This window comes from Rhipicephalus microplus, chromosome 9 (assembly GCF_043290135.1).
Source record: "Rhipicephalus microplus isolate Deutch F79 chromosome 9, USDA_Rmic, whole genome shotgun sequence".
Classification (NCBI taxonomy): Eukaryota; Metazoa; Arthropoda; class Arachnida; order Ixodida; family Ixodidae; genus Rhipicephalus; species Rhipicephalus microplus.
The window spans coordinates 88,615,168-88,759,346 of record NC_134708.1 but is presented as its reverse complement, the minus strand read 5'-3'; the positions used below and the strand labels follow the sequence as shown (position 1 = coordinate 88,759,346).

The following is a 144,179-nucleotide window of genomic DNA, read 5'->3' as shown; positions in this document are numbered from 1 at the left end:
TTCCAGAATAATCTGTAATGTTCACGAGGTGGGCCTAAACTTAACAAAGCAAGTTACTACAGTCCTAATACTTCTCGAACACTGCAGATGTTTTTTGCGCTGAATGTTACTGATAGTGCAACGGGATAGTGAAAAAACTTAGGGAAGGAACGTGGCAATAAATTAAGCGCCATTAAGTACCGTTTCACTCAATAAAAACATTTGAGCACAGTTACCTTCCGCCCACATGTTTCACACAACACCGATTCCCAGGGTATGTGGGATCTGCCGAGTTTTCAAATGCGAGAGGTAACAAAAACTGGCATCGGTGGCCTTACCCGATGAATACAAAAAATAAGTGTCAGAATCCCAGCAAGAACCAAACCCAAGCTTTATGCACGAAATTCATGGCGAAAATAAAGCATCTCATCACAGAGAAACGCCATCCTTGAATGTGCCTAGGACAAAACACCGTGTGTTCCTGAACAATGGTGAAACGTTAATTGCACAACAATACATGTGCACTCGTATTTACAGGGTCACGATGTGTTAATATTGACACGTGCGGTTCTTTTGGTTTACGAAGAAAGCCGCTATCACTTTCTGTTAAGCGCAACGCAGGCCGCGTTTATCTTGTATGCCACTCTGGAACGCGTTATAAAAGACTGACACGTGCGGTTCTTTTGGTTTACGAAGGAAGCCGCTATCACTTTCTTTTAAGCGCAACGCAGGCCGCGTTTATCTTGTATGCCACTCTGGAACGCGTTACGACGCGTGTATAAAAGCCGGCGCAGTGCGCCACTGGGGAGTCTTTTTTTTTGTGTGTCAGGAACTATTGTTCCTTGGCCACGTTATCAGCAAGTCGGGAGTGCTCCCTGATCCACAGAAAACAGCTGCGATCGCCGACTTTCCTGCACCCACCGACAAGAAAGCAGTACGCCGATTTCTTGGCCTCTGCGCTTATTACAGGCGCTTCGTGAAGAACTTTTCGCGGATCGCCGAGCCACTGACGTACCTCACGAAGGCCGACGTCGACTTCAAATGGGAAACGCCGCAAGTCGAGGCATTTCAAGAATTAAAGCGACGCCTGCAAACGCCGCCAATACTGGCGCACTTCGACGAAGAAGCTGACACCGAAATTCACACGGACGCAAGCAGCACAGGGCTCGGCGCCGTGATCGTGCAGAGGACCGACGGACTTGAAAGGGTCATAAGTTACGCTAGCCGGTCACTTTCGAAGGCAGAAGCCAATTATTCCACGACAGAAAAGGAATGCCTTGCCATCATCTGGGCTACATCAAAGTTCCGCCCCTACCTGTACGGCAGGCCTTTCAAAGTCGTGAGTGACCACCACGCCTTGTGTTGGCTAGCTAACTTGAAGGATCCATCAGGGCGCCTCGCACGGTGGAGTCTCAGACTACAAGAATTTGACATCGCCGTCGTCTACAAGAGCGGACGAAAGCACTCCGACGCCGACTGCTTGTCTCGCGCCCCTGTCGATCCGCCGCCCCAGGATGACCAGGACGACGACTCTTTCCTGGGACCCATAAGTACCGACGACTTCGCGGAACGCCAACGAGCTGACCCAGAGCTCAAGATCCTCATGGACTACCTGCAAGGCAAGACCGCCGACGTGCCGAAAGTATTCCGCCGAGGACTGCCTTCGTTTTTCCTGCGAAACAACGTCCTCCTGAAGAAGAACTTCTCGCCGCTCCGCGCCGACCACCTCCTCGTGGTGCCTTCAGCGTTACGTCCAGAGGTTCTGGAAGCATTACACGACGACCCGACAGCCGGACATCTTGGTGTTTCCCGCACACTGTCACGAATACAAGAGAAGTACTATTGGCCTCGCCTCACTGCCGACGTCGCCCACTACGTAAAAACATGCAGAGACTGTCAGCGACGCAAGACGCCGACAACTAGGCCAGCCGGACTTCTGCAACCCGTCGAACCACCTCAACGGCCATTTCAACAAATCGGCATGGACTTACTGGGGCCGTTCCCGACGTCAACTTCTGGCAACAAATGGATTGTCGTAGCGACTGACTACCTCACCCGCTATGCCGAAACAAGGGCCTTGCCCAAGGGCACTGCCGCCGAGGTCGCCAAGTTCTTCATTGAGAACATCGTCCTCCGCCACGGAGCCCCCGAGGTCCTCATCACCGACAGAGGTACGGCCTTTACGGCTGACCTAACGCAAGCGATCTTGAAGTACAGTCAGACAAGCCACCGCCGAACCACCGCGTACCACCCACAGACGAATGGCCTCACCGAGCGTCTAAATAAGACCATCGCCGACATGCTGGCCATGTACGTGGACGTCGAGCACAAGACGTGGGACGCCATACTCCCGTATGTAACCTTCGCGTACAACACGGCCGTGCAGGAAACGACGCAGTTTGCTCCATACAAGCTCGTCTACGGACGGAGCCCAACAACGACGCTTGACGCCATGCTACCGGTCGGCACCGACGAAGAAGACCTCGACGTCGCCAGCTACCTGGATCGCGCTGAAGAAGCTCGACAGCTAGCCCGCCTGCGTATCAAGAGTCAACAGACGGTCGACAGGCGCCACTACAACCTTCGACGACACCACACCGAATACCAACCCGGCGACCTTGTCTGGGTCTGGACGCCGATACGACGACGGGGATTGTCTGAGAAGCTCCTGCGACGCTACTTTGGACCCTACAAGGTAGTCCGACGTCGTGGTGAACTGGACTATGAGGTCGTGCCCGATGGCTTAACGTCATCCCAACGACGCCGTGCACGACCCGAAGTCGTGCACGTGGTGCGACTTAAACCTTATTACGCGCGCTGATTAGCTGTGACGCATTGTTAATGTAATTTATTGCATGTACTCTCTCTTATGTTCTGTCTTCAGCATCGGGACGATGCTTTTTCAGAGGGGGGTAGTGACACGTGCGGTTCTTTTGGTTTACGAAGAAAGCCGCTATCACTTTCTGTTAAGCGCAACGCAGGCCGCGTTTATCTTGTATGCCACTCTGGAACGCGTTACGACGCGTGTATAAAAGCCGGCGCAGTGCGCCACTGGGGAGTCTTTTTTTTTCCGTCGGCCGACGACTGTTCACGCCGCTGTTGCTGTGAGTTGTGTTTGGCCCTGTTTTGCTGGGCACAAGTTCGCCCAATAAACAGTTCGCCTGACACCGCCCTGACTCCTGCGTGCTTCCTCTCAAGGGCTGCGTGTATCACAACCTCGTGACAATATCACATGCATACTTAAGCGTAACCCAGGGAATTCAGTCGACGCAGCTTTAGACATGGCTACCATCCTCGGTAGCGCAGGCGCTAGACATAGGCTTACCACTTTTGGTGTTGATAGAACCCGTGCTGGCACTGTTACGTAACCGTAAATAACTGTTTAAGTAGAACATATGCAGCGCTCACATGTGTTGAGGCTTACAACGTTCGTACATACATTTAACGTCATGTCGCAATATTTCGCTCAATAAAAAGTTACACCACAATAAACTTTTCTCCGCGGGGTTTGCGTAATATTGAAAATGCCAGAGACCCTTATTTTTTTTAACCCAGGTGCACTAAAAACCTTCGGACACCCCATATATTTCGATACATGTAAATGTTTTATTTGTCCATTGTTTCAGGATTCTTGATAATATATTGAAACAAAAATAATATCGTAATAATTTACTTTATGTAATTCAAATTAGTTTTTCAGCCTTAGTTACACTGTAGTTACAAATCAATTTTTTCTGAATGCCATTTATGTTGATTTCGCATACATAAGATGAAATCTGTGACTTGAAATATAGTGAAATCTTGCCATCGCTTTGCGCTCATTTTGGGCAAAGAAAAATTGTACTTATGATGTGACTGACAAAGGTTGGCCCACCGACGCGCTCGTGGAGTATTGTGGTGCCTTGATCAAAGTGTTGATATGCAACACTAAACTGCAAAATAAAGTTGAATGAAGACACATTTCTTGCGCGACAGCATCAGAGAGAAAGAGATAGAGAGGCTTATTCAGAGCAAAGCAGACATGAACAGCTCGATGCATAATGGCCTTTCCTAGCCACTAGACAGCAAATCTTTCGGGAAGTTGCGTACACACATGTTTACCAAACGAATGAAAGAGCCAACGCAAGCACCACAAGTGGTATGAATTTCTTGTCATTTTTACTGTGGCGTGGCTTATAGTTATACTGTCCATTTCGCATCCAAAACCACAGAAATCATTCCGCAGTTTATGCCAATACAGACATTGGCATAATCATTAATCATTATTCTTAAAGTTCATTCTTTTGCTGAGCGCAAAAACACAAAGACAAGTACGGGAGGAAGAAGCGTTGGAAATGGGTCGTGGGGAAACTCAGTGCCATAAAGTTTATAACACTGATGTGGTAGGAGACAGCGTGCATGGCCGCTGGACGAAACAAAGCGGTCGTTTGAAGTGTATCTGGCTCACAAAGAAACAGGTAGTGTTGTTTATCTCGTTAATTGTTTTAACTGGAATGATACTTCAGTGCCTTCCCTAGAATCAAGCTTCTATGTAGGCGTGATAACCAGTCAGCCCTCTTATGTCCTATCCTATAATATGTTATTGTCAGGGTTTGACCACGCTATGCTTGTGAGAGACACCGTAGTGAAGGATTCCGGAAATTTCTACCACTGAGAATTCTTTAACATGCACCTGACTATAAGTAAAGGGGCCTCAATCATTTTCGCCTCCATCAATATATAGCCATTGCAGCAGGGACTTTGTCCCACGACCTTTGGGTTAGCACTCGAGCACCGAAACCACTTAAAGACAATGTTCCCTTCTTACCCACTACACCAAAGGGACTTCGGTTGCGAGTGCTCTTAGCCGTGACTGATACAAACCTGTGCACGTTTGAGAATGCAGTAGAATAATCATCAATGTCATCTGATTATTAAGTCATTGATACATTACATAATTTGTACATATGTCTTATAGTTCCTCTTAGAAGATGTATTGTTTTAGCTTCAAAATATATTGTTGGTTGATCATGCAATGCAGCAGACTACAAAAACACTTTCGTTCCTCAAGAGATACGAGACGTCCGCTGAAGGCGCCATACACTGAAAACCTGATTTGGGGATAATTACAAAAGAAGCTGTCGTGTACTGAAAAATACTGAGAGCAGGTAGTCACGTGAAGGAAAGTACAACGGATGTTAGTAGCACGAGATGCAAATGAGAAGAAAGGAAAACGGACGATAAGATAAGTTGCCTTAGGCAGGGACCAAACCGGCCACATTCAAATAACGCGTCCTGTGCTGTATACCACTGTGCCACCATGGCGCTCATGCCTCTGTCTTGTTCTGGCGCACTTGATGCTTTGTGATTGTATGCAAGCGTTTATTGATCAGCAACCATCTTGAAATATTATCAAGCGCTATATGACACCAATGGCCAATGAAATAGTGTTCCAGACTCTCTGTATTGGCTACTGGTGGAGCGGACTGACGCGGCCACATTTAAAAGGGTCCTGAAAGATTTTTTTTTCAAGTAACCAGGGAAAGGATTCACTGAAAGAGCTTATTGCGTCACGAAACCAATCCCGCGAAAAAAAAAACTACGAATCCTTCCAGTATTAGCGGAATGGCGAAAATTTGCCGCACGCTGCAATCGCATTCTCCCTTCTCTCGTGCCTACAAAAGCAGTGGAACCTAAACAGGGAAGGATGGCATGGGCAAAGAAAACACGTCACGCGTTATCCGTTGAGTAATTTTTTTTCTTCGAATACGCGGCTTTTTGAGTGTGATTGCAGCACATGCCTGTACAAATTATGACCTCGCGCGGTGCTCCATGTAACTACCGAGTGCGCCATGTTCGGTTAAGTCAATGAATGACAGAAGGCCTTTTACGAGTGATTTTTAAGCTCCCTTCGTTATTTTTTAGAGCAGGGAAAGCAATTTTTTGCTGGTTTGATAATTTATTGTGGATTCCAGGCCACGTGCCGCGCCATAACAAAAGACTCGCGTGTTCTCGGCAGTCTCAACTACCAATCGGCAGCATTTTCTAGCCGTGTTCAAAAAATGTTGCAGGGCCGCTTTAAGTGCACATATATACTCTGTGCAGGGGATGAACGTATGGCGCGCTTTAGCTCAGCATCGGATACGTTATTCGAAGGTCGTAGGTTCGGTTCCTGCCAGAGGCTAGCTGTCTCTTTTTTTCGTTTTCTTTCTTCACATTTCCAATTCCTGATAAAGCATTCACTATACTTTCCTTGGCACGATTTTCGTTCAGTTCTAAATATCTGGTGTCTAACAAGGAAAAAAAGCCCTCGTATTTCCACTTCTGTCGTAAACTGAGTAGGCTCACTTCTAGTAAAGAGAACTAAATGTACAACAATTTCCAAATATCTGAAAGGACGACAGGTCCACGATTATTGTGCGTTATGGTAGGTGTCCTAGTAGCCACTGCGTCTATTATTAACTATAGTTGACGGCACGTATAGAGGCTGTGGAATAACGAGGACCAAAGAGGGAAGGAGTATCTGGCTGCAAGCGTGCAATAACACCCACTGCTTTTTTTGGAACAAAAGCGAAAGATGAAGCGAACGACGTTAACACAGAACTCGTCAGGCATTCTTTATGCGATGATACCGCCACAAGCAACAATTTTCTCACTGTGATAAAACTGGCTATGCTGACATACAAATATTTCATTTGTTTATCAATATATGACATTCATTTTGCTACGTAGTTTTAATCTGGGCTTCAGTTTTCGGTCCTTCACTGTCACAAAATGTAAGCCTTGTGCTGTATGCGTGTTATTTTGAAAATTTGGAACCACTTAGTTTGATGAATCAAAGCGGGAATCTTACCTTCATGCTTTTTGTCTTTAACAAAACCAAACGAGTTGTCTATTAAAACAGGAAATTTTAACGATACCAATTTATATGTCACTTTGCACGACAGAAAAAAAGTTAACTCGATTTTGGTGGCGCTAAATGTATGCTTAAAAGGTATATTTATTCTATTTCTTTTCTTTTGTTTATTTTCCCGAATTGACGTTTTTTTTTTGTCGAATGTTCTATGAATTCGTGAAACATGCTAAATGTGCCCGTCCACAACTTTCTCTTTCAAGTGGTGGAGTTCATTACGAACTCCGAGTAAGAAATTGTTCAGTGGAATATCCTGATAATTTGTGCAAGAAATATTTCCGTAAAACTACGTTGAAGTGGCGCCGAACAACTATTTACAGCCCACAATGCCAACAGATGCTTGTCACTAAAAGGAGCAAACTTTGTTAAAACGTTTTGTACTTTATATTTGTGTTTCATGTTAAACGTTTTACTTACATAAAAGCTTCGTAATACAAACAAAATCGACGCACTGAATTTATTCTGTGGTAAAAGTTTGGATGATGATAATAAAATATATTTTGCTTAGAAATACGCTTCGTAACCGTATTTCGCGTATGAGCATTGTGATGCTGCTGCGACACGAACTTGAGTCATTATGACAATAGCCTTCAGTCTTGAAGCAATGGTTCATATTGCGCCACAAGAACTTTGGGTAGTCAGACAGTTTTTTTTTCTTTGTAAATCTTGTAGCCAGTCTTGTTTTAGGGACGCGTTTCAAAAGAAACCATAAATAAAAATAAATCAGCTTCACTGCGTGAAGGTCCGCGAGACAACAAAGCTGGTGGCTTCCTTTAACAGTTATTATCTTTGAAAGTATTGGCCGTACTTTTTTAGGTATCTATATGTTTGCTGAATTTAGTACTTCTAAAGGAAAGGCTGGTGCCAGCACGCTGACTTGACAAATTGAATTTCTTAGGAAGTGCGCCAAAGTTAAAGGCTCGCTGTGGTATTCACAAAAAAACATAACCTACAATTTCTGCGTGCACGTGAAACTGCTAACATTACCTTGGAGAATCGCGTTAAATATTACGTTAAGTTGTCATAAAATCTGACTTACTGCTAATCATTGCCAGAAATCAGTACGCAAGCAATGCCGTTTTCAAGCAAATGTGACTATGCAGGTTATTTGTATATCTGTACAAAAATTACTTATTTTCAAATTAGTAAATCTTTAAACTAGAATACAATTACTTAAAATACGGTGAACAGTCAGAATTGCATGAGCGTATATACTTATGACAGCTCATTCTTGGTTTACTATGACAGGTTCAAGCGGTGTTCATGATAAAGCGTAATAAATGAACCCGTTACCGGTAAAGCGCTATTTTTTCTGCAACCCATTAACATACTTCTTACACAATCAGAAGTATGATAAGTAACGTACTTACGCTATCATTTTTCAGTAACGTGTGCTGTTACGCTACTCGGTGATTTTTGAATGCGAAGCATTTCTTAGCAAATTTCGGCAACTTTGAGCGTATCTATCTATCTATCTATCTATCTATCTATCTATCTATCTATCTATCTAGCCTCATACCTCCTTAACTTGGCGTGAACCAAAATTAGCATTGGACGGTAATATGGTTTGACGCATATGGCATGCTGGTAAAGACATTAATATTTTCACAATCCCCTCGCGTACGTCACTAAACACTTCTAGCCAGGCCCTCCCTGTCTTTCCTTGCATCTTTATCTCTCTCTCTCTAGCCAGGCAGTGGCACATACCCACGGATGGGTATGCTGGTATGTGCCACAGATGTTGACCCTTAGTATCGGCCCAGAAACGACGAGAACACACATGGGATATTTTAACGTTCGAGCGTAAAGAAATACTCGATGACGCTAGCGTTGGCCCAATGAATGCAAAGAATAAATGCCAGTGTCCAAGCATGAACCAAACCCAAGCATTTTGCGTGGCTACCACAGAGCTGCGCCAGGTCACGTAACTTGTTTTCATATAGACGCTATTCTTCGTGAAACGTCAATAGTGGTTGCAGTCCTGCCTACCCTATTTTATAAACATTACATATGTACTCCTTTCATACAACCGTCACGTCGGGTTAGCCTCGATTGTGGTTGGTCGTCATGCACTGACCATGGTCCAGTTTTCATTGGTGCGAAGTGCAAACAACTGGTTATGTAAACATCTGCAGCTCTTCAACACATGTCTGTGCGTGCAACATTTTTACATATAGTTTGCGTCTTTTCATCACCTGTATATACTCCGGTACATTCCAGCATGGGAGACGCGCACTGGGAGTTGAAACCTCACAGCTGGATAATTTTTTTGTTTCCAGTGTAGAATAACAAAGTGTGCGATATTGAGCGCGCACTCGAACCAAAGTGATCTATTCTTCCTCTTTTATTCAGAGCGTCCTGATGACAATATAAGTTTTAGAGCGCTTTGGGCGCCTGGACTATTATGTGCAGCAGTCTTTTATGGTTCGCTATCATACGTATGCTGTCACTGACACTTTCTTTTTTTATTGGATACGCTCTCTTTCTATAGGAAATATACCTCATTTAACTAAATTCTGATTACACATGTGTTCGTGTACTCTAAATATCAGAGCCTCATATTGCACAGAGTGGTACTGTTGAAGGACATTGGTTCCAAGTCCATCTATGAAATATGGACCACACCCATGTTAAAACTTACATTTTTTATTTCAGCTTAGCCGTTGATGTTCAAAAGGAACACTTCCGCGACGCTCAGCTGACGTTCATTATTTAATTATGCTACAATAAGTTTCAACTTGCCATATTATATTCTATGGGAACTTTTTTTTTCCTGGGTAAATTGGTGCCTAAGTTTCCCGAAAATGTTATTTGTGGCACGAGTCTTGAACCATGAAGACGGGAAAAGAAGAAAGACAGTGAAGTTGAGAGTGGCGCTAGTTGGTTACTGAACATTATATCGTATGGATTAAGTAGCGTGCTTTTTACAGGCACAACGAACACAGGAGCAGCGTGTGTTGTCTCCTTCTTGATTCCTTTTTCCCTGTGAAAAGTGCTCGATTTCATCATATGATATAATGAAGAAAAACAGATTAAGCGCCATTGTGTCATTCTTCCTTTCCCGTCCTCATGTTCCAAGCTTTGTTTGGAACAAAAAGCATGGGCGCCGAACTTCCTTTAACTGAAAAGCGCACTGGCGCGGCGTGACTGGAAATGTTTAAGTGTGAAGCACACGCAGTTTTTCGACACAGCTTTCCCACGAGTTCTTTCGCGCCTGTTGTGGGCGCTCGCGCGTTTGAAGAATGTCTATTGGCCTGCGCACCAGTTTTTCTGCGGTGCACGGTTGCTAGCGGTGTTTGGAAAACAGGTGTACTACTCTAGCCCCTAGAGCGAGAATATACAGTTAATTTTTGTCTTCCACAACACTTTAGATATCCCGAAGAGCTCATTTACAATATTCTGTCTTCATCTCTTCAAAATATTGACAATTCCTTCCTCCCGTTTCCGGTTCCTGCCGTCCTGGTTGCATGGCTCAAATGGTAAAGTGGCCGCCATGAAAACGCGATGCTCCCACAATTATTTTTCGGAGTGGGAAGACATTTTCGGCAAGTAAGAAGCTGTGCTTACTGAAAAATTGTTGGATGAATTTGTTGCTTCATACTTCAAACGGGTCTGTATCAGTTACCCACCTGATAACTCCTATAGTATGGCACAGATCTCATTTGGGTCTTTATGGTATGGAAATAAGGCTTAACGTGATGCTTGAAACTATGAGAAATAATATTCACAGTTCCTTTTTTCGACAACTATTGCTTTTTGTTTTACAACCATATATGCAATGTCAAAATAACACCTTATAACTTATATGCATACGTTCCGCAGAAAAATTCAACCTGCATATATTGTGCGATATGTGGCATATATATTCTTGCCGGCGTTTGGTTATGTGGGTTGTAGCTATCAAATTCTAATATTCGTAAGATTTAAAATAATCTTGATAATCTTGTATTGTGCGATATGTGCGCATATATATTCTTGCCGGCTTTTGGTTATGTGAGTTGCAGCTCTAAATTCTAATATCCGTAAGATTGAAAATAATCTTGATAAGAATGGCAATAGATATCGCCGAGCAGGGGGTGTCGTCTGTTCTCTCCAATGACATTTTTTTTTTTCAAAATAAGCTGGTCCAGCTCACCTGCATGCGGCCAAGCGCATAATTTTGAAATAGAGTGAGAAAGGTGTTTTCAGTTTGCAGGTTATTCTTTAAAATACTGAGCTATAAAAAGTTTATACTACCTGCCCGGTAGGTTTAGTTATTCAAATATTTTTGTGATTACTTGCGCAATCAGTAGGCACCGGGCAGACGTCAATAAATGACTGACAGTACCCTTCCTCTGTTATCTCAATATACGTGATGGGAAAAAACATGAAAGTAGCGCTAGCGTTGTTTATTTCAATGTTCCATTGTTCGGCAGTAGACATTTACATAGAATACTGCTTCTCAGTCTTGCACTCCATGAACAGCGGGAAATGTTGAGTTTAATAGCAGGCACACTGTAATCCCACAAGTCTCAAACAGTAGTGCTATGCACAAACAGCTTTTCAAAGTTATTTTCATTTTATCTATCGTCAAGGAGACGCAGCATATACCTGTATGCTGCATTCCAGCTCGTCGTGTGTTTACATACTCGATGAAGCTAGTGACCTTTTATTTTGTCTTTCATTAAACTTCTTTTGTCTTCATATATTTTCGCATATTTTGTATAGATATCAGGCCTGCAAATATACGTATTTCCACTTTTCAGCCCTGATTATCTGGACATGGCCTCATTTCAACTAACTATACAGGGTCAAAATGAAAAAAATAATGTTAAGGGAGAACGGTCCATTAAAAAACAATTTTACACAGATCAATTCACAATTTTTATATATCATTGTTAAATTTACCGAATGTGGGCTGTACCTTAAGCGAATTTTTTTTTCTGTAAGAATGGCTGTAAGTGTCTTCTTGATATGTCGATGTTTTTTTTTTGTCCGCTTTGTATCTGTATAATAAGCCTACCAGGACTAGTCCTCTAGACGTTTAGGTTTTTTAACTAAGTGAGACATCATGTTCTTACTTTTAGGATTCCTCGGGAAGACATGTCACAGTTCATAGAAGTTAAGCCTGCATTCTGCGCACGAAATACGTTTTAGTCTTATAAGCCGTGAGTCAAAAAGTACTTTGTGGCGTTTTATTTTATACACAAAAAAATTGAAACCAGTGGAGTCAAGTTGTCTGCCATCGAATCGGCTTCTCGAAAATTGTGCTCTAACAAGATGCAAGAAAACATGGATCGTGACTTAAAAAATGTTTGACTGCAGGTTTCCTTAGGTTTCTTCTCCCTGCAGTTAAACAGTGTGATTCTACAAAGATACAATGAGACGGCAAACACCGTTAGCGCCAAGTTGAAGGCAGTCGTGGTGCCTAATCTCCGTAGGACTTCCCGTCAGCCGAAGCAGTTATCTGGTACACGTGGTGGTCCAGAGTCGTCCTCCACGCCGAACAATGTGTCGAGAATATGTTACCGTGCCTGTGGTGTGAGCAGAAAAGATTGCCATATTCGACATGGTGTCGTCAAATCTGACACAGTGTTGCCAAATTTGACATAGTGTAGTCAGCATGGTTTTCACCATCCCGCTCTCATGTGCTGACACCTTCGGCGGTAAACGGGGTGATGAGCGTCAACGAAAGGCTAGGGACACATGCACCGAAGCTTTACAAAAATGCTGAGAAAGGCACCTAACTTATGGCTCACATGAAGTGCTCAAGCAGTTGCGAAGTGCCATAAGAAAGAACGTCAGTACAAGGCTGAATTCAAAATCAGTATGCGCGGCTGCTTTTTGAAACTTCCCACATTGTGAAAAGTGTCCCGCTTTTATCGCTGATGTATATCTGTCCAGACATTCATCTAATACGAATTCTTTCCTTGCTGTTTGCCTTCTGCTTAGAACTACAGTTGTGCGTGAACGTGCAGTAAGGCTGCCTTTAGCGTAGATATGCATTGACAGCCTACCGTCCTTCATTACTCTCCTCTTTCGAGTCGCAATAAAAAGCGTACACCTCAAATGTCTAAGCTGGCAGTGGTTTCTCTGGAAAGCGCGTATGTAGGAATTTTTAAAACAAAACTTTTTTTCACCGTTATGTCTTTTACAATTGGTGAAATGAATTCCCACAACACTGGTCGGTGCCGGTGAAACTCAAAAACTGAAACTACGTAAGGTTTTTGCAAGCTTCATCAAGTTTGGTTATTAATAAAACAAATACTTCTGTGGTCGTTGTAGGCATGCACACACTTTTTTGTTTTTTTCATGAGCCACAGTGGACGCCGTGGTGTGTTTCTTTGCCGTTTTCAGGCAGACATGCAGCCAAGCGAACACACTGAACAGCGCCACCGGGTGCCCATTTGAACGCGTGAGAAAAAAGAATGTGAAAATTGGCCTCTTGTGCAAACCAAAGCTTTTGCAAGTGCATAAAATACAAATTCAAGTTAAACGTGTTTGTTTTTAAGCAAAACTAAGTCTACCTAGGAGGAATTTCTTGTCCTGCGAATAAATTGTCAAGAGTGTCCACATTCGCTTTTGGGTGGCGCAAGTGGTCACTTTTTAGCGACTTCCAACGTGAAGTTATAAATGGAATTCCTTTTCTTCAGGCAAAAAAAAGCATGGTCGTAGTTGCCGATGTGATGAAGGCTTCCACGCACATATCACGCACCGCGCTTCCACGCACATATCATGCACCAAACGTACTCCCAAGTACAGATGCACGCGAATAAGCGTCTCAGTTGTTAGTTCGCTGTGTCTGAAAAGCACTTGCTTTTCGCAAATGCAGACTGCAATGATTGCAGTCACCATGGTGCGCCCAAAAACTACAACAGATTCATTCCAGATAAAGCCCGAGGCCAGCCAAGCCGCAAGATTCTACCCACCGCGAGATAACGGCGCAGGGGAGCGTCGCCCCCCTCCTCTCAGCGGGGCAAAGTACACGTCGAGGGTGAGAGCGCACGCCGCTGCGCGATGTGGCGACGCGTGCTCATTGCGCCGTCTTGCTTGTAATGCTTAAACATCATAGTACCGCCTGAGAGGCCCATCGGTAGCGTAAGTGTTAGATATAAATAGCTTGCCGTTTGAATGTTGAGAAACGTGGTCCTCAGTGGCTCAGTGGTTAACGCCTCACACTCACGATTCAGAGGACCCAAGTTTAATTTCACGCGCTGGAGTCTTTTCTGCATTTTGTTCTTTCTTGCCTTTACTTATATATAAATACGTATACATATTTTGTGAGTGACTGCGACGCTGATGCCAACGCCAGCGGCAAAATCTAGCCGAGAATGTCCACATAATTGCTATCGCAGTGAATAATTTCCGAGTGGTAGACAATTCCTTCAGGTATATGCAGTTGACACTTAGCACTCAAATGGGCCCTGTCTTTCCTTTTTGGAGCGTCTTCTGCGTACACGCTGTTACTTCTACCTCTGAGATGATGTACCGAATAGGCCCGAATGAATATTATTGATGTCAAAACATAAATCATGAGAATTACTAAGAGGCACCGAATCAAATATTACTTTCTTGGTGGTCACAATTGGTAATTATTGTAGCCTTATGACCATCATGAAAGTATTATTGATGTGGTGCTTGGCTTTTACAATCAAGTTTCAGGCACTCCTCCTGTCGACTTCTACCTTTTTGGCACAATCCCTAGAAAATCTTTGTTTTCCGTTTGGTTAGTTTTTCGTGCTTTCTTGTAATTGCTCTGTCTTTGATATCCTTCATCTTTTCACTGACGCTCTGAATTCGGGAATTCAGCTTACTTAAATGCATCCTTTGTTTTTTTCTTGTTTTTTTTTTGGCTGACCCACAATCCTATCCGCCTCTCTTAAACTTGTCTTCTCCTCCACTTGTGTTGTAGTTGAGAGATAGTCTTCGAAGCATAGGCTTATTTATGCTAAGAGAGGCTCTGGCTGTGTTTCCGAAGACAACACGACTTATCGAACCAGTTTCTCTAGAAACTCGACGTATTGGAAGGGATTTTCCTTCGCCTAAATCGCTATAACGTAAAGTGCGATTTCTTGTCACTACAACACTTATTAAATAACGCATTGACACTTCAAACATGCTCAAAATTATTGTGTTCAATTGCGACGAGTCTCGTTCAGTGTGTACAGCGTACGCAACAGCTGGAAAATTGTTTACAGTCGGAAATATCAAGCGTAACAAGATCAATACGCTTAATATGCCCCGCTTTCTTTTTCGAAAACACAGCCCATATCATAGCACTCCTCTGTGTTTGATTGTATTTATATTGTACAATATCATCCTCATTTATTCTACGTACATCTCGAACACACATATAACTGTACGACAGTTGATATGAGGGTTTATAAACTAACATGCTATCAAACTAGAAAAACTGCGTTCTATGAATTTCTTCATAATAACTCTTATTCCTATAAGAGTCAAAGCGTTGAAAGCTGAGGCAAGTCACCGGAAAATAATTGTCAGCTCTTTCCGTTCCAGCTGCGATAGCGAAGCCTGCCGAGAGCGAAAGTATGTGTAAAGAAAGCTACCTGGGTGAAAGGAAGCGCTATTACAGTGACTTTACGACAGAACTTTAGCTGGGTTGAGATGGTCGTGGTGTTTTAGGGCGCAAGGGTCTATGATGATGAATAAGCGTCAGGCCATGGTGAGGAATCAGAACAATGATGATGTTTGGTGTCAGTATAGCGACCTAAAACTTCTCGCTCTATAGATGCCTGAAAAACATATAAGTATTGAAATTATGAGAGTGATATAAAATATGTGTATTGACAATAAATGACAAGCCGTGCTTATGAAAGAATGGTGGCATATGCTACTAGCATGGAAGCCTCTTTTACGCCCTAGAACCTGAGGACCGCGGGGCAGGGGCGGTCTTTGTCAGCCTTTGTTCAGAGGCCGCCCAACGAGATGCTTTGGTAAATAACGTGGCAACTAAGCACATCTTTAAAGATGAAAAGAGTAACTGATTTCAAAAGTTATTTCCGACCCATTATCTTTGAAAAATGGGGCAGTATTTGTTGTCTGTAAGGCAGTAGAAAGTGTTTCCCTCAAAGTTAATTCAGTGTATATACATTCAATGAGATTGTGAAGTGTGCTAAGTGGGTTCCCATACCTCTCGCACGTGGATTGATCAGTACAGCGCAAGAGTAATGAATATGGACACTCTGCGTCTTATTCCAAATATGCTAAGGCTAACTTGTGTGCAGCATGACTTTGTGACTGGTGGTGAATTTCGAAGATATCGCTTTGTAGCATGTAGTTCACGGTGTCTTTCATAATGTCACAAGCGCTGCCTTTAATACCTGGATGTTTTCTTTAGTAGGGGTTTTAAATTCATTACAGGGACAGCTATAGAAAAATTGGTGGTGTTTTGAAGGGTGATGCAGCTATCTGGTAGAGATTACAGAAGTAGAGAGGGAAGAGCAAAAGTGAAACTATGTTAGCAGCAGGGGATGCAGGAAATATGGGAGCTTGATTAGCTGGGCCACCGGTAGCGCTCGCTTGAGTACAGGGGAGACTCGTGTGAGGAGAGAAAGGCAGGAGACGTTTTGCGAAAGAGGATGAAAAACTCACTGATGCCACCAGTTTTTTTGTTTGATAAGTCTTCAATACGTCAAGTCACTTGAAGCATTGCACAATTTAATTGAAGAAATTGTAAAGTTCACAAAGCTTAAACAATGAGAAATAACGAGACAAGATGACGTTGTTTGAACACGTGGATGCAATACGTCACCTTTGCACAAGGTGAGGCAGAAATAATTCCACCTGTAAGTTGGATATGATTGTCCAAACATGAAAGCTTTCGAATGGCGAACAAGGTCATTGCTCCTAATAAAGGACAAGCTGCTTCCGCACATGTCTTTGGAGCCTTTACGGTACAATGTATGAACAGGTATAATCCATCATGAGGCACACTGTCTCTCGAAGTTTGTTTACAAGCAACATTATAGCTTCTTCAGAATTGGGTTATAGCACGGGTTTTCCTACAGCTTGGCACTGCTTGGACACTCATCTTTAGGCAGGCTGTGCTAGTCTAAAATAGTCTCAGTGGTCGATTGAAAAGTGTGTGAGCACACTATAAATGAAGATTCAAGGAGAACGTAAATATTCGAATTATATTAGGAATTTCGATGCAATAAATAAAACGTTACGTAGACGAAGCTGTATACACACGTGGATGAAGCTGTATGTTATTGTTCAATCTTGTGAAAACAAAACGTGTTGGAACTTTCGTTTCCTCTAGGCACGTGTTTCCGGATTATTAGAGCAATCTTAACCTCTTAGTTAAACTTCAGACCTTAAAAAGGTCTCACTATTATTGGGGGTGGCCGTAAGAACTTGCACGAATCCTGCGAGTTGTAGACGACAATCGTTTTTCACTGTTTTACCATTCTTGATTTCTTCTAGTTAGGTTAGTGGCAAACAGTTTCATTCTGGCGAATAGTGATTTGGTGGGAGGCACCCGCTAGCATTTCTTCTTGCTACTTAATATATTACAACTGTTTCTTATTGTATCTGTTAGTATCCAAAAGTAAAATATTTCTTATGTATTATTGCTTCCTATAGCAACCACAAACTAGCTCTCTCGTTCGTTTTTATCTGAACTTGAGCTAATATTATTGGGCAAAGTGGAGTAGCTTTTGTTAAGGTTGCATAACTGTTACGTAATTCACAGTCACGCGCACACGCCCTTGGTGAGCGGTAACGTTCCCTGTGATATAGGTTTATATAAAGGCACGTTTTCATTCAATAAACAGGCTTCTTACGTATTTTACTTGTCCGCGCCTCATGGTGACAGAAGTGGTCGGATTTCAGCCTATGTACGCAGCCGACCAATGCACAGCGGATGGGTAGGAAGCCAGCAGGAGTGACTAGAAGGTATGAACTAGTTACAGAGTTACTAGCTATGTGTTTGTTCCCGTTCGCTTTTCTCGCATCAAGCGAAACGGCCTAGTGGAACCATATCATACGAAAGTAATTAAGCAGAATGCACGTGTCAAAAATCCTATACTAATTCAGAAAGAACTCTGAAATATTTACTATTTTTATCAAATGATTGCCGAGGTGCTTCAATTTGGACGCGAAGGCATCCTGTGCAGCTCGCCGGACCAGGCCTGCATCACAGATCCCCAAAATGCACAACGTTTGCTTGAAATCCGGTGAGCTGTTTCGTGCCTGTCCATTTCGCCTGTGCGAAGGGACTACTTCGAGGAGTGGACTTGAGCCTTACACCACCTGAAATACTTCAAATGTTTGTGGCTACAGGAGCAGTCTCTGTATTTTGATGCTGGCGACACATTGAGAACAAATGGTCCCCACAGAATCAGTGATCCTGACATTTTTGCCTGCACGGCTTGACCAACTGAAGTTAAGGCATGGCCACTAATTTATCGTGTTGATGCGCTATCTCTCGCCCGCTGCAGTGCAAAAAATGCTAGAGGTATGGACATACCCTCCAGGGATGTAGAACGGATGCGAGGTGTCGCACATGTACTGACCAACATAAACCCGATAAATGTCCAACCCAAGCGGTAATATGCTGTCTATACAGAGGAAATCACTCAGCAGACGAAGAAAGTTGCCCCATGAAGACATATGAGTTGCAATTACTAGAGATGATCGAACAACAACGATGCTCCCGGCGTGAGGCCCGATCAATTCTCTCTGAGCGCTCACGTGGCTATGCCACCATTGCCAACAGGGCAAATCAGATGCTTCAGTGGTCATTGCCTGATCTAATAACATCAACGTTGGGGCCACCACGAAGCGGATAGATTCTCTATTTGTGAGCCTAACGCAGTCAATGACACAAATATTGAGCACTCAGTTGACTGAAATCTTGCAGGGAGAAAAACAATTTACCGTGCCCCCTTCTCTACCTTCACCAGTTAAGGGTACTGACATTCCGTCGGAACCAGGCTCTTCGAAGTCAAAGCCGGACACTATGAACTCTGGCGATAAAATAATTGCGCCTCTTGTGCAAGACTCAGTTTGTAGCTCAGACTCTGACTCCCGTGTCTCACAACCAGAGCGAATTAACTCTGATTCAAGAAATATGAAAAGACGTGCTTTCCTGAAGCAAGACGCTCTTCATTGGGTCCTCAATCAAGAAATAAGAAACATCAGAAGGTAAACCCATAAAAGATATTTTTAAGGGATAGTATCTTAGAGAAAGCAGTAAGTGCTGCTGGTATCTCTTCGAAATAGGGAATTTAAAAGTACTACAGTGGAATAGACACTCTATTTTTTCAGCAACTACAGACCTACTTCATCTTTGCGATTATTATTCCCCTAATATTGTTGCTTGAAAAGACTTGGCTTGCAGAAAAGAAATACTTTTGGATTAAAAATTACCGCACATTTCGTCTAGACCGCCCAACTCGGAGTGGAGGTTTACCAATAATTATCTCATCTAAAATCGCCCATAGAGCTAAAATTATATATCATTCAATGGCTTCAGAAAGCTTAGCATTAGGCATTACTATTCCTGGGTTCCTCCCATTCTCATTTATTAATGCGGATGTTCTAAATGCTTCTGTTCTATATTCTGCAGTTTACTATTGTCAAAAAGATATTGTATTAGTAGGCGACTTTGATTCTCATCATAATTTCTGCGATTTTAAAACCTATTTGAATGGCAAACGTTTTTGGGATTGGGTGAACAAGAATAACTTTATATGCATAAACACAAGAACTCCTAACTTTATGTGTGATCAGTCCTCCTCGGTGCTTGATCATACTTTTTGTAACGCTAACCTGTCCATTCTACCATGGTCTGCGAATAACACGGGAACAAGTAGTGGCCATATGCCCATAAGCTTCGAGGTGGTATGTCCACTAACCTCCAAAATAGATCATCAGTTACGCATGTAAACTTTAATACATTCAAGAAATCTTTACGAGGCACTTTATCTAACCGAACGAATGATGCGGAACTAGACGCCATCAGAATAAGCGACATTTTAAGAGCCATTGAATAATTCAAAATTTACCATTGAAAGCTAAACCTTCTATCAACCCTTGGTGGAATGCAGACTGTTCGCGGGCTTGTGGACTAAGAAAATCTCCATGGAAAAAATAATTTTCAGCCAGTGTTCCAGGAACTGGAGTGATTATAAGTATACGGCCGCTATTTTTAAGAGAACCATTACTAATGCGAAGGACAAATTTAACAACGAGCGATGTGAGTTCCTTTCAGAGCCGGTCAATAGAAAAGCAGTTTTTCGCTTTTTGAGAAATAAGATAGTTTTTCCGGTACTAACAAATATAGAATCTGTAGTATCATCACCACTTGAACTGAAGGCCTTTCTAGAAGATATAGCTCGGGGCCTAAAAAGTCGCTTTACGACACTTCTCTCTTACCAAGCCCAGTCTCCACCTAGGGAGGATGATTCTGAAGAAGTCACACCTGCAGAACTAGCAAACGCAGTCAGAACACTACGTCATTCTGCTCCTGGTCCTGATGACATGAAGAGGTCAGTGATAAAATCAGTACATAATATATACCTACTTGGCCTACTTGTTATTATAATCGCTCACTTAGAAGGTCTTGGATTTCACCCTCTTGGAGTATGGTAAATGTGATTCCATTATTAAAAAAGCAAGTCGCTGGGTTTATCTTAGATAATATCAGGACCATTGCACTTACATCAAACCTATAAAAACTCAGTGAAAGAATTTTATATGGACGTATAGATCGATGGATGTCAGAAAAAATGGCACTAAGCCCATGTCAAATTGGATTCAGACGTGGCTGCTCCATTTGGTGCGCGCACGTGGATCTCGAAAGCAAAATTCCACTTGTTCAATATCACAAACAATATTTCGCTTTAGTAACCTTAGATATCACAAAAGTTTATGATAGCGTGGAGCATGTGAAACTGCTAGATTAGCTTCAAAACTTTAGACTGCCTCAATACATTGTGGCATGGATTTATGCTTTCTTAAGTGATAGAGAATTTTACTGCTCCCAACCTTGTGTCAACTCTTCAATATATAGACAAACGAGAGGTCTACAACAAGGATCTGTACTGTCGCCCTTATTATTTAATGCACTACCATGTACCATTCCCACACAGCAAGATGTGCAGGTCTATCTGTATGCCGATATTATCTAATTTTTTGCTGCGTCGGCGGACATTCACACACTGTATCTGATTCTGCAGACATACATGAATAGCCTGGAAGCGTGGCTGGATGATATCAACCTATGCCTCAATACAATCAAAAGTACAATCTTAGTTTTCGCACAAAATGCCTCAGTGCGAATTGCACTAATGTACCGAAAAGACGCCATACCTCAGGTTGAGTCAGTTAGGTACTTGGGGGTAACCTACACCAAAACACTTAACTGGAGTCGCCACATAGAAAACATGGCTGCTAAAGGAACACGTGCTGTAGGTATGCTGCGCAGGCTAAGCCATTATCGTGCAGCTTTGCGTAGAGACGTGCTCGTCATGATATATTATATGTACATTAGACCGTTATTCTAATTCGGCTGTGTTTCGTTTTCTGTTGCTCAAGCTTACAAATTTCGCCCACTGATTCTGTCAGAACAAGAATCAATACGCGTATGCCTAGGGCTACCTAAATATGTTGCGAACAATATCCTATATAAAGAATGCTGCACGCCTTCTCTTCTCAAAAGATTTCATAATCTAACAGTCTGAATATTCCTTAAAATCTATGCATCACCTCAGAGGAGGTTACAGTATGGGTTTAATAACCAGCAGAACTCATTTTTCAACCACCACTGGTCGAAAAACAGTGCCCTCAAGTAGTATTTACACAGAAACTTTTGGACCCCTAAGAAGTTAACCTTTGGGAAATACTTGTACTGAACACTGTAGATTCAATTAGGATTGAAGTTTATGTTATATATCCCAATAATGCGAAAAATTTACCCTATCAGTATATAAATGGCATTTTGGTAGATCATTTGGCCAATCTAGGAACATTCATTGTGATAGCAACTGATGCTTCTGTTTATGAAAAAAAGGCTGCCGTAGAAATTGTATCGTTCGCTCTAGATTTGGCTTTCTCAATTCGATTACGCGACTTTACCCCTATTTACCAAGCTGAGCTACTAGCAATAGTCCTAGCATTGCGTAAACAGCCCCAAGATCTATTAGTGGTGATTGCTCTAACAGATTGTGTCTCGTTGTTTACTCGCTTAAACTCACCAACTTTTCTGTGTACCTTAGGAACTTTCTGCTCGCTCATTAAAAGACATGTGCGACTCGCTTGACTAGTTTGGGTACCAGGTCATACAAGTGAGGCTCTCAACGAGCATGCAGATGCACTAGCTGTATCTTCCCTTGATTCTCCTGTTTTACATATTTCGCCTACTTCTGAATATATCACAGCAGCACGTTTTGAAAAACGCACAACGGCCGATAATTTCAAAAAATCTCCTATGTTTTCATCAGACTGTCCACAGCTAAAGTTCCCTAGGAAGAACAAATGCTGTTCACCAAGAAAGCAAGAAATAGTGATTCCAAGGCTGCGTTGTCGAGACCCTTCGCTGAACTTTTACCTTCACAGGTCGGATTTGGCACAGTCGCCTCTGTGCCGTCACTGCAATGAGAGTGAATCTTTGGAGCGCTTCTTTTGTCATGCCGAAAATTCAAAAATGAAAGAAAAAGACTGCTAGAAAAACATCTGAGAAAGTTGTACTTAAACTTTAGACTTCCGGGGATTCTTTCATTTGGCGCAATCATATTGTGTTTCAGCCGCAGGAGCGTTTCTACTGCTGTTACAAATTTCTTACGAAAATCTAAAAGAATGGAATGCTAAACATAGATAAATTCCGTTGTTTTGTGTGTAGATTTGTGTGTGTGTGTGTTTATTATGTTACTTTTTTCAAGGTTTTTGTTTGTTTGTTTGGAAATCCACAACCTCTATATTATTACCTGTATTAGCTAATGAATTCAATTCTCCCTTTCAAGCAATGAATCAATAATTAAGCAAGGCACCTTCCCGTTCATGGCCTATCCCTTTAAGTGGCTTGCGCCAAGTTGTTCAGGAACCAACAAACCAACCAACCAACTCCCTGCTCTCTCGGCTCGTGTTATCGCTTCACTGCTGTGCCGGTCTCTGGACGGTTCTTCACGCTGCTTCGTCGCTGTCCTTAACGACTAATAAATCTCTTCACATTTAGTGGAGGGTTCTCTTTATCTCCATCGCTATAACCTGAGGCTTTGAAGCTGCACGCTACCGCCCATCGTGACTGATAACGCCAACCCATCGGCGCCTTCGGCCCAGTTGGTCAACTGCCCTGGCCATTCTAGGCTACGGGACCCGAACGTTTTGAGCGGTGCTAATTGGACCGACGTGGAAGACTAGCTTGAGCCCGACGAACTGGTGAGCGCTAATAATAGGTGGGATGAAACCGACAAGCTGGGCCACGTCATATTGTATCTCACTGGGGTCGCCAAATTGTGGTATAATAACCACGAACAAAACATATTCACATGAAGCGTCTTCAAGACGTCCGAGTTGTTATGAAATGGTCGGTCTGCCGGCTGTCCGCAACCAGCACGCAGAACACCGCTTGCGCACCCCCTCTCATCAGACAGGCGAAAATTTTACCAGCTATATTGAAGACGTCTTCGACCTTTGTCGACGTGCTAATAACACCAAGACCGAAGCTAACAACATTTAACCCATCCTGAAGGACATTGACGATGGCGCATTGTAAATGCTCTTGACTAGGAATCCGAGCACAGTCTCTGAAGTCGTCGGCTTGTGTCAAAGTTACGACGAGTTGAAGAAGCAACGAACTCTGACTCGGCTGCCTTAGCGTAGTGGCGAGTCGCTATTCAGTTTCGACACCATGCCTGACCCTTCACCCTTGCTTCAGCAAGTCCGAGCCTTCGTGCGTGAGGAGGTCGTCCGCCAACTTTACTCACGAGACCCCGTGCCCTTTACTCACGAGACCACCACCCGTCTACTTGGCCCGGTTTGCACTGCTATTTCGGAAGAGGTTGCCCAAGCTGTTCCCTTTGCGAACCACGAGCCACCTTTATCTAGTTGTGTTCTCTGCCCACGTGCCGCGTCTCCAGTAGGCGCTCCTGTCGCCTATCCGCCAGCCGTGCAGCCTGTGGCCACGCCCCTAACGTATACAGCGCAGCCTGTGGCTCCTCCTGTCGCCTGTTCGCAAGAGCCTGTAGCAGCGCCGCCTGTAGCAGCGCCGTTCACCTATGCTGACCCTGTGCGAAGCTTCCACAACCGCCTTACACCACGGGTTCACAGCCCGCACACCCAGCTGCTTATACTGCACCTTCGGCGGTACCACCAGTCGCTAATCCTTGGAGTACGCCCGATAACCGACCGATTTGCTACGCCTGCTTCACTCACGGACACGTCGCCCACTACGGCTGCCGTCAACCTCAGACGTTCGGCGACTATGAGCGATCGTCGCAAGCTGGCAGCCAACCCTTCGCCCAATACGGGCCACTCTCATCACCTCGCAATGCCCCTACTCAGGACCCTGACTTCCTTACGCCACACGCACCCTATCCTCGTCGGCGATCACCCTCCCCCATTCGTCGCCCGCCCGGACTCTCCGCTCAGGAAAACTAAGCGCCGTAGTTCAAGAGGCGAGAACTGTGCCCTTTTCAAAGTGTCTAAGCCCTCGCTCCTCTCCTGCTAACGTGGTCGCAGTAACTGTTAAAGGTCACATACTTTTGCCGTTGTTGACACCGGCGCCGCTGTTTCTGTTGTAGCCGCTAATCTCTGCCGTTTATTTCGCACAGCCACAATGCCGCTTTCAGGTCTTTCGCTCCACACCTCAAGTGCACAGCAAGTAACGCCTCTCGCAGCCTGCACTACAAGAGTGTCCATCGAAGGCACTCTTTACATAGTGCAGTTTATTGTCCTTGTTGTCTGTTCACATGACGTCATTCTCGGGTGGGACTTCCTATCCCGCCGTGACGTGTCATCGACTGCGCACGCGTTGAAGTTGAGTTTTCACTCTTGTGTGACGTCCCATTACTTGACGCTCTTCATCAGCCGCCGAAGTTGCTCGTTCGTGAAGATACCAACTTTCCACCTGAAAATTTCACTCTCTTTCCTGTTTCGTGCAACACACACACTGACGCTAAATTCTTTTTTATGCCTTCCAATATCATTACGAGTCGTCCAGCTCTGCAGCTGCCTTTCGCGGCGATTCACATTGTTACCGCAAACAGCAACATGTTCGTACTCAATCCGCTTTCGGAACTTGTCTGGGGAAATCTCTCAGCCGCGTGCCGAATTTCGAGTTTTCGTCTTTGGTTGATGCCCCGGATGACTACTGTGACCACCTAAAAGCATGATCGGCACTCGTAGAGTCGTCCCAGCATACGTTGTCCAGTACCATCGCCGACACCCTCATTCCCACCGAACATGCTGACCTACTTGATCTCCTGCATGAGTTCCGGAATACTTTGGATGTGTCTCCAACTGAGCCGAACGTCGCAAGTCGAACATCATGTTCACATCGACCTTCCCCAGCCACTGGGTCAAAGACCATATCATGTCTCCGCTGAAAAACGCAGCGTAATACGATCAAGTTGAAGATATGCTTCTTCTTAGAAACGTCATTCGACCATCTCACAGTCCTTGTGTGTCTCCTGTCGTCCAGGTGAGTAAGAAAGACGGATCTATCCGGTTTTGGGTTGAGTATCTTCGTTGAAATGATATAACCCGCAATGATGTATACCCTTTGCCGCGCATTGATGACGCCATTGACACCTTTGACGAAGCAGAATTATTCTCGTCACTAGATTTGTGGTCTCGCTACTGGCAAGTTCCAGTGCCTGAAGGCGATTGCCAAAAAACTGCAATTTATACACCTGACGAACCATACGAGTTTCACGTCATGCCCTTTCAGCTTTGTAATGCGCTTGCCACGTTTGAGCGACTTATGGATAATACGCTACGTGACTTCAAGTGGAATATGTGGCTCTGTTACCTAGAAGATGTCGTGGTTTTCTCGTGGGACTTTACTACGCACCTCCTTCACCTCAGGCATGTTTTTACTTGTCTGACCAACGCTGGCTTCCACCTTAACCGAAAAAAATTCCGCTTCGCTGCACGGAAGCTCGTCATCCTAGGCCACTTCGTGTCCAAGCACGACGTAATAAGTGACCCAGGAAAACTTCGAGCAGTCGCAGAATTTCCCAAGCCAACGACCATGAAGAAACTTCGCAGTTTTGTATGCCTACGCTCCTATTTCCGGCACTTTGTTCACAATTTTGCCTTCATCATGTCCCCATTAACCCAACTTTTTCGCTGTGGCGTGAACCTCTCGTCATTGTCCCCTACATGTAACGTTGCCTTTACTGTACTTTGTGCCGTCTGCTCACCTCTCCACTATTCTTCACCACTTCAACTCGACGGCTCCTACTAAAGTGTGCACCGATGCCAGCGGCATTGAGCTAGGCGCTGTCCTCGCTCAACAAAAGCCCGGCTATTCATAACACTTTGTAGCCTATGTTAGCCGTACTCTGGCAAAAGCCGACGCTAATTACAGCGTGACAACAACAGAGTGTTTGGCTGAGGTGTCAATGCTTGGGAAGTTTTGGCCATACTTGTACGGGCGCTTGTTCGATCTAGTAACTGATCACGACACGATTTCCTGGCCCTCGACGTTGAAAGACCCTTCTGGCCGCTTTGCGCGATGGGCACTCCGCATCCAGCAGTACGACATTCACGTTGTATAACTCTTGTCGCACTCTAACGCTGACGCCCTGTCTCGCTAATCTTTGTCACCAGATCCGACGTGCGGAAACACTTCTTCAAGGCTTTGTCATCACTATATCTTGACTGTACTCTGAAACAGCCGCTTTTCCGAGCGCTACCGCTCTGGATGTCGCCTCTTTCATTTCACATCGCTTTATCCTTCGACTATGGCGCTCCTAGAAAGCTCCTTAGTGACAGTGACCGCTATTTCCACTCCAAGGTCATCGAAGCTCCGTTTTCGGAATGCCGTGTCGTTCATTGGATACCCACAGTATACTACCCGCAGACTAACGGGCTTACGGAACGGTTTAACCACACGCTGGGCGATATGCTCTCAATGTACGTGGCATCTGATCATAGCAACAGGCACCATGTTTTCCCATGCATAACCTTTGCATATAACACTGCAATACAAACAACCACAGGATTTTCCCCTTTCTTTATTTTTAATAGACGTGGACTTTCCCATACTCTACTTCCCTATCATCCTGATGCTTTCTAGTATCCACCTATCTCCAAGGCTGCTCGACAAACCAAAGAGAGGCGCCAACTCGCCCGTACGTTCACCTCGGAGGAGCAGCAACACGAGAAAGAAAACCGCACCACCTCCTCCCAGATCCCAGCTATGCCCCAGTATCTCTTGTGTGGCTCACCATCCCGTACCAAACTCCGCAACTTCCCTCGAAACTTGTCCCCCAGTACGAGGGGCCTTACACCGTTTCGGAGAAAACCTCTCCGGTGAATTTCCTTATTAAGCAAGTTTCCTGATCAAACAACATGCGCGGGCGTGCACGTGATATCGTCCATGTTTCCCGCCTGAAACCGTACCGTGAGCCTCTTCCTAAAGTTTCTTAGGTCGCCAGTGTGACTTCTTTTCAGCGGGGGTGATTGTGAGGAAGAAGATGTGCCTACAAGTACACCCCAACGCCCGGCTCTCTCGGCTCGTGCTTCGCTTCGCTGCTGTGCCGATCTTTAGACGATTCTTTACGCTGCCTCGGCGCTGCCTTTGACGATTAAGAAACCTCTTCACAACGTTTATTTTTGCAGCCTCAACTATGAATTAGGTAAATGAATCTCGGTCGTTATATCAAATGCGCATGCTAGAAAAATACACCACACAATTAAAATCATTGCAGTGGAAAACCGGGTGACCAACCGTAAATTATCTTTTTGCTTTTCCAAATTAGGATTTAGTTGAACTTAGGCTATTGTGTCGCCTCTTTCTTGCTGCCCGTGCGTAGTTTTGTTCTTCTTACGAAGATGGATTTTAACATTGCCTCGCATTTATGGTGAGAATGAATTGTTTCAATTGTTCAAACACAACTAAGCTGCAATATTGATATAACAGAAATTGCAAACATTTTCTATTTATTACTAACTTTGTTATTCTGAAAGCACCTATTCTCATCAATAAGAACCAAAGCACATCAATTAGAAAATGCATGACAGCATAATAAAAAGACGAAGTAATGCTGGCCTGGCATCGCACTGCCTTAGCTATTGTTTAACAGGTAGAAAACAATGAAATGGTGGTAGAATGTATTTTTTCTCTGGGACACAATAAGTTACCAAGTAAATGGCACGATAGTTTTGTACAGTGTTTGTCTCGCAATCTCGCTGAGAGACATATCCAGTAGAGTGATGTATAAGCAAGTTTTGGTAGTTTTACTTGTTACCTTTGTAGCAAACGCAATACATTCAGCACGCTTCTTTTCGAAACATTCTGAGAATGTCTGCATAATGAGGCAGGTGAGTGACGCTTTCAGTCTGAGTTATGCGCTCAAATGCAGACCCATAGATTGATATGATTGATTAATATATGGGGTTTAACGTCCCACAACCACCATACGAATATAAGAGACGCCGTAGTGGAGGGCTCCGGAAATTTGGACCACCGGGGGTTCTTTAAAGTGTACCCAAATCTCAGAACACGGGCCTATAACATTTCCGCCTCCATCAAATGCAGACCCATCTGGTCAAACGTAATTGCTTGCACTTATTGGAAACCGGGTTGTACAATAATGCATCTAATATTTCAGCCCTCGACAAAGGCCGTGCCTTATTGTAAGCGAACCTTGTCAAAAGCTTTGAGTATCATGCTCATATTTCGCATATAAAGGCATTAGTTTAGTGTGGCCTGATAACTACTTGAGCTCATTGGCTGTCTGGGGAAATTTATGGCAGATCGTTATGCAGAAAAAATGAACTAACACTGAATATATGAAGATTGATGTAAATTTATTGATAATCTATTAAGGATGTGTAATGTGGTCGTTGGGCTGAATAGGCTCATGGACAAAGTACTGAGGAACTTCTGGAAGAATCATTGTTCAGCAGAAAAGTTTTGATAGCTTAAGGAACCTGATCAATACGAGGACATGCCTTTGTTCCCGTCTTTTTGTTTGCTTCTTGCAGTTTTTCAGTACGTCTCAGCGGATATGGACAATTAAAACCACGAAACCAACAAACTTTCGCTGCAATTATTTGCTAATGTATGACATAAGCCCCCACAAAGTAATATATAACGAGACCTTCTTGTCCGGCAAACATAGGTGACATTTTTTGTTCTGATATTGAATTTTTGCCCATGCGTGTTATTATGAGGGACTGAATACCTTTCTCGTTTCCAGGCACACCATTCGTTTTCTTGGAGCATTTGATTCCAGACACCCTCAACTAATGAATGTCACAACCAATGGTGAACCAAATGCATTTATTTTCTTTGCATTGCCTTTGATGTCAACGCCTTTGTAGTGCAGTCTGCTTCACTTTAAAAAGATATGCTCTTCTTAATCAATTTTCTTCTCTTATGCGATCAGCTATCCGGAAAAAGAATGCCGAAAGTGAAGTGCATGTGCTTCTTTCCTAGGCTAATGGATCTGCCTAAGAGCAGCCACATTAGGTTATTTCGGAGAACATTACATATTTACACTATGATAAATCCCGATGACAATGTGGACGTCAACACACACCGGCCAGTACAATAGATGATGCCTAGCTAGCAAAATAAGCATCTACATTCATAGCAAGTATTTTTGTAGCGCTCGCATTGTGACCCAACGTAATGCACTTAGTCAACCATTTTTCTACCCAAAAAGAAGCTTGGCACATACAGGTGCTACAAGAACTGTCCAAACAAGTAATTAGGAACAGACTGTAGAACAATGAATCGCCATAGCTTAGTGGCTGAAGATGGCTGCTTGCATGCTCTACACTGAAGTGGACGAAACTGTAGAGATGTGGCCTTGTAAAACAGTGACTCAAGCACTCAATATTTGTGCGCGATATGCAAACGCCAAAGGAAATCTCACATTTGCATACACAGTTTACCAATGCAGAAATATCTTTTGGCTGAATTCTTTCCGTCATAAGCACTAAGCTCGAGAACGCTGATGATAAGAAAAAAAACATGCAAATTCTAACAGTCGAGAGCGCTTTCGATTCACGCAAACTGCAAAAGCCTCGGCTGTTTTTGTTTTTCTGTTTAGGCAATCATATTGAAGTGGTGTAAGGGACAAGAACACAGCCGGATGCTTTAGAGGAAGAAAAATGGCTGTTAGACTCATCTCAGTCGAAATGCGCAGGAAGTGGGCATGGACAAGCATGCTCACAAAACGCGTAGCGCAAACGAAAGATAAGCGGGAATGTAGCACGAAGGCAAGATAACGACTGCCTAATAAGACAGATAGACTGGTTTCAGAAAAATACACAATTGCACGAGGCTGCTATAGAAATTGAGCTCGGCAGGAAAGACAGAACAAGAAAGAAAGGAAAGGCAGAGATTGCAGGGATATTGCTTGTCTAGAAGGACCGGTATACAAGCCTACACTGGGGAAAGAGTTGGGGGAGTTTTCAAAATAGAGAAGAGTCCGAAAGGAACTCATCTCACAACTATAATGTCGTCATAAGTCTATCACCATCGGTGCCAGTCTTATCTCTTCAAGAATCAGTGCAGTTAGGCACTGTCTGCATCGCCTTCGCCCACGACGACCTCTCAGGTCAGAATTATGGTTTCTGCTGTCATTGGTCGGTGTTTTTTGACGGGTCTTTGTAACAACGGCTCATTGCTTACTTGCTCTTTTTGGCATCTTTCCTCTGAAGCAATAATATTTTTTAACGTCTGGCGCGATTCAACGCTTCGGCCACGCAACATAACAAGCGCTAACGGGACTCCTTTCACACCATACACAACATTTAGTGCCTTTTATCAAAGCAGTTCCTACTTTTCTCGTGGCGCTATCGTAGAACACCAGCTTGCTAAGCAGACGGACTGAGTTCGATCCTCACTGAGACTCGGAAATATTTAATAATCATTGCATTTACTTCTTCACAATTTTTGAACAACGCACAAGGTGATGACTTTGCACTCAAATTCGACGACGCCCCTGTCGAATCTGACGCTCTAATCTTTCAAACAAAATTCCTAAACACTTAAGCGTTTATACAGATAAACTTCCAAAGAACGAGGCCTCGGTGTCTCGTCGAGCTTAAGTGTTCATGACCACTTTTTATCAAGACTACTATTGGGAAAATAGGGAACTCTCAAAACACCACCGAGCTCTTCTGCGACTGATGAACCATTTAAATCATTTGAAATTTCATGCATACTGAAATTTACGCAGTATCGAGAGATTTACCATAAAGCAACGCAAGAACCGATACAAGCTGGTAATTTATATATTTATTTCTAGCAGAACTAGCCCTATTGGTTTGTGTGGTGGTTAGGGTTGATAGAATGTGGTAACAAATTAGTGCAATGGAAAGCTTGAAGGGCGCGGAAGCTATGGATACATCATGCAAGTACCAAGACCGAGGTCCCTGAAGTATCTCAATGCCGTCAGTGATTACTAACACGGCGCTGCAAAGAGAACATTGTCGGATATGCCATCCCCCAGGGAAGAGAACTCGACTGAGGCATGAAAGCCGTATTCGCTTCCCCGTATTTCTGTGATGCAAAATACGACAATCTTCAGAAAAAACCTCGTCACAACATAATTGCTATTACTTTGTGTCCACAAAGGTCTCACTCCTTTGTTCTATGAGTTTTTAATAGCAATTATTCAAAGAAACCAAACAATGAGCATTCCCTCTTGAGTGATAGGCAGATATTGCTGGGCTAAGTCTTCGTACGGAACAGGGTTGCGCAACCCTTGCTAACACAAACCGTGCAACCTCCTTGTCACCCGGTGTTGTAATCCAGACAAGTTCATGTGTGTAAACAAAACCTTGCATTAGTGCGCTCAATACTGTGACTGAGGTGAACCAGAATGGTGCTCTCTCGCGCCTGGAGTTAATGAGCAGTTCAAATCCACCCACTTTTTCGTCTGACTGCTCGGTCCCCACGCGATAACATGTCATGGGAGTAGCCACAAATGGCGTGATGTGTTTTCATTGGGAAGTCCTCAAGTCGGCGGCGGCCTACTATTATTTGCTGCGTGGCTATCAGACAAAGATGGCCTAAAAAATTACGCTTTTCGGATAGCACTGTCCACACAGCACTATAGTCCCTGGCGCAAATGATATTATCGTAGGCCATTTTGAGAACGAGCAAGAGTAAGGCTAATCACATTACAAGGTATGAAGCGGTTATGAGGTTGATTATAAGAGCGACGAATCGCTCTTGGCTGAAGGTCATGACAGAGTGTGAAAAACGATCCTCAATCTGACCAGTTTCGACCATCGCACCAGATTTTAGAAAAAAAAACTCTGCTGATTTGGTGCGGTCTCACCAAATGATAATAAAACAATATACCATCGATAACGCCGATCAAGCAAAAATGTCTATGGGAATGCTATATGCCATCATTACAACAAAAATGGGCTAATAACTAGGTGCTTAATGATGAAAAAAGGCATGAAAGCATAACGAAATATAAGGCGGAGGTTTTAGGATATGGCTTAGGCGTAAATATACAATCACATCAATTTTGTAGTCATTCGAATAAGGTGCATCACAGAGACTAGAATAAACTGAAGAATACAGCTATTCACGCAATAACTGTTACCGCAGATAACTACTCTCCCATTACAGTTGTGAAATGAGGGTCGATGCATGGAAATATTGACAAGAACATGTATAGGTGATTTTACCGGAAAATATAAGACTTGGAAGTATGAAAGCTAAGGCTGTCTTAGTTTCCATATTAACAGTGTATAGTTGCAAATTCGAGTGAAGTTCTATACAAAAGACACACAGATAACCCACTGGTATTTGCAAATGCTTTAGTTTTTCACATACCACATCTGGAGGTTTTATGCTTGAAATACCAATAGACCTATTCATCTTTGTTCCAGTGTGGTGGGGTTCCACCGAAGAAACTTTAATGTACGCGACTCAAGATTATGCGTGTGGCGTTGTAAAGGTGAAGTCATTAAATCAAGGTATGTCAGTATACTTTTATATCATACCTGCACGATCAGCCTTACTGCACATTTTTGAAATTTTCTTTGTTTTTCTATGAAACCCGCCAGTTTAACAGTGAATTGGCCAAAATTGATAAATATTTCGCTGAGAACTTTCGTGTCATCAAATTTAACATCATGCTTTCATCATGCCTTTTTATATTGGAAGACAGACTTATATTTTCATTTTTAACTTTTTATGGATAATGCCTCATGGCATCAGGCCATGACTTTTTAAATTGTATCTGACGTCTTCGGCCACATTTACTGAAGAAAGTTTATTAAAACCTAAAATTTTAGCTTTATGGCCTACTCACAGGAATATGCACGTCATTTTTGCTCCGTATGAGCTGTCTAGCACCTATTAGACACCGTTAAAAATCAATGACGCCACATTCTTTGATGCGGGAAAATTGAAGAGGGCCAACCACAAGAATTCATTGTAAGCGAGTTTCTGCGTTTAGCATGCATCTTCTTGCGGTGAGCTTGGTAGCTACTTGTTCGCCTTTACATGACCCATTGAAAGATATGTGTAAGTTGGTTGTGGCTTTGTGCGTCATCCGTTGGCTAGGTTTCTCCGTCTCGCCTTTACGTCTCAACACTCAGCCCCCCCCCCCCCCAAAAAAAGCAGCCGAGTTTATCAGTATCTATCTATCTATCTATCTATCTATCTATCTATCTATCTATCTATCTATCTATCTATCTATCTATCTATCTATCTATCTATCTAGCCGCTTACGTCTTGTACTTTCATGACACTCATTACCTCGCGGTAAACCGAACAGCCGAGTTTATCAGTATCTATCTATCTATCTATCTATCTATCTATCTATCTATCTATCTATCTAGCCGCTTACGTCTTGTACTTTCATGACACTCATTACCTCGCGGTAAACCGAAATTTGTATAAGAACGAAAGGTGGTTTGATGAATAAGACTTGCTGGTCACAACATAAATATCTATGCAGCATCATTGCTTAAATTGTGAAACCCTTTCCACCAGGCATGTGGCACCTCCCTGCGGGCGGGTATATGCCAACGGTACTCTGGTATATGCCACAGGCGATTGAAAGTTTATTCAAGAACAGCGAGAACACACAAGGGTAATTTTACCGCGGGTGTGTCAATAAGTAGCGGACATCAGCAGCGTTGACCAAAAGAATGGAAAGAGTAAACGTCAGTCTTAAGTGGCATATAACCCCTGCATTATGCGTGGCAACGATGTATTTTGCAACAGAGTCATGCCATTTCTCAGAACTAGTTTTCAAATAAACATTAGTCTTAGTAAAACGTCAATTATGCGTCATCCACTTAGCTTGATCATGTAGCAGTGTCCAGGCATACCATCCTTGCGAGCACCAGTGATTCACATTAGCTTACGTATTGTTGATTTGCTGATGTCTATGTTGCTGCTGGCATTGTTGCGGAACTTTAAAATGCTGATTGCCTCTGTAGAATATACGCGGCTGTTACGTATGTCTGTTTGTAGATCTCAACATATTTTCAAATGGTCGTAACGTCGAGAAGATAGACTGTGTGTAGGTTCAAAATGAAACGGTTTATTTGGGCCGAACTTGTGGCTGTTCAACAAAAATAACCTTACAACGATGAACACTAGCACCGATAATGGCGAAAACAGATCGTCGGCTGTCGATCAGCTGACAAGTGGTGAAGCTTGGCGGAATTTATACACGTATTGTCGAATACTCCACATTTATTGCTTGCGACTACGTAAGTTCCAAAATAATATGTGATGTTCGCGAGTCAGACGAAACCTTGACGAAGCGATCTACTACAGTCATAAAGCTTCTCGAACACTGCAGATGCGGTTTGTGCTGAACATCATTGATAGTACAACAAGACAGCAACGGAAGTGGGAAAGGAACGTGGCATAATATTCAGCGCCCTTAAGCAACGTTTCGCTCTACATCAAAATTTGAACACAGTCACCTTCAACCCGCATGCTTCGCATACCATCGATTGCCAGGGTACGTGGGATCTGCAGAGTTTTCAAATGCGAGAGGTAAAGAAACTGGCATTGGTATAGTCTTACCAGACGAATACAAAGAATAAATATCAGTGTCCCAGCAGTAACTGAACCCAAGCTTTATGCGTGAAAATTACGGTGAAAATAAAGCATTCTGCCACAGAGAAACGCCACGCCTTGTATGTGCCTTGGAAAAAACACCTTGTGTTCCTGAATATTGGTAAAACGTTAATTGTAAATTCAGTGCTGATTCAATTTACTAAACATTACCCGTGCACGCGTATATTACAGGGGTCACGTCGTGTTATATTAGATTATACTTAAGCGTAACCCACTGAATTTGGTTGACATTTCACTAGCCAGGGCTACCATCCTCGCGAGCGCAGGTGCTATATATAAGCTTACCACTTCTGGTGCTGGCAGTACCCATGTTGGCACCGTTACACACCTGTAAATAACTGTTTAAATAGAACATATGTGGCGATTACACATGTGTTGGGGCGTACAAAGTTCGTACATACATTTAACATCATGTCGCGATGTTTCACTCAATAAAATTTTACACCACAATAATCTTCTCTCCATGTGGTTTGCTAATATCGAAAACACTAGAGGCCCTTACTTGTTTTACTCAGGTGAACTACAAAACCTTCGCACACCCCGTATAAATCGATACACCTTTTTTATTAAGGTTTACCCATTGTTTTAGGACTTTTCATACTTTATTGGAACAAAATATTATCAAACTATGTTGGTTTATGTATTTCATATATTTGTTCAGCCTTAGGTAAAACATAATAGCATATCAATTTTTCTGAATGCCATTTATGTCATGTACGCATACATAAGACCTAATCTCTTACTTGAAATATAGTTAAATCTTGCCGTCGCTTTGTGCTCATTTCGGGCAAAGGAAAATTGTACTTTTGATGTGGCTGCTAAAGGTTGGTCTGTCGACGCACCCCTCGAGAATCGTGGCGCCTCCATCAAAGCGTTAACATACAACACTAAACGCAGAAATAAAGTTGAATGAAGGCATATGTTTGTTACGTGACAGGTTGAAAGAGAAAAATAGAAAGAGAGAGGCTTATTCAGAGTGACACAGATATGAAAAGCTCGATGCATATTGGCCTTTCTTGGCCACTAGAGAACAAAACTTGCAGAAAAAAGTGGTGTACACAGATTTGTACCAAACGACTGAAAGACTTAAGGCAAGCGGCACAGATGGTATGAATTTCTTGTACTGTCTACTGTGGCGTGGCTTATAATGAAACTGTCGCTTTCGCTTTGAAAATCAAAGAAATCATTCCGCAATTTCTGGGAATACAGACGCTGGCATAATCATGTATTATGTTCTTAATGTTTCGTCTTTTGCTGAGCGCAAAAACACAAAGACAAACGCGAGAGGAAGACGCGTCAAAAATAGGTGGTGCGGAAGCTGAGTTGCATAAAGTGAGGAGGTAGGAAAGAGCGTACACTGCAGCACGAAAAAAAAAACGGTCCTTTAAAGTGTATCTGGCTCACGAAGAAACAGGTAGTGTTGTTTATCTCGTTAGTTTATTTTTTTGAAATGATACTTCAGTGCCTCCCCTAGAATAACGCGCTCTGCTATGTAGGTGTGATAACCGATAAGCCCTCTCATTTCACTCCTATACCATGTTATTGTGTGGGTTTAACCACGATATGATTGTGAGAGGCATCGTATTGAAGGATTCTGGAAATTTCTACCACTCAAGATTATTTGACCTGCCCCTGATAATAAGTACACTGCCTCAAACGTTTTCGCTTTCATCAATGATACAGCCTTCGCAGCCGGGAATCAGTCCCACGACCTTGGGGTTTGCAGTAAAGCGCCAAAACCACTAAAAGGCATTGTTCTCTTCTTCCCCACTACACGAAAGAGACTTCAGTTGTGAGCGCTCTTAGCGGTAACTGATACAAACCTCTCTACGTTTTAAAATGAAGTAGAATAATCATCAATGACGTATGGTTAGAAAGCCCTTCCTAAATCAACCTATTTGAATATATGTCTTATAGTTTCTTTTTACAAGATGTATTATTTTACCTTCAAAATATATTGTTGCTTTATTGTGCAATGCAGCAGACTACAAAAACACTTTCGTTCGGCAAGGAATACGAGACGTCCGCTGAAGGCGACATATACTGAAAGCGTAGTTTGGGGAGAATCACAAAAGCAGCTGTCGTATACTGAATAATAAAGAGAACAGATAGTCATGTCAAGGAAAGCATAGTAAATGTTATTAGAATTGTGATGCAAATAGAAATAAAGGAAAGTGGACGATAAGCTAACTTGCCCTAGGCATGGAACTGAACCGGCACCCTTCAAATAACGCATCCTGTGCTCTACCACTGTGTCACCATGGCAATCATGTCTCCGTCCCGTTCTCGCCCATTTGATGCTATGTGATTGTACGCGAGGGTTTTCCGATCAGCTGCCAGCTCGAAATACTATCACGGGCTATATTTATTTAATTATTTATTTATATATTTAGTTATTTATTTATTTATTTATTTAGTACATACTGCAGACCACGTCGTGGTCCTTGCAGGACGGGCACACATAATTATACACAAAACTAAAAACATACATATGCATATGCATACACAAGTAAACATAAATATATATTCATATACATTCACATATATATACACATATACATATATACACATATATATATACACACATATACATATACACACACTAATATATAAATTATATACACTAATATATACACTAATATATAAATGCCTATACAAACAAATTCAAAAGAACTTAACAAAATTGTGATAGAATGCACATAACGAAAGGTACAGAAAAGCACATGTCATCACCCATCGTCACCAGTTTTACAGTGCGGGCAGAGAATTCCATTCTGAAATGGTCCGTGGAAAAAATGAAAACTTATACGTGTCTGTCCTAGCATAGGTAGGTCTTAATGCATCAGAGTGATGGTGCCGTGTTTGCCTTGTGGAAAGAGGGCTTACATAATGCGAAGAGTTGAGGGTGAATTTGTGGTCAATTACATTATGTAAAAAATCCAAGCGGTACTTCTGTCTTCTTGATTCAAGAAAAGGAATCTCATTAGCCAAGATTAGCTGTGACGGGGAGTCCGAACGTTTGTATTTAAAATAAATAAAACGAACCGACTCTCTTTGTATTCTTTCAAGTTTGTTAATATTGAGCTTAGTATACGGGTCCCATGCTACGCAGCCATATTCTAGTTTTGAGCAGATATAGGTTAGGTAGGCGAGTAACTTAACGTTTGAAGGAGAATTTTTAAGTTTGTGTCGCAAGTAAGCTAGTTTGCGGAATGCAGCAGAGCATGTGTTCTCAACATGAAGGTTCCAAGATAATTTGGCAGTGAAGGTTACGCCAAGGTATTTATAGCTATAAACTTGTTTTAATGGGACAGACCCCATTTTTTACACGTGATTGAGGGGATTCTTTTTATGCGTTATGCGAAGAAAGACTGTTTTGTCGGTATTTGCAGCCATTCCCCATTTTTCGCACCACAAGGATATGTTATTCAAGCTGAAATCTAGTTCCTTCTGATCATCCACAGATTTATTTGTACGAAACACAGCGCAGTCGTCTGCAAACAGTCTTATTTGTGTTCCAGGTGTGACGACGGTGATGATGTCATTAATATATAAAAGAAATAGTAATGAACCCAAGACACTGCCCTCGGGCACACCTGAAGTAACTGGTAGACAGCCCGAGTGGGGTCCATCAACTGATACATACTGTTTACGGTGATTCAGATAGTCTGCGATCCAGGAAATTAAGATATCAGGAACTTAATGTTTCTTAGTTCTAGAATTATTTTTCGTGAATGACCCTATCGAAGGTTTTACTCAAATCCAAAAATACAGCATCAATTTGACCGTTAGCATCCAAAGCTTTAGCAAATGAATCGATTACTATAAATAATTGTGCGATAGTCGAGCAGCCTTTTCTGAAGCCATGCTGACAAGTGGTTAGTATCGACTTTTCTTCTAAGAATTCAATAATGCGACTTGCGATTATGTGCTCGAAAAGTTTGCAGCATGGTGACGTCAGTGATATGGGGCGGTAATTCTGTATTAACGATCGATCGACTTTCTTAAAGACTGGGACAACTCGAGCCATCCTCCAATCACTAGGTACTTTTGCACATAGCAAAGATTCTCTGAACAACCCAACCAAGAATTTAGCAATAGTTTCGGCGTATCGCCTAAGGAACACGATTGGGATGTCGTCAGGGCCAGGAGTTGTTTTGGTTTTTAAGTTTAACAACATAGACACAATGCCATGGTGTGAGATGTAGTTCGCCTCATGGCGTTGAAACACTACAGAGTCTAAAGATAACCCTGCACTTCCACTGGTAAACACGCTATGAAAATAATCGTTAAAATGTTGTGCGATAGCATTCAAGTTGTTAATAATGGCTTCATTATTTGTGATATCCGTGACAGACGTTTTGCTTTCGCCTAGGTATTCCCAAAACTAATCCGGCACGTTCTTTATAAAGTTTGGCAATGTTGCCATGAAATATAGGTCTTTCGAATCAAGTACAGCGCATGCTAGCTTGTCTTGTAGTTCACTGATAACATCCGTACGCGCACTAATAATCCCCGCATGTTTCTTTTTTATTCGTTTGATTTTGCGCTTCAATTGAATTACGCCACGCGTCATCCATGGCGTACTTTTATTGACTTTTTTAGATTTAGTAGGTATGAATGTATCTATGCAATGCTTGCACATTGTAGTAAAGGTTGCCCAAAGAGCACTCACTTCACCGCCACTATCAGCAAAGCCCGTAAGACCGGTTTCCATGTAGTCAACGACGCTGGCGTCATCAGCTCCCGAATAATCTTTAATAGATATGGCTTTGGGAATTTTGCGAACAGCAATCTTGACAATGGGTATAGAAACCACAACAAGGAAATGATCTGACAAACCATCCTCAATTGACACACTATGCTCAGTAAATGCACGCTTTAAATATACAACATCTAATACAGAACAGGATGACCCTTGCACACGCGTGGGTTCATTAACCACTTGGATTAGATCATGTGTCAGCATAATGTCGAAAATAATGTTAGCGTTTTCATCACTCTCATTGTTTGCTTGGAGGAGCTCCCAATTGACACAAGGCAGATTCAGATCACCAATCAATAAAATTTTCTTGTGCTGGTAAGAAGACATGTGCTCTTGAAGTTTAATCAAATAATCTGGAGTAGCGTCAGGTGGCCTTTAACATGCGTACAACGCGAAGCAATGGCCCCAGCATGATAACTTGACGCATAAGCACTCCAGCTCGGGAGTGTCACCGATAAGCGTCGCACCTATCTTATCTTTCACTAGAACTGCCACACCCCCGCCTCTCTTCATTCTACCTTTGCGAAACAATTGGGGGGAAAGACTAGTTCATTTGTTATATCACTACTTAGCCAAGTTTCTGTTATGATTGCAGTGTGTGGATCAAGCCGTAGCAGTTGAATTTCAAGTATATCTGTCTTGTTTACCATGCTACGAGCGTTGAAATTGACAATACGCCGGTGTTTTTCTTTGGCTGAAGTTGAATTTCTGTAGGATGGACGGTTTATTTCAAACACCGAATTCTTAAAACATTGCCTTGGCAGTCGGCGAAACTAGCGTCTACCTTAGCTTTTGCGCGTGACGACGGGTCATTGGCCAGCGTGAATTTTCTTCGTCGTTTTTTCGAGCAGCAACTCTGTCTTTTATTTCCTCGTTCCAAACATACGCCACTTCATATATGTACAATTTGTCAAAAGCTAAGGAAACTTTGTCCCCTCTTTCCCGGTTTTCCTTCGCACTTGCCCAAAGCTTCCGCCTAACTTCACGAACTTTCTGCGAATAGTCCTCACTTATTGATATAGGAGTGTTCTTCAGTTTGTGGCATTGTTTAAAAATTAATCTTTTATCTCTCGTATCGAGCAGTCTCAGGATGACCGGTCGCTTCTTATTCGGAGACGGACGACCTAATCTGTGAATGCGTTCTATCGCTACTGGTTCCAGCTCGAGAAGGTCTTGAAAAATACCTTTATTTACGGCTGTTTCCAGGGAACCACCGAATTCATCCTCTGGTTTTCGTAGCCCAAAAGTGACCAAATTAGGTCTTCTACTGCGGATCTCTAAATCGTCTATCTTCCTTTCAAGTGTCAGAACAACTTGGTTCATATGCGTGAGCCGGTCTTGACATGAAGCGACTTTTTTTCAAGGTTTGATAAAGCGTCCACCTTTTTTTTTTCAATGTCTAACAGGTGCTTTTCTTTATATCTTTAATATCAGCTGCAATTTCTCTAAGCTGCTTTAATATTAGTGCAGTGTCGAGACCGGGGTTAGTTTCAATGTCCCCTCCTAAAAGCAGTAATTTCCTGAGGCTGATAACAGCAATATCAAGCAAGCAACACAGCCATGGGCACGGCAGCATTAGCAGAAAAGGATCGTTTGAACGGTAACACTTGACGTAACATTTCCTCACCTGCACAGCAAAAAGCAAAGGATTGTCAGCGAACCGCATTCTTTCGGTGCCGCCGTGCCCAGTGGTAGCGCATTCCAAAGGATGACCCTTTATACTGGTTCCGCATGGTGTCGCTCCATGCGAAGGTTGCGTGCCGGCTTCTGCGTTTGGTGACGTAGCATGAAGTGGTGGTCTGATGGGCGGTGTAAAACGCTGATTCCCAGCGTCATGGCAGTAGAAATTCCTTAACTGATGCCTAGCTGCCTCGACAATGGTTTGTTCATCGCAGTACGCAGTGCGCAGGAAGCCGAGGAACTGCACAGCAAAAAGCAAAGGATTGTCAGCGAACCGCATTCTTTCGGTGCCGTCATGCCCAGTCAAAGCACCAATGGCCAAGAAAATAGTGTTCCAGACTCGCCGTATTGGTACTGACGGAGCTGACTGACGCGGCCACATTTAAAGAGGGCCTGAAACATTTTTTCAAGTAACCATGAAAAAGATTTACTGAAAGAGCTTGTTGCATCACGAAATCAATGCCACAAAAAAATTTTACAAATCCTTCTAAAACTAGCAGAGCTACAAAAATTTGTTGCATGCTGCAGTCGCATTCTCTCTTCTCTCATGCCTACAAAAGTACTCGAAGCTAAACAGGGAAGCATGACATGGGCAAGGAAAATAGGTCACGCATTGCCTGTTACCCTGAGCAATTTTCTTTTTTTTTTTTTCTTCGAGTACGCGGTTTTCTGGTGTGATTGCGTTGCACGCCTGGACAAGTCATGACCTCGCACGGCGATTCATGTAACTACCGAACACGCCGTTTTAGATTGAGCCAATGAAAGATATAAGGTCTTTTACGAGTGATTTTTGAGCTTCTTTCGTTTTTTTCGAAAGAAGAGACAGCAAAGTTCTGCTGGTTTGATAAATTATTGTGAATTTCAGGCCACGTGCCGCACCATATTATAAGACTCACGTGCTCTTGGCAGTTTCTACTACAATCGGCAGTGTTTTCTAACCATGCTCAAAAAGTGTTGCCGGACCGCTTTATGTGCACATATATACTCTGTGCAGTGGACGGATGTATCGCGCACTGTAGCTCAGTGTTGAAACATCGGATGCGTTTTTCGAAGGTCGTAGGTTCAGTTCCTGCCAGCGCCTAGTTGTCTTTTTTATTTTATTTTTCTGCATCTACCATTCCTGGTAAAACATTCACTATACTTTCCTTGGCTTTATTATCGCTTTGTTCTATATAATCTGGCGTCTAACAAGAAAAAAATAAAGTCCTTGTATATCCAGTTCTGTAGAGAACTGAGTAAGCTTACTTCTAGTAATGATAACGAAAAGTACAACAGTTTTCAAATATCTAAAACGTGGGCAGGTGCAGCGTCGTTGTTTGTTAGGGTAGCTGTGCTAGTAGCCGCTGCGTATATTATTAACTATAGTTGACAGCACGTATAGAGGCTGTGAAATAACCAGGACGTAGGAGAGACGGAGTATCTGGCTGCAAACGTGCAATAACTTCCACTACTTTCTGTGGAACAAAAGCGATAGATCACCCGAATGACGTTAATGTCGTAACACACAACTCGTCAGGCATTCTTCTTTTGATCATGCCGTCGCAAGCAATGATTCTGTCACTGTGATAAAGCTGGCCCTGCTGATTTACGAATATTTCATTTCTTTATCAGCATACGACATTTATTTTGCGACCTAGTTTCACTCCGGGCTTTCATTTTCGGTCTTTCAGAGTCTTGTGCTGTGTGCGTGTGGGGTTGAAAATTTTCAACCACTTCGTTTGATGAATCAAAGCAAGGATCCTACCTCCATGCCTTTGTCCCTAACAAAAACAAAAAGTAGTCAAAGAAAAGTACAGAATTTTAACGTTAGCAATTTATATATCGCTTTGCACGACAAAAAAATGTACTTGCTTTTGGTGGTGGTAAAAGTATTAGTAAAATACATGTTTAATTTTTTCTGTGGGCTAATTTTTCAAATTGGTGTTTTTTGTCGAATGTTTCATGAATTCGCGGAACATGCTAAACGTGCCTGTGTGTCACTTTTTTCTTTCAGGTGGTGGAGTTCATTATGAACTCCGCGTAAGAAATCGTTCAGTGGAATGTCCTGATAATCAGTGCAAAAAATACTTCCGTAAGGCTACCTTAAAGTGGCACCGGAAAACCATTTACAGCCCAGAATGCCAACATATGCTTGTCACCAAAAGGAGCAAACTTCGTTAAAGCGTTCCTTACATCAGCCTTATGCTTCATGTTAAATGTCTTACACACATAAACGTTTTGTAATACAAACGAAATCAGTGCACTGACTCTATTCTATGGTAATTTTTTTTATGATGATAAAATACGTTTTTCTTAGTAATACCGATTGTAACCGTATTTGGCATATGAGCATTGTGATGCGGCTGCGTCACGAAATTCAGTCATTATGGCAGTAGTCTTCAGTCTTGAAGCAATGATTCATATTGCGCCACAGGATTTTGGTGTAGTTACATGATTTTTTTGTGAATTTTGTACTCAGTTTTGTTTTGTAGACGCGCTAGAAAGGAAACCCTTAAATAAAAATATATCAGCTTCACTGCATGAACACCGTGAAACAACAAAGCTGGTGGCGTCCTCCAAACGTTATTACCTTTGAAGGTTTTGCCAACACTTTTTATGTATTTACACGTTTTGTGAATTTAGTACTTCTAGAGGAAATGTTATTGCAAACACACTGACTTGGTGAATTAAATTTCCAAGGAGGTGCACCACAGTCAAAAACTCGCTGCAGTGTTTACAAAGGAACTTATTCTATAAATTCTGCGTGCACGTGGAACAGCTAAGATTAACTTCGTGTATCGTGTTAACTACCACGTTACATTCTTATAAAATCTGGCTTACTGCTAATAATTATCAGGAATTTGTACGCAAGTAATGTCATTTTGAAGCAAATGTGACTATGCAGGTTATTTTTACATCTGTACTTGACTATCCTATTTTCGAATTAGGACGTCCTTAAACTAAAGTACAATTACTTAAAAGTATGGTAAACAATCCGAATGGTACGAATGTAAGTAGTTATGACAGCTGATACTGGGTTTACTGTGACAGTTTCAGGCTGTGTTCGTGGTAAAGCGTAACAAATAACGCCATTACCGGTAAAACGCTATTTTTTCTGCCACGTAATAACATACTTCTTAAATAATCGGAAGTATGACGGGTAACGCAGTTACACTATCATTTTTCGGTAAAGTATGCTGTTACACTCCCTTGGTGATTTTTTATTCTGAAGCATTTTTTAGCAAATTTCGGCGACTTTGAGCGTATCTATTTATCGATCTCTCTGTCTATCTATCTAGCACCGTACGTTTGGGTGCTCTCATGGTCACCCCCTTTACTTGGCATGAACCAAAATTAGCATGGGATGGTAAAATGGTTTGACGAATATGACGTGCTGGTCAAGACATGAATAACTTCACAATACACTCGCGTACGTCGCTAAACACTTATCGCTAGTGTTTATCGCACATACCCACCCGTAGGTACCTACGGGTGGGTATGTGCCGCTGGTATGCAGGTATGTGCCACAGGTAATCGACACTTAGTATCGACCTAGTAACGACGAGAGCACGCATGGGACATTTTAACGTGTGAGCGTAAAGAAATACCCGACATCGCTAGCGTTAGCCCGACGAATGCAAACAATAAATTACAGTGTCTCAGCATGAATCACACCCAAGCATTTTGCGGGCGATAAAGGATTCTACCACAGAGCTACGCCAGGTCACGGAACTAATTTTCAAATAGACGCTAATCCTCGTGAAACGTCAGTAGTGATTGCAGTGCTGTTTACCCTATGTTATGAACATTACATATGTACTTCCTTGATACAGCCGTTACGTCGGTTTAACGTAAATTGGGGTTAGTTGTCAGGTGCTGAAGTTGATTTTTGTAGCAGTGTCCGGGGCCAGCATCTTCGGGAGCATAAGCGCTTCATATCAGCTTCTGGTGTTGCTAATACGCGTGGTCCAAGTTTGCATCGTTGCGCAACAGCTGGGTATGTACACATCTGCAACTCTTCAACACATGTCTGTGCGTGCAACATTTTCACAAATAGTTCGCGTCATATTTGGACGTGTATATACTCCGGTACATTCCAGTATGGGAGACGAGTGCTGGGAGTTGAATCCTCACAGCTGGATAACGTTTTTGTTTCCAGTGTAGCATAACGATGTGTGGCGTATTGAGCGCGCGATCACACCAAGAACGTCTATTCTTCCTATTTTATTCAGAGCGTCCTGATGACAATATAAATTTCGAAGCTCTTTGGGCATCTGGACTATTATATACTGTAGTCCTGGGCTGCGTGTTGCAATCATACGTATGCTGTCGCTGACACTGTCTTTTATTAGTGGACACGCTCTCTGTCTTTAGGAAATATAGCTTATTTTACTAACTGCCGATTACATGAGTTGGTGTATTTTTTAAATGTCAGAGCCTCACATTGCACCCAGTGGCACTGTTGAAGGACGTTGGTTCAGAGTCCATATACAAAATATAGACCACTCACACGTTTAAACTAAGCCTTTGGTATCAAAAAAAAAACACTTGCGCGACGCTCAGCTGACGCAACATTATGCCACGGAAGTTTATTATTTGATTCAGCTATAAAAAGTTTCAACTTGCAAAATTCATTCTAAAAGAACTTTTTTTTTCTGGGTGAGTTGGTGCTTAAGTTTGTCGAATATGTTATTTGTGGCACAATTCTTGCACCATGAAGACGAGAAAAAAAGAAAGACATGAAGGTTGAGAGCAGCACTAGTTGGTGCCTGAACATTATACCGTATGATTAAGTAGTGCACCATTTACAGGCACAACTAACACAAGAGTAGCGAGTTTTGTCTCGTTCTTGTTCACTTTTTCCCTGTAAAAACTGCTCTATTTCACCATATGATATAATGAAGAAAGGCAGATTGAGCGCCATTATGTCATTCTTCCTTTCCCGCCTTCATGTTTCAAGCTTTGTTTGGAACAATGTGCATTGGCGACAAATTTCCTTTAACTGACAAGCGCGCTGGCATGGTGCAACCAGGAATGTTCAAGTGTGAAGCACGCGCAGTTTTCGACGCAGCTTCCCCCCGAGTGCTTTCGCGCCTGTTGTGGGCACTCGTGCGTTTGAAGACTGTCTATTGGCCTGCACACCAGTTCCTCTGCAGTGCACGGTTGCTAGCGGTGTTTGGAAAACAGGTGTACTATCCTGGCACGTAGAGGGAGCAAACACAGTTATTTTTTGTCTTGCACAACACTTTCGAGATCCCGAAGAGCTAATTTACGATATTCTGTCTTCATATCTTCGAAAAATTGAGGATTCCTTCCTCCCGTAACCGGTTCCTGTCATCCTGGTTGCGTGGCTAAAATGGTAAAGTGGCCGCCATGAAAAAGCGATGCTCGCACAAATATTCTTCGGAGTGGAAAGACTTTTTCGACAAATAAGAAACTGTGCTTACAGAAAAATTGGTAGATGACTTTGTTGCTTCGTACTTCGAACGGGTCTGTATTAGTTACGTAGCTCATATCTACTAAAGTATTGCACAGATCTAATTTATGTATTTATAGTATGGAAATAAGGCTTAAAGTGATGCTTAAAACTATGAGAAATGTCCTTCACACTTCCTTTTTTCGACAACTATTGCTTTTTTTAACCATATATGTAATGTCAAAATAACGCCTAATAAATTCTATGCATTCGTTCGGAAGAAACATTCAAACTGCATGTTTCGTGCGATCTGTGACATATACATTCTTGCCGGCTTATGGGAATCGTAGCTGTCAAATTCTTATATCCGTAATATTTAAAATAATCTTGATAAGAATGGCAATAGATATCGCTGAGCAGCAGGTGTCGTCTGTTCTCTCCAATAACATGTTTGTTTTTTTTTTACGATTAAGCTGGTCCCGCTCACCTGCACTCGACAAAAGGCATGGTTTCTGAACTATAGTGAGAAAGGCGTTTTCAGTCTCCAACTTTTTCTTTGAAATACTGAGCCATAAAAAGTTTATACTGCTTGCCCGGTAGGTTTAATTATTCAAATGTTTTCTTTTGTGATCACTTGCGCAATCAGAAGGTACCGGTCAGACGTTGGTAAAAGACTGACAGTGCCCTTCCTCTGTTATATCAATATGCGTGATGAGGAAAAACATGAAAGTAGCGCAAGCGTTGTTTGTTTGAATGTTCCATTGTTCGGCAGTGGACATTCAAATAGAACACTGCGTCTCAGTCTTGCACTCCGTGAACAGCGGGAAATGTTGAGCTTATTAGTAGGCGCGCTATTAGAGCCCAAGTCTCAAACAGTAGTGCTATGCACAAAGAGCTTTTGAAAGCCATTTTCATTTTATCTATTGTCAAGGAGACGCAGCATATACCTGTATGCTGCATTCCGGCTCGTCGTCTGCTTACATACTCGATGAAGCAAGTAAGATATTATTTTGTCTTTCATTAAAACTTCTTTTGTCTTCATAGTTTTTCACATATTTTGTATAAATATCAGGACTGCAAATATACGTAGTCGCACTTTTCAGCCCTGATTATCTAGACATGACCTTATTTCAACTAATTATACAGGGTAAAAATTAAAAATGTGTTAAGGGAGAACAGTTCGTTAAAAAACATTTTGCAGAGATCAATTCACAATTTTTATCTATCGTTGTTAATTTTACCGAATGTGGGCTGTACCTTAAGCGAATTTTTTTTTCTCAGGATGGCTTCAAATGTCTTCTTGGTATGTCGATGTTTTTTTTTGCGCTTTGTACCTCTATACTTAACTTAACAGGACTAGTCCTCTAGATGTTTAAGTAATTTCAACCAAGTCGGACAGCATATTCTTACTTAAAGGTTTCTTTGGGAAGATATGTCACAGGTCTTAGGAGTTAAGCCTGAATTCTGTGGGCGAAATACGTGTTGGACCTATGAGCCGTGAGCCAAAAATGATTTTTGGCTTTTCATTTTAGCCCACTAAAAAATCGAAACCAGGTGAATCACCTTGTCTGCCATTGAATCAGCTTCTCGAAAATCATGCTCTAACAAGATACAAGAAAGCATGAATGGTGACTTCAAATAATTTTGACTAAAGGTTTCCCCAAGTCTCTTCCCCGTGCAGTTGTCCAGTCTGATTCTTAAAAAATACACTAAGACGGCAAACACCGTTAGCTTCAGGCAAGTTGAAGGCAGTCGTGGCGCCATATCTTCATAGGACATCCCGTCAGCTGAAGCAATTATGTGGTACACGTGCTGGGCAAGAGTCCTTCTCCACGCCGAACAAGGTGTCGAGGATATGTTACCATGCGTGTGGTGTGAGCAGAAAAGCTTGCCATATTCGACATGGTGTCGTCAAATCTGACACAGTGTTCTCAAATCTGACATAGTGTAGTCAGCGTGGTTTTCACCATCCCACTCTCATGTGCTCACACCTTCGGCGGTAAACGGGGTGATGCGTCAACGAAGGGCTATGGACACATGCAGGAAAGCTTTACAAGAATGCCGAGAAAGGCGCCCCACTTGTGGCTCACATGAAGTACTCAAGCAGTTGCGAAGCGCATAAGTACAAGGCTGAATTCAAAATAGGCATGCGTGGCTGCTTTTTGAAACTTCCCACATTGTGAAAAGTGTCCCGCTTTTATTGCTGATGTATCTCTTTCCCAACATTCATTTATTACGAATTTTTTTCTTGCTGTTTCTCTTCTGCTTAGAACTACAGTTGTGCGTGAACGTGCAGTAAGGCTGCCTTTAGCGTAGATATGCATTGACTGCCTACCATCTTTCATTGCTCTCGTATTTCGTGTCGCAATGAAAAGCGTACCATGTCGAGTGTCTATGCTTGGAGCGGTTTCTCTGGCAAGTGTGTATGTAGGAATTTTCAAAACAGGATTTTTTGTCCGCGTTATGTCTTTTACCATCGGTGGGATGAACTCCCACAACACTGGTCAATGCTGAAGAAAGTCGAAAACTGAAACCACGTACGGTTTTTGTGGGTTTCATCAAGTTTAGTTATTAATAAAACAAATGCATCTGTGGTCGCTGTAGGCACGCACACACTTTTTGTTGTTTTCATGAGCCGCAGTGGACGCCGTGGTCGTGTTTCTCTGTCATTTATAGGCAGACATGCAGCCAAGCAAACACACCGAACAGCGCCACCGGGCGCCCATTTCAACGCGTGAGATAAACGAAAGCGAAAATTGGTCTCTGGCGCAAAAGCTGCCTCAAGTGCATAAAATACAAATTCAAGTTAAACGTATTTGTTTTTAGGCAAAAATAAGTCTGCCTAGAAGGAATTTTTGCCTACCGATGGATTGTCAAGAGCGCCCACATTCGCTATTGGGTGGCGCTAGTGGTAACTTCCTATCGACTTTCAACGCCAAGTTATAAATGTAATTCTTTTTTTTTCTTGCACGAAAGCACGCTTGTTGTTGCCGATGTGATGAAGGATCTTTTCATTTGGGCTACAATCAGAAAAAGTCACAGCTTGGCTACAAAGGAGAAACAATCAACGCAATAGCAACGCATTGGAAGGTCACGCGCTGAATGGAAAGCTGATCGAAACCCGCCCCGCGTTTATCACGCACAAATCACAAACAAAACGTACTGCCAGGTACAAATGCACTCGAAAAAGTGTCTCAGTTGTTAGTTTACTGTGTCTGAAAAGCACGCCCTTTTTTCAAACGGATACTGTAATGATTGCAGTGACCTTAGTGCGCCCAGGAACTACAACAGATTCATTCCAGATGAAGCCCGAAGCCAGACAAGCCCTAAGATTCGACTCACCATGAAATAGGGTGCAAGGAAGCATCACCCGCCTTCTCTAAGCGGGTCAAAGTACGGGTGGAAGATGAGAGCGCGCGCCACCATGCGATGTGGCGACGCGCGCTCTTTGCGCCGTCTTGCTTGTAATGCTTAAACACAATAGTTCCCCCTGAGGGGCCCATCAGCAGCGGTAAGTGGTAGATATAAGTAGCTCGCCGTTTGAACGTTGAAGAACGTGGTGCTCAGTGGTTCAGTGGTTAACATCTCGCACTCACGATTCAGAGGACCCAAGTTTGAATTCACGCGCCGGAGTCTTTTTCAGGATTTTGTTCTTTCTTGCATTTTCATATAGATACGTATAAATAATCTAAGAGTGACGGTGACGCTGACGCCAACGTCAGCGGCAAAATCTAGCCGAGTATGGCCGCATAATTGCTATCGCAATGAATATAATTTCTGAGTGGTAGACAATTCCTTCAGGTATAACGCAGTTGACACTTAACACTCGTTTGGATCGTGTCTTTCCTATGTGGAGCGTCTTGTGCGTACACGCTGTTACTTCTACCTCAGGAATATGTACCAACTAGGCCCAAATGAATTTTATTGATGTAAGAACATAAGCATGAGAATTACCTAGAGGCACCAAATAAATAATAGTTTCATGATGGTTACAATTAGTAAATATTGTAGTCTTACGGCTATCATAAAATTATAATTGAAGTGGTGCTTGGCTTTTACAATCAAGTTTCAGGCACTCCTTCTGTCGACTTCTACCTTTTTGGCACAATCCCTAGAAAATCTTTGTTTTCCGTTTCGTTTGTTTTTCGTGCTTTCTTGTAATTGCTGTCTTTGATATCCTTCGTCTTTTCACTGACGCTCTGAATTCGGGAAGCCAGCTTACTTAAATACATCCCTTGTTTTTTTTGTTTTTTTCGGCTGACCCACCATCCTATCCGCCTCTCTTAATCTTGTCTTCTCCTCCACTTGTGTTGTAGTTGAGAGATAGTCTTCGAAGCATAGGCTTATTTATGCTAATAGAGGCTGTGGCTGTGTTTGCGAAGACAACACGACTTATCGAACCATTGTCTCCAGAAACTCGACGTACTGAAAGGGTTTTCCTTCGCCTAAAGCGCTATAACGTAAAGTGTGATTTTTTGTCACCACAGCAATTAATAAATAACGTACTGTATCTCCAAACATCCTTAAAATTATTGCGTTCATTTGTGACAAGTATTGTTCATTCTGTACAGCGTACGAAACAGCTGGAAAATTATTTACAGTCGCAAATAATAAGCGGAACTAGATCAATATGTTTAATATGCCCCGTTTTCTTTTTTTCGAAGACTTAGCCCAAGTCGTAACACTCCTCTGTATTTGAAGGTATTTGTATTGTGCAATATCATCCTCATTCATTCATAGGTACATCGCGAACCCACATATAACTGTACGACAGTTATTATGATGGTTTAATAAACTAATTAACATGCTATCAAACTGGAAAAACTGCGCTCTTTGTCGATCTTCATAATAGCTCTTATTCCTATTGGGACTCAAAGTGTTCAAAGCTGAGGCAAGTTAGCGGAAAATATTGTCGGCTCTTTCCGGACCAGCGGCGAAAGCGAAGCCTGCCGAGAACGAGAGCATGTGTAAAGAAAGCTATCTCGGGGAAAGAGAACGCTCGTACAGGGGCTTGAGCACAGAACGTTCGTCGGGTTGCGATGCTCGTGGTGTTTTAGGACCCAAGGGCCTATGATGATGTATGAGCGCCAGGCCATGGTGAAGAATCAGAACAATGATGATGTTTGGTGCCAGTATAGTGACCTAAAACTTCTCGCCCTATAGAGGCCGGTAAAGCATATAAATATTGAAATTATGAGAGTGATATAAAATATGTGTATATACAATAAATGGCAAGCCGTGCTCATGAAAGAATGGTGACATATGCTACTAGCATGGAAGCCTCGTCGACGCCCTAAAACCTGAGGTCTTTGTCAGCCTTTGTTCAGAAGCCGTCCTACGAGATGCTTTGGTGAATAACTTGAAAACTATGCACATCTTTGAAGATAAAAACAGTACCAGATTTCAAAAGCTGTTCCCATCCTATTATCATCGACTAATGGAGCGATATTTTTTGTCTGTAAGGCAGTAGAAAGTGTTTCTTTCAAAATGCATCCAGTGTTTTTACCTTGAATGACATTGTGCAGTGCGGTAAGTAGTTTCCCATACCTCTCGCACGTGGTTGGATACGTTCAGTACAAGTGTAGTGAATACGGACGCTCTGCGTCTTATTCCGACTATGCTAAGGCTAACTTCTGTGCAGCATGACTTTGTGACCGGTGGCGAATTTTGAAGATGCCGTTTTGTAGCATGTAGTTCACGTTGTCTTTCATAGTGTCCCAAGCGCTGCCATTGATTCCTCAGTGTTTTCTTTAGCAGGGGTTTCAATTAAATCACAGGGACAGCTACAAAAAAATTGGTGGTGTTTTGAAGGGTGATGCAGCCAGCTGGTCGAGATGACATGGGTAGGGAGGGGGAGCGCGAGGGTGAAGCTATGTTAGCAGCAGAGGATGCTGTAAAGAGAGCAGCTCGACTAGCGCTCGCTTGAGTACAGGTGAGACTCATAAGAGGAGAGAAAGGCTGGAGAGGTTTTGCGAAAGAGGAAAAATACTCACTGTTGCGACCAGCTTCTTTGTTTAATAAGTCTTCACGATGTCAAGTACCTTGAAGCGTTGCCTAATATAATTGAAGAAATTTTAAGATCTACAAAACTTAATCAATAGTAAATAACGAGACAAGATGATGTTCTTTGAACACATAGATGCAATACGTCCCTTTTTACGCGAAGTGAGACAGAAAGCATGCCATCCGTGAGTTGGATACGATTGTCCGAACATAAAAGCATTTAAATAGCGAACAATGACAGTGCTTCTAAGAAAAACAAGCTGCGTCTGCACATTGTCTTTGGAGCCTTCGCGGTACAATGTATGAACAGGTATAATCCATCATGAGGCACAGTGTCTCTCAAAGTTTGTTTACGTGCTACATTATACCTATTTCAGAATTGGCTTACAGCCCGGGTGTTCTTACAACTTGGCATTGCTTGCACACTCATTTTTAGGCAGGCGGCGTGATTGGTCTCCAAAGCAGTCACACTGGTCAATTGAAAAGTGTGCGAGCACACTATGAATGAAGATTCAAGGAGAATGTAAATAGCCGAATCATATTAGGAATATCAATGCAGTAAATAAAAATTACTTAAATGAAGCTGTACACATACGTGGATGAGGCTGCATGTTTTTTGTTCACACTTGTGAAAACAAAATGTGTTGTAACTCACGTTCCCTCAAGGCACATGTTTTCGGGTTATTAGAACAATCTGAATCTCCTACTTAAACTTAAAACCTTCAAAAGGGGTCTCACTATTATGGGAGGTGGCCGTAAGAACTTCCACAAATCATGCGAGTTGTAGACGATAATCGTGTTTCACTTGTTTTACCAATCTTGGTTTTTTGCTAGCTAGTTGGGTTAGTGGCAAAGGGTTTCATTCTGGCGAATATTGATTTGGTGGGAGGCACCCGCAATTGTTTTCTTCTGCTACTAAACATAATACAACTATTTCTTATTGTACCTGTAAATATTCAAAAAGAAAACATTTCTTATGTATTTTTGATTGCTATAGCAACCACAAACTAGCTCTCTCGTTCATCTTTATCTGAACTTGAGCTAATCATATTGGGCAAAGTGGAGTAACCTTTGTTAAGGTTGCATAACTGTGACGTATTTCACAGTCACGCGCACATGCCCCTGGTGGGCGGTAACGTTCCCCCTGTGATACAGGTTTATATACGAGCGCGTTTTCGTTTATTAAGCAGGCTTCCTACGCGTTTCAACCTGTGCGAGCCTCATGGTGACAGAAGTGGTCGGATTTCAGCCTATGTACGCAGCATGCCAATGCACAGTGCATTGGTAGGAAGCCAGCAGGGGTGACTAGAAGGTCTGAACCAGTTACAAGCATGAAGAACGGGGACTACGCCTGCTAACCAGCCCCCAGTCACAGCACCATGGCCACCTTCAAAAACCCCGGACACCACAGCAAACGTATGGCAAAGCCACATGATGTGGCGTCAAGGCTTCAAGTACTTCGCACCGGCAACGTGCCTGAACCAGTAACTGAAATAGTTAGAGGTGGCTAGTTTTTTTCTTCATTAGTTAAGAGGAGCGCGCAAGACATCGAGTATTATTGATTTTAAAACGGACAAAAGTCGCTCGAAAGTACCCTGACGTCCTCTTTGGAAAGGGCCTATTATTAGTTCCACTGTGGAAAGCGCGACGAAAGGGACAGCGAAAATATCAACGACTGGTTAGCAGACCTACGAGTGCTACCAAAAAGTAGCGACATTGGGGAGCGCAAATAGCACATGCTGACAGGCCGTATTAATTCCGGAATTAGAGAAGAAAAGCTTCAAGAAAGGATCATCCCCGAACACCTGTCGTTCACGAAGCCCGTACAAATAATGCGCTCACGCGGACGTGGCAAGTAACAGCACACAGAAAGAGAGGTGCACCCTAAGAGCGAATATGCTGCCTAGATAAACGCGCTATCTCATGCGAAAGGACGTTGTACGACCGAGTGGGCCCAAAAAAAGGACACACGTGCACAAGATATAGTTAAAAAAATATTGTCATCGTAGTCTCTAAGAAGGTACCAAAAAAATTGCCCGCAGCTTCCCTCGGGGGAACACTGAGGAGGATGCGGAGCATATAATTGGTTAACGGGGTGTTAAAGTGCGACTTACTTGGGTCGATGGCTAAATTGGTGAACGTGGTTGTGAAATGGGGTGTTAAATTGCGACTTACTTGGGTCGCTGGCTAAATTGGTTAACGTGGTTGTAGGAGGGGTGTTAAATGAGTGAACACGTACGACACGTATGCGAAAGGGCGGTGTTTATTTATTGCGACGAACTTTGAGCACGATGGCTTTTTGGTCGGTAAAGTGAAGAGTGAGTGGATCGGGTTGTCGACGCTTACGTTTCAAAGCGGCTGAATCCGGTGCTGCTGCTCGACGCTGACGTCTCTCAGCGGCTTCACGTTCTCTAAGTTGAACATCTTCCGCTCGACGCCGACGTTTACGTTCGGCGTCGCGAGCTCTTCTCCGCGCTGCCTTGTCTTCGGACGACGACTTGGTTGCAGTTCCGCCAACACTTTGGCCGGCGCTGGTCGAAGGAACGTCGATCATTGCGACCTCGGACGTCGACGCGCCGTACAAACCAACCGACGAGCGGCAACTGAGCGAGCGAGCACCGACCTTGAGTATATATACAGCGCGACGGCGCATGCACTGTCAGCTGTCGAATGTTCGAGAAGGGGGAGAAGCGCAACGGCGCATGCGCGCACGTCAGCTGCCGATGTTCTCGAAGCGCGACGGCGCATGCGCGCGCGTCAGCTGCCGATGTTTTCGAAGCGTGACGGCGCATGCGCGCTACATTATACAGCTAGCGAATGTTCGTGAAGAGGAGAAGCGCACGCGGTGTGTAGAGGAGGAAGGGTGCACAGATGGTGGAGGAGTGAAGCGCGCGCGGTGTGTAGAGGAGGAAGGGATGCACAGATGGTGGAAGAAGGAGGAGGAAGCTTGCGGACGGCGCCGCACTACAAGCCTGGAGTATTAGATGCTCCGCATCTAAAAATTCATGCAAAAAACAAGCAATTACGTCGGTCGTAGGCGGGATCTGGTTAGAAACGCGATATTATGCCTCTGTAAGAGACCGCAGGCCGCCTACCGTCCAGGTAGAAGGAAAGCCTATTTTTCAGAAGCTATAGCCACCCGACAGTGGACCAGAGGGCGCAACGAAGCTCTTTTGGCCTCCTAAGCATTGTTGGTACCGACCGCCTGGGATACTAAGAAAATGAATCGCTCGCTGAAGACAGTGACACGCTGAAGTGTCAGTGCCCTTTTTGGCACGTGTTCAAAGAACGCTTCCTGGGCACTTACATAATAAGCCGCGATCCCCTTGCTCAAAACTAAAAAGGTAAATGATATGCACGTGCAAGTCCGGTTTCATTGCGTCTACTCACTAGATTACGCATTGGAAGACTGTTTTGCTGCGTCTACTCGCTAGGCTGTGTATAGTGGCGCTGCCATCAGATCTCGTAAACTGCACGGTCGGGTGCCTATAGATACAGGAGCCACTAGCTCGATTTTAGCTGACTGTTAGTTCCAGCCACAGGATTGAAAGTTGTTTTGAACACGTTCATTGGCTTCCTGGAAAATGGACTGCACGTCTCTGTGCTCATCTACAAATGTCGTCGAAAGACACTAGTCTTCTGTCGGCCTTCCTTAGTGCACAGCCTGGCATTTTTAGCGCAGCCTAAGACACACCAGAGTCTTTATAATTACATATGTATGCATTTTCTAGTAAAGCAAGACACGACCTTATACTTGCGTATTGATGTTTCACCTCAGATGCGCGTAATATTTGTTTTCTTTATTGACAATGTCCCCAAGTATAAAAGCAGCCATCAGTTCATAACGACTGGGGTGTTCGGGAAATGCTTCGGGTACCTGAACTGTGTGTCAGATGGACAGACTATAGAAAGAACAAGATTTCTTCATTCAAATATCCCAAGAGAGACTATCGTCTTTAAAAAGCAACGAAGCAAGTTTGTCTTGAAGTGGCAACAAAAGAATGTAAAGTTCTGGCCAACGTTTTGTCGAAAAGCGCGAATCGTCTTGCCATTGAGGGACGCACTTGCCAAAAGGACCCAACTTACTATAATGAGTCTGCTCTGTCGAGCAAACAAATATTTCGACGGTGCCGAGCCTTACGAAAACATCTTTGAACGTGTAGGTCCACTGCAAGGTGTTCTCTACCACCTACAGCTGAAGGAGTAATAAAACTACCACGGTGGAAGCTAGGTGAAAGCCAAACTTAACCGCATGGAGAGTGCAAGAGTAATCATGAAAGTGACTGATCCAAAAGAGTGGGCTAGCAAAATAATTGTCATTATAAAAAAGTCACAGCTTTGCCGCAAAGGCGAAGCAATGAACGCGATAGCAATAAATTGGAAGGTCACGCGCCAAATTGCAAGCAGATCGAAACGTGCCCAGCGTTTTTGACGCACGAAGACGCACGAAACATGCTCACAAGTACATATGAACGCGAATAAGCATCTCAGCTGATACTTCGCTCTGTCTGAAAAACGCACCCTTTTCGCAAACAGAGGATCTTCAACAATCGCAGGGACCTTTGCGCGCCAGGTAAGTATGCATCAGAATACGTACAAGACCTACAGACCTTCCCATTGCTAGGTAAGAGCACGTGATCGAGCGTACACCCCCATATTCTCTACGTGGGCCAAAGTACGCGTGAGAGATGAGAACCGCCGCGCGCTATCTACGCCATCTTGCTGATAATGCCGAAAACACGATAGTTCCCCCTCGTCCCAAGATGCCTGCAAACAGCGGTAAGTGGTAGATATAAATACCTTGCAGTTTGAACGTTGAACGTTAGCCCACGGTGGCTCAGTGATTGATGCCTGGCGTTCACAATGCGGAGGTCCTGCGTTCGATTCCGAACTCCGGAGTCTTTTCTTTTCTGGATTTTTTCTTGCATTATCACATATATAGATATGTATGCATATACGGTGCATGAAATCAACGCCGACGTCGACGCAGGCGGTGAAATCCAGCCGAAGAGGCCCGTATATTTGCTATCGCAATGAAAGAGAGAACGTACGCATATCTCTTGACCCTTTTAACCTTAACAAACTTCTGCTTCGCGAGCAGTAGATATTTCTAACATTTGAAGACATAGCACCTTTGCTCTTTGGAACGCAGTACTTTACAGCTTTAACCCTTTTAGCACTAGATTTTTTTATTTTGGTTGAATACACATTTTTACGTATTTTTCTCGTAGTTAAGACCTTAGAAGAAAACAAACGAAAAATCGAGCCACTGGTACAAGCATTTTAGAATTAATTAGCCTGGCATCAGACAATGTATTTAGGGTCCAGATTGGGGAATAAAAAATATAGCTTCTTTTTTTGTGCCAATCAATAGTGTACGCAAAATGGAAACCAACGTCTTACTTTTCAGCCTAATACTCACTGAAACAGCTTCGGTATGTCGTCCCGAAAATGGTGCTTACCCGCCTCAACTTACGCGCCTCGGCTTCATGGAAGACCTCGGTCAAGCTTCTTCTCTGTTGCTGCTACTTCCACAAACGTGCCACAATATTGATGTCAATTGCAGTGGGGATGATTGAAGAACTATGCCTCCAAGAATGAGCAGTAGGGGTTACGTATCCGAGATACTAGGGGAAATGTTGTGCGGTGGTGTCAATTGACACAGCCAGAACTGAAAGGGTTAAACAAAGTATCTGTTTTTTGTCAAATCTAGCTAAATTCATAAATCTCGAAGACCTGCTGTATGTGCACTCCAAACGGCCGTTATATATTTTACCCATACAAAATACAAATACAAGAAATCGCTGTGTCTCATTCGTCCATAAATTTATTTGAGGTCTGATGTCATTGTACAATCACTCATTTGCAAGCTTGCAGCTGAACAATCATCTAGTTTCATCTTTGAATACGAAGCATCACTGTATTTTTGTTTGTAACTCACTTTCAGTATGTCCAAGTATTTTAAAATGGTAATAGCTTTCGATTGGAAGCCCTGTTGCTTCTAGTCTCATGAGCACAATTTTTAGAGAGAGAGAACACAACGAGAAAGGCAGAGAGGTTAACCAGGGCTGAGTGCCGGTTGGCTACCCTGCACTAGAAAAGGGGAGAAGGGAAGGAAAGTTATAGAGGAGGAAAAAAAGGTCACTGACTGGGCCAACGCGTAACAGTTTCACCATCACAAACAATGAAACAGGCTGGTGTCTTTGAGAAAATTTAACAGTACTTTCGTTGGCTTTCGCAAATTGGATGGGCAGTGCCATGGTCCCAATACTTTCTCGACAATACTTTCTCGACAATACTTTCTCGACACTTCAGTTCAGTTAAATTAAGACACTTCGCAGGTGAAGCCTCTCTTTTGTGTATTCCGGGCAGTAACATAAGATGTCTTCAATAGTTTGATCGACGGCGCCGTCGTAGCACTCCGCGCTGCCGGCCATCCCTATCTTAAATAAGTAAGCATTGGTGAAGGCTACGCCCAGACGCGGACGGCACAACACTGTACCTTCCTCCCTAGAAAAACCAGAAGGTAGCCGCAGACTTAGAGACGGATCCAGAGAATATAGTCGATGATGTGTGAACTGTGATGACTGCCACTTCTGAAGTGTCACGTCCTGCGCCAGCTTACTTGGGTATCTAGCCGAGTCAATCCTAGATAAAGGTACGGACACAGGGTTCGCTTGTACATGTGCATTTCTGGATGCTTCATCGGCGAGGTCATTGCCGGAGATACCGCACTGACTTGGTATCCATTGTAACACAACGTTGTGTCCTTGTTCGTTCGCACAGTGCAGCAATTCTCTGATCTCCCATACTAGTTGTTCGTACGCCCCGCGACGAAGTGCCGACGAAAGACATTGTAGAGCCGCCTTGGAGCCACAGAATACTGCCCATCTATTAGCTGGTTGTTACTTGATATAATCGATGGCACCTCACAGGGCAACAATTTCCGAACCAGGTGATGTGCTCAAGTGACAAAGTTTGTAAGTGATGTTGATGTGTCGCGATGGAAGCCGACTAGCCGGTGGAGCTAGTCGGGTGGTATATCCATCCGTGTATACGTGGATTCTGTCAGCGTAAAAAGTGTGTAAGCAGTCAAGAGTCGCTTGCTTCAAGGCCAAGGCAGAAAGAGCTTTTCTATTTCTTACTCCTGGGACGAAAAGGCGCACATCGGGTTCTCGTAGGCTCCACACGGCGGATGTTGAACGCGCCAAGGGTATAAAACCAAAAGGTAGCAAAGTGCGGTGGGAGCTGACGACCTTAGAGAACGACGCCTGCGGCCGTTGTTCGAGCAGGAGTGTCAAATGGCTCGATAACATCTGTGAATTGTGCCACATATGTGCTCTAAGCACATCGGTTGTGACGTTAGTCGTAACTGGATGATGCCAAGCCTATATAACTGTTCCAGCGGTTGAGATAGTTCGTGGTAGGCCGAGACAAACACGTAGTGCTTGCGCTTGCACGTTCTGAAGTGGTTGAATTATTTGTCTTGGAAGTTTTAGAAAGCAAAGCAGAACTGTAGTCCAGCACACGAATAAAAAGTGCTTGGTAAAGCTGTAGCACGGAACTCAATGACAGACCCCATCTTTTTCCGCTGATGATTTTCAGGACTTGGGCAATAGATACCTGTTTCGCTTTCAAGCTAGTCACATGACGGCTCCAAGAGAGGTCGCGGTCAACAATGGCGCCTAGAAAACGATGGCTACGCTTGTAGGAGATGGGCTGGCCTTTAATGCTTATCAGGTAACTTGCCATGGCCTTGCACAATTGCACAATTTTCCAGTGCACAATTTTCTGATGAGATTGTTAGGCCTTGCATGCGAAGATAGTCAGATGCTTCCGACGCTGCCCTCTGTATCCTTGCTCAAACTTGTAGGCGTCTTAATGCAGATGCCCAGACACAGATGTCATCAGCGTATATCAATCTTGCCAGGCCAATCAAGGCAACATCGAAAAGAACTGGGCTTAAAACACCACCTTGCGTGACGCCACGGCATGTGTAGTGGTCTGAGGGCGGGCCATCTTCAGTATATACAAAAAAAAATGGCAGCATATCCACGGATTTAATGATGGAGAGTGGGGCGAAGCATTCGCCCGTCCATTCGTTCTTGCTTGCGTCCGTCCATGCGTCCGTCTGTGTGACCATCCGTGCGTCCATCCGCCCTTCCGTGCGTGCGTCTGTTCGTGCGTCCGTCCCTGCTTTCATCAATGCATCTGCCCCTACGTCCGTTCATGCGTCGATCCATGCATCTGTCTGTGTGTCCGTTCGTCCATCTTTTCAACACTCCAAGAACCGCCATCTCACATCTTTTCATCATATTGCCGCGCGCTTGATCTGCCAGCGCAAAAGAGGCAGACGAAGTGGCAGTTCCCCTCGTGCCATTGTTCTGTTTTTGGCTGCGCTGAGCCGACCGCTCTTCGGACTTTTGTGAGGACGCCTTAAAAACGTCTCCTGTCTCTTTAACGTGACATTTTAATGGTGGAGGTGCGGGGTAACCTCACCTATGCAACAGACTCCTTCTAGCAGCCGGAACGTGACCCAAAACCCAGAGCTTACGCCGGTACACCGTTTCAGTCGGAGGATTCGAGGACTGTCCCCCGAGTTTGTGCCTCACGGTACAAGTACGTCGACTGGTATGGAGAATACTGTTGCTGTCACCGCTTCCCCTACCGCTGGAGCCGCCGCTGCTCCAACCGCTGCACCCGCAGCTGCACCCACTCATTACACGCTACAAAAACCACGTGTTCCGAGTCCCTTTCGTGGTGGCCTCTATGAGGATGTGGAAGATTGGCTGGCTGAGTACGAGTACGTAGCGGATTTCAACGGGTGGGACGAAGTAGCGAAGCTCAAGAATGTGTACTTTAGTCTTCTGGATGGTGCTCGCACATGGTTCCAGAACCGCAAGGGCCTCCTAACGTCGTGGCATGAGTTCTGTCACAGGCTCCGCGAAACGTACTCGAGTCTCGATCGTCGAGAGCGCGCTGAAAGGGCCCTCCAGTCCCGCATGCAGATGCCTAATGAAGGTGTGGCTACATACGTGGAGGATATGGTTCATCTGTTCACTCGCGCCGATCCAACCATGCCGGAAGACAAGAAGCTGCGACACTTGATGCGAGGTGTGAAAGAGCAGCTCTTCGCTGGACTCATTCGTAGTCCGCCTAGAACGGTCGCGGAGTTCCTCGCTGAAGCCGTCGCCATGGAAAAGGCGCTGCAGCAGCGGAACCAGTACGATCGGCAAGTGAATGCTACCTATACCACCGGGCTAGGCTCGTTCCCGACCGACGTGGAAGCGCTTCGCGAGCTGATACGTTCGGTTGTTCGCGACGAGCTACAACAGCTGCAACAGCTGAACCAGGCGCAGCAGCAGCCTTTCACGAATTGCATCGCCACCATCATACGTGACGAAGTTCAGCATGCGCTCGGCACACCTCGCCGCGAGACACCAACGCAGGTTGCTGCACCACTTCAGGCGTTCGCAACTTCAAGTGAACCTCTAGGGGTGACCTACGCAGACGTATTGAGACGCACCGTTCCGTCGTCCACGACACCATCCCCAGTGAGTGGTTTCCAGCGCACCACTTATACCGACACGTTCGAACACAACGCACCTGCACCAGTCCCACTACCAGCCGCAACCCCGTACGCCACACTGCAGTCCGCACAGGTGGTCCCTTATTTTGCAGACACTCGACCCGTCATGCGTAAATCCGACATATGGCGCATGCCCGACCGACGACCGCTTTGCTACCACTGCGGTGAAGCGGGTCACCTCTACCGAGACTGCCAGTACCGCCGACTTGGGCTGCAGGGTTTTCCTGCCAATTCACCCCGCCCCCGGTTTGGACAGAGACCACCAGAAATTGAAGATTTTATCGCTCGGCAGAACGTCCCACTCAGGCGTCAGTCGCGCTCACCGTCACCGCGGTCGTCATCTTATTCAGGCAACGGAAATCGAAGGCCGCAAGGACGGTCTCCGAGCCCTCGCCTGGAAAACTAACGCCAGCGACCTTTCGAGGCGAGGCCGCTGATTCTCGACGTGATGAAGACCTCGCCCTCCAATCGACGCGACATCGGACCAACGGAAATTCGACTACGCCGGCGCCTGTATCCCAGCTGAGCGACTTTTCAATGGACATACCTGTGCTGCTCGACGGTCGCAATTTAACTGCCTTAATAGACACTGGTGCTGACTACTCGATTATTAGCGGACAATTGGCACGTACCTTGAAGAAAGTGATAATGCCTTGGACAGGATCGCATGTACGTACAGCTGGCGGACATGTTGTAACGCCGGTTGGTTTGTGCACGTCCAGGCTACAAATACGAGGCTGCACGTTTTTGGTCAGCTCCATCGTGCTACGTGACTGCTCCCGCGAATTAATTCTCGGCCTCGATTTTCTTCGGGAATATGGCGCCGTAATCGACCTACGGCGACGCTGCATTTCCTTTTCGACAGTCAACGCTACGTCAAGGGACTCCAACCGCCGTACAACCGCCCTCCGTGTTTCCGACGACAGTGTCACAATACCACCTCGTGCAAGTATCCTAATTCAGGTGACTTCCGAAGGAACCAGTGACGGTGAAACAGTGGCAGAGTGCAACGTCTCCCTGCTGCTGGCGCTTGGAATTTCTGTGGCACGAGGCATCATTGACATTCGGAACGGTACAGCCGAGGTCATGATTACAAATTTCACCAATGAGCATCGTCACCTTTTCCGGGGCACTGCGGTCGCCTACGCTGAAGCCTTGGAGGACGTCATTGAGTGTTTTGCCTGTGAAGACAGTAGCCGCAATGGACAAACCGTAATAGATGTTGACATGAACAGTGCACTGCCAGAAGAGAACCAGAGGGCCTTGCGAGAGCTATTGTTTGAATTCAGGGCGTGCTTTGCTCAGTCGTCTAAAGTGAGTCAGACGCCAATTACACAGCACAGGATAATCACTTACGACGACGCAAGACCTATTCACCAACAGCCATACCGCGTCTCGCCGACAGAACGCGCAGCTATCAAGCAGCAAGTGAAAGAAATGATCGACGACGGCGTTATCCAGCCTTCGAACAGTCCCTGGTCCTCACCGGTCGTTCTGGTTAAGAAGAAGGACGGTACGCTTCGCTTCTGTGTAGATTACAGAAAGCTCAACAACGTCACAAAAAAAGATGTTTATCCGCTGCCGCGTATTGATGACTCGCTTGACCGACTACGACGAGCGAAGTATTTTTCTTCCCTGGATTTAAAGAGTGGCTACTGGCAAATTGAGGTTGATGAGCGCGACCGCGAAAAAACCGCCTTTGTCACGCCGGATGGCCTCTACGAATTTCGGGTGCTACCGTTCGGACTCTGCTCTGCGCCAGCTACCTTCCAACGCATGATGGACACTGTGTTGACTGACTTAAAATGGCAAAGCTGCCTTGTGTACTTGGATGATGTGGTCGTGTTTTCAACCAGCTTCTCCGAACATCTGAAGCGACTACGACAAGTACTTGAGGCGATTCGGACGGCTAACCTTACGTTAAAGTCGCAAAAATGCCATTTCGGTTACGAAGAACTAAAGTTCCTTGGACATGTCGTAAGCGCAGAAGGCGTCCGTCCTGACCCTGAGAAAACCGCCGCTGTCGCAGCCTTCCCGACTCCTGCCGATAAGAAAAGTGTGCGGCGGTTTCTTGGTCTATGCGCGTACTACCGGCGCTTTATAGGCAATTTTTCGAAAATTGCCGAACCATTAACTAGACTCACTAGAGACGATACGCCGTTCGTTTGGAGTGCTGAACAAGAATCAGCATTCACAGAGCTTCGGCTTCGCCTGGCATCACCACCTGTTCTTGGACATTTCGACGAGGAAGCCGAAACAGAAATTCATACCGACGCCAGTAACGTCGGTCTGGGCGCGGTACTCGTCCAACGGCAGGAGGGAATTGAAAAGGTTATCGCCTACGCAAGCCGAACCCTAACACGCCCGGAGTCAAACTACAGTACCACGGAGAAGGAGTGCCTTGCTGTCGTGTGGGCAATTGCTAAGTTTCGACCTTACCTTTACGGCCGTCCATTCAGAGTAGTGACGGATCATCACTCGCTGTGCTGGCTTGCGAACCTCAGAGACCCCTCCGGACGACTGGCAAGGTGGAGCCTACGTCTGCAGGAGTACGACGTCACTATCGTGTACAAGTCCGGTCGTGCACACGAAGATGCGGACACGTTGTCACGCGCGCCAGTTGAGCCTGCCGCTCAGAGCTTCGAAGAGGACTGCCCTTTCCTTGGCTCCGTAAGCGTAACAGACTTGGCTTTACGGCAGCGAGCAGATGCTCAATTGCGACCTATCATTGAACATCTAGAGGGCCGCAACGTATCACTGCCCCAGCATATAACTCGCGGATTGTCATCCTTCTGCTTACGACAGGGCGTGTTGTACAAGAAGAACGCAGCCGCCAGCAACAAAACTTACCTGTTGGTCGTCCCCGCAGAGCTGCGTGAGGAAATTCTATTTGCCTGCCACAACGAGCCTCCATCGGGCCATCTGGGCATCACCCGAACCATCGCTAGGGTACGAAAGTCTTACTACTGGCCGAAACTTGCCGCTTGCGTTAAACAGTACGTTCAAGCCTGCCGCGAATGCCAGCGCCGAAAATCCCCATCTGTTAAGCCTGCGGGATTACTTCACCCTATCGAGCCACCCAGAACACCCTTCGATCAAGTCGGCATGGACCTCCTGGGTCCGTTTCCCTTGTCATCTTCCGGCAACAAGTGGATAATCGTCGCTACAGATTATCTAACCCGCTATGCTGAAACTAAGGCGCTTCCTAAAAGCACGGCTTGTGAAGTTGCTCAGTTTTTCATCGAGAGAATTGTATTACGCCACGGTGCTCCATCCTGTGTCATCACAGACCGAGGAACAGCGTTTACAGCAAGGCTCCTTGAACAAGTTTTTCAGTTAAGTTACTCCACGCATCGCAAGACAACAGCGTATCACCCTCAGACAAATGGACTGACCGAGCGGCTTAACAAAACGATGACTGATATGCTGTCTATGTACATAGACGTACAGCACAAGACGTGGGATGAAATACTGCCTTACGTAACATTCGCGTATAATACCGCTACGCAAGAAACCACACGATTCACTCCGTTTCGTCTTCTATACGGTCGGGACGTTCAGACGATGTTGGACGCAATGCTCCCATGCGACATTGACAACATCGAGAATCTCGACGAAGATGCTGAGTGTTTCGTGCAACGAGCCGAGGAAGCACGTCAACTAGCCCGCGTAAACATCAAGAAACAACAAGGCGTCGATGCACAGCGCTACAACCGCTGCCACAGACAAGTCGATTATAAACCAGGTGACCAGGTGTTGGTTTGGACCCCTGTGCGCTGCAAAGGTCTCTCTGAGAAGCTTCTCAGTCGGTATTTTGGCCCGTACAAAGTGCTACGACAAGTGAGCGACGTCAATTACGAAGTCCTTCCGGACGGAAGCCAACCACCCCGACGCCGACAGCTACGACCCGAGATTGTGCACGTGGTGCGGTTAAAACCGTACCACACTGTGACAATGTTTTTTTTTTACGATACACGCTTCGTTTAGCATCGAGGCGATGCTCTTCAGGGAGGAGGGGCAGTGCCGCGCGCTTGATCTGCCAGCGCAAAAGAGGCAGACGAAGTGGCAGTTCCCCTCGTGCCATTGTTCTGTTTTTGGCTGCGCTGAGCCGACCGCTCTTCGGACTTTTGTGAGGACGCCTTAAAAACGTCTCCTGTCTCTTTAACGTGACAATATATTCCCCATATAGAAGCACCGCCATCCATTGGACATTCCAAGGACTAAACGAGAGGTGGCACACGCTAATTGGGATCGCAGCGTGCGCGTTAACTAAAAGCCGAATGCACTTGTCTCTCATTCCCCATCAGCAGCCTTTGGCATGTACATTGAGCAACATTTTTTATTGTTCAACAACGCAGAGAAGAAATCTCTCACTGGCTCCACCTTGGAGGTCAAAATGTTGTACTTGTTACATACTAGAGCGGCTACGAGGGACGAACCGGTGCCGCTATAAGGAGCTTTGCCCCTAAAAAGGATCTTTGTGTCACGTTGCTTCGAATACATCGAAACATTCGCCCTCCCAGTTCAATTAATAGCAGTTTATCTAGTATAGCTTGATGGGAAACGTTGTCATATGCACCTTTCACATCAACAAAGAGCGCAAGTGCTAGTCCTTTCCTAAATTTCTGCTGTTCTACTAATGACACCCAATCGATGACGTAATTCGATGAACGGCCTCCTCAAAATCTCGCCATGGAGTCGGTGTAAATGTTGGGCCGTTCAAGGAACCATTCCAGGCACGTGAGGTTTATGTGCTCCATGAGTTTCCCAACGCAGCTGGCGAGAGCTACAGGTCGGTATGATGTCTGCACTTGAGGAGATTTCCCTGCTTTTAGAAGTTGCACAAGGCAACTCCGTTTCCATTTTTGAGGTACGATGCCATCTTCTCATGACCAATTAAATAAATTTAGCAGTTCTCGTCTAGCTGCTTGGCCTAAGTGACGCAAAGCAATGTACGTTATCTCATCGGGCCCTGGTGAAGAAGAACGTCTACACAGTGTCAGTGCAGCTTCTAGCTCTTCCATAGAAAATGGAGCATCCATAGTTATATTTTGTGGACCGGGGATATCTCATAAAAGCACATCAGAGAATAGGACTGTCCCACCGGTGATGTTCGCGCAAACGTCCTCTGCAACGTCATTTTCACGGCGGTTTAGACGAAGTGCGAGAGCCTTGAAGGGATGACGTTGTATGGCGCCTGAGTGAAGACCTCGTAGAGTTCTCCATACATGAGACAATGGCTTGTGTGGGTCTAATTACTCACAAAAGCTATTTCATTTTTGATCCTGCAGCTGGTCTATTCGGTGTGGTATTTTTTTTTTGCATACGCCTTGCTACTCTGAGATCAAGAATCGACTTGTTACGCCTGTATCTTCTCTCAGCACGTCTACGTAACGCCCGAGGCCTTTTTAATTCGATGTCAAGCTCCGTGCGCTTCTCTGAGCGTGTGAAGCGGCAAGTACATTTTTTTCATTGCCTTTGCAATTACCTCTTCTAAGCCACACGAGGAATAGCTTCTGCACGTGTCCTCCACTAGATCATCATAAAGTGTCCAGTCTATATACCGATTGACCGATGAGGACGCAGTCTCTTGGCCATCAATGCTGACATAAGTCGGAATGTGGTCGCTACCGTGGGTTCTGATATCTGTAAACCACTACACTTTTGAACTTAGGCAACACTACACCAGTGTCGGGCCGAGGCAGCTGTTGTACGTCGTTCCTCGCAGGTATGTCGGGCTACCATCACTCAGAAGGCGAAGTTTGTGGTCTGACACAAACGAGATCAGTGAACGCCCCTTCGAGTTTGTCCTCAAGCTTCCCCATATCAGATGATGTGCATTGAAATCACCTGTTATAATGCAAGGACCTGGAATAGCTGCTATAATGCCTGATGGTCGTTTACAATCAAATAGACTCGCGGGGGATATATGTACGCAAACAAGTGTAAAAGACAACCGCTTCATCTTCAGAATAATGCACACGTACTAGTTGTCGTCATCTGGCGGTGTAGCATGGGTGAAATAAGTAAGGTCCTTGCGAATGTAAACAATAACTCTGTTCCTATTTCCATTCGCGCTTGAGGCGAAAGACTGATATCCTTATATTCTTATAGTCGATGAGTCTGCTTACAGATTACCATTATCGCAAAGTGGTTTTTATACACTAACTGCACGAAATCCGATATCCGGGACCTCAGGCCTCTCAAATTCTATTTAAATATGAAGGCATTTCGAATATCATCTGCAAACGATGGCTGTTTTCGTTGATAAGCCATGCTTCTGCTGTTAACCTTCTTAAAGAATTGACTTCTGAAGGCCTGCTAGAGCCGGGTTGATGGTATCCAGCAGCTGCAATGCGCTTCGTGCTATTGGTGTTTGCACCCTCTCCACGAACACAGGAATGGTACTCATGAGGGAGCTGACCAAGGCGACTATTTGTTTATCCTCCTCTGCTGGTTTAGATAATTCGGACGAGGAGTGCTTCACTTCTGAAATCTGATGCTGCTCTCGAGTGGACTGTAGTCGAGGGAGTTCCGGCCAGGTGTTAGCTGTGTCGCTGTTGGCGGCTTGTTTATCCTTCGACCCGGCTGCGCTTCTTCTGGGAGACAGAAGTGGAAGCCACTTTGAGCGTGGTTCATGATACAACGGTGTCTTGGATGTCTTGGAGCACCGTCCATGACGCGATCGTCGCCGTCTAGTAGATGCGGCTGCTTCCTGGTGAGACGAGTGATCCCAAATCATTTTCTTCAGCACTGCCATTTCCCTTCAAATCATCAGACAATCCTTCAAAGGTGCATATTGAGGCCCGTCACAATTTGAACATTGACGAGTATTGGATGGACCTGCGCTAGTGGCGTGAGGTTTGGTGCAAAGAGCACAGACTGTGGTGTTCTTGCACACGCTACTCACGTGACCCAACTTCGTACATTTTCTTCACTGAAGTGGCCTCGGTACGAAGGGACGAACAGCGGGCTGAAAGTGTCCCACCTTCACGTGTGACGAGAGGGTTTCACCGTTGAATATGATCTTCACACAACGTGACGTGCCAAGACGAAAAACACTTATGATTGTGCCTTCTGTAGCGGGCTTGATCAGGATTGGCAAGTCTGTTGACAATGGTCTCGTCAACATTATAAATTACTCCAGCGATGACTTCTTTGCCGAGTCGTATGTGAGAGTGGACTGCCATGCCATTGAGCTATGTGACCTTGCGCAATATGTCCAGCGCAGCCACGTGGTGAACGTCAGTGGCTAGAACATTCTTGCGCGTGTTCACTCTGATGCCTTTGATTTCGTTTGGCACCAGTGCCTCCACTTGTGCAGATATGGCTTGCCTGTTGAGGCGCCTCATATTGTCTGTGGCGAGAACTGCCACGAACAGGCCGGTGGATGCCTCGATACTGCGTGAAAATCTTATGGTGGACGCACCCGAACCGGATGGCGTGCTCAGAAACCGTCTCTTCTCTTTTTGGCTCCTCACCAGCTCGAAGGTGTAGTCACCGGGCTCTTCACTGCTGACATAATAGTCCATGGTATTGCCACTATCAGCATCACTCTCAGCGCCGTTGCACTTCCTCGAGGTGCCTTCCGCTGGATTCGTGGGGTCTGGCGGACGCGTGTGCGAATCTATCTCTATCACACGCCGGCAGGAACCCGCACTTGGCTGGTGAAAACAATGATATCCACAAAAAATAGAAAAACTGAGGGACTCGCCATTCTGTCAGAAAGACGCTTCGTCTTCCCACAATTTTAGTTTATCATTTATGCTACCTTGGAACGCGTACGGTATGTTTCGCTGTTTGCCAGGCTCTGCCACTCAAGCCATTGATTGGCTTTGACAGACCTAGACATGCACGGCTGTATTTGAAGAAATAAAAGGTAATATATTATTATTATTAATATTATTATTATTATTATTATTATTATTATTCACGCCTTTTCGAGTCTCGCCGGCACCACGAATATTTCAGCGTGCCAAACACCGATTGACAGAAGGCCACGCAGGTGCAGCGGTTGTCGCAAACAACACCCTAGTACGTCACTGAACGAGAAGGCAGCATCATGTCAACCGACGTACAGTGGGAATCAATGATATGCGAAGCGCGAATAAGGAAGGTGAATAGTCTTATTAAAATCAGCACAAAGTTGGGAGGCGGACAGGAATTATGTTGTACATGACTTGCACGTCCTGATTATCATGTTTGCGTCTAGCATTTGTGCTCAGTCGTATATCAACGTCACGTAAAACCGAATTTGGTACACGTGAATCTGGCTAAACAGCAGCGAGCACATCGTGACCATGGTATGTAGCCATGTTCTTAGATGACACGCATATAATGAGTATCATGTTTTCACCAGTCATATACCATCGTCATCTACTCACGTCACGTTACGCCAAACATGGTATACGTAAACCTAGCGAAATGACCGAGAGCGCACTATGAGCGTAGCATGCAGTCATGTTTTACATTACACGCAAGTCATGGTTCTCATGTTATGACGTGTCCTTTTCCTTTGTCAGTTGTTCGCGCTATATTATACCAAATTTGGTTTATGTGAAGCTAGCGAAATGGCCGCGAGCACATCATGACCGTGGTATGAAGTAATGTTCCTACATCAGAGAATGTCATTATTTTCATCTTTTCTCCAGTCGTATACATTGGTCAGCCATTCACGTGACGCAATACCAAATTTGGCGTATGTGACGCTAGTGAAACGGCCGAGAACGCATCAAGAGCGTGGCACATGCGGTCATGTTTTTACATGACAAGCATGTCATGATTATCATTTTTACCCCAGTCATATACCTTCATCCATTCACGCCACGTAATACCAAATTTGGTATATCCGAAGATAGTGAAATTATCGTGAACCCACCAGGAGTGTGGCATGTAGTCATGTTCTTCCATGGCATGCGTGTCCTGATTATGTTTGCAACATTCATAGACCTTCATCATCCATTCACGTCACGTAATACCAAATATGGGGTATGTAAAACTAGTGAAATGACCGAGAGAGCACGATGAGCGTAGCATGTAGTCATGTTCTTACATGACGCGCATGTCATCATTTCCACGTGAGAGACTGTCATTCATGTTCGCCATGTAGGCATGTCATACCACACTAGTTTGGCAATATGGCATGTGAACGAAACCACCGTAAGACCAGAAGAACCTTACATGTAAATCATACCATTCATGAGATACATATAATTTTTGTGTTATCCTTAATCACTTATGCTCGTCGTACAGTCAAGTTATTCCATACCAGTTTATGTCTTGATCCCATTATCCAAACAACCAAGAGAGCTAAAAGTTGTAGGCAGATAGATAGATAGATAGATAGATAGATAGATAGATAGATAGATAGATAGATAGATAGATAGATAGATAGATAGATAGATAGATAGATAGATAGATAGATAGATAGATAGATAGATAGATAGATGGATAGATAGATAGACAGATAGATAGATAGATAGATAGATAGATAGATAGATAGATAGATAGATAGATAGATAGATAGATAGATAGATAGATAGATAGATAGATAGATAGATAGATAGATAGATAGATAGATAGATAGATAGATAGATAGATAGATAGATAGATAGATAGATAGATAGATAGATAGATAGATAGATAGATAGATAGATAGATAGATAGATAGATAGAAACACGGCGAAGTTCGCTAAGAAATGATTCGCATTGAAAACAATTTTCTTACAAGGATCTACCCGGTATCTGGGACACGTTTCACGGCATGACGGACTGAGTCGGGATACAGGATGCCTATAAGACATGTTGCTAGTCGAAACGGCAAGCTGCCATAAATATCTGCAGATATTACTGGTCATGGTACATTTTGTATGTAGCTTTATTGTGAATATGTCACATGCACCTCGAAGCACCGCTTCGAGAACTGCTCACTCCGCCATGGTGGTCTAGTGGCTAAGGTACTCGGCTGCTGACCCGCAAGTCGCTGGTTCGAATCCCAGCGTCGGCGGCTGCATTTCTGATGGAGGCGGAAATGTTGTAGGCCCGTGTGCTCAGATTTGGGTGCACGTTAAAGAACCCCAAGCAGTCGAAATTGCCGCAGCCCTTTACTACGGCGTCTTTCATAATCATATGGTGGTTTGCGGACGTTAAACCCCACATATCAATTAATCAGCCATCTAGATCTGCTCAAGCAGGATGTCGCTGGCTTTAGCAGGACGAAGAAAACTGAACCTTCAAGGCTTTCAAAGGACCTCTTCCGACGGCCTTGGAATAAGCTACTAAGAGAAAGGCAAAATACTCAGGTTATCCGTAGACACCATTCAGAATAAGGTTGGCGCCCTAATCATGCAGGACGAGCATCCACTAGCGTACTTATCGAATTGTTTGAAAACACAGCAAAGTGCGCCCACATCAAGAAAAAGAGGCTGGCATTTGTTCACGGGTGCGAAACATTACGCGACTTCTTTTTCTGGCAGCTCAAAGTTGCTGTAGAATGGCAAATTGACATTTAAGGAGCCAATATGTCATTGTCTTCCGAGACTGCAGCGCACTTCCCTCAGTTTGCAAAGGTACTCAATAGTTGTGAAATCACAACTTGAAAGCTTAAGTTTTCTGCTGGTGCATAACCGTGGCCCCCGACCAAAGCACTACTGAATAAACAGTGCCTGAAATATCAGTTGAGCACCACTGTTAATCTGTAGGTTTGAGACAGGCGGCTGAGTCAAGTTCTACAAGCGACCCACCAGGACCAAGCGAATGTGAAGCTTCGAAGGTGACATGTGGTGGTTGGGGAGCAAAGATGCCGTGAGCATGTGCTTCCGTATATAATGAGCTGCATATGCAACATGACCTCGTATTCAGGGGCACGCTTTATCATACCTGCCAAAATGCGTGGCAAAGTTCATGCCTGCCTTCATGTCAAACATGCAGGAGCAGAAAAAATTAAAGCTTGTGCTCACAGAGTTTTAAGGTTTTTTCGCCTTCTGTAAGCAGTGATCTAGACAAAGTTACTCGATACTGTGAGACCTGCTGAACGCCACGAAAGCTGCCCTTCTTACTGAACAACAATGAAATTTCAAACCTACCCTGGAATAGTGGCTGCGCTTCCTAGCAAGATCTACCCTGGAAGTTGTGGGATCTAATATATGCTATTACAGTGACACCAATTCAATGGTAGCTGTTGACTTTTATGCTCGCTTTTTTTTTCAAATCAGGCCCGCGAGGAGGAAAGCAGCCAAGGTGATTGCTGCTATCACAGACATTCGCCTCTCATGGGTTCCCGCAGCACGTATGCGCGCAAAATGTACTGCCTTTCAGCAGCCGGAATGTTTGTGACTTCCTCGCTAAGATTAGCTTCCACCAGGTTTGTTCTATCTCCTGTCATATTCGATCAAAGAGAATAGTGGAACGAGTGGTGCAAGAAACCAAAATATTTCTGAATTGGTATCGTCATGGCTCAGTGGATATTTTGTGGTGTAATGCTTAAGTGCAAATGCAGGCATCACGATTCCAATTTTAAACATCTACTGCAGACTCATGGGCCGACAGGAATGGGCACTGCTACCAGACAACGAAACCCACCTTCAACTGTAAAGCGTGCCCCTGAGGAGAGAAAAAGGTGGCTCCATGACATAAGAAAAAAATGTTCCTTCTGCAACAGGGTACAATGCCACTACCAGGGCTTATCTATGGCTCCCACGTCACATTGTAGAACGTGCCATTAAACATCTTGTCCCTCGCTACGATTGTCAAGGGTGCAACATTCCACGGGCTTACATAGTCGAGGCCGAAAATTTGCTGCAGTCTCTGCGTACCAGAGAACACCTCCTTCTGGCGCACTTTCCACTGGCACCCCTCACACGTGAAAATCAACCCGAAGTGCATAGCGCCGAACTACAACTGCGCAGAACCGATGTAACAGCCAACTACATTGCGTTTTAGCCTTTTTTTCGAACTTCAGCTTTTTTTCTATGCAAAGAGAGACTTGACATAATGCACAATTATACACACTCCTCAATCAGTTTGCGGTAAGTTCTCCTGGGTTATCAGACGCATATGAGAGTGACTTTTGGTTCAATGCACATGATAATGGCACACTTGAGCACGTGCGAGCTACTCCAACACCACGAGTCTATCTGCGGCTTTTGAGATTACGACTACGTTCATGGAAAGTTCGACAAACTCGTGTTTTCATCTTCATTAGGACCATATATATTAAATATCAAGGGCCTCACAATGCGCCTTTTATAAATAAGAAGGCTAATCACTTGATGATCTTTATATCAATGTTTCATATGTTGTAACATTGATGCAATACTCGGACTGACTACCAAGGTCACGTGGCCATAGTTTCGGAGTTTCCAGGCAACTTATATCCCTGCAGCTTTACAATCTCCCCCGTTTTTTGGGGCGAAGCTTCTATAGCGGCACCCGTTCGTCCCTCGTAGTCATAGTAGTAGTGTGTAACCAGTCTTACATTTTGACCTCCAAGGTGGTGCCAGTGGAAGATTTCTTCTGTGCATTGTTGAACAATTAAAAAATTTGTAGCGTGCCCATTAACTAAAAGCCGAATTCTCCTGTCTCTCATTCCTTATTAGCAGCCATTGGCATGTACATTGAGCAGTATCTGACAAGAAAGTGTTGCTACGTTATACTCGCTGGGCGTAATCTCCTTGGTTTTAGAAAAGTTTAGCGAGCGTTGGGCCGCAGTGCCATGAATACAGTGAACTAGTATATACCATGCACTCGAGGCGGTTACAGGTGGGAAGTAGACACGAAGCGCTAGCCATAAGAAAGTGGGCGTGTGCCTCCTCTCCTTCATTCCTTGGAATGTCCGCTGGATGGCGGTGCATCTATATGGAGAATATATAATAAAAAGATGCGAGATGGTTGCACGGACAGATGGACGCATGGATGAACGCAGGAGCGGATGCATAGACGAACGCAGAACAGACGCACAGACGGACGTGCGAACGCACGAACAGACGCACGCACGGAAGGGCGGATGGACGCACGAGCGGCCACACAGACGCACACATGGACGGACGGAACCAAGAACGAATGGACAGACGGATGCTTCACCCCACTCTCCATCATTCACTCCGTGGATATGCTGCCATTCTTTTTTCCACTGTGAACGTGAGCTCTACTGCTCAGTGGCTTCCATCGTAGCATAAAGCGCTGACCACACCGAGTCCGCAGCTTTGCTCAAGTGCCTCGACCCAACGAAGACTGTCGAAAGCTCTCTTTGTGCTTACTTCAGAAGACCATCAGTGCGAAAAAAAACCACTAAGCTAATGCAGAAACGCTTCTTGACTTGGCTATCCACCACCTCAAGAGAGAGAGAAAGAGAAGAAACTTTATTCGTGTCCCTGCTGGCGTCAAAGGTGGCGGGGGGGGGCGGGAGACAGGCCCCTCTGTAACCCCCTTGCTCAGGCGGCGGCCAGGCCTTGAATCTTGGCTGCGTCTTCGGCCAGCCGGACAGCCCAGAGCTGGTCCTGCGGGCACGGGCTGAGCAGCAAAGCCTCCCACTGCTCGGCCGTGGTGATTGTGAATGTAGGGTTCGTGCTGTGTTTAACTGAGTGAGTAGCTTCGGGGCAGGCCCATATAATATGGTCGAGCTCAGCGTTAGATGCACCGCACGTTTTGCATTGTGGTGTGTGAATAGCGGGGTAAATACGGCTGTACAGTGACGGACAGGGGAAAGTGCGTGTCTGTAATAGACGCCAGGTAGTGCACTGCTGCTTACTAAGGCATTTGTCTGGTGGTGGGTATTTAAGTCTGGCCTTGCGATAATACATTAGGATTTCTCCAAAGGTAACCATTCCGTTCCTCGCATTGTCGCGAAACGAGGGGACCATCAACTCTCGCTCCGCCACGTCAGAACGCGAGGGGTGGTGCTCTGTTGGATGACGCGCCCGGTGGACGAGAGCTCGGGCGGCGTCATGCGCGTGCTCGTTCCCCGCGAGCCTCGAATGGCCCGGAGTCCAGATGATCTCAACGCGGCGACGACGTAACAGAGGTGTACTTGTGAGAATTCGGAGCGCCGTTTGGGAGATCAAACCTTTGGTAAAGTTGCGGATGGCAGTCTTGGAGTCGCTGATGATGCAGGATGCGCCACCTCAACGCAGCGCGTTTGAAACGCGTTTGTACGCTTGTGTTGCTTGGGCAGTGCCTGCAGCAGTGCGTTCGAAAAGCGTTTGTGCTTCATTGAAGGCCGTGGCAAGTCAAGTTTATGTCAAGGTGCGTTTTAAATGGAAATCATTTCTTACCAAACTTTGGTGACAACGAGCGTATCTATCTATCTATCTATCAATCTATCAATCTATCAATCTATCTATCTATCTATCTATCTATCTATCTATCTATCTATCTATCTATCTAGGCGTTTACGTTTAGGTGTTCTCGTAGTTTAACTTTCCGTGAACCAAAATTAACAAGGGAGGGTAAGACACTTTGATGAATATGACGTGCTAGTCAAGACAAGAATAATGTCACAATCACGTTGCGTACGTTGCCAAACACTTCCCGCCAGACAGTGGCACTTACCCACGAAAAAAAACTTGGAGTTGAATGCGAGTCTATAGCCCGTATTCACCGCCATTTTTGAAAAAAAAACTTGGAGTTGAATGCGAGTCTATAGCCCGTATTCACCGCCTTGGCCGCCGCGCCGGCCGACGCCCAGTAATAGCCTATTTTCAAGATTTTAATGAAAAGCAGGCTGTCATTCAAAATACAAGCAAACTTAAAGGGACAAACATTTTCATTCAAAATGACTACAATCATGAAACACTACTCGTGCGCAAGCTTCTTTGGGATAGCGCCAAAGTTGACCGGGTGAATAAGAAGCGCGTATCTCTTTTGCATGATAAGTTGAAAATTGATGACACCATCTTTGTGTGGGACGATACCAGAAATGAACGTGTAGCACTTCCAAAGCAGCGGGACGCCACTCGTTGACGTACAACGCGTGCAGAGGCAAAATATTTAAGGATACTAAATTTTAATGCTTGGAGCCTTGTACATAAAATTGGCGAACTTGAACTGTTGCTTCTTGAACATGATCCACACATAACAGTAATCACGGAAACCTGGTTAAATGACAACGTTTGTGATTCCATTTTAATACCGCCAAACTATAGCATTTTTCGTTGTGATCGGCCAAGTAGGGGCGGTGGCGTAGCCATTCTTTTACGGCATCCGTTGACAGGTGTTGTTATAAACCAAATCGATGGTCATGAAAGTTTGTTCCTCAGAGTAAACTGCTGGCGTCATGTCTTTATCGTGTGTGCTGTGTACAGGCCTCCATCGGCTTCCCTAAATACATTTCTAAACTGTGTGATCATATGGGTCAGTTTTCGAACAACAGGGTGATACTCGCCGGTGATTTTAATATTCCGTGCATTGATTGGCGTGACCCCGTTTCCTTTTTCGATGTGGACATAAACCCTCTTGTGGATATCATGATTATGTGTGATCTAAAACAAACTGTTACAGAGTACACCAGAGAAGCTGGAAGTGCCCGTTCAATAATAGATTTAGTTTTTATTAGTAATGATATTTCTACATACTCTGTGGATGTGGTTGATGGTGTGTCGGACCACAGGGCGGTGTACCTTTCCTTCCCACTTGGTGATGCGAAGTTGCACAAAAAACAAGGAAAAAAGTTAATAAAAGATTTCGCTAAAGCCGATGATCATGAAATACTTGACTGTTTGTGGGAATTTTGTGATAACATGCCGGGCTGCGTCACAACTCTCTGGGATGCTCTGAAAGAAACTATTCATTATTACATTGAAGAATTTGTCTCCTCCAAATATGTTCGCACTAACAAAAATAACCCGAGGATGACAAGAGAAATCATTTTTTTTACACCGTAGGCTAAAACGAGCCAAAAAACATAAAAAACCAGTTAGTGAGATATTTAAATTAAAACTCAGCCTTGCTTCCAAACTCTCCGACGCAAAAACTAGGTATTTCACTCATTCATTACCTGAATTTTTGAAAAAAGCCCTGAAAACTTCTGGCGATATTTAAAACAAACAGATGCTACGCCCAGCCAAATAACTGTTGATGGTTCGATTGTAAATGATGCGTCGGTTGTCGCTGATCAGTTTAACAGATACTTCTGCTCCGTATTTTTTGCTCCCCAACATGAATCACCACATGACAATCTTTTTCCAGTAATGTCTTCCGAGTTCATAACTTATGAGGGCATATTTTCTTTGCTGCTTAACCTGAAAAATAAATCTTCAGCTGGTCCAGATAATATCCCAAACACATTCTTTCGTAAGTATGCCGAACCCGTTGCGCAAATTTTAACAAGCGTTTTTCGCCTCTCCTTCGAAAATTCCTTCATTCCTGATGACTGGCGCATGGCACGTGTACTGCCGGTGTTTAAGAAAAAGTATCGTTTAAACAATGCAAACTACAGGCCTATTTCCTTAACGTGTACGCCATGTAAGCTATTAGAACACATAGTCGCACATTACATCACAACATTTCTTGAAGAAAAGCGCCTGCTGTCGCCATTAGAGCACGGATTTAGAAAAAAATTATCGACCACAACGCAGCTAGTTACAACAATTCATGAGTTTACGTCGTTGCTGGATACGGGGAACCAAACTGATGCTATTTTTTTTAGATTTTAGTAAAGCTTTTGATCTTGTCACGCATAGCAAACTCATTTCTAAATTATATGTCCTTGGTCTACCTGTTAACCTCATTGACTGGATCCGTTCTTACCTTCAAAACCGCAAGCAGTATGTTAAAGTAAATGACTGCATGTCTGGTATTCTACCAGTGTCATCAGGAGTTCCTCAAGGTAGTGTTTTGGGACCTATTCTCTTTCTGGTATATATAAATGGCATTGTTGAATCAATAGACACATCACAAGTCCACATAAAGCTTTTTGCAGATGACTGCATACTTTATAAAACGATTACTGCTCCGAATGACCAGAAGTGCCTGCAATCCAACCTTTGTGCTATTTCTAAGTGGTGTGAAGATTGGTCAATGAAATTAAATAGCGATAAATCAGTTGTCATGCATATAACAAATAAGAAACACCGTTTTAAATATACCTATTCTTTCAACAACTGTCCATTGACTGAGGTTAACGAATATAAATATTTGGGCGTCACAATTACAAGCCACCTAACATGGTCAAGCCACATTAATAAAACATGCTCATCTGCTTCTAGAAAGCTTGGTTTTTTGAGACACAAATTAAAAACAGCGCCCCCAGAAATCAAAATGCTGGCCTACAATGCTTTTATAAGACCAAAGTTAGATTATGCGAGTGTCATTTAGGACCCACATATAAAGAAAGATGTTAAGAAGCTTGAAATGGTGCAGCGAAAGGCGGTTCGCTTTATCTTTAATGCCTACCGCAGAAATGACTCGCCAACAACGCTCATGGCTAATAATGATATCCCCACTTTACAATAACGAAGAGCTGTTGCCCGGCTGAAATTTCTACACTCACTTTATTTCCGTAAATTTAACATTTGTCCAGAAACTTATATAAGAAATCGAATCTCAAGACAAACTCGACATACTCACAGCTACACTCTTGAACCTTACTTCGCACGTACTAATCTTTTCATGAACTCATTCTTACCTCGGATGATCAATGATTGGAACGCGTTACCTTTTGAAGCATTCTGTGATAATGAAAATCCTGACTTCGATAACTTTGTATCTTTCCGTTTTTAACCGTACAACTCAAGATCTCTGACTGTCTCACGTTGTATTTGATTTGCATTCTCCGGTTTCAATTTGCAATTTCTTGCTGCCATTTAACTTTGTTCAAATGCTATCCTGTGTTCTACTGCCTTAACATGTTTTTATTGCTTGAACTTTCTTTTATTTAGTTACATTGTGAATCACTTTTTGTTATGCCCCCCTGCTTGGTCTTTCGACCGCAGTATTCTGTAAATAAAATAAAAATAAATAAAGTAACCCTAAGTGGTTTCCAAATGCGAGGCCTCTACCATGTGGTGCGAAAAAAAATCGCGTGCGACGTGGAGGCACCTGGGCTAACTAGGGATATTGCCTCTTTGAGGGCGTGAAGCTATGCATGTCGAGTGTCTGAAATCTTACTACCTGCGTGCACAATCTTAATTGTCTTTCAGATTACTTCTTTTGTGCGCGGGAGATAACAATAACTCTACTCAAAGAGGAGCACTGGGAATTCGGCTTTGAACTATAATATTGCAACCTGCTAGCCATAAATAGACTGTTCGTCCTTTTTCAATTATATTTGTTTTCAGTGAATTGGGACTGCAAATCGATACGCTCATAATAAAGATACCAGGTGTTTAACGTCGTAAAACCGCCATATGATTATAAGGAACGCCATACTGGAGGACACCGGAAATTTAGACCATCTGATTTTTTTCCACGTTCACTGATATCACACCCGGGCCTCCAGCATTTCGTCTCCATCGATATGCGCCCACCGTGGCAGGGCTTTCCGTTCAGCATCAGAAAACCTTGTGGCTGCACCACCATGGCTGACTTCACAACGGTCATTGTTGATGGCAGAATAACCTTACTGTACACGCGTAAATGAGCATACATAGAGATGTCACTACTCATGCGTACTATCCTCAATGTAGGCTTCCTGAACGTGTTGACGGCGGTCATTATACATGACACTCATCAACCTTATAATAATATTACTTTATTGCGTGTTATGTTATAGAAGAGTTCCTTGTTGTTGTTTTTTAAGCGGGCAGCACTATAGAAGTCTGGGCTGTTGTTTAGTGCTGTGTGCTGCTGTACACTGTCGCCGTCGCTTGGCTTATCGCTCCATAAGTAGCAAAGTGGAAGGCTTCTTCCTGTTGTTCTTTGAATGCCACGATGATGATCACTTATTATCACCAACAAAAAAATGATGCGAATTGTGCAACTTTGAAAACCAACCATAAAGATACAAAAAAGAAATAGAAAGATAGGAAGTATAGAAATATAGAAAGATAGGAAGTCAGAAATAGAAAGATAGGAAGGATGAATGGATCAACTTTATTTGGACCTTCAGAACGTGCTTTAGCACGTTGCGGGCTGTTCCCACGTCAGTACGGAAAGACCAAGTTTCTCTGCTGCGTCGCAGGCCTGGTGGACTGCCCATAGTTGTTCGAGTCCGAAGCGTGCAATAGCACCCTCCCATTTGGACAGCGTGATGAGTTCCCCTCAGCGTAACGCGGGGCACCGCCAGAGCATATGTTCCAAGGTAGCTATATCGTCGCAGAAGGAACATGTATTAGTTGGCTGTATTTCGGGATACATTTTGTTCAATAGCGCGAGATTAGGAACCGTCCAGACCTCAAGAAGCCCGAGTGTCAGAGCCTGAGGTCTGCTTAGTTTTCTGTGCGGTGGCGGGGTATCGTCTCCGTGCGAGGTAAAAATATTTTGTCAGTTCATTATACGAGGTGGGAGGGTCGCGGTTCTCCAAGACATCAGCGTCGCACCTCCCCCCCCCCCCCCGTTAGCTACGTGGTTTACTAGTCCTCGCGCATCTATGTTGACTGACTCGTTCAGATTGGGCGCAGCTCCCTCATTGCGTCCCATATGAACTGGGAACCAAACGAGTGTGTGTGGCTCGATGTCTTTGTCCTGAAGAATTCGCAAAGCTGATTCTGATATTGCTTCCTTGGAAAATGCTGGAACCGCCGATCTCGAGTCGCTGTAAATTGTGGACCTCCTGTTATCCAGCAAGGCCAACGCAATCGCCACATGCTCTGCTATTTCAGGCACCGTCGTTCGGACCGTTGTCGAGAGGGTTAAATGACCACGTGTTTGATGCTCACTGCCGCATACGCCTTCGTCTCGGGATGCGGTCCGATATCCCGATGAAAAGATAGGAAACGAGAAAAAATCGATAGAGACAAAGAAACAGTGTGTGCGAGATGGCGTGAGGCTACTGCTTATATATATATATATATATATATATATATATATATATATATATATATATATATATATATATATATATATATCACAACACAAATCATGCTCACTGCCGCATACGCCTTCGTCTCGGGATGCGGTCCGATATCCCGATGAAAAGATAGGAAACGAGAAAAAATCGATAGAGACAAAGAAACAGTGTGTGCGAGATGGCGTGAGGCTACTGCTTATATATATATATATATATATATATATATATATATATATATATATATATATATATATATATATATATATGGAGTACCGTTACTGGCAATATGTATTATATATAAAACCCGGCGGCGCATGCAAATTGATTACGCGAACAGTGTAATGGCACTTTCTCAGTTGTTCTACTTTCATGATGAAACAAGCGCAAAAATACAGACACTCAGAGAGGACACAGACAAGCGCTTACCAGCAACTGAAAATTTTATTTCGAAGCAAACACTAATTAGTGTTCACTTATTAGCGTTCGCTTCGAAATAAAATTTTCAGTTGCTAGTAAGCGCTTGTCTGTGTCCTCTCTGAGTGTGTGTATTTTTGCGCTTGTTTCATCATGAACCTTTACCAACACGCCCAACTGGCAGTCATCCTAAATGTTCTACTTTTTTTTTTCTTTGACAGAGGAAATGGCACGTGCTTAGTGGCTCAGGGGTACAAGGAGCCGACATGACTTGTATCGCTGTTTTGTGCTTCACTGTATAGTTTTTCGAGATGGTGACGACTATTCGTTTTGAGGAACGAGACACGCGTCTGGCTGGCTCGACTCTGGTAGCGCTTGGACGGAGCGGAGACGCTTTACTGTGCGCCGACATTCCCGGCCGTGGGAACTTTTTTTTGACAACCAGGCATGTTTCCTTGATTCGTCTCAAGAACACTGCAGGAGCCCAGATCCACTGGTGTGCCTTCTATAGGTTGAACCGCCGACCGCGTATCACGAGTGGTAGGTTCCAGCTACCTCGATTGTGGTAGGTATTCTGTCATTGGTATATTTTTCGAAGGCGGCATTGGAAGGCGTCTAGCAGCACGGTTCGCTATAAAGATAATAAAAAAGGGCACCAAATATCTACTGAGTTGGTGTTGATGATTGCGTTAATCACCAAGAGATCATTCACGTTAACCTATGAATACCCCGTACATTACCCACTCGGACGTGCAAATGAGTGACAAGATGTCTGTACAGCATATACAATGTGATTCATTGGTTGTGGTCACACTGAGGTGTGGAATTCGTTTTACACGTACAGCAAACCAAATACCCATTGTGATCATCACTGCCGGCAAACTGTCGTTCAGCATGGCAGTGACGTCCATTCGAAACTGTCCGTTTTAAAGGTTGGGGATTTTCGTCAAATTGTTGTCAAACGAATGGAGACCGCATATGTAGCAGCTGTTTTTGAAACTCCATTCAAAACAACCACGCTTTCACCGAACATCGGCACAACAAAGCTCGGGTAGCGAACGCGTCCGGCGTTTGGCCACCGCTTTCCGCACTGTCGTCGTCTCCGATTCCAAAGGCATTTTCCCGCACCTTAGACTCTGAGTACACTTGTTGTCTGCGTCACTGGGCTGCAACAGCTTGTGGTTGGTGCCAAATGTGAGTATTCGGGCTTCGGCTGGCCCGGAACTGCTCGAGAAGGAGACTAAGAAAGACTAGCAACCGCCTTTACTGTGCTGTGTAGAAACGCAGCCGCAACTGCCCGCTGCCAGAGGCTGCTTGCTTGTTTGATCCTTTCATTTGTGGCTCGAGAGAAGACATAGCAACAGAAGGCGACGAAAGCTCTGTTGAAATTCCCACGCGACACGGACTTGAACAACTGACTGTAACAGCAACGTCACACACCGCGAAAGACAAGACTGGACTATGACTGAGTGTGCGCGCTTGTGCTGCCGAATGTGCTGTGTTTCTCTCTTCCCTCTCTGCTCTGTATCTTTCATCTCCCCCATTCCTGTCCCATGCGCAGGGTAGCAAACCGTCTGCCTATAGGCTGGTTAACCTCCCTGCCGTTCTTTTTGCCCTGTTTTTCTCCCTTCCTTCCTTCTTTTGGGCTGTCACCCACTAAAGGGTATTGTCCAAGAAGCCGGTGGTTAATGCAAGTCAATACCTTCAGGTTTTCCAGGCTAGAGAAACCAGATTACTTTGTTTTGACTGTAAAATAACTTGGCGCAATGAAAACAAAATAAATAAGGGGGAGGAGAAAAATAATAGAATTTGTTGAATATCTGAGGTGTAATTGTTGTATGAAATTCTTCTGAAGGTTAAATCATAGCAGTGTAACAGCTAAATAATAAATAATATATCGGCTAGCAAAATTCGAGAGCTGATCAATGGCTCAGCAAAGTAATCTTTTTGTGTTATATAGGAATTCGCAGAGAGCCCCACAGATGTTCTTGTCGGTGTGTCCCAATGAAGTGGCCCCAAAAGACAAAATATTAGGAGTAGTAAGCACATTCCCAGTTTTTTTTATTACAATTTCGAAGCAATTTTTTCCTTGATTTTTGAAACGGTAACATGTGATAAGAAAATGGTAGAAATGTTCAGGTTCGTTACAGCTTGAGCACAGAGGGGATGGCACCAGACCAGACCGGTCTAGGTAGAAATTAAGAGGTGGTACACAGCAACGTAACTTTGTTATAGTGACTTCCAATTTACGCGTGGGACACCATTTATTATTCCATGCGAAGTGCAGGCGTGAGAAATCTGGATACGGTATTGTAAGTTTTGATGAGTCTTCAAGAAGAGAAAGTTTTCTAAACCTCGCTGCTGTTACATGAGCTCTAGCAGGCATGACTGGCACAATCGGAAGATCGAAGGATGTTCGTGCGAGTGTGTCAGCCATCTCATTTATAAATATACTACGATGGCCTGGCACCCATATCAATCACACTAGACGAATGTTTGCTGGTATTAATGATTTAAAAGTTTCTAGTACTGCTGACGCCGATGACGATGATAAAAATGAACACACGGAATATGAGTCAGTCACTATCACAGCTGTCGAATGAGTCGCAGGAAGTTTACGAATAGCTAGTATAGCGGCCGTTTTTTTTCCTCTTTAAATATTGGTGTATAATCTGGGAGGCGTAATGAAAATGACCAGAATAATGAGAGAGAAAAAATACCCACACCTGCCTTCTCGCCACTCATAGATGCATCCGTTGCAATTACTATATTAGTACCTAATTGAGACAGGCTTTGTTCTAATAAACCAATCAAATATTTAGAGGGCAAGTGTTTAGCATTCAAAGGAAGATATTGTCAAATTCTATTTGCACTTGGCCGATTGGTTTGTCAGATGTTGTGATCGCGAATATATTAGCATTTAAAGCATCTAGAAGTGTTTGAACAAATAGCACTTAGGATTTATATACACGAGGCCAATACTCATTTAAAAAGACACCAGGCTCGGCAAACAATAGAAACTGTCGCCTTCTTAAAGTGGATTCAGAAAATTTAAAATAGGTTTTGACTGTTAAAATAAGGAATCTGCAAGCAAGGGTGGGTATCCGAGCTTCTTCATACAAAACATTGTTAGCTGTGAATTTCGGCATGCCTAAACAACTTCGAAGAGCTTCCCACTCTAAGAGAATCAAGGGGTTTATTTTGTATGCTGGTCCACCAGAGAATAGGACGAACGTACATGCAATAAATCATGATCAGCTTATTTCTGCGAAGACCGGAACGGAGGCAAACAAGCCTAACTATCATCCCAACAGAGCGTGTAGCTTTAACTTTATTATGTTGAATGTGATCACGCCAGCTCTGTTTTTGATCATACAATACACCAGGATATTCAATAAAGTTAACCTGGGGAATTATTTCTTGATGGTACTGAAGAAAAATAGTAACAGGTACGTCCAAGGGAAAAACTATTATAGCACTTTTAGTTACGTTCAGATTCATATGAATTTTCGGAAACCAGGTTTCCAACGTTGCCAAATAAAACTGTAAAGTCGAATATAGTAAATGAATATCACAGTCAGATGCGAAAAACGCAATGTCATCTGCATACACATATACTTGTACCTTATCACTCAGTGGTATTGAACTTAACAAAATGTTAATTGCCACAGGCGATATACCAGAGCCTCGAGGAACACCTCTCGTGTGGCTATACTTCAGTGTGGAAACATCTCGTTGGGAGCAATAAAATTTTCTGTCTTAAAAATTCGTATATTCCATTCGTTATGTACTGCGGCAACGTTAGCTCTTTTAGTGCATTGATAAGAATAGGATGTTCAACACTATCATATTCCTTGGCTAAATTAAGGGTTACAAGAGCATCATATTGTCGTCTGTGGCGAGCAAGGTTTATACGAGCCTCTAAATCAAGGTGCGCCCACCATATAGAGTAACTTGGTCTAAATCCAATCTGGCACGCACTGAGTATTGCATTATCTGTTATGAATTTTATAACTCTAATGTAAAGTATTCTTTCTACTAACTTAACTACATGTGATGTTAAAGCGATTGGCCTAATGTTATCTATCTACATTCCTAGTCCCTGTTTTTTAAGAACCGGTATTATTTTTGCAAGTCTCTAGTCAGGAGGCATCAACTATTTTGAAGAGAATAGTTGACAACGTTAAGGAAATCTTCAGGAGAGATGTAGAATAATATTTTTAACACTCCTGAAGTGACGCCATCTGGTTCAGGACCTGTGTTTGGCAGAATACGAACGACGTGTGCAAGTTCATCCCTACTTACATCAATAAAATCATTTACCAATGAAGGTTTTGCAAACTTTATTTTAATTTGTGATGTAAATCTCTTTTCTAATCCTAATGCAATTTCAGTTAATGTGCCTTCCAACTCAGTTGGAGAAACAATAACTGAGTCAATAATTACGGGTGCTGTAATAGCTTTACAATTACGGATAAATCTGAATAGAGCTTTCTTGTTGCCGCTCTTGAATAGATAGCTATACCGTTTTTTTTTCATAATCGTATTTCGCTAATGAAACTATTCTCTTAAACGTAGCTTTAGCAAATAAATTATTCCTCCGATTTGTCGGACATTGCTTACCGCGGGCCTCGAGTGCACTCACGATCATCGTTCTCTTATTCTACTAATACAATCGGCGTGCTTGTGGCAGCCGCTGCCTTCACGTGTAAAGTAGGGCTGTGGACAACGAAAAGACAGCACTCGACCTAAGCTTATTCTGCCCCTCAAAATGAAGAAAGGACTGTAACGCAAGAAAGAAAAAAAGGGAAAGAAAACTGAAAAGAAACAAAGAAGGCTGCCTAACTCTGCAATTCATTCAGGCTTAGCACTCCTAGAATGAAGCTGCCTTAATTTTTTATCATATATTCCTTTATTAAACCTAAAACCTTAAATGGCTTGTTGAGCATCCCCTTCAATAATACTGGACAGGTGAATAAAGGAGCACAAAACACACACTACAGTGGTAGCGGATGATGGCACGTCGCGGCTTTATCAACTGACGTCATGATGGGGCTGTATGAAACGAGACTCGACCCAATGTGGTGTCACATGATAGTCATACGAAAATGTCTGCTCGTGAGAATCATATTGCATTGTCGCTTCCTGAAAAATTGGCTGTTACGAGAATACATGCTGTGGTGCAGAAATCTGCAGGTCAGCAGGAACAATGCAATTCCCTGAGAACGTCAGCATTATTCATTGCGTGCCTTTTGCGCTACAGCTTGTTAATTATTGCAATATGCCAGGTCTCTGACTATAAAACATGATGCATAGACAAGTTTGCAGCAGCCAATCGGCTTAAAAAGGTAAAGCATAAATACCTTTGAACCGTTTTTTTTTCAGTTTGTGGATACGTCTGAGCTTATATGGGCAGTGAAGACCACAAAACCTGGAAACATCAAGTGCCAGTATGATGAAAAGCGTCTTATAAGCGAAAATTATATAATTTACAACACAACCTTCTTTCAAGGAAGGCAAAGGTAAGAGGTTTCTGGTTCCGAACGTATGCGTGTGTATGTACTATCACGTTTAAATTTCTCATTCCCAGGTACAGCATCAGACTACGGGGAGACTTTGATCCAGAAGCACCGAACCGGATGCTTGTCTCAACCTTAGGTACCGTAAATACTGTTTTTTTTATTTACAAGTTTTAGTACGTTCATACTGATGTGGTATTCAACCTAATAGGTACAAAACTCATAACCGACACTTTTATGCAGTAGGGTGTACAGAGTAATATTAACGCAATAGCATTAAAGAGATTGTTTAGAAGTTGAGTTATCGGTGTCAATAATTTTGAACAAAAAAGCAGTGTTGCCCGAAAGTGCGAAATTAAGATCGATGCAAATAAACAACTTCAAGGCTCTGGCTTTAATAAGAAGAGAATCAATTCCTTCTATGATGCATACGTGTGTTCTACCACAGAGTCACGTCATTAATGGAACTGCTACTGAGAAAAAGAGAGGGAGAGAGAGAGAAAGAATGACCTTTATTTGAGCAAGCGCATTGTGCGTACGAAGAAAAATTTATACGAATATCCTGTAAATGCAAGGAATCTCGATAACACGTGTGACTTTGCATGGCCGGTGCATAGCTTCTCGCCAGGTATCAACACATGCGAACTGCACGAGGAGTGAGAGCGCAATAGCCCACCAAGCCTTCCAGCATATTTAATCGCATCATTTGCAATAGCACCAACAAAGAGCGGTGACGAAGGCTCGCCTGTTACCTCCCAGCCACGTAATGAGGACTTCTCTGATTTACAGAAGGAATAACTTAGGCGTAGTGGACATTTCTCGACCACCCTTTGAATAAACATTGCAGGAAAAATTTAAACGGTGAACCTAAGTCCCGCAGGATTTATTTTAGGAGGGTATGGTTCAGGTGTCCACCGAGAAACGACGCTAGTGACGCGAGCGTTAAGGTGATGCCAATGAGGTCCTATCAAGCTATCGCGTTCAACTTGTGAAAGTGAAGCTCAGTTCTCATAACACTTAAATGCGATAGCAAATATGTTGACACTCTGAGCTGGATATTACGTCATTCATTGTATATGCATGCGTATATATAAAATCAACGTGATAGCAAAAAATTCAAAGGCCACACACTGAATGGCAAGCAGATCGAAACGTGCCCTGCACTTCTCACGCACAAATACCGCACAAAACGTACTCACAGGTACAGATTAACGCGAATAAGAATCTCAGTCGTCACTTCGTTGTGTCTGAAAAGCGCGTCCTTTTCGCAAACGGTGACTGTGCAACGAGTGCAGTGAGCTTTGTGCACCCAGTAGCTACAAGAGAGTTTTCCCGGTGAAAACCCTAGGCCAGCCAAGACGTACGATCCTCCCCACCACGAGATCAAGGTGCACGAGCGACCGTCTACCTCCTTCTTTCTGCGAAGCAAAGCACGCGTGCGAGTGCCGTGACAATGGGGCTACGCAAGCTCCTTGCGCCTTCTTGCTGGTACTGCTGAAAACACGATAGTCCCCCCCCCCTCGAGAGGCCCGTCAACAGCGGTAAGAAGTATTTGTAAATAGCTTGCCGTTCTTCTGTTGAAGGAGGGGCTCTTTAGTGGCTCAGTGGCTAACGCTGTAGAGAAAATAACGAACCGCTTTGCCCATGGCGAAGCCCACCCGTCCACCCCTTTTTTATTGCTAACACACTGCCCTGATCCCCGATGATGATAATGTCGCTCCTCGTCCTCTAAACATTTGCAACATCCTGCACGCCCTCCAGTGTGGCCTCATGATGAACAATATCACAGTTGCTGTAAACACTAAACACACAATGATCACTAATAGATTCAGTAATACACAATACACACACACACAATACACACACACACAATGTTCAACAATAGTCAACCCACGTGGAAAAATCCAGGTTCGCTCTTGCACCTGGTTTTCCAATGGCGCTTCCGGCGCTTGTTTCATATACGTACCTTCGAACGCGTCGCCTTCGGTGAACTTGCGCTCGCGATGATCAGGTTTCGTTGGCAGAAGCATGGTTTCTTCTGCGAGCTCCTGGTGTGGCTTACTTTCAGAAGTCTTGCTTTTGAATTTCTTGCCCTGGCTGTGTTAATTTTAGAAGCATCATCCTTTTTTCGCCATCCCGGACTTGATTGCTTCAATTGATGGTGAGGCCTTGTCTCAATATACTTATTCGGTAGTGTTGTAGCTTGTACGGTTCTCCTTCCTTTCCCCCTTGATGTTTGTAGCTTACTCGTAGAGACCTTAGGACTAATACAAGCGGCAGGCTCCTCTGCCCTCGCAGCTTCTCTTTTGCTTCTTTTCGCTTGAATACGTCTTGATTTGCTTCTTTCGGACATTTCTACGCGTGGCTGTGAGAACTGTTCAACATATAAATCTGCTGGCCTTGACTTGCACCTATTCTTGATATCTCTTGAATGCCCGTTTAATCTTCAAAGGTATTCCGCTTTTCCTTAATAGAAATTTGTCGCTCCACCATATGCACTTAAGCTGTTGTGAACGTCGTGTCCTTTCCTTCATTCATAGTGTACGCTGACGGAATTTCTAACGGCGTGGGCCTCTTCTTTGAAAGTAGCGGTTCTGTGCGTGCGTAAATGCTCGTTACAGTGGTGAAATCGGTGACTTTTTCAATTTCAGTGCGTTCAGCGATTCATCGTGAGTCTACGTCTTCTATCTTCCATACAACAAGATTGCTGCTGCAGAAGCAAAGGCTAGAAGCCGAGGCCACAGATGAAGAGTCCACGCTAGATTGTACTTCTGTCCAAATCCTTTGCCTCATGACCTCCAAGCGAGATTCTCGAGCATTTGATACGTCAGCGATCCTATATTCGCCTCTGACCTTGGCTAGAATGATCTGGTGCTCATAAAGATCTGCTTCCTTCATCTCTGCTCCCAAATGATCGGAATAAACTGCGTCTTTTTCTTCCTTGTCGATATTTTTAGGAAGCTTGTAGAGCTCAATCTAAATTCGATAAATATATCGTAACTCACTTACTGACGGACGCTCCACGTTTACTAGACATTCAATGTTGGCGAAGGCTTTTTTGACGGCCTTGCGCACTTCATTCAGCCTTGCGAACAGGGCCTCCATGATCAAGTCTACCGTCGAAAACGTGAAAAATCACTCGCCGGTCACGTCACTAAGTGAAGCCTCAGTCAATGTCGTTTCCATCACAAACGTTTCGCAGCACGAAGTCTCAAGCAATGTCGAGGTGTTATGCTTCGTGATCTGGTTTTCGAGAACGGTTTGGCCTCGCACATCAGCTTCAACCAATGGCGGCTTCACAAAAGTCTTCGAGGCTGCGACTGTGGTCGAAATTCATGAAGCTGCTCCGTCTCACCTCCGAAGGTCCTTCCTTCTGGGTTTCACGGTGCCAACATGTAGAAAAAAGGACGAACCGCAGTTCCTATGGCGAAGCCCACCCGTCCACCTCTTCTTTATTGCTAACACTCTGCTCTAATTACCTAAGATGATAATGTCACTCCTCGTCCTCAACACAGTTTGCAACAAACGCTTCGCTATCACAATTCAGATGTGCGATTCCGCGCACTGGAGTCCTTTTCTCGGTTACTTTTGTTTCTTGTGTTTACATATTGCCGCATTAATTCGCGTGGTTTCGTGTGAGCGAGAACCAACAAGTTCGGACTGAGCTGCTTCTCGGTCTAGATCAACGAGCAGTACAGCGCAAGGTTACCTTGAGCGTGACAAGATTGGTGGAGCTGCTGGGTACGATGACTCATGACGCACCCCATGCACAAGAGCAGCCGAAGAACCGGAACACAATCGTTGTGCCCCTGAACACGCCAATTCACAAAACAAGCCGCCGCCAACAAGGGCTACCACCAGAGACAGCGGAACAGCTTATCCACACAGCGACTATGACTTCACCTCAAGGCGCCATGCAAACTGCTTCATCACTGACGCTGATTTATTGCACTGTTCAGAACCCACAGATGCCAAGTCCCTTTCACGGAGAGCTGTTTGAGGATGTGGATGACTAGCTGAGCGAGTGCTAACACGTCGCAGTAATCAACTATTGGGACGAAGCCGCCTATATCCGCAACATCTACGCCTGCTTAAAATACGACACCCGAACGTGGTTCCTGAACAGAGATGACATCCTGGCGTCAGTTTCAGCATCACCAGTTGGAGACCTATCGAAGCCCCCTACCACCACGAACATGCTGAACAAGCATTGCACTCACGCATCCAGATGCCTTATGAGACCGTCACTATGTACGTGGAGAAAATTACATGACTTTTCAGGCGAGCGAATCCGGCAATGCCAGAAGAAAAAATATATGCACTATCCAATGTGAGATATGAAGGCGCAGCTTTTTACTCGTCTTGTGCGGAGTTTTCTGAAGAGTGGAGTGGAGTTTCTGACCGGAGCTTTTACGATGGAGAAGGTATTCCATCGACGGTCTACCATATTTGACCGGCAAGTAAGGCTGCATCGTTTCCCGAATTTTCTGCCACCTTCGGGAGCGACAGCATTGAATGGATTCGTGAAATTCTTCGCTTCGTCGTCCACGATTAAATGGCGAAGCTACATGGGGCGAGAAAGGCTAGAGGTAAGCAGCATCACTAGTATAATCTGGGACGAGGTCTAGCAGGTGCTTTAGAGCCGTCGCCCTCAACCGAAGGCTACCAATCTAGAACCACTTGCTGCGTCTACTGATGTTGGGAACGGCACATATGCCTAAGTCTTGCGCACTGCCATGCCGGTCTTAAGCCCTGCAGTCCCAACCCAGACGATGCCCCCAGTTGCAATTCAAACAGCCCACACTGGTTTGGACATCGACGGTCATCCTGCTCCCACGCGCAGCCCGATATCTGGCGTACGTCGGATAGAAGACCCCTCTGATTCCATCGCGGTGAAGCCGGTCACACCCACCGGGATGCCCGTACCGACCACTTGAACTGCGTGGTTTCTCTACTCATTCGCCTTGTCCCTTTGTTGGTCAGAGGCCAAAAGAAATTTAGGACTACCTCGCGCAGCAACTTCTACCTTTCTCACGGCGTCAATCGCGGTCACCATCTCCACGGCGACCCGCAGCCATTCGACCACGTTTTTGGTATGACGGCACGGGGGCCCTCCCCAAGCCATCATCGGGAAAACTGAAAGCAGCGACGTTCGGTGGTGAGGTCACTGGGACTCAAACTGCAGAAGACTTCCTATCGACGCTTGCAGAAAACGCTGCAAACATTGAATTGACGTCCGAGTGCAGTGCTAGAGAAATGTCAAATTGTGCGTTGAACTCAGTGACCGAGTCTCGCTCAACATTTCCTTGCTGATAGATGTTCTTCAGATCAGCGCATTGGTGGACACAGGTGCAGAATATTCTATTATGAGTGGAAAATTGGTAACCAGTATTAAGAAAGTGATGACCACTTGGAATTGGACGTGTATTCGCACGGCTGTAGGCCACGTAATTGCTTTGTTGGGCCGCTGTACCCTAAGAGTGGAGTGAAGAGTGGTTATACGCGAGTCAACATTTGTTGTCACCTGCCTCGTTCTACGCAACTGTTCTCGTCAACTCATTCTTGGTATGAACTTTCTTTGAAAAAACGGTGCGATCATAAATCTCCGCGAGGGAAAGGTGACTTTCTCGATGCAACGTGCAACCGATCGAAGCGCCGATAGTCGTCATAGACCTGCTGTGCGTGTTGCCGGCATACATGTGATGCGGCCTCCCCGAGCGACTCTTTCGTAGTAGTCACGCGTGAGGACCTTCAAGATGGTGATGTGGTTGCCGAGAGGAACGTATCCCTTTTGCTGCTTCAAGGTATCTCTGCATTGCGAATCATTCGGCGTTTGCGTATCTGACGGTCACAGAAACTCGTCACAAATTTCAACTTCGAGCACCGACATCTTTTCCACGGCACCACCGCGGCCTTTGGAGGCCGTCTAGCGGATGTCACCGAGTGCTTCGCATCCGAGGAAATGGTTGATGGAGACAAGCTTCTGGGCCACATCGACCTGAATTCGAAGCTTTCGGACGAGAAGAATGCCGTACTTCATACCTGCTATAGTAATTCCAATCTTGCTTCGCCTTTTTATCTAGAGTCGACACCCCTGGCGAAGCACTCAATTATTACCAAAGATAATGTTCGCCCAATCTGTCAGCAACCTTACCCTGTTTCTGCTAAAGAATGGGAGGCTATACAGACGCAGGTAAAGGAGATGCTTGACAACGGTGTGATAAACCATCTAGCAGCCTGTGGTTTTCGCCAGTCGTTCTGGTAAAGAAAAAAGACGAAGTGTTGCGAATCTGTATGGACAACAGGATGCTCAATGGCAACACCAACAAAGATGTTCACCCGCTTTCCCTGAGTTTATGATTTTCTCGACAGGCTGTGACACCCAAAGTATTTTTCATTGATCGATTTGAAGAGCAGCTATTGTTAGATAGATGTCGATGAGCGAGACCGGGAGAAGACAGCGTTTGTAACTCCCGATGAGCTTTATGCATTCCGAGTAATTCATTTCAGCCTCTGTTTAGCTCCAGCAACATTCCAGCTGATGATGGATACTGTTTTCGCTGGCTTGAAGTGGCGAAGCTGCCTTGTATATCTTGGCGATGTGGTCATCGTTGTTGAGAGTTTCGAAGAACATCTGAAGTGTGTAAGAATGGTTCTGGAAGCTATTCGTACGGCCGCCCTCATGCCAAAAACACCCGAGGTGCAATTTCCCCTACGATGAGCTCAAATTTCTGGGACATGTAGTGAATGCGGCTCAAGTTCAGCCTGACCCAGAAAAAAACTGCAGCAGTTGCCACCTTCTTTGTACCGTCAGGCGAAAAAGCAGTGCGAAGTTTTCTCGGCTTGTGTGCTTATTATCGCCGATTCATTAGCAACTTCTCGACGATAGCCGAACCACTCATGCTACTCACCCGAGATGGTGTACCGTTTTCCTGCACTACAGAGCAAAAAGCAGCTTTCGCAGAGTTTCGGCAGTAAATACAAGCAGCACCTGTTCTTCTGCATTTTGATAAGGACGCCCACACGATGTTCACACGGATGCCAGCACCGTCAGACTTGTACAACGGCACAGCGGCGTTGAACATGTGATAGCTTACGCCAGTCGTACTCACTCTCGAGCCGAGGCCAACTTCACTACTTCAGAGATGGAATGCCTCGCAGTCGTGTGAGCCACGGCAATGTTTCGACCTTACCTCCACGAACGTGCCTTCAATGTGGTAACCGATCACCGTTTGCGCTGGTGGCTGGCCAATCTCCGCGATCTGTGTGGTCGTCTGGCTCGGTGGAGTTTGAGCTTGCAAGAGTATGACATCACGATTGTGTATAGATCTGGGCGCAAGAACAAAGATGCTGAAGCACTTTCTCGAGCACCTGTAGGACATCCAGATGTGGACTTCGAAAATGCTTATAGCTTTCTCGGAGCCCTCAGTGATTCTGACGTTATGTCTAGACAGCGAGCAGATCAGGAACTGTACCCTATTACTCATCGCTTAGAAGGCCGAAATGTTCACGATCCTCGGCGCATTGCTCGCGAACTGTCATGCTTTTAGCTAAGGAGTGGCATCCTTTACAAGCAAAATTTCCGAGGTAGGAACAAAGCCTCCCTGCTCGTTGTACCAGCCAACATACGTGATGGCATTCTCCTCCCGTGTTAAAATGAGACCACGTCAGAACACTTGGGCCACCCGTGGACTCTCACCAGAGTGCGCCAGCAGTACTATTGGCCGCGACTTTCGACAAGTGTACACCGCTACGTGCAAGGCTGCCACGTGTGCCAGCGTCACAAGACGCCACCTGTGAAACCTGTGGGCCTTCGCCACCCTATTACACCACCACGGACACCTTTAGACCTTGCGGTAATGGATCTTCGAGGGCCCTTCCCTTTGTCGGCCACTGGAAACAAATTGATTATAGTGGCAACCGATGACTTGACCCGGTATGCTGAGATGAACGCGTTACGCCTGTTACCCCGCGACATGGCGTCTGAAGCCGCCAATGTCTTCGTGCACCAAATCGTTCAACGGCACGGCGCGCCATCATGTCTGATTACGGATATAGAAACACAATTTACGGCACAAATGCTAGAGGAGATTTTCCGACTGAGCTACACAAGTCATCGAAAAACAACGCCTTGCCACCCATAAACTAATAGACTGGAGGAGACGCTTAAGAATACCATAGCGAACCTGCTGTCAATGTACGTACACGTGCAGCAGAAAACCTGGGACAATGTCGTGGCATACACCACGTTGGCATGCAGCACGGCAATGCAGGAAATAACCCGATTTTCACCTTTCCACCTTGTTTTTAGGCGCAACGTACAAACCATGCTTGACGCTATGCTGCCATTCGATAATAGCCATTCACTTGCTTCAGAAGCCGAGCAATACACGCAGTACGCCGAAGAGGCTCGTCTACCGGCTCGCGTGAACATCAGCCACCAACAAGATGCAGATGCGTGACGTTACAACGTTCGCCGTCGAAACGTCGCATACCACCATGGAGAACGAGTGTTGGTGTGGACTCCTATCCGACGACCAAGCTTGTCTCAAAAGCTTTTGAGCCGTTATTTCTCACCATACAAGGCTATCCGACGTGTGAGGGACCTTACATGCGAAGTACTTCTGGAGGGCACAGTGTATTCACGTCACCCAAAACTGTGCATGTCGTATGACTCAAGCCGTACTACACGCAATAATTTTTCTGCTTGTGAGTTTGTTAACGTGTGACAGTGATCTCATGTGGTGCTTTGTTTTTCTACTTGTCCACTATTGTTTTCATGTTTGCGCATGGTGCAGATGCTGGTGCGCCCTCTTTGCTATCTCTGGTACTCACTTTCTGGTTCTCCGTGCCATCGCGTGTTCTATGTAAGTTTTTTTCTTCTTCTTTCATTTACAAGCATAGAGCCAATGCCTTTCAAAGAGGTACTAATTCCGCGTAAATTTGCGTGGTTTCGTGTGGAAGAAGACGAAGTTGACACAGTGCTGCTTCTTGGATTAGCTCAACGAGCAGTACAACGCAAGGTTACCTTGAGCACGGCAAGAGCGGAGCCTTTTTCTGTGTTAATTTTCTTTCTTCCGTTTACATATATATAGATACTTATACATATACAATGAGAGACGGTGACGCCCACATCAACGTCAGCGCCGACGCCAGTGGCAAAATCCAGCCGAGGGTGCCAATAAAATTGTTATCGCAATAATATATATATATATATATATATATATATATATATATATATATATATATATATATATATATATATATATATATATATATTTATTTATATATATATATATATATATGAAAATGCCAGAAAAAAAACCCCAAAAAGACTCCAGTGCGCGGAATAGAACATCCGACCCCCTGCTTATGAGTGTGTGGTGTTAGCGACTGAGTCACAAAGGAGCACATCCTTCAACGTGGAAACTGCAAACTATATCTACCATTTACTGTTGGTGATGGCCACCTCAGGGGAAATTTTGTGCTTTCAAGATTCCCAGCGATAGTGTGCAACGAGCGCGCATCACCAGGTGGTCACAACGAGGCGGCGGTGCGCTCTCGTTTCCGACGCGTGCTTTGCCCTCGGAGAGCCGTCAGGGTGGAGGATGTAGACCCTCACGCGTGCGCGCACTTATCTCGAGTGGGGAGAATCGGACGCATCGGGCCTTTAACATAAATATTCTGTTGTAGTTACCGGGTGCGAAAAGGTCACTGGACTCACTGCAGTCTCCTATCGCAAAAAGGCGCCGTTTGCAGACACGGCAAAATAACAACTGAGAGGTTTATTTGCGTTCATATGTACCTGCGAGTACGTTTCGTGCGCCATTTGTGGGTGAGAAACGTGGGGCACATTTCTATCTGCTTGCAAATCTTCGCGTGGCGTTCTAATTTTTTGGCATCACGTTCATTGCTCCACCTTTGCGGCAAAACTATGACTACCTTTAGGTTACTTTGCCCATATATTTATCAATGTATCAATATGTCCATCTTAGAGTATACTACCGGAGCCCTTCACTACTTTTACTGCTCATTAAGCTTCAGTGAATGTTTGATGTAGGGACAGAAGCAACTGTTACGGGCGCCTTCACCCAGTGCGGATCTGATGTCTTGGGTTTAAGGGGCAACCATGACCAACTGAACACCTTCGCGGAAGAGGCAAGTACGATGCGGTTAGAGTATTGGTGGTATAAAAGTATAAATAGAGTAAATACGTAGTTTGGAAGTGAGGTCAGTCTGTCTGAAGAGGCAGACAGATGGACGAGAAATGTTTTCATTTTCTATGTTATATTAATATCTTTTCAAGATAAGGAATTACGCCAACATAAAAGAAAGCGTTCTTTTTGGTCTTTTTTTTTACTTTTTTCGAGCCTGGTGGCTCACATGTAACCACCCCGTTATATAGGAGTGCTCGCAGCATACATCCATCCAACCGGTCATCAGAACGGCTGCGGCGCTGAAAATTTACGGCACGCGCCGGGCCAGTAAAACATTAATAAATGTACCCTTGCAGGTTTATCACGTCTTCAGAGTGGCGTTACTTTCAAGGAAATTCGGGGAGCTCTAATACAGTGAAATATATCGTCGAATGAGGCCTTGAACCCAGACATTTGATGGCCTGTAGATGCCACTGTAAGATATGCTACCGCTACAAAAGCATGCCCCCCCCCCTTTTTTTTTGCTCAAGCTTTAGTGAACATTTGTGGACAATCCAGAGTTCTTCAACGACTTTGGTTCTTCTTACCGCATCGCGGAAATGCAGTGGTTGAAAATTTAGATAGCGAATATACAACCTTTCAGGTTATATATTAGTATATATATGTATACATACCATACATACCTATATATACATATATACATATATATATGTATATCTAAATATATATATATATATATATATATATATATATATATATATATATATATATATATATATATATATATATATATATATATATATGTCTAAGAAGATATATGTCTAAAAAAGTCTCATATTTATCAAACCAACAGCCAGTTTGGATGAACGAGTGCTTTGAATTTAGAAAGTGATGAGGGTCAAGTGATACTTCATACTGCTCTTGGCGGAAGCTCGTGTTTTGTTTCGCGTTGATTTATTGATACGCTTTTATGGCACGTTCTAAGTTCAGGGAGGGAAACATTATCGTATTTTCTGGCGGCAACCCGAACTAGCGGGAACACCAACTGGTGTGAGAACTCACTTTCCGCGTCTGCGATCCGTCCCTTCGCTTCAATGCAGCCTCTAGGAGCCTCTACTAAAAATACCCGCTCGAATCATACATGGAACTGACCTCTTATCATAGATTAGAACGTCGAAATTTTTCTCCTCCTCAGACAAAGCTCAATAAACCCCGAGCAATCGCTTACAAACTGCTGCAGACTCGTACATACATCACACCAACGGCACTAAGCAGGATTAATCCTGACTTTTTCACTGCATGTTGACACTGTGGCCACGAATATAACAATTTCGACCACATGCTCCGCCTGTGCCCTGCCAACGTGGGTAAAGACTTTTCTAACCAGTCCTCCTGGGACTCCGTACTTCGAAGCACAGAGCTCATTGCTCAACTTAAGGCTTTCCAGAGAGCCTTGGCCGTCGCCGAAGGACTCTGTCTACCGGTGCGGACCTGCGTGGAGCCACCAAATTGATCAAGGGGAGGGGGGGGGGGACTTTTGGCACGGCGTTTTTTCTTCTAGTAAATCAACAAATTTCATACTAGCTCTCTTATTTGGCATGCCCTTTAGTTTCCCACTAATTGACACTGCTGTTTAGCTTACTCATGATGTGCTTTCCATGTACTTCTTAATTGTCTTTACTGTTAAGGCGAAATCCTTACATGCCTCCTCAATCGTGAAAATTGATTGACTGCGTCCCGCGCTGGTGGCGTTACATGTGGCGCAAAAATTTATCTTGTGCTCATGACGCATTGATCCTGAAAGTTAGGTTTTCATGATTTTGCCACTTGCGCAAGTTTTGTCCAGCTTTTTGGTAAGTCCTTTATGCGCCATCACCCTAACAAGCTTCAACTGGTAGCGCTGAAGTCTATATTCTATGCAACAGACGTGTTCTTTGAGTTTTTCAAGCTGTGAGGAGCTTACTCTTCATTAACAGCATCATTAACCAAGGCAGCTATGTCAAAGGGGTTCATGCACAGTGTTGGTGCAGCCTCAACAGTCTCCAGCTTAACCGTCACTGTTCCGGGTGATGCTAGATAAGAGGGCGAGTTCTGAATTTTTTTTTTCACTATACAAATACGCCGAAAGGCCGTGGAAAATTCTCAGCCTAATGTCTGGCAAAAGTTTTGGTATATAGTGCGGCGGCTATACAAAAACTTCTCTGGTTAGCCACTGCCTCACACGGACGGCTCCCCTTTTATTGAAGTGCTTTTCGAACACACCAACTTGTCGGGGATCAAACGTCAAATCAGTTTCTTGATGCGGTATAGATGAGAGCACGACTACCTCGCACCCAAGCGCCTTAGGCGGAATACCCTCACTACCAGAGACGCCATAATTTGTTTGCAAGTGCCAAGGCGCGCCTTGCTAGCATGGAATGCTGTAGCTCTGGTAGTTTAAAATGCGAAAAACGCCTGTTCACGCTGCGCCCGCTTGTAAATTGTCATCTGGGTACCACTGCACTGTCATCTGATGCGACAACAACCAGCGCAAGACGATGAGATAGCTGAGAACTGCCTGTGAAGTTCAAAGCGCATCGCGAGAACCGTGCCGGTGCGGTGTTTTGTGATTACACAGATTTCGATTACACAGATTGCACAGAACGGAAAACGCTGAGCTCCACCGCCTTTGGATATAATCGCAATCAGCAGGAAAAACTACAAGCCTAGTGAAGTGTACAAGTAGTATACTTAATGCGTTTATTCAAGTGCGACCCCAGCTGTTTCACCTTACAGCAGCGATTTGCGTGCAGTATGCCTATAGTATTAGGCACAAAACTATTACCGTACTCTTTCGCAGGCCGCATGTCAATAATAGGATATACGTATTACGACTCACGCGTGGATGCACGCACCGCGCATCTTTTGTACAACTGCAACGGCCTACTATCGCGATGCGTGAATGGCACAAAAAACATGACTTCCGACTCGGTTGAACTGCGGCCTGGCTTGACTGTCACTAGGCGAATCTACATGTGCTTTTTGAACCGTAGCATTTTGAAATCTTGTTCTGGTTCTCACTTTTACAGCGAGGATGTGTTTCTAGTGCCCGGCAGGGCTGGCAAGTGATAAACATGCGGTGCATGAGCATAAGTTGGAGCCAGATTCTAGCACTACGTTGACACCGGCTTAAAGCACAAATTCTGCCTTGTGAGAGCCAAGGCACGCCGCAGTTCGACTTAGTCGAAAACAAAGCTTTCCGCTGCTCACGTTTCTTTCAGTCGCAGTACTACGCATCTTTTCATTGCATTATTTCTCAAGAAAGTCTATATAGACAGCTAATTTTAAAGCTTTCTCTATAATTCGAAGTTACATACATAGTCTTTATTATCAGCTAACAAGACAGTAGGTGCGAAGCTTCTAATCACGGGTTCACTACCAGTGAAAATTTACATGTGCATCAGCCTGCACATTTAATTCCTAAAAGCGGCTTTTTTCTACACGCTAGTTTTGCTATCATTACTTGTGTATTGCTAAAAAACCAATGCCCAATACGCTTCTTGAATGCGAATGTTTTACAGAGAATGTCCGCGTGCTTCCATCTCGCACAAATAAACAGCGCTTAAGAAAAGCATCTAACAAAAAAAAGTAGTGCTATGCAAGCACCGTTTTGGTCGTTTCTTTCGTTTGTAATTGTTATTTTGTGCTTTTCTATTTATTACAAATGAACGCTTCTTGTAAAGAAGTAAACTAGGAAATGAAGTTTGTTTATAAGAGCCATGAGCTTTACAACACGTCACATCAGATGAAAATCTTAGAAGAGCTTAGAGCGTGACTTTATGTTGAGTATTTACGCGTAAAGTGTTTCAACATATTACCTCATATCGATTGATAGCCCATACTAACAGAGTACGCATCGATGTGTCTTTAAGTAGTGTGTTCACCAATGCGAATTACGTATATCGTTACGAAGAATATTACTAATAAACTTATCCAAAGTAGCAGCCAATGGTATGTCTTCTTGAATGGTCAACAAAAAGGTCAAAATCAGTGCTTGAACAACGCCAGTGACTTTCGAAAATGTATTTTGAGTCAGCTAAATATGTGTGCCACTCTCCATAAGTGCCATTCTAAATGAAGTGTAACTATTATTAGGCACACATTTTTAGAAGCACAAAAACAATATTCTTACAGAAGACGACCTAGGAGAACGTCGCATTGCTGCTGCTTTTCTTTCTAGAACGTCTGAGAGTCTCATTCCCTGAAGTGTTTGAACGGCCAAGCAGGGTAAAATAGAACTTTGAACAGTAGCACACACCGACGCCGGGAGCTCGGCGAGCAATCGAGTGCTTTTAAAAAGAAATTCGTAAACTTTAAGCGCCCACTCGAATATTATCTTCATCGTCACAACAATGTGATACCTCGTAGAGCCCTCAGTTCATGTTGCCGACGCTCAGGAAAAGGCGGGAACCAAATCCAAGACGGGAAAAAATGTCGCTAAAGCCCTGCCGGGTAATCAAGCGAGTCGAAGGCGAGTCCAAAGGGTAATCAAGCGAGTCCAAAGGGGAGGGGGGGGCACAACAATGCACAGCACTACTAGATAAGCCTCCCCCCGACAAAGACTACGCTAGAAAGTGAGGTTAGGATATTTAAATACCATACAAAATGTAGTGAACACGGTCGAAAATACATGAGTCTACATCTAATGCAGTAACTACAATATCTAAAGATGCGTTGCTGTGAATATAGAGTTGGCTGCGCTACGTCCGACAAGAGGTGAAGTCCAAGTTCGGCTTTGAGAACCGCGCCAGACACCAGTTTTCACGTCGAAGTAGATTAACGTTGAAGACTTCAGTGACTATCAATGGCACATCCTGTACGCGCACCACACGTAAGTTGTGCAGCAAGAACTTCATGACTTCCATACACGATGTTCCTCGTGAGATGTACACTGTTGCGACGACGAGGCCATGTGATGTTTGAATGGCGCAAGCGTCACCACAACTCATCTAGAGCAGTGAGTTGAGTTTGGTTGAAGCGACAGGGGCGGTGCGCATTTAATCGAGAACCAAATTCACGGACACGACCGGATCAGCGGCTTCGCGAATGCTCCTGAACTTGAAACGAGAAATTTGGCATGTTGCCGCAGAGTGAAAATGCAGCCAAAGAAGTTTTGAAATGGCCATTTCAATCAACTGTATGTGTTTCACTGTACCCTGCTCCATTCACCAATCCATCGAACACGTCAATGTTTAGGGAAAGGATGTAGTGGCTTGTGCAAAACATGTAAATGCTTTTTTCAAGTTTGTTTATTTCAATTCCATTGACAGTAAGATAGTGGTAAATGGCGTATATAAATAGGTCGCCGTGAGTGGCATAGCTTACAGTTGGTCAACAGAGCGCTCTGCATGAGGAGTGAGGGGTCACTTGTTCGAACTTCTGGTAGAGTGACTAAGGATTTTTTTTTGTCCTGAGTCAATGAATAACGTTATTAAAAGGCCCTGGGGAATTTAAACCCCCAGGGTGTCTACAAAAGAGATCCTAGCAGCTGTTACTGTACGCGAAGCCCAAGTCGGGGCAGGAATGTAGGGGCGTTCTGCCAATTGTTGGGCCCTCTGGGCTGCTTTTAGTTGGTGTTGGAGCTTGGAGCTCCTTCAAGCCTCATCCCAGTCGGACTCAATGTTTAGAGGTCTCCGAGGTAACGCGGGACATTTCTAGGGTATGTGTGTGAGTGAGCAGTACACTTCGGTGCAGTCTGGGCATTGTGGATATATGACCGAGTTTTAACGGCTGAGTCGGTACCATAATGGATACGATCTCGTTTCTAGTATGCAAAAGGCTAGCTCTTGCATGTAGTAAAGAGTATTGGTTTCCGTCGTTTACGTAGTGAGAGGTAATTTTGTTAAAGGAGAGTATTGGGTCTTTAAACTGCACGTCTGGGCCCAGCTCTTCAGTGGCTGATTGGTCGTCACAGCGGTTCCATTCACACGCTCCATCATGAACCATTTCGTCGAAGTTGGGTTGCTGTGGGTAGACGTCTTTGCCCTTATAGGCGGGGGCTGAGGAGAGGTAGTGCAAGCCCGTGAATTTGCGTGTTTGTGAAATGTTGGCTGCTTCTCGGGCAACGTTGCCGGTTTCGTAAGCCGTAATGGTGGCGTGAAAGTCAGTGAAGACATTGGTGTGTGAGGGGTCTACCATGGCTAAAGCTATAGCAACCTGCTCGGCGATGACGCTCGTTCCTAGCCTAACCAAGGCAGCTGAGCATAGGCGCTCCACCGCCATCTACTACCGCGAGTGCAAAGGTGGAGGAGTTACTGAATTGCACCGCATCAACAATTACGGTAGGGTTGCGACTCGTGGCGGTACGGTTGACGATCGCGCAAGCGTGAGCCAGGCGTCCGCTTTTGTTGTGTTGCGGGTGAACGTTTTGTAGAATAGGGGTTACCATGTAGGTAGCGCGGACAGCTCTGGGGAGAGTTACTGCGCATTCACGGTAAGGATGTGGAGACGTGCCGACCTCGCTTAGAAGTTGGTGGCCTGCTTTTGAGGAATACAGGCGGATAACTTGGGCCGTAGTCTGGGCCTCGATCACTTCATTAATGCGTTGTGCATGCCTAGTTGGTCGCGATTGTAAGTACTCGTGTTTTGAGGAAAACCAAGGACTTGATTAGTGCTTTTGCGCATGAGCGTGTTTAGTTTCGTCTTTTCTACCTTCGGCCAATTGTGGGCAGAGGCAACGTTGTTGGTATGGCTCACAAGTAACGCGTGGTATATGCGCAGAAGGTCGGCCTCTCCAAGGCCTCGTCTGCGACGCGAGACTCGCCTAAAAAGTTGGAGCATGTTTCTCCTACTAGCTGTGATGTGTGTTATTGTTCGTGCATGGCACCCGGTGGCCTCGACTAGGAGGCCGAAAAGGCGTATGGAGTCAACGCGAGGTATCTGTTGCCCATCTTTCGCATGCAGCGCTATGGGTAGCTCGTATAAGGGCGTTAAATTAGGAACGTCTTGGCGAGATTTCCGGTACAGTAGCAACTCTGATTTCCTGACGACAGTCGCAGTCCAGTGTTTTTCAGTTAGGCTTCTGTGGAATGGAGAGAGGTTTGAAGGGTCTGTTCAAACCTTGCCAGGGAGCCTCGCGGGCACTAGACAAAGATATCATCAGCGTGTATAGCATGGTTTATGTTACGGATGTAGCGGAGTTTGTCAGACAGTGGCTTCATTACTATGTTAAACAGGAGTGGAGAAAAACTGCCCCTTGTGGTATCCATTTGGCACCTAATGTGTAAGTGTCGGATATAAGTTGCGGTATTCGTAGCCGGGATTTTTACTCTTGTAGCAAAGATTGAATATATGCCAGGAATGTTTCGCCTAGACCTAGGATGGCAGTGAATTCCAGCATAAAGCAGTGGCAGACGCTGTAGAATACCTTGGTGAGGTTAGGGCGAAGATGCCACGGACATATCTCGTTTTTTAGTAAAAAAATCTTCTTCTTTTGTAATAGTATGACGTGTAGATAGGTGTGGACGAAACCCTATCATGTTGAATGGAAATATTTCGTAATACTCTATGTAAAACGATAGACAATTTGGGATGGCATGTTCAGCTGCTTCTCCTATACAAGAGGTTAGAGAGATAGAGCATAGGTTCTCGAAGTTGTGTGGTTTACCTGGCTTTGAGAGAAGTATTACCGCGGCCGTGCGCCATTGATCAGGTACCTAACTAGTTTTTACATGTAGTTATTGTCTTGTGTGGGTACTCTGATGGCTTGGTCATCTAAATTTTGCAACAGGCGCTTGGCTACCTTGTCAGGACCAGGGGCCGATCGGCTGTTGAGGTTGTGTAATGCTTTCTACATTTCAGACCCCGTGAAGAAGCCATCGAGTTTGGATGCTGTTTTGCATTCTATGTCTTCGTAGCCAATGAGCTGCGCATTTTTTTGGGAAGGTGTAATTAGAGAATTTCTTCAAGAGATGATACATCCGTACTTTCTCGTTTTCTGCGAGCGTAGTACACGCTCTATGGCATGGCTCTGGTTGTCTTTTGTTTGGCGGTTGATGAACATGTATTTTAGAGGTACCATTTAGCCCCAGTTCGCATGATGCCGCCGACAATTGAGCAGAGTTCGTGCCATAGGAGTAGTGTGAGGTCCGCGGAATATTTGGCGATGTGCTGTTTAATACTGAGACACGTTTTAAGTGTATGTTGAATCGTTGTGTTTTCCAGCTCGAAAGTGGTCACGCTTTTGCATCAAGCGAATGTGTGAAGGGAGGGTCCATTCTTGGGATCTTAAGTTCTGTTTTGTTGGTTTTTGTTGTTTTGGCTGCGTAATCCTGAAGTGAGGTCAGTAATTTAGGGAGCGTGGTCTATTCTTTTGTGTTGCATTTGCTGAGGGTGCAGAAAGCATCCCAGCCGGTTAACGTGAATATACGGGTAGGGGCTGATGCGTTCGGTAGTTCGGTATGTATGATGAAGTTATCACTGCCAAGGTTTTTCGGTGTATTGGTCCAGATGTGTTGAATACAAAATCTGGCGTAGTGTCGCGTTGTATCGATGTGCCAAGTCTCATAGGGAATCATATATTAAATGCGAAACATTTTCTAGCGAACTGCGTTGACTTGGAGCGTATCTATTCATCTATCTATCTATCTATCTATCTATCAATCTATCTATCTACCTATCTATCTATCTATCTATCTATCTAGCCGCCTGCGACTTTAAGCTATCCTGGCCAATTAGATAATGGTATCGATACCAAGCTTCGTATAGCAAAACATGACTGTATGACGAGCGTACTTGACTAGACATAACATGAAAATATTATGTATGTTTTGAATGTCATGATTCGTCTTTCACGGCCTTGCTGCTCTTGCGGTGGTTTTGTTCACATGGCATGTTGCAAAACTGGTATGGTATGACATGATTGCATGGCAAACACAAGCGACAGACCCTAACATAAAAATTATGACACGCGTGTCATGTAACAACACGACTACGTTCCACGCTCATGATACGCTCGTGGCCGTTTCGCTAACGTCACATATAAGAAATTTGGTATTACGGTACGTGATTGTATCACCAAAGTACTTGACTGGTTCAAACATGATAATCATGAGATGCGCGTCATGTAACAACATGGCCACATGCCACGCTTATGATGTGCTGGCGGCCGTTTCCCTAGCTTCGCTTATGCTAAATTTGGTATTAGGGGACGTGAATAGATGACGAAGATATGTGAGTGGTGAAAACATTACATTCATGAGAAGCGTGTCATTTAACAACGTCACTACATGCCACGCTCATGATGCGCTGGCGACCGTTTCGCTAGCTTCATTTATACCAAATTTGGTATTAGGAGACATGAATGGATGACGAAGGTATGGTACTGTTGCAAACATGATAAACATGAGATGAGTATCATGTAACAACATGACTACGTGCTACGCTCATGATGCACTTGTGGCCGTTTCGCTAGTTTCACGTGTACCAAATTCGGTATTACGCGACTCGAGCGAACGACATAGATGAATGACAGACGCAAACATGATAACTATGACATGCGTGTCATGTAACAACATAACTACATGCCACACTCATGATGCGTTCGCGGCCGTTTCGCTAGCTTCACATATGCCAAATTTGGCATTACATGAAGTTAATTGATTGATTGATATGTGGGGTTTAACGTCCCAAAACCACCATATATTTATGAGAGACGCCATAGTGGAGGGCTCCGGAAATTTAGACCACCTGGAGTTCGTTAACGTGCACCCAAATCTGAGCACATGGGCGTTCAACATTTCCGCCTTCCTCGGAAATGCAGCCGCCACCACCGGGTTTCGATCTTGCGACTTGAGGCTCAGCAGCCGAGTACCTTAACAACTAGACCACCGTGGCGGAGCTACATGAAGTCAATGGATTACGAAGGTATGTGACTGGTGAAAACATGATATTCATGTGATTCATGTCATGTGAGAACATGACTTCATGCCACAGTCAAGGCGCCAATGCACTTCGACGTGACACGGCACGCGTGCCAGCCGGTGTTCGTTTTGTCGCGTCACGCTGACGTTGCCGCGCCAGGCGCCACTCCTGCCGTATACTTGCAGGCGCGTGCTGCGCTGCGTTGCTTTGACGCATGCGCATTTGAGCACGTCCGGCGTCCATCCGTCATGAAAAGAGGCAGACGCAGTGCTGTCTGGGTAACGCATCGGCACGAAATTAAGCATGTCATATTTCGCGCCGGTTGCCGTCGGGCCGCGCTGACGGACGCTGGTCGCGCCGGTCGCGCCTGGCTTCCATTTTGCTAGCGCGCCGTCGCTGCGCCCAGCATGGTGTTCGTCATCAGTACGTTGGAGTACTGATGACGAACAGTACGAACAGTCAAATGACGAACAGTCAAATATACCAAATTTGGCATCTCATGGCGTGAATAGATGACGAAGGTAAACGACCCATCCTAACATGGTTATCATGACATGGAAGCCGAGTACGGCATAATGTGCTTGCGCCTCGTAGCGTTGTGGTGGCTTTAAAGTGACATAAACCTTTCTCATTCGTGCTTCGCATATCTTCGATTCGCACTGTACATGGAATCCACTAACTTTTTTCTCCTCATATATATATATATATATATATATATATATATATATATATATATATATATATATATATATATATATATATATATATGTGTGTGTGTGTGTGTGATGAGTGGGAGACGTGGCCTGGCTCAACGCCATGTTTATTCTATTCTCACTTCTTCCTTCTCTGCTTCTACCAACCATCGCTTCATACGTCACATGATTCCCCCTCCTTCCGAAAGAAGGCATGGATTACGAACAAGAAAAAGTAAAAAAGGCAAGGTTGAGAAGTCACAAATGTCAAAATGCACAATTGGTTTCATGTACCAGTGGTGTTCCATAAACTCGCAAAACTTCAGAAAAGAGTGCGGCAGTCCGGCGAATGGGGGAGTTCCGGTGGACGAGGTTGGCTGTGGCGTTCTGGAGATGGTAACCACGTCTTGCAAAACTGCACTGACCATGACATGACTTGAGCAGCTGCGAGGAACGAACACGGTTGGAAGTCCTTAGAGCACTTGAAGGTCGAATGTCGTAGGCGCCGAATCCTCTGTCGTACGCGCTGTATTTTGTGTCGCGGCTGAGACAGAATAAGTGCTTGCAGCCTGCGTGTACAAGAACTGAAGTTCAAGGAATTATGTCTATGTTCGTGCGTTGTACAAATTATAACGTTCAGTCCCTTTCGTAGTTTTCTGTGGCGTTGGCTCCGTTGTTGTAAACTAATGGGATGGTGTCTGAATCTTTGCATGGTAGAACTGCTGACTTCTTGTCTTGTTCGGTGTTTCCTGACGTTTCGGAGCTGTAATCTCAGGCGCAGTCTTGATATTTTGTGCCAAATGCGTTTCTGGCGCCGATCCTTTATGCGAAGTTGCCTCGCTTTTTTAATTTGTTTTAAAAGGCTTGCTTTGCGTCGTCGTCCTTCTTGGTGTGTCCGTGGGAGTGTCTGCGATTCACGGACTTGCTTTTGCTGGCGTTGCTGACGTTGCTGTGGACCGTGTTGTGGTGGAAGCCCTTCTTGAACATCGCGCTGCTTTTCATGACAACCTGATGGGGTCTCCAGTTGGCAGGTGGTAGTCTGTGCGATGTTGTCATGCTGTTCGGGCAATGAAGATAATGCTTCAAAGTTGGTAGAAAGTTCTTCAGAAGCTTCTTCTACCCTGTTCACTATTAGAGGCTCTTGGGTATTGCAGCGTGCGATGTTTGATGCGCCTGAGCCTTTGGCGTTGCTTCAACTGTCGAGTGTGTATGCACCGGACGGCGATGCATGAACCCGTGCGGAAGGAGCATAGCTCGACAGAGTATTTTCCCGGTGCGTCAGCTCGTCTATCGTGAACGCGGCGTCCTTATGAGGCAAAAGGAGAGCGTAAGGTGCACTTGAAGAGCCACGTGATTGAAACTCGGGTGGTGGACCATGGTCGCAAGACGAAAAATTAAGTGCCTTAGGTGAGTAAGCAACGTCTTGTGTCGTGTGCTGCAGCGACGACTTTGAAAACACCGGCTTTCGCGAGGAGAAACCTGGTGGAAGGCTATGTTTCTTGAGAAATGAGCGTCGATTGTGACGGCGGAGTGTCTTTGTGTGCAGATGGTCGGTAATGAAGAAGTCCTTGTCGTAGTCGTTCAAACGGGCAATTATTTCTTCTCTGATCATTTGCCATGATTCCTCGTTTTCGAATATGTGTGCAGGTAAAACCTAAATGCCTCACCGTAGATGTATTCAGTGAAGTTGGTGATCATCTCCCGTTCCGACCACGATGCAGTGGTAGCGTGGAGCTCGAACAGGTCGAACCAGTCCTCTACAGGTCCATCGTCCGCTGCTCCGGTGTACTTGAGGATGGGAAGGTCTGTCGATGGTACTGTCATGATGCTGGTAACTGCATGCGCCTGAGATCACCTCTTCTGTGGTCGATATTCAGTTGAGGCGTACTGCCGGTGGCTTCTTGAATGATGTGAGGTTGATGAGCAGTGGCCAGGTCTTCATCCTGTTGACTCGTGTGACGCTATGATGAGTGGGAGACGCGGCCTGGCTTATACGCCATGTTTATTCTATTCTCACTTCTTCCTTCTCTGCTTCTACTACAAGCCACTGCCTTTCTACGTCCCATATATATATATATATATATATATATATATATATATATATATATATATATATATATATATTGTAGCATTGATATTTGGCACAGGCCGGAACGCCAGCTGAAGAAGAGAAGGAAGAGTGTTGTTGCTGCTCGCGCTCGCTCCGCTTGACAGCTGGTCGGTTCTACCGCTACGTTTTCCACAAAGTAAACGTCTCTTCTGCTCACCACTAAAGGTGTACTATCAAGTGGTGGAGAGTGCTGGGTACCTTTTTCCATCCTGGAACTCCGCAACCGAACTCTACCTTCGCCATCAACAATGTCCATCGACGCTGCACAGCAGACGGCTCCTACATCTCCACCTGTCCACTGTCCCGGCGTCCCGAGAGAGCGAGATCCAGACATCTTCAACGGCACCGATGAGCAGGACGTCGAGGACTGGCTCTCTTCGTTCGAACGAGTAAGCGTCAACAACAGGTGGGACGAAAACGACAAACTGGGCCGCGTCCACTTTTACCTCAGAGGAGTAGCAGAGCTCTGGCTCAACAACCACGAAGCCGAGCTTACCGACTGGGCCACTTTCAAGACCACCTTCGCGGACGTGTTTGGCCGACCGACAGTGCGCAAGCTCCGTGCAGAACAGCGCTTGCGGGATCGCGCCCAACTGTCGGGAGAGGGTTTCACGTCCTACATTGAGGACGTCGTAGGCCTCTGCCGTCGCTTTGATCCTGACATGTCGGAAACCGCCAAGGTAAAACACATTATGAAGGGCATCGAGGACGATGCCTTCCACATGCTGGTGGCTAAAGACCCGCAAACAGTTTCGGAAGTCATCCAACACTGCCAAAGTTTCGATGAGTTGCGAAAACAGCGCATTTCAACGCGACGGCCTACTTTCGACATGACCAGCACGCCAGCATTGACCGTTGGTGCAATATCTCCAGAACAGACTGTATTGACCCCGCAAATCCAGCAATTTATCCGAGAGGAAGTGGCACGCCAGTTGTCCCTTGCCCCCTTGCTTCCCAGCAATACGCATGGGCTGACCTCGTCACTGCGCCAAACCATCGAAGAGCAAGTCTGCGAGGCACTTCCCCCCACGTACCAGCCACCACCTGTGTCCGCTCCCCTGACTTACGCTGACGTCGCGCGAAGGCAGGTACATGCGCCGTCAAACGTCGTCGACCCTGCCCACCAAGCGAACGCCTTCTACGCAACACACGTACCGGCAGGCTCGCATGTTCCCATTTACCGCCGTCCTTCAACGCTTCCCAACAACCCTTGGCGTACATCGGATAACAGACCTATCTGTTATTACTGTCGTCAGCCTGGCCATGTTGAGCGGTTCTGTCGCCGGCGCGTCCCTCACTCAGGCATTATTGATGGCACCTACGGCTACGCCCCCACAGAACCACCACAGACGCTGCCGTTCCATGCAGCTTCGGACACTTCTCCGCCGAGCCGCCGCGCCTTCAACCCACGCCGATCACCTTCCCCGCGCCGACGTTCGCCTTCACCAATGCTTCGGCGTGCACCACCTGCCCAAACGGAAAACTGACCATCGCAGTTCCGGAGGCAAGAACTGCGCCACCGTCGAACTCCACAAGGCCTCGTTCTCTACCGAATAATGAAATAACTGTCTTGATTGAAGGTATCCCCGTTCAAGCATTAATAGATACCGGAGCTGCCGTGTCTGTATTGAGTGAAGCATTGTGTCGCAAGTTAAGAAAAGTTACGATTCCGCTTTCTGGTCTCTCCCTTCGTACGGCAACAGCGCATCACGTGAACCCTTCTATGACGTGCACGGCTCGGTTAATCATCCAGGGCGTTCTGTATGTGGTTGAATTTATCGTGTTTCCGCACTGCTCACACGACGTCATATTAGGCTGGGACTTCCTTTCCACACATCATGCCGTTGTTGATTGTGCCCGGGCCGAACTAGAATTGTCATCGCTCTCCGACGACGATTATAATAAGCCTTCTATTTCTCGTGTTGTCGTCGCCGCGGAGACTGATATTCCACCTATGTCTTCTGTTATTGTGCCGATCTCGTGCGACCATGCCGCTTTTTCGGACGTCATGTTCACGCCGTCAGAAGACTTCACTTCTCGAAAAAACGTTCTTCTGCCTTTTGCTCTTCTGACGGTCGAAGCCACTTGCGCAAACATTTATGCCACGAATCTCCTTTCTGTACCAGTCACCCTATTCCGTGGCGAATGCATCGGCCGCCTTGAGGACATCGATTGTGTTTGCACCAGTCAACTGCCCTATCAAGCAAAAAGCCTTGAGATCGCCAGTGTTACTTCCGCTCTCACATCCGCCACCTCTTCCCTCGACGTCTTCCTTCCATCGATTGACCCTGACCTTCCTGTTGACCAACGAACTCAACTCTTGACACTTCTCGACCACTTCCGCTCATCGTTCGACTTCAAACAAACCAGTCTGGGCCGAACATCTGCAATTGTCCATCGTATTGACACTGGCACCCACGCACCATTGCGTCAGCGTCCATACCGGATCTCCCACGCCGAACGCCAAGTTATAGACGATCAAGTGTCTGATATGCTCAATCGTGGCGTTATACAGCCGTCTAACAGTCCGTGGGCCTCCCCGGTGGTACTGGTCAAAAAGAAGGACGGGGGCATCCGATTCTGTGTGGATTACAGGCGCCTTAACAAGATCACGCGCAAAGATGTTTATCCGCTCCCCAGAATTGACGACGCTCTCGACTGTTTGCAAGGTGCAGAATTCTTTTCTTCGCTGGATCTTCGATCGGGATACTGGCAGGTACCCATGGATGAAGCTGACCGCGCCAAGACTGCGTTTGTAACTCCGGACGGCTTGTACGAGTTTAACGTGATGCCGTTCGGCCTTTGTAACGCCCCAGCCACCTTCGAGCGTCTGATGGACAACATACTTCGAGGCCTTAAATGGCAGACGTGTCTTTGCTATTTGGACGACGTCGTCGTTTTTTCAAAAGACTTCGATACCCATCTTCTGCGCCTCGCAAGTGTCCTGCGTTGCCTTACACATGCTGGGCTCCAACTAAATTTGAAAAAGTGCCATTTTGCCGCCCGGAAGCTCACCATCTTAGGGCATGTTGTCAGCAAGGACGGCGTTCTACCTGATCCTGGAAAACTCCGTGCTGTCGCCCAGTTTCCGAAGCCATCGACACTTAAGGAACTCCGGAGCTTTATCGGCTTATGTTCATACTTTCGCCGATTTGTCCGTAATTTTGCATCTGTCATGGCCCCTTTAACACGGCTACTTTCTGACACCGAGGGCATTTCGGCGTGGTCTTCCAATTGCGATAAGGCATTCGCGAAACTACGTCAATTGCTGACATCTCCACCGATTCTCCGTCACTTTGATCCTGATGCCCCTACAGAAATACACACCGACGCAAGTGGAGTCGGACTTGGCGCTATTCTTGCTCAACGCAAGTCTGGATACGACGAGTACGTCGTTTCTTATGCCAGTCGCACTCTTACTAGGGCTGAACAGAATTATTCAGTCACAGAAAAAGAATGTCTAGCCATCGTCTGGGCAATCACAAAATTTCGACCCTACGTCTATGGCCGTCCATTTGACGTCGTGACTGATCACCACGCCCTCTGCTGGTTATCGTCACTAAAAGACCCATCTGGCCGTCTCGCTCGTTGGGCGTTACGCCTCCAAGACTATGATATCCGTGTCGTCTACAGGTCAGGCCGCAAACATTCAGATGCCGACGCTCTCTCCCGCTCTCCACTTCCCCATGAACACGGAAGTACTTCTGTATCCAGCCTCGATGCTGTGGCACTTTCGTACGCGGACATGCCCTATGAACAGCGCCAAGACGCTTGGATAGCCTCTATGATACAGTTACTGTCTCAGCCGTCCCAAGTTACGCCCAATCGTTCACTACAGCGCACAGCTCGACACTTTACCATCCGCGATGGACTCCTGTACCGTCGCAACTACCTTTCTGACGGCCGCAAGTGGTTGCTTGTGATTCCTCGCCACCTACGTGCCGACATTTGCGACTCTTTTCACGCGGATCCTCAATGCGGCCACGCCGGTGTGATAAAAACGTATGCACGTCTCCGGCTGCGGTACTATTGGCGCGGAATGTACCGCTTTGTCCGACAGTACGTGCGTTCGTGCTCCAAATGTCAACGCCGAAAAAGCCCACCACACATAGCCAATGGACAACTGCAGCCGTTGCCTTGCCCCTCCCGCCCTTTCGACCGCATCGGAATTGACTTGTACGGTCCCCTTCCCTATACGCCTAACGGGAACCGCTGGGTGATTGTCGCCATTGATCACTTGACACGCTATGCTGAAACTGCTGCGCTGCCAGAGGCCACATCACGTGAAGTTGGCTTATTTATCCTTCACAATCTCATTCTACGCCATGGCGCGCCTCGTGAGCTACTCAGTGACCGCGGCCGTACGTTCCTCTCCGAAGCGGTACAAGCCCTTCTTCGCGAATGCAACGTTGTGCATCGGACAACCAGCGCATACCATCCGCAAACGAATGGAATGACCGAACGGTTTAACCGCTCACTGGGCGACATGCTATCCATGTACGTGTCCGCTGATCACACCAACTGGGACCGCATACTGCCCTTTGTAACTTACGCTTACAACAGCGCCACTCAGTCTACGACAGGATTCTCTCCGTTCTTCCTCCTTTACGGGCGCGAACCTTCCTCATTCATGGACACCATTCTCTTGTATCATCCAGACGCTTCGGAATCCACAACTCTATCTGAAGTCGCCACCTATGCAGAAGAATGCAGGCAACTCGCGCGTTCCTTAACCGCCCAAGATCAAGCGTACCAGAAGAACCGTCACGACGAAAACCTGTCTTCGCAGTCATACTCGCCTGGCGCCTTGGTATGGCTTCGGGTTCCCTCATCTGTTCCTGGTCTTTCCACCAAGCTACTGCCGAAGTACGAAGGCCCCTACCGAGTCCTACGTCAGGCCTCACCGGTTAACTATATTGTTGAGCCGGTTCAACCATCAACAGACCGACGGCATCGAGGCCGCGAGACTGTTCACGTAGATCGATTGAAGCCGCACTACGACCCACCCGTCGTACCCGTTCCATAGGTCGCCAGGATGGCTCCTTTTCTGAGGGGGGAGTGATTTGTAGCATTGATATTTGGCACAGGCCGGAACGCCAGCTGAAGAAGAGAAGGAAGAGTGTTGTTGCTGCTCGCGCTCGCTCCGCTTGACAGCTGGTCGGTTCTACCGCTACGTTTTCCACAAAGTAAACGTCTCTTCTGCTCACCACTAAAGGTGTACTATCAATATATATATATATATATATATATATATATATATATATATATATATATATAGATATAGATATAGATATAGATATATATATATTTGACACTACGATAACTGGAAAACGTGGCCTGGCTCATGCAGCATGTTCATTCTATCTCTGACTTCTTCCGCATCCTGTTCTTCTAACCATCCCTGCATTCTCACGTCACAGGATTCCCCCTCCCCCCGAAATAAGTCGCGTCACACGAACAGCAACAAAAACTGAACATGCATGGCTTAGAAGTGAACAATGTCAAAAAGGGCAGATCGTTCTGTCCAAGGAGGCTTCAGAAAACTCACTATAGCTTCACAGGAAAGTGCGGCACTCAGGTAAATGCTGGAGTTTTGGTGGGCAAGGCTGACTGGTGCATACTGGACAACACAAGTACACCTTGAACGTGGAAACTGCAGATGATGAACTTGCGTGTATTGTTGCGAGGAATAAACGTGGTGCGAAGGCTTTGGAGCACCAGCAGCATGATTAGCGTAAGCGTCGTGCTCTTTGCCTTGATCGACACACATGCAGCGCCACCCCCTTGCGTGTTTGTTGACCAAGGCTGATGCGGTGATTCGTGCGTCCTTCTAGAATAGCGAGTGTGGTTTCGTGCCTTTTTCAAAGTTTTATATCGAGTTGTCTAAGCCTTGACCTCTGCCGGAGGAAACTTACTTTACGTTCCTTGCGAAAATGTCCCGGATTTTATGCTTTCCCTGTCGCGAGCGAGACATCTTGAATATGTTGTCGCTTTACTCGACTTGCCTGTAAATGTCTTTCCTTGAGCTGTGAGGGCTTTTTCGATGACTTTGGTTATCCTTGTCGCATAACATGTCGCTTAACCTGGTTGAATTGCTTGTGCTGGCCATGCTGTTGTTGCGAAAAATGCTCAGGTGGCAGCCCTTCTGGAAGAGGACAATTTTTTTTGCAACTCGACGTAGTGCTCACTTGGTAGCTGTTGCAATGCTTTTCGGGCAGTGAAGTTATCAGAACAGACTTGACTGATGAAATATCAGTGGCACCTGCATCACCATTCCTTGTGGAGGCTTCTGGAACCCGGCACCCTTTGAGGGTTGGTGTTTCCAAGCCTCTTGTGTTTGGATTCTCAGGTGGCTGCTCACTGGACAGCGACACCATAACAGTTGTGGTTTGGTCAGATTTCAATTGGGAATGGCCGTGTTTCTGTGCAACTAATATTGTAAGCTGTTCTGGCGCATGCATCTGAACGGTAGGTCCAGGGCTTCGTTCAGTATCCTCTGAGCTCCGCGGCTCTATTCCGACCGTTGTGAGCGTTTGAGATGCGAGGTTGGCGTTGTGAGTCACCAAAGATTTACATGATGGAAAAGTAGTAGGTGGGCCAAGTGTGCGAGACGGGGGGTACAGTGCACTGGGCGGTTCGGTAACATGAACCATATGGTGCGCTGACGGCATAAACCTTGATTGACGTGCAGTAGCAAAGCGCGGCGGAAGATTAACTCTTCGTGAAAGCAGATTGTAAGTCGCCTTTCGGGGACCGGATGCTTTCATCAGTTTTCTTGCAAAGGCTTATTCATTCTTGATGTTCCAATGTGTGAAGACTGCTTTTCACTGTAACGACCGAGTGCGATTGTCTCCAGATGATTGACTACAAAATTCTTTATCATAGTCGTTAAAACGGGCAATCATTTCTTTTTTGATCTTTTGCCACCATTCGTTGTTTTCGAGTGTGTGCGTGAGGTAAAATTTGAATGCCTCACCAGTCACGTAGTAGCTTAAATTTGTAACCATCTCTTGTTCGACCATGGTGCAGCAGTAGCGTGGAGCCCGAACAGGTTGAACCAGTCCTGTACAAGTCCATCATCTTCTGCTCCGGTGTACTTAGGGATAGGAAGGTCAGTAAATGGTTCTGTCCTAATGGCGGTAACTGCGTGCGCCGGAGAACACCTCTTCTGTGGTCCATATTCAGTTGAGGCATCTTGCCGGTGGCTTTGTGAATGATGTGAGGCTGATGAGTGGTGGCCAGGTCTTCATCCTGTCGACTCGTTGACGCTACGAAGACTGAGAAACATGGCCTGGCATTTCCTTTGGCAATGAGAATGACTATCGTGGTCATTATACGTCAGCCCACGAAACCACAATTCAACCAAGGTTACAAACCCTGAGTCACCAGGAAAAATTATGATGGAACATCCAAAGGAGCCATCGACATTTAGTGATCACATCTTTGAAAGACCCAGAAAGCTCCCTGGAGTCGTACGACCCAATCAGTACTTCCAACAGCAGGTACTCCGAAGAGAAAACCTGCCATGTTTCCTTTTACCTCCAAGACACCTTGAGAACTTGGTTAAAGAACCACGAATCCGTAATTCAAGCCTGTCCTCTACAATCACAATATACAACGTGTAACGAGGGCAGTGGGCATGGAGCTCGAAGAGAGAAAAGAAAGAAGACTTGCTGTGATCGCAGGCTTGCGTTCAGTTAGCCCTTGCGCTCAATAAAGCTTTCGTTCGCCGAGTCAACTCCTGCTGGTGCAATACCCCGTTTCAAGTGGTGGAAGTGCTGGGATACATCTGGTCCTCACCCTGGAGCTTCGTAGCCGGACACTCCAACCACCTTCTGCGATGACTGATCCGGGACCGTCTCAGGCCGCCACTCCAGCTCTCGCACCTGTGCCTGTCTTCTGCGCTGGCGCTCTCCGGCAGCGCGACCCCCCCCCCCATATTTGGTCGCAAAGAGGACCAAGATGTGGACAACTGGATTGTCGAGTATGAACTGGTGAGCGCGTACAATAAGTGAAACGCAGCCGATAAGCTCACGAATGTGAATTTTTACCTGACCGACGTGGCGAAACTATGGTACAGAAATCATCGAAGTGATTTCAGTACGTGGTCGGAATTGGCAAAAACCCTCTCGGAAGTCTTTGGACGTCCTGCTATACGCCGCCTTCGTGCTGAACAGCGCTTGCGTGCAGAGTACAGAGAACAGATGAGACTTTCACGAGCTACATAGAAGATGTGCTCTTCCTCTGCCAGCTCATCAACCCGACTCTGGATGAGGCAGGAAAAACATAATGAAAGGAATCGACGATGGTGCATTCCAAATGCTTGCTGCGAAGTGTCCCCAGACAGTCGCCGAGGTGATTCAGCTCTGCCAAAGTTATGATGAGCTGCGTAGGCAACGTGCTTCCACACGCTGCGCTGCTCAAGACACCGCGGACCTTTCATCCCTCGACTATCGCCATGACACTGCCGACCACTCTGCTTTAATGCCACTCATAAAGCAATTCATACGCGAGGAGGTCGCCAGGCAGCTATCTATAATCACCAGAACTACCGAGCCGATGGCACCCTTATCGCCTTCGCTTCGTCAGGTCATTGAATTGCAAGTTGCCGAAGCATTGCCGCCAGCTCAGGCTCCACCATCTGTTACCGCACCACTAACATATGCAGCCGCTGTTGCTCGGCCACGCGCTCCATCGTCTCCGGCTATCTACGAAGCAACTCGACACGTTTATTCGTCGACGCCACCTGCTCGCCCATTGAGTGTCCCGTCTCCGGCTGTATACGAAACAACTCGGAACGTTTATATGAAGCCGCCGCCTGCACGACCGTTTCCGGTACCTTATTCGGCGACAAGTGTCCCTACCGTCAGCCAATGGTGCACTCCGGATAATCGGCCAATATGTTTTTCATGTGGCATCCCAGGCTACATAGCTCGTCACTGCCGCCGTCGCAGCTTCCCTTCTCATGACATTGCAGGGGCCTCACACTACATGCCCATTCAGCCGCGATATCCCGTTCCTGCCGATCCACCTCTAGACGTACGTACCGGTCGCCGCCCATCCGGCTCAAGCCGTTCGCCTTCTCCTCGTCGCAGATCTATTTCTCCAATGTTACGTCGCAACAGCCCACCACGAGGGGAAAACTGACGGGCGCAGTTCCGGAGGCAAGAACTGCGTTGGCAGCGAAAATTTCAAGACCTAACTGCTGTCCCCCGAACGAAATTGAACTCTATATTGATGGCGTAAAGGTGCACGGACTTGTTGACACTGGAGCTGCCGTATCTGTAATTAGCGAGAAACTGTGCCGAAACTTGAAGAAAGTGACCATGCAACTTACCGACCTATCTTTGCAGACAGCTACGTCCCATCATATTCAGCCTTCAGCTGTGTTCACTGCACGAGTCGTCATTCAAGGTACGATGTACGTCGTCTCATTTGTAGTTTTATTCCGTTCTTCGCATGACGTTATCCTTGTATGGGACTTTCTTTCGTCAAATTCTGCTTTGGTCGACTGTGCTCGTTCCGAACTCGCATTATCTGTGCCGTGCTATGACCCCGACGATGGCGCTTCGTGTAGAGTGTTTGCTGCTTCTGACGTTGACATTGCGCCTTTCTCAGCTGTTGTTGTCTCGGTGTCGTGTGCCTCCCCCCCGAAATCGCCTGTGTTGTTTATGCCATCGGTCCCATCTGCGTGCCGTCGAAATATCATGCTTCCGTTTGCCGTCGTGATTTTTCGCAATGGTCACGCTGCCATTTATGTGTGCAATCCCTCGGACAGCCCGTCATCCTTACTACGTGGAGAATGCCTGGGAAGCTACGAACCTTGCGAGTGCATTCTTCTGGCTACTATACCCGATTCAACGGTTTCGCTCCCAATTTGTGCTGTCACTCCTACCAACGCGCCTAATGATGCTCTGGACGTATTCTCGGATGCCATCGACTCTGAGCTCGCACCAACTCAGCGCGAAGAGATTATAAATCTTCTTCTCCGCTTTCGTTCTTCATTCGATCGTGACCAGTCAGGCTTAAGCCGAACCTCTGCGGTCGTTCACCGTATTGACACCGGTCAACAAGCCCCACTAAGGCAGCGTCCGTACCGTGTGTCATCTGCTGAACGCCGTGTCATCGACGAACAAGTGGACGACATGTTGAAACGTGGCATCATCGAGCCCTCCAACAGTCCCTGGGCTTCACCGGTTGTTCTCGTCAAGAAAAAAGACGGATCCATCCGATTCTGCGTTGACTACCGCCGACTCAACAAGGTAACGCGCAAAGACGTATACCCTCTGCCGCACATCAATGATGCTTTGGACTGCCTACAAGGAGCAGAGTTCTTTCCTTCGTTAGATTTACGCTACGGCTACTGGCAGGTGCCCATGGCAGAGGGTGACCGCCCGAATACAGCTTTTGTAACACCGGATGGACTATATGAATTCACTGTTATGCCCTTTGGCCTCTGCAATGCGCCTGCCACTTTCGAAAGAATGATGGATACCGTCTTGCGAGGTATGAAATGAAAAACGTGCCTCTGTTATTTGGATGACATTGTGGTATTTTCAAGCGACTTTGCGACCCACCTCAGCCGCCTCGAGCAAGTTCTTACGTGCCTTTCAACGGCGAGACTTCAACTTAACTTGAAGAAATGCCACTTCGGCGCTCGCAAGCTTGTAATTCTCGGCCATGTGGTTTCTAAGGACGGCATTCTCCCGGACCCTACGAAACTTAATGCAGTCGCGGCGTTCCCAAAGCCAACCACCGTCAAAGAGCTTCGAAGCTTCATCGGCCTATGTTCTTACTTCAGGCGCTACGTCCACAATTTCGCCTCCATTATCGCCCCCTTGACTAATCTTCTTCCCGGAAGTTCTGATTTGTCAGCGTGGTCGCAGGCGTGTGATGATGCATTTCAGGAACTCCGACGGCTTCTCACCACGCCTCCCATACTCCGACATTTCGATCCATCTGCTCCAACGGAGCTTCATACAGACGCTAGTGGTGTCGGGCTAGGGGCCATACTGGCCCAACGCAAGGATGGCTTTGACGAGTACGTCGTTGCCTATGCCAGCCGCACCCTCAGTAAAGCCGAGAAGAATTACAGTGTAACTGAAAAGGAGTGCCTTGCCATTATTTGGGCAATTGGAAAATTTCGGCCTTATTTATATGGACGTCCGTTTGATATTGTAACGGACCACCATGCGCTTTGCTGGTTATCTTCACTAAAAGATCCTAATGGTCGGCTCGCTCGTTGGGCATTGCGGTTACAGGAGTTCGATATCCGTGTTGTCTACCGTTCTGGCCGTAAGCATTCCGACGCCGATGCCCTGTCACGTTCGCCATTGGCTTCAGAGCCTGTCGGCTCGCCTATCTCCACCAGTGCTGCCTTGGCCATCAGCATTTCGGACATGCCTTCCGAGCAACGCAAAGATGCTTGGATTTCTTCTCTTTTGGACTTGCTCTCAAACCGGACGCCCGCTCCGGTTTCCAGGACGCTTCGCCGTCAAGCAGGACACTTCGCTATTCGGGATAACCTGCTTTACCGCCGAAACTACAGTTCGATGGGTCGTAAGTGGTTGCTCGTCATTCCCCGACATCTGCGCTCTGACATCTGTGCCACGTTCCACGATGATCCGCAATGTGGCCACGCTGGTGTGTTAAAAACATACACTCGCTTGCAGCTGCGGTACTACTGGCGCGGTATGTACCGTTTCGTTCGGTATCAGAAACAGCTGCGCTACCTTCTGCTACCGCAAAAGACGTTGCGTGTTTTATACTGCAAAACTTGGTTATAAGGCATGGAGCACCTCGAGAGTTACTGAGCGACCGCGGCCGCGTTTTTCTCTCCGATGCTATCAAAGCGTTGTTGAGCGAGTGTCGCATCATACACCGCACTACCACAGCCTATCATCCGCAAACTAATGGGATGGCAGAGCGTTTTAATCGTACACTTGGGGATATGCTGGCCAAGTACGCTTCATCCGACCAGTCAAATTGGGATAGCATACTGCCTTTTGTGACATATGCTTACAACACTGCAACGCAAAGCACCACTGGATTTTCGCCTTTCTTTCTTCTTTATGGACGCGAGCCATCATCAACAATGGATACTATTCTTCCTTATCGACCGGACCCTTCAGAGATGACTACCGTTTCTCGAGCAGCAGCACACGCTGAAGAATGTCGGAAGCTTGCTCGTGCGTTCACGTCACATGACCAGACGCGCCAAAAACATCGCCACGACGCATCAGCCACGCCTATGAGCTTTGCACCGAACTCACTGGTGTGGTTATGGATCCCTTCTACTCCTCCAGGACTCTCCCACAAGCTTTCGTCCAGGTACTATGGCCCTTATCGAGTTATACGCCAAACATCCCCTGTCAACTACCTGGTCGAGCCGCTGGATGCATCTCCGGACAAGCGCCGTCGGGGACAAGAAATTGTACACATTTCTCGGCTCAAGCCATACCATGACCCTTCTGTTTACACCTGTCCTTAGGTCGCCAGGATGGCTCCCTCATCGCCCGGGGCTGATTGTAATGAGGGCAGTGGGCATGGAGCTCGAAGAGAGAAAAGAAAGAAGACTTGCTGTGATCGCAGGCTTGCGTTCAGTTAGCCCTTGCGCTCAATAAAGCTTTCGTTCGCCGAGTCAACTCCTGCTGGTTCAATACCCCGTTTCAAACGTTAATCTGCGCGTTCGACCAGAGTCATGAAACGAAACTCCACCAAATTTTCGTGAGATAAACACTGGTCAAACCAGTTCTTTTACCGCATACTTTCATTCTCTTGCCATACAAGCCATAAGGCGGCAATAAACGAGTGGCGATACACAAGATATGCAACTTGGACGCATGTGTTTCAGTTTCAGGAACAGCCGCAGTTTGCAAAGTGATGGACATGTTCGACATAAACTCAGTATGCAGTGAAGTTGTGTTTTTGATGACTACAGTAGTCATTTGATCGAATAATACTAAATACTACAATTACCCTGCTTGTCACGGGGTCCTTGAGAAAATTAAGACACACAGCACGTCGGGACTGGCTATAACGGCCAATTTTTTTAGTTACTAAAGGAAACAAGGCAAATGGTTCATATATCATGTCTTGATAGAGTGGAACATAATCTTCACCTTTGGCTTTGGCCCCCTTGACACCCAGTTTTTTTTTTTTAATTTCTGTGACAAATAAGGCACAAACAAGAAGTTGTGTGTACAGTAGTTTTTGTGGGAAGGTATCAGCGCTTCTTAAAGCAATTAGCGGGCTAACGGGGCTAGTCAGTACGTAGTCGTGGTTTTATTTTAAGTATTACGCCTCAATTACAAAAACCCAAAATTTGTGAACTAAAATAAGACGACCGAGTCAAGCATGTGTACAGTTGTTCGCTTATTTTGGTGCCATTGCGCCCGTTAATAGGGATAAGTGAAATTCAGTCTTTTACGCCTTTGTACTACTAGCTGCTGCCTTCGATTGCAGCAATGCCAGATGCAAGGGCTTGGTACGCTGTGCCTACTCATAAAATACGACGTTTCAGCAACCTAAAAACTACACACTGTAGACACCTCGGATCAGCACATGCAGAGTTTTACTGCGCCCTCCTCAAGTGCTTACCAGTTGTGCATTACGAGATATAGTCATTTCTACAGCAAAACGCAGAATTCAAGAAACCATAATGCAATCAGCTGCGACAGTCGTAGCGGTCACGCAATTTGAGTAAACCTCATCTCACTCTGCTAAATTAACACCCAGTGCAACTTGTTTCAAATGCCCAGCAGAATCAAGGCCAGCTGCTGCTGACGCCTATTCAGGCGAAAACAAGTGATATAATGTTTATCGCATTGTTTCTGATATAGGGAACTCCTATAGAATATACACAATCCAGTGACACCAATTTGGTGGACATGCGGGTATAAAGAACGTGAGAGAATTGCAAGAAGCTCGGTAATGGATCCTTATAAGGGCACTTTCTCAGCGTTGATATGATATATTAATAAAGTACATGCACATTACAATTGTCGTGAGATTTCTAAGCTCTCAAGTGGTGCATCCTACAATATTTTCAGACATGAAAGGAGAAATACACGCAGTAGTGTTATATACAATAAACTGATAACAAATTACATCTTAGGTACATATTTTCGGCCACTTTTATTGATCAGAATTGATTTTCAGAAAATTTGGAGAACCGATAACACGGCTCGATTGGCATAAAAGAAAAACAGTGCTCAATCGCTTTTGGGTCATTATTGATATGTGTACTTGTGACGTGGGGCATTGAACATATTTGTGAACATCACGTTGGTCACCTGATTTTCTCATTTCAGATATGGTTCCGTTCAGTGTTGAAACATTGTTATATGAAACACACAATAATTCTTGTGGCGTTGTGAAAATGGAAATATTGACTGGTGGTATGTTTCTGTTTTCTTTCCTTGTTGTTTGCACAGGTATCTTCATTTATAATAACGTTATTACTATACTTATTCGCCATATATATATATATATATATATATATATGATTCAAAAAAAAATTATGTGGGTCCAGTGCAAATATGATTAGAAATAAAGGAGCACACTTACGAAAATTTGATAATTGTTCACTCTACGTTTCGGCCGTGGCACGGCCTTCGTCAGGATAGGCACAGCCTTCGTCAGGATCCTGACGAAGGCCGTGCCACGGCCGAAACGTAGAGTCAACAATTATCAAATTTTCGTAAGTGCGCTCCTTTATTCGTAAAATATATATATATATATATATATATATATATATATATATATATATATATATATATATATATATATATATATATATATATATACTCAGAACTGTTATTTGAGACCAGATAGAAGCGTAGGCGCCCAGTCAGCGAAAACAGCAACACCGAGTGCCTTGTGCTTAGTGCTAACGATGTGTTTGCCGAGTTTTGCATGACCCACTACTTCTTCATTACATATTTCCCCCTCGCTGAAGATGGAGCCGAATAGATGTTCTAAAGTGTCGTGAGGACAAGTGCTTTGTGATGCGGTTTGAGGCGATCCACATGCACGATTTCGCGGCCTCGGCGACGCAGGTCCGCAGTGGACGGGAGGGATTCGATGAGGTAGTTGACCGCGGAAGTTTGCTCAACAACGTGGTGCAAGGTACCTGCTGACGAACTGTATGGCGGCACTATGAGCAGAAGTCAGTAGAACCCACAGAAAAACAAGGGAGTTGGGCCTTCCAGACATTCTTCTGCATACCGAGCGGCTTCGGAAGCCGGTGTGCCTTCTGATGAGTCGGGTCAGTAGGGCAGAATGGTGTCGATTGGAGATGATGGATGTCGACCATAGAGTAAGAATAAGGTACAAAAGCCTGTTGTCGCTTGAGGTGCCGTGTTTTAAGCGTACGTTACGTAGGGAGGAATAAGATCCCAGTTGGCGTTGTCGGAGGCGACATACATAGAAAGCATGTCGCCAAGAGTGCGGTTGAAACGTTTGGTCAGACCATTTGTTTGTGGGCGATACGCGGTAGTACAGCGGTGAATCACATGGCATTCAGCGAGAAGTTCTTGAATAACATCCGCAAGAAAGACGCGGCCTCGGTCGCTCAAAAGTTCATGAGGAGCGCCATGACGCAGAACAATACGTTGCGGCAGGAAGACTCAACGTCACGTGCCGTCTCGGCTGGTATAGCGGCCGTTTCTGCATATCTCGTGATGTGGTCACACTGGGCGCGGTAACGGCTACATTGGTGCAGTCGGGTGGGTAAGATCGTGCTTGCGGCGTTAGCACTCTGTGCAAGATCGAATGTACTTTTGAACAAATGTGTACATGCCATGCCAATAAAACTGAAAATGTACCCTTGTGTTGGTTTTTAACAAACCGGCGTGTGTACACTGCTGATAAGCATGGAAAGCAGCACATATGCTGGCCTGGAGATGCCTGGGTATTGCGAGTAGCCATTTGGGGCCGTCAGGCTGGTAGTTGAGGTGATAAAGGATTCCATCATGGATGGCGTAGAGAGACGCTTGTTGGTGTAGCGCTCGAGATGGCGGGCGGGCGAGTGTTTCAGGTAGGTAATCCATCAGAGACACAATCCACGAATTTTTGCGCTGCTCCGAAGCCATGTCGATGGGTTCTTCGATGGAGACACTCGCAATATCAGTATAAACAGGCGGATGCGAAAGAGCACCGGCATCAGCATGCATCTCGCCTGAGCGATAAATGACACGGATGTCGTACTTTTGGAGCCGTAAAGCCCATCGCGCCAGGCATCCGCCGGGATCCTTGAGGGAGGATAACGAGCAGAGCGCATGGTGACCGGTAACAACATCGGAAGGGTGGCCTTACAGATAAGGCCGGAACTTTGTAATGGCCCAGATGATCGCTAGGCATTTGTTTTTAGTTACCAAATCATTTTCTTCTGCTCTTGTAAGAGTGCGGCCCACGTACGCAACAACCTATTTTTGGTAGCCAGGCTTTTTTTCAGCGAGTACAGCACCAAGACCAGCGCCACTAGCATCCCTGTGGATTTTCGTGGGAGCGCTTGAATCGAAATGACGAAGTTTGGGTGGTGTTGAAGTAGTTCACGAAGCTTCGCAAAGGCACTGTCGCAGGCTGGAGACTACCCGGATAGATTGCGGTCTCCCTCAAGCAGGTCTGTCAGAGGTGCCATGATAGAGGCGAAATCCCGGACGAAGCGGCGGAAGTATGAGCAAAGCACAATGAAACTACGCGGCTCCTCAAGAGACGCGGGCTTCGGGAACTTGCGAACAGCACGTAGCTTGGTGGGGTCAGGGAGAACACCGTCTTCTGACACGACGTATTCGAGAATGGTACGCTTGCGTGCTTTTAAGTGACACTTCTTTGAGTTTAGTTGGAAGCTTGCTGCAAAGAGGCAGCGTAGAACCTGTTCCAATCAAAAAAGGTGCGTTGGAAAAGCGGGCGAAAATATCACCATATCATCTAAGTATACAAACACGTGGCTCATTTGAGGCCTCGTAGAATAGTGTTCATCATGCATTCAAATGTTACCGGTGCATTTCATAGGCCGAATGGCATCACGTTAAATTCGTATAAGCCGTCTGGTGTAAAAAAAGCAGTTTTTGGCCTATCATCCGGATTCACGGGCACTTGCGAATACCCAGAGCGTAGATCAAGGGCGGAAAAGAACTCTGCGCTTTGTAAAGAATCAAGGGCGTCATCGATCTGAGGCAAGTGATAAACATCCTTTTGTGTTATTTTGTTTAGATGACGATAATCTACGCACAAGCGTATCGTGCCATCCTTCTTTTTAACTAACACAACCGGCGATGCCCAAGGACTGTTTGGTAGTTAAACGACACCGTGCTTTAGCCTGTCACCTACTTGTTCATGGATGACACGGCGTTTAGTCGGCTAAACACATAATGATCGCTGGCGTAGTGGTAGGTGATTACCTGTGTCGATCTGGTGGCATACAGTAGACATTCGACCTAAAGTAACGCTGTGGCTGTGAAAATATGGCTGAAACTTGTCAAGGAGGCTCAAAAGCTTACACCTCTGTTGTGGCTTTAGGCCTTCGTCGGTGACACCGTTTAAAATGTCGGCATTGGAAGGGAAATTCACGGAATGACAGGAGAGGGTGCTGAATTCCAATGATCCATCAGGAACGTCAAGGGTAGCAATGGTTTCGAAATATTCTATTGAGCCGATACATTCGCCCCGAAGGAGCGTGATCGTGAATGGGAAGGAATTTCCCACAAGCACGTTGGTTGCACCACCTTAAAGATAAACCACAGTGGTTGGGAGCACTGATAGGTGGCGATGAACGAAAGCAGTGGAAGGCGGGAAGGATTCGTTCAGAACCTCCAATCCATCCTCAAGCGAAACTATGAATTCCTGTACTCTCCTTCTCACTGCTAGCCCATAAATTGTCTTCTTGTGTATCACCTTATGCCTATATTTTTTAAAATCTCGATGAAGAGGAGCTCTTACCAATCTAAGGTCACTGCATCGGATCTTGAAGGCTACATCTACATTCTGTACAATGCCTGGGTGCGCACCATATGAAGCTTTTAGATTTTAGTCTATAGTATTGCTTTTGGGAGTTCGCCACGTGCACTTGCGGTTTTCCCGTTTTCTGAGGAAGGTATCCAAGCTCCGTGAATTACTACGGTGGGCAATTTCTAATAATAACTCCCCTCTGGCGTTTCGAGAGGCGATGCTGATTACCGCTCTGCATGAAATCCACCCTGTGTCTGGCCTACAATGCGATTAAAGTCACCCATCACAATACCTTAGTGTGTCTGTCCTTTATTAATGGATAACCCTACGTCTTCGTAGAAGTGCTCAATGAAACGGTCAACATATCTGAATATAGCCGCGTAGGCCTGTACCAACTTCATCCGGCAACTTTTGGTAAACTTAATTACGAAACCTTCCGCGCTCTCACGAATGCTATAGTATTCCACTATGTTGTCAGCAATATTCTTGTGGATAAGAAATGCCACCCCTAGTTCATTTTTGTCAACTAATCCACGATAGCATAGGACATGTTCGTTTTTGAGCACTGTATAAGCCTCACGTGTCCTAACTTCGCCTTGTCCTATCACCTCCCATTTCACGCCCATTTCAGCTACACTAGCCGGACTAGACAGCGTGTTAGCGTTGAACGTAGCCGAGTTCAGATTCCAATGGAGTCCTGTCCACACCCGAAAATTCTTAGCACCCTCCGCATCATCACAAGTCCGAACGGCTCCTTGGACAATCGCTTCGCAGCCACTGAGAACTAAGGGCCGATAAATTTAATCGGTATGTTCATAATATAAATTTAATCGGTATGTTCATCGTCAGAGCCAATCCTGCTCTGACGAGGGAGTGCATTACCGGCATGTGGTAGCTAGTGAGGCCGCACTCAAGACCTATTTTTTTAACCGATTCCTTCATCATGCGTGTTAAGTAAATATACGATTGGGAAATGCTCTGCATCTGCATCCGAATCAAATTTTCACATTGCATGCTTTGCTATTGCGCTAGCTCTAAATAAGCGGTTTTGTTGCAGTTTCTTAGCACTGTAGAATACCACCTGACTACCTATAAGCTCTCAACTTCGCATGGCTCGTGGCTCACCTGGCTTTTTATGAACTGTTTGAAAGTCCATTTTTTCTTTGATAGAAGAAAAAAACTTAACAACACCCGCCACCGTTTCGAACTTCACACCTCGCAAGCTGAGGCTGGTTTAGGGTCTTGGATGACCGTTCTTCTCACGCGTTTATTTTCTCTTAACTTCTTTTTGGTTCACACAATTTTGATATTGTTGGCTTCAAAGCGTTTACAATGTCGGAGTTTTTTGAGTGGTTGCTCTCCTACTTTGACGTTTTCTGTCAACTGACGAGTTCCACGTTCCTGTTTCCGAACTAAGCGGTTGCTTCTGTGTGATTGTTACGTTAAGCGTATACGTCAAGGTGGTTGGAGCGCAGGAAAAAGAAACGCAAAAAGTTTCTAACTGCTAAATAATAGGCTGGCGCTGCCTTTAAAGCTATAAAACTACTTCAAAACGCCAACAAATAAAGATGTTTTTGTTAGTATCACAAATACTACCGTTTTTCATCAGGCTTCTCAGGGGCCTTTTTGTTCGCGCTGAGAATAGCGCACAATATTGAGCCCGCGCATAATTATTAGAAAAGTACACCTGCTTTCAGTTTGTTTGACCGCTATCTTACACGCGTTTCTGTCCTTTGTAGGTGATTGCAGTCTTTTGTTCAATTACAACGATACCTATACACAAGAATACACAACAATACGCACACAGACCACACGCATTGAAAAGCTGAGCAACATATGCCATGGCCAAGGGTTCATTTAGTTGGATGATACGGAATATGTTTTATTGCTTTTCAACAGTCATCCCTTTTCATAGTGCTCTGTTGCTTTGAATGAGCTCGTGCGAAAGCATGATTGCGGGTGCGCATAAGCAGTCTAAAAAACTTTCGTTAAAAGTTTTTTCTTAATAAACATTCATTCGAAAGTTATTAACTCACCTTTGTTAATAAATACATTTCATGGTCCTCGAAAAATCTACGCTATATCTTCTTGCCACGAATTTGGCAATATGCTAGCACAGGCAGTCGCGAACTTGTTTCATGCAGTCCACGTGAACACTAGGTGTCACAACAGCGTCACTAACAGATCCCAGAAAAGTGGTCAAATGTATCCCACTTGTGAGTCCTTTCGCGTCTCCAGAATCTTCAATAACATAGGCCTCTGATGAAATGCATGCAGAGATTCAGTTCATTCAAAGGCACCAGTCATATCAGCTTCTCTGTACCACTTAAAATTTACTACCGATGAGCTCAGGCTGCCTGTTTGCACACATCGTGCCGGTGTCACTTGATCTGAGTCTGAGTCACGAGCTTTCGTGCGGCAGGATTGCTGGTCTCGTGGGGGTCGAAGTGTTATGATGTTACAGTCACAATGAAACGCTTTACGATGACATAGAGCAGGGCGAGAAAACCTGTGGCTAGCGGACCGCACATGACCCGCGTGACATCACAACCTGGCCCCATGGACGACGTCAATCCCCTCCCCCATCCCCTTATCCACATTTGTCTTCATTGTAGAGCTTCTATCCAAACTGCAACCCACTTCTTAACCGCAAAAAGCTCTTTCGGTAATAAATGAACATGATTTCCCTTCAACGTTTCTTAATTAAAACTTCTATTCTAGTTTTGTACATTATCATCCGCTCACTGTACTTTTATTTTTTCAGCAAAGCCATCTCCTCCCCCTTCCGATTTGCCTTCTGTCCCCGACATGTCGACTTCATGCAGCTCGCTTCTCCACCTGAAAACGTTGCTAACATTTGCCAAAGAGCAACATCAAAAATCTTATGGCAGTTCTAGGGCGCATTTATATGTAAAGCATTTCTGAATAAACTGTGACCACTTTGACACTGATAAAGGCGATAGCCTGTCTTAGAATACGTGAATGCAGAAAGTTGGTTTTGTCTGTCTGTCTGTCTGTCTGTCTGTCTGTCTGTCTGTCTGTCTGTCTGTCTGTCTGTCTGTCTGTCTGTCTGTCTGTCTGTCTGTCTGTCTGTCTGTCTGTCTGTCTGTCTGTCTGTCTGTCTGTCTGTCTGTCTGTCTGTTACACGACTCGGCCAGCACTTTCTGAATGCGCAGCCGTCTTCAACTGGTGGCTGCATTCATAGAGTTCATAGAGTTGAACATTGCCAATAAAATAGCAGATAATACCAATATGGGATGCCCTACATCAATACGTAAGTATAAGGTAGCTTGTTAGTTTACTAGAATATACATAAATACGTTATTCTAAAGACCGCAGCGTTTCTTACGTTGCGCTGACAAAGAGACGCTATGCACAAAAAAAGCAATCTTCCGAAGCTATTGACACAGTGTGATTTCAAGTTACGCGCGCTAGATGATACTTATGCCAATCGGATGGTTTGCAGCGCACGCGCCTGCGGGACCCAGCAGGGTGCGACCCGAGAAAGAAAGAAGTGAGCTCTCGGGACTGCTAGGAGATTTCGTTCTAGCTGCTTTATTATTCTCGGGCCCAAGTTGACCCTACCTGCGTTGGTTAATTAAAAAGTTCCTTTAACTGTGTGTTCTAAATTTGGTGGAAGTGCTGAGGTCGATTCCAAGCCCCTCTCAAGTGACGGAACGCAGTCCAGAACCACTGCGACTTGGATCCAATGAGCTGACGCCTGTTTATCAGCGCTGCAGTCGACGCCTACGTGGTGAGGGTCCTAAATTTTTACCGTTGTTGACTTCCCTTCAAACCTCAGCGGCTGTGAACGGGCACGCAACCCACATGACAGCTCAGATCACTCCAGCCAATATTGTAATGAGCCGGTCAATGCTACCGAAGCCTTTTCTCGGCAAAAGCTATAAGAACGCAGAGGACTGGCTTGAACGCTCTGAACGCGTCGCAAAGGCTAATGGGTATGGGGAAAAGCGCAAACTTGGAAGTGTCTACATCGCACTACAATATAGCGCATGAACGTTATATGCAAGCTATGAAGCTGCCTTTAGGTCTTCGGATGACTTCCAACGGGAGCTGCTCTCTCCTTTTCCGAACACAGACAGCAAAGAGAGAGCTAAAGTTGCGCTACAGACAAGAAATCAGCACTATAATGAAAGTGCGGCCATGTATGTCGAAGACATGTCTCGCCTATTCCACCGAAAAGGTCCAAATATGAGCGAAGACCGGGAGCTGCGTCATCTGACGCGAGGCGTGAAGCCAGAACTCATTGCCGGACTAATTCGGAGACTAATTCAGTGTGCTACCACCTGGCAGGACGAATATGGCATGAGAACAGCAAGACTAGGGCCGGAGATCGAACCAGCACTGATGTAGTGCAGCCGGCAGAAGACTATCGTCTTTCGACGACATTTGCAGTGAAGCATACAGAGACGCAGCCAACTTTTGTTTGCCTGCCTATATATATATATAAATATATATATATATATATATATATATATATATATATATATATATATATATATATATATATATATATATATATATATATATATATATATATATATATATGAGATATAACAGACAGTAATGCCAAGGAATGTACAGGGGAAGAAGTTATTAACATTAATGGAATGTAAATAAGAAGAAAGAAAAGTGGATGAAAAAATTACCAACTGTAAGCAGGAATCGAACCTACGACCTTCGAATAGGTTCGATTCCTGCTTACAGTTGGTAATTTTTGCATCCACTTTTCTTTCTTATTTACATTCCATTAATGTTAATAACTTCTTCCCCTGTACATTCCTTGGCATTACTGTCTGTTATATCTCATTATTATTGTGTTAAAAACACGGAAAAACGAGCCCTTAGGTATACACTTCTTTCCCTTATATATATATATATATATATATATATATATATATATATATATATATATATATATATATATATATATATATATATATATATATATATATATATATATATATATATATATATATATATATATATATATATATATATACATATATATATATATATATATATATATATATATATATATATACATATATATATACATATATATATATATGTGTGTGTGTGTGTGTGTGTGTGTGTGTGTGTGTGTGTGTGTGTGTGTGTGTTGAAAAGGGGTTTATTGGTGACTGTTGCGACGGTGGCCCTACGATGAAACCACGATGGGGACAGAGCAACGGTCAAGCAGATGCCGGCGATGATCAGCCCCAGCCGAGCGAGAGAAGCCCAGCACCCAGTACCCAAGCGGTGGCGATGTTGCTTGCCAACGATGCGTTTTTTTCTTCACAATATATAATGCCACCATTGATGAACGAGCCGCTGTGGCTCATACCCGTTTTGGGCTACGAAGAAGAAGAGAACGTTTTCGTTGCTCTGGTTCGGGTGAACTCCTGGCTGCAGGTCTTGTTTTTGCTCGCGACATTACTGGTGGAGGTGCTGGGTAATCTTGAGCCGTGAGGCAGGCTCGAAGCAGTGGCGTGGAATGACTGCATAGCCTGGTACCTGGGCCGCATAGCAGGATCTGTAGCCGGTGGCGCAGGGGACCGCAATGCCGCTGCGTAAGTCAGGACTGGCGCCTCAGGAATCGGTGGTGTGATTGGGGTCAGGGTTGTGACGGCCTGCCGGACTTGTCTGATTACACCCGCGAGGGCAGACACACGTTGATGGGATCCCACCACCTGAAGCTCTCGCAGTTCGTCCCGAACAATACTTCGAATGAAGTCTGTGAGGGCCTGTCTCTCGCTGTCAGAGCCGATAGAACATGCGGTGGCCGGGATCTAGCGTTCGTATTGTGATGACCGCTGCTGCAGCGCACGTTCCATAGTGGTCGCCTCACTGATGAACTGGGCGACTGCCGTTGGTGGATTGCGCACGAGCCCAGCGAAAAGCTGTTCTTTTACTCCGCGCATCAAATGCCTCACCTTTTTTTCCTCGGGCATGGCAGGGTCCGCGCGCTTGAAGAGCCGAAGCATGTCCTCGACAAACATGGATACTTGTTCGTTCAGCCACTGGTTTCTGCAGGATATGGCTTGTTCAGTCCTCTCCTTCCTCTTGGTGTTCCGAAAGGCGTCATGGAGCTGACGGCTAAACTCTTGCCAGGTTGCAAAGGAGCCCTCGTGGTTCTCGTACCACGTCTTCGCAGAATCCTCCAAGTAAAAGTAAACTCGGCGCAGCTTGCGAGCATCTTCCCATTCGTTGATACAGGCAACCCGATCAAAGTGGTCGAGCCAGTCATCAACATTCTCGAAGATATCTCAATGGAACGGCTTTGGTGTCTGTGGCACATGAAAAACATTGGTGAGAAGAGAACCATGGGCATCGCTGGTTTGAACCGCCTGGCTTGGCATCGGAGTTGCCATCTTTCTGGGTGTCGATGTCAAGGGACCAATCTCAGGGGGTAACCCTCACAGGCGGCGGCTGCTTCTTGCTCTGGGAGATGTAGCTGTCTCCACGATGGCCGACACAGCCGAAGTACGCGTACCCAGCGTCTCCACCAGTTATATATATATATATATATATGTATATATATATATATATATATATATATATATATATATATATATATATATATATATATATATATATATATATATATATATATATATATATATATATATATATATATATATATATATATATTCCGGTCAATGCACTGTGCCCGCGGAACGGTGAACGGCCCTACGAAATCGAAGAGTACTTGTCTTCGCGGAATTCACCTCAAGACATGCAACAACGGTAGTCACGTTCGACAACACCGATGCGCTATCAGTCGCTGAGTCCTCGTCCGTCATCAAATCTGCGAAGATCACGTTCTCCTAGCCCGCGGTGGGAAAACTAGAGCCAGCGACTTCTGGAGGTGAGGCTGCTGATATACTGACAACTGATGACCCTCCATTGTTAGCCCGACAGGACAGTGGCAGTTACGCAACGACGGACAAGTGCAGTAGTAGCGACGTTACCTCCGAGATATTAGTCACGATCGACGACGTCGAGGCCATTGCGCTAATTGACACTGGTGCAGACTATTCCGTTGTCAGTGATTTTCTCGTAAGGAAGCTGAAGGAAAGTGATGACTGAATGGACCGTACCTCAGATACGTACCGCTGGAGGGCACTTAGTTAGTCCCGTGGGCTTGTGCACCACAAGGATCGTAATAAGAGGATTCGTGTATGTCGGCAGCTTTATTGTGCTTGCTCAATGCTCCCGTGAACTGATTATAGGCATAGGCTTCTTGCAAACAAACAATGCAGTCATCGATTTGCAAGAGTGCAAGGTTTCGTTTTCTACAAAGAATGCCATCGCCATCTGTCACGCGGAGAAACCAATCGTTCTACCTCTCCGCATTGTGAACGAAGACGTAACCGTGCCGCCAGGTTCCAGTGTGACCGTTCTTGTGAGGAGTGAAGTTCTCCGTGACTGTGACGGATTAGCAGACGGAAACATCGGACTGCTACTAGAAAAAGGACTATGCGTGGCAAGAGGCCTGGTGAGCCTTCGTGATGGATGTGCGTATGTCCTATTAACTAACTTTGGAAATGAGCTGCAGCATGTCGCGAAGGGAACAACCGTAGCATCGCTGCATGAGTACGCGCAAGTCTCAGATGTTTGCACTCTTGATAAAGCTTTAGAGACAGTAGATAACGTACTCCAATCAGTAGGCATTGACAGAGAGCTCTCATCATCTCAGAAACAACAGATTGCTGACCTCATCAGAGAGTTCGCCGAGTGCTTCTCGACCTCGTCGAAAGTTGGACGTACTCCCGTCGCAAAGCACCACAACGTGGTCGACGAACACATGAGACCTGTGCGTCAGCGCCCATACCGAGTAGTGCCAAAAAAAAGGGAAGCCATAAAGAACCAAGTGCAGGAAATGCTCGACGATGACGTAATCCAGCCATCCAACAGTCCGTGGACATCACCGGTTGTGCCAGTCAAAAAAAAGGACAACACGCTGCGATTTTGCGTTGACTACAGAAAGCTGAACCAAGTCACAAAGCGTGATGTCTACCCACTTCCGCGGATCGATGATGCCTTGGATAAGTTACGCAATGCTCACTTTTTTTCGTCATTGGACTTAAAAAGTGGATATTGGCAGATCGAGGAGGATGAACGAGATCGCGAGAAGACGACGTTTGTGACCCCAGACGGACTATACGAGTTCAAAGTGCTCCCTTTCGGTTTGTGCTCTGCTCCCGCTACCTTCCAGAGGATGATGGACACTGTGCTTTCCGTACCCAAGTGGCAATCGTGTCTTGTCTACCTCAACGATGTAGTGGTTTTTTCTTCTACCTTCGAGCAGCACATCCACTGACTTATAACGGTACTGGATGCCTTTCGCGCGGCAGCACTGACCATCAAACCGGAAAAGTGTCACTTTGGATTTCGTAAGCTTTGGTACCTCGGGCACATAGTCAGCGCGGAAGGCGTCCGCCCGGACCCGGAAAAGATTGCAGCAGTTGAAAATTTTCCAAAACCGCACAACAAAAAAGTGGTCAGACGATCCCTGGGACTATGTGCCTACTACAGACGCTTCGTGGAAAACTTTGCTAAGGTCACTGAGCCTTTGACACGGTTAACGAAAGAAAGTGTAGCTTTCTCTTGGCGGGAAGAACAAGAAGCAGCTTTCGCAGAGTTGCGACGCCGTTTGCAGTCTCCTCCAATACTTGCCCATTTTGATGAAGAGGCCGATACAAACATACATACCGACGGGAGTAACGTTGGTCTCGGTGCCATCCTCGTTCAGTGGCAGAATGGAGAAGAAAAGGTCATCGCTTACGCGAGCTGCACTCTATCGAATGCTGAGTCTATTTACTCAGCGACAGAGAAAGAGTGTCTCGCAGTTATATGGGCCATCAGCAAGGTTCACCCATACCTCTACGGGAGACCGTTTGGAGCAATCAGTGATCATCATTCATTGTGTTGGCTGGCAAATATCAAGGACCCTTCAGGAAGACTTGCAAGATAGAGCCTGCGACTGCAGGAACATGACATCACTGCGGTCTACAAGTCCGGTCTCAAGCACAATGACGCGGATTGCCTGTCTCGCGCACCTGTTGAGTCTCCATCATCTGACCAAGAAAAAGACATCCCATTTCTTGGAGTTCTGAATGTGTCGGAGATGGCTCGTCTTCAACGAATGGACCCGGAACTACGCCCGCTTATCCAATAGTTGGAGGGTCACCAAAATAAAGTACCACAAGTTTTCGTCCGTGGATTGACATCCTATGTCCTCTGTAACGACGTCCTATACAAGCGCAACTTCGGAAACAGCGGTGAGACGTTTCTGCTTCTTGCACCATCATCACTGCTAGCAGAAATCTTAGAAGCGTGTCATGACGACCCATCGGCTGGTCATATGGGTAGTATTCGCACTTTGGCCAGAATTCGCCGGAAGTATTATTGGCCGAAATTAAGAGATTCGGTGCACCATTATGCCAAGTCATGCCGGGATTGCCAAAGACGCAAGATACCACCATCAAAACCAGCGGGTCTGTTGCATGTAGAGCCACCAAAAAGGCCATTTGAGCAAGTGGGAAAGGATTTGCTTGGTCCATTTCCTCTCTCTTCATTGGGAAAGCGCTGGATTGTTGTAGCAACAGACTACATGACTCGATATGCTGAGACATCACCTCTCGCAAAAGGAACGGCGAACGAAGTAGCCCACTTTTTCGTCACTCATATTGTACTACGACATGGCGCACCGCAGGTTGTCATTCCGGACAAAGGAACATCATTTACTGCCCGTTTGATGCAGTCTGTTGTGAAGCTCACCCACACCGACCATAGGAGCACTACAGCATACCATCCGCAAACAAACGGATTAACCGAAAGACTCAACAGAACTCTTGCCTACATGATCTCGATGTATGTGGACGTTAAGCACCAGACATGGGACAGTATTTTGCCTTATGCAACATTTGCGTACAATACCGCAGTGCAAAAAACGACACACTTCACGCCATTTCAAATTGTTTATGGTCGGACGGTCACAACGACCTTAGATGATTCGAATGAGAGTGACCCGCACATCAGCGATTTCATAGATAGGGCAGAAGAGGCACAGCAATTGGCAAGACATCGTATCATCTTACAACAAGGCTCCGACGCAAGTCGCTATAATCTCAAGCGGAGAGACGTACTGTACCACCCCGGACACAAAGTGTGGGTGTGGACGCCTGTACGCGCACCTGGCCTATCTGAAAAACTGATGCGGTGCTATTTCGGCCCTCACAAAGTACTTCGCCGGTTAGGCCCGCTAAACTACGAAGTGATTCCTGAAGGGCAAGTGTGCTCGAGCCAACGCAGGAATCGCCCAGAAGTCGTACATGTAGTACGAATTAAACCGTACTACGAAAGGCACTGAACGACACAATTGATAAATGTGCTCAAGCATCAGGTCAATACTCCTGTACGAAACTGTTCGACATCAGCGTACGCATCGGGACGATGCGTTTCGGGAGGGGGACTAATGCCGCATGTTGTTAGGCACCTACTGAAGTCTTACGCTGCTTCCTGCTCTTATGAGTTCTGCCAGACCACCTGACAAGCCAAACGCGCCATGCAACGCTGGCTGCACGTGTCAACATACCACGCACTGGCTGGCGGTTTTTCGAAGGAGCGGGAAGCGGCCAGACGCAAAAGAAGAGGTTGACGAGCTTTTCACTCGTGAGCTCAAGATAACCTTTGTGTAGTTTGTTGACGGGCACAAGTTCGCCATAATAAATAACTGTTTTAGCTTCCGGCGTTGCATTTGTTCGTTACAATATATATCCTGACGAAGGCCGTGCCACGGCCGAAACGTAGAGTAAACAATTACCAAATTTTCGTAAGAGTGCTCCTTTATTCCTAGTTATAGATATGTATGTAGTATATATATATATATATATATATATATATATATATATACGTTTGGACACTCTCGTGATCACCTCCCGAACTTCCTAACTTGCGGTACAAGAAAACTAGTGCGGGACGATAATGGGGTTCGCAAACACGGCTGACTTGTCCTGATCACGTGGAAATCGCCGTCGCGTGCATCCTCGAACCCCTTCTTCGACGGACGTGTGGCCCATACATGTACGCCAGGGGCTTCAGTGTGAGGGTACGCACCATGGGTGACAGAAAGAGAGAGAGAGGCAACATTTATTTGGAAAAAAAAAGTTCAACGTGGGTGGGGCCCCTCTTCTAAGGCTTCACTGACCATGAGTGGTTGACAGTTCATATCTGCTCTGGAATGCCGAGAAGAGACGTCGGTATTTCCTGTGTGAGCACTTTACCAAAATCTGTCATTGGCAGCCCTGACCAGACGAACACAAAATTTATATATTATGGTCCCAGCAGAAATGGAACCGACACATTCAACATGGCAACAGAGTATTCTACCACAGAACCACGCCAGGTCTACATAGTGTTTGAAAGAAGACTCTAAACAACTCTAATGTTTGTGATACGTCAAGGGCGGTTGCTGTGCCGGCTATCCAATTTTAAAATCTTTACATACGTACTCCTGTGATAATGGCGTCGTGTCGAGTTAACACCACTTGTATGCTTGAGCACCATCCTTTCAAGTTGTCTACATAGCAGTAGCCAAGGCTACTATCTTCGCAAGTAGACACGTTACCTTTCAGCTAACTGCATCTGGTGTTGGTAATAACTATGTTCCTTTTTGCATTGTTGCACAAATGCAAACAACTGGTGCTAATAAAGACAAGAATTTCTTCAAATCGCTTGTGTGTGTACGAAATTTTTACATATCTTTAGCGTCATGTGGCAACGTTTTTTTAACTAAATATACAACGCAGTCGCATTCCCTTGGGAGACTTCGCATAGCATCAACTCCCATGTACGTGTGACCTGCCAATTTTTTAGCTACCAATTTTTTACACATTTTCTACGTATGTTCAAGAGAGTAAAAGCAGCTACATCTCTGAATCTTTTAGGTGAAGGCATAATAAATTGGAAGGTTATTTCTAAGGACACTGAAAACGAGGCCCAACTATTGTAGTATGATGTCCATCTAGATTGCGATTGCATATTCGGATAGCCATTTTAATTTTTGAAAAGTTTCTTTGTCTCATCGCTATGTTCGCGTTAAGCATTTTTTTTAAATCTTAGAGTGGCTCATAGCTGCTATAATTATCTAGCATAAGATATTGTCACACGGTGTGCAATAAACCAGCTTTCTTTTTGTTCATTTTTTAGAAAGAGCTACCCAATATGATCTTCGAGTGAGAGATGCTTCCGTTAGATTCCGTCTTCTCCGAAGCTGTAGCAGGCGGTTCCATCGGGTTGCTGGTCACGGAAGATGCATCTACAGCTCAGAGTGTCGTCACTTGAAAAAAGTGGGAAAATGAATGCATTATGGTCAATTTAATAATAAAAGTGACTGATTTCTGTCAAATAAAAAAGATGCTGCTAACATCAGTTTTAGTGAGTATATAAATAAAGGTCACGTGTTGCTCTAATTTATATTCGTTCTTGAACCATAGACGTCAAAGTCGAAGACAAAATTGCCGCTTGAGAAACTCCCGCGAAAAGCTAGCGGGTGTTCGCCCCGGCGAACGCGCTCCGGCAATCATGTAATTGACCCCTTTGTGCATTTTCTGTCAACAAAGAGCTAACCTAGACCATATCATGTGGGGGTGTACTTGTAACCCACCACCCAATTATCTACACATTAATAGTAAGGAGCAGTGGGAGGCTGTTATGTGCAGCTCGGCGCCCGAGGTCCAGGACCAGATCTTGGATTGGGCCAAGAGGATAGCGGAGACCTACGCTGGGTAGGCTCCTCTGGCACTCCACCACCGCACCTTTTCCTTTTGGGATGAATAAAGTTTTTCTCCTCCTCCTCATCTAATTGACATGGCGACGCCGCACTGTTGCAAGCGTTCGACATCGCAGCTAACTCAGGGGCGTTGGACATCGAGAATAAACTCACAGCGCAGCCAACGGCACGCGTGCTTCGGTACGATGCTGCGATTGACGTAACTGATAACACAGCCAAAGAAGAACGCTCATGACGCCGCTGCCAGATGGGTTTTTTTTTTCATTTCTCCTAGTCATCTACAGCTTTCGCTGAAAAACCAAACTTCGCACCGCTCCGTACTTTGCACTGCGCATGATGCGAACGACGATGCAGTGATATTGTAGTAAGACGCTTTCATTGTTTCCGAGCTAATCCCGTGGTATTGTAGCGTGTTACGAATCGTAAGGAATTCTATCGCTATCAAAGGTTTATTGATTCTAAATACACAGTGTGTGCTCGGGACCACTCACAGAATGAGGAGTACTGCAAGAGCGGCGGAGGTTATTCTCCCCAGAACTCTTGAACTCCATGGGGGAGCAGGGTAAAGAATTGGCCACGTAACTTACTCTTTCCTTGAGCCAGAGCAAAAGAGAATGTGAACGCTCACCTAGTCAGATGGAGTTTCCGATCTATGTAACTGTCGTCCCAATAAGTCGTGAATGGGGTCTAGCACTCGATCCTCTGCTGACGGAGTGCAATCTAGCCCCTGTGTATCACGATTGATGCGGCAAAGCAATATGACCGCCTCATAACCATTCGTCTCTGAGTGTATACGCCCCAGATGCAAATTTAATGCGTCAAGTTAATCTATAACTTTCAGTGGTAACAATATAGCGTAGCTTTGTAACCTAGAACGTTTCGTTCTCTAAGCGCGAACACTATCAAACCAAGGAACAGCGGCAACTTCTAAAGCGTCACCAAAATTTGTTTACGGCACATACAAATTGCCTCTACAGTAAGGTAGACGCTCGAAACGTTAGTGAAGAAATGCTTACAAAAAAGAAAACGCTTAAGCAAGCACAAATCTAACACGCCAGCTACGTGTGACAAGACAAGTACTCTGCCATTATGTCACGTCACACCGTGCTTGCTGCGCAGTAAAAAATTGGCCCGAATCTGCATGTTACACTGCAAATGTCGTCGAAAGATGATAGTCTTGCGTCTTGAGAGAATGAACAAAATGTTTATTCGATGTTCCGCCTAGAAAATTGGTGAATGGCATTCTGGAGGCGCTGCGTTAGAGTGCCTCGAGCGTGTAACGGCAGTGAACGAGCGCATCGAGGCACGTTAGACACGAGTGCCATCTGGCAGTTAGCTTCAAAAACGAAGGCGCGCGCGCCCACGTAGGAAGATGCGTGCCAGCCTCCAAAGCGATAAGGTGTAGAACGCAAAGCGATGGGCTGGTGCCACCACCGTGTCGTCGTAGCAAAGCGTTGGAAACACCTTTTTGAGCATCGCGTTGTACTGTCAGCACTGCGAAAGATATGCTACAGTTCTTAGAGTTACTTGTGTGCCTCTTCTAGGATAAAGGCAGACATACAAAACATAGACGTGTTGTTGTGGTGCCTCAGATATGCGCAATATTTGCTTTCTGATTGACAATTGCACAACTATAAATGCTAAATCTTGAGCAATATTGGTGGACGCTGCGGATGAGATTGGCCGTTTGATGCCGCTTGAGGTATCGTTAAGGGCAGCCAAATAGATAAATGTTCAGACAGATAGACAATATTTTTCCGTCGAAGGTCCCCAAGACAGACTAACGTCTTTAAAAAACTGGTAATGAGAAAACACACCACTCCGCTTTACGTGTCGCAGTTCGAACACAGACGTGATTTCATTTTCTAACTAGACCTTGCGTCTTCATAATATGAAGATTGCTGCATCTCCGCATGACCTGCCTCTAAAGATAAGAGGCGCCGTTTCTTTCAGAATTCACAACGTCGATAGGTAAATAAACCAAAATTACCGAGAAGCCGGGGCAGATTATCAGCTGTTACTGCCGCTCCGCCGCGGTGGTCTAGTGGCCAAAGTACTCGCCTGCTGACTCGCAGGTCGCGGGATCGAGTCACGGCTGCAGCGAATGAATTTTCA

General features: G+C 45.2%; 1 protein-coding gene and 1 long non-coding RNA gene across 7 annotated transcripts; both read left to right on the top strand.

The window, feature by feature from the left end:
• The first annotated feature begins 28,203 nt into the window (after nt 1-28,203).
• Nucleotides 28,204-43,805, top strand: LOC119185316 (uncharacterized). 3 transcript variants are annotated; one of them, XR_012886224.1, is made up of 5 exons: nt 28,204-28,366; nt 29,033-29,169; nt 29,248-29,315; nt 32,912-32,998; nt 43,565-43,805. It is a non-coding gene; the product is annotated as an uncharacterized LOC119185316 (long non-coding RNA). The 3 variants fall into 3 exon arrangements; XR_012886226.1 differs by lacking the exon at nt 28,204-28,366 and adding an exon at nt 28,453-28,599; XR_012886225.1 differs by lacking the exon at nt 28,204-28,366 and adding an exon at nt 28,454-28,681.
• A 3,951-nt stretch (nt 43,806-47,756) lies between these two features.
• LOC119163156 (uncharacterized) lies at nt 47,757-141,744 on the top strand. 4 transcript variants are annotated; one of them, XM_075874045.1, is made up of 6 exons: nt 47,757-47,963; nt 88,300-88,436; nt 88,505-88,572; nt 97,232-97,300; nt 125,605-125,691; nt 132,009-132,199. In XM_075874045.1, exons 1-6 carry the CDS (start codon nt 47,850-47,852, stop codon nt 132,167-132,169), a joined length of 636 nt encoding a protein of 211 aa, XP_075730160.1. In that variant the 5' UTR covers nt 47,757-47,849; the 3' UTR covers nt 132,170-132,199. The 4 variants fall into 4 exon arrangements, with proteins under 4 accessions (XP_075730160.1, XP_075730161.1, XP_075730162.1 ...); XM_075874046.1 differs by lacking the exon at nt 132,009-132,199 and adding an exon at nt 141,482-141,744 and having other exon boundaries at nt 47,759-47,963; XM_075874047.1 differs by lacking the exon at nt 97,232-97,300 and having other exon boundaries at nt 47,759-47,963.
• The last annotated feature ends 2,435 nt before the right edge of the window (nt 141,745-144,179 follow it).

What these genes read in the sequence shown, in the direction of transcription:
- LOC119163156 (XM_075874045.1), top strand. Translation starts at nt 47,850, where the DNA reads ATGCACAAAGAGCTTTTGAAAGCCATTTTCATTTTATCTATTGTCAAG. An exon ending in CGTGCCATCGCGTGTTCTAT is followed by an intron (nt 97,301 to 125,604) that starts GTAAGTTTTTTT and finishes TTCTCATTTCAG; the next exon opens with ATATGGTTCCGTTCAGTGTT. An exon ending in AATGGAAATATTGACTGGTG is followed by an intron (nt 125,692 to 132,008) that starts GTATGTTTCTGT and finishes TTATTTTTTCAG; the next exon opens with CAAAGCCATCTCCTCCCCCT.